At 40.5% G+C, this 144,179-nt stretch overlaps 9 protein-coding genes and 1 long non-coding RNA gene across 22 annotated transcripts; 5 read left to right on the plus strand and 5 right to left on the minus strand.

Moving 5' to 3' along the window:
* Nucleotides 1-327: 327 nt before the first annotated feature.
* LOC124293284 lies at nt 328-1,755 on the minus strand. The gene is made up of 3 exons (XR_006903193.1): nt 1,453-1,755; nt 1,015-1,190; nt 328-884 (listed from the first exon to the last, which is right to left on the minus strand). It is a non-coding gene; the product is annotated as an uncharacterized LOC124293284 (long non-coding RNA).
* Nucleotides 1,756-7,607: 5,852 nt separating this feature from the next.
* On the plus strand, nt 7,608-8,647 carry LOC107224583 (gram-negative bacteria-binding protein 3). Its single transcript, XM_015664688.2, has 2 exons — nt 7,608-7,966; nt 8,169-8,647. Exons 1-2 carry the CDS (start codon nt 7,780-7,782, stop codon nt 8,420-8,422), a joined length of 441 nt encoding a protein of 146 aa, XP_015520174.2. The 5' UTR covers nt 7,608-7,779; the 3' UTR covers nt 8,423-8,647.
* Nucleotides 8,648-20,543: 11,896 nt separating this feature from the next.
* LOC107224587 (UDP-glycosyltransferase UGT5) lies at nt 20,544-42,497 on the minus strand. Its single transcript, XM_015664693.2, has 3 exons — nt 40,985-42,497; nt 36,273-36,492; nt 20,544-22,043 (listed from the first exon to the last, which is right to left on the minus strand). The coding sequence occupies exons 1-3, from the start codon at nt 42,063-42,065 to the stop codon at nt 21,716-21,718; spliced, it is 1,629 nt and encodes a 542-aa protein (XP_015520179.1). The 5' UTR covers nt 42,066-42,497; the 3' UTR covers nt 20,544-21,715.
* Nucleotides 42,498-53,551: 11,054 nt separating this feature from the next.
* On the plus strand, nt 53,552-73,985 carry LOC107224582 (organic cation transporter protein-like). The gene is made up of 9 exons (XM_046734346.1): nt 53,552-53,590; nt 53,715-53,836; nt 54,534-54,800; nt 58,249-58,426; nt 58,647-58,905; nt 70,382-70,673; nt 70,913-71,133; nt 72,410-72,723; nt 73,770-73,985. The coding sequence occupies exons 1-9, from the start codon at nt 53,552-53,554 to the stop codon at nt 73,983-73,985; spliced, it is 1,908 nt and encodes a 635-aa protein (XP_046590302.1).
* On the plus strand, nt 62,091-69,646 carry LOC124293626. 5 transcript variants are annotated; one of them, XM_046735098.1, is made up of 6 exons: nt 62,091-62,709; nt 64,205-64,276; nt 66,967-67,183; nt 67,365-68,185; nt 68,860-69,029; nt 69,243-69,646. In XM_046735098.1, the coding sequence occupies exons 3-6, from the start codon at nt 66,982-66,984 to the stop codon at nt 69,283-69,285; spliced, it is 1,236 nt and encodes a 411-aa protein (XP_046591054.1). In that variant the 5' UTR covers nt 62,091-62,709; nt 64,205-64,276; nt 66,967-66,981; the 3' UTR covers nt 69,286-69,646. The 5 variants fall into 5 exon arrangements, 4 of the variants coding, with proteins under 4 accessions (XP_046591054.1, XP_046591052.1, XP_046591053.1 ...); XM_046735096.1 differs by having other exon boundaries at nt 62,103-62,709; nt 68,873-69,029; XM_046735097.1 differs by lacking the exon at nt 64,205-64,276 and having other exon boundaries at nt 62,103-62,709; nt 68,873-69,029.
* Nucleotides 73,986-75,301: 1,316 nt separating the features above from the next.
* On the minus strand, nt 75,302-79,365 carry LOC107224588 (phosphatidylinositol-3-phosphatase SAC1). Of its 2 annotated transcripts, none has more exons than XM_015664695.2 (8): nt 79,184-79,365; nt 78,826-78,917; nt 78,397-78,734; nt 78,189-78,300; nt 77,602-77,945; nt 77,159-77,536; nt 76,896-77,063; nt 75,302-76,795 (listed from the first exon to the last, which is right to left on the minus strand). In XM_015664695.2, exons 1-8 carry the CDS (start codon nt 79,219-79,221, stop codon nt 76,517-76,519), a joined length of 1,749 nt encoding a protein of 582 aa, XP_015520181.2. In that variant the 5' UTR covers nt 79,222-79,365; the 3' UTR covers nt 75,302-76,516. The 2 variants fall into 2 exon arrangements, with proteins under 2 accessions (XP_015520181.2, XP_015520180.2); XM_015664694.2 differs by having other exon boundaries at nt 78,397-78,737.
* Nucleotides 79,366-82,758: 3,393 nt separating this feature from the next.
* LOC107224586 (malate dehydrogenase, cytoplasmic) lies at nt 82,759-86,107 on the plus strand. Its single transcript, XM_015664692.2, has 5 exons — nt 82,759-83,015; nt 83,861-84,056; nt 84,836-85,158; nt 85,365-85,742; nt 85,823-86,107. The coding sequence occupies exons 1-5, from the start codon at nt 83,013-83,015 to the stop codon at nt 85,919-85,921; spliced, it is 999 nt and encodes a 332-aa protein (XP_015520178.1). The 5' UTR covers nt 82,759-83,012; the 3' UTR covers nt 85,922-86,107.
* A 180-nt stretch (nt 86,108-86,287) lies between these two features.
* LOC107224585 (E3 ubiquitin-protein ligase HECTD1) lies at nt 86,288-105,944 on the minus strand. Of its 8 annotated transcripts, none has more exons than XM_046735091.1 (24): nt 105,693-105,944; nt 103,935-103,982; nt 103,326-103,465; nt 102,953-103,187; nt 102,446-102,786; nt 101,303-102,356; nt 99,411-99,789; nt 99,172-99,207; nt 98,388-98,654; nt 97,719-98,272; nt 97,354-97,628; nt 96,978-97,230; nt 96,480-96,858; nt 95,989-96,275; nt 95,471-95,722; nt 95,064-95,271; nt 94,456-94,653; nt 93,393-93,640; nt 92,571-92,744; nt 92,252-92,470; nt 91,889-92,133; nt 91,186-91,756; nt 90,062-91,095; nt 86,288-89,969 (listed from the first exon to the last, which is right to left on the minus strand). In XM_046735091.1, exons 3-24 carry the CDS (start codon nt 103,463-103,465, stop codon nt 89,687-89,689), a joined length of 7,632 nt encoding a protein of 2,543 aa, XP_046591047.1. In that variant the 5' UTR covers nt 103,935-103,982; nt 105,693-105,944; the 3' UTR covers nt 86,288-89,686. The 8 variants fall into 8 exon arrangements, with proteins under 8 accessions (XP_046591047.1, XP_046591048.1, XP_046591044.1 ...); XM_046735092.1 differs by having other exon boundaries at nt 92,571-92,732; nt 93,393-93,649; XM_046735088.1 differs by having other exon boundaries at nt 93,393-93,649.
* A 263-nt stretch (nt 105,945-106,207) lies between these two features.
* LOC107224584 (radial spoke head protein 9 homolog) lies at nt 106,208-107,466 on the plus strand. Its single transcript, XM_015664689.2, has 4 exons — nt 106,208-106,434; nt 106,533-106,698; nt 106,766-107,054; nt 107,125-107,466. Exons 1-4 carry the CDS (start codon nt 106,208-106,210, stop codon nt 107,283-107,285), a joined length of 843 nt encoding a protein of 280 aa, XP_015520175.1. The 3' UTR covers nt 107,286-107,466.
* LOC107224589 (ubiquitin thioesterase otubain-like) lies at nt 107,454-110,269 on the minus strand. The gene is made up of 5 exons (XM_015664696.2): nt 110,105-110,269; nt 109,981-110,033; nt 109,600-109,899; nt 109,305-109,505; nt 107,454-109,051 (listed from the first exon to the last, which is right to left on the minus strand). Exons 1-5 carry the CDS (start codon nt 110,145-110,147, stop codon nt 108,854-108,856), a joined length of 795 nt encoding a protein of 264 aa, XP_015520182.1. The 5' UTR covers nt 110,148-110,269; the 3' UTR covers nt 107,454-108,853.
* Between the last annotated feature and the right edge of the window lie 33,910 nt (nt 110,270-144,179).

Here is a 144,179-nt window from a genome sequence, read left to right on the forward strand (position 1 = left end):
GTGAGATATTCCAACGGTAGAGTTGAGAACTTATTGCAGAACATCAGAGAGTTAGAGATTTCGTCATGATGCTGGCTGCATTCAGCTTTCGAGTAACACAGTCATCGCAATGGTAAGCCCAAGCTAGTACTTAGCCTGAGTGTTGTAATTACTAATATTTTTTGAGAAAATAAAAGGAAAAAAAAAAGACGTGAAGTCGATGGACAGGCTTACAAGACAATATTAAGAGAACGATAATAAATACCAGTTCGACTCTCTGTTGAATAAATTAAATATAAATAACATGTAAATGAAATATAAATAAAATATATGTAAAATAGTCGACAAAATTGTAAAGATACAATAGTATAGATAAAATAGTTCGAATAAACAGATTGATAAATGGTAAAAACAGAAGTGTACACATAAAAAAAAAGATCAAAAGTTGTTCATTCACGCATCCAAATATTCACACAATTTAAAAATACGCCTTCAATACACAAGACGTTAAAATTAACTGGTCCCTTGTCTTTGTCGTCAAATACCGTTGCACTAGATGAATCACTTGCCAATCCAGGTATTATACTCTTCTCCACTCTCGTTTGATGGATGCTTAGAAATCTTGTGTTCACCTTCAGGTTGCGTCGTTTATTCACGTTGAGATGGGAGATGAGAACAGCAGGGATCGTAACGACATCGAAAATTCAGTGAACTGGTACTGTGTATTTGGAACTTCGGAAAATCTCAAAATTGACTTGGTTTTCGACTTCTGCGGAGTATTATGATTGTCGGGCCGTACGGGTTGGTGTCTTTCCGCAGAGTCTTCAAAACGTTCAACCGTTTCTCCCGCCTGACGCCTGGATCGGGATGGCTGTGTCCAGCAAAACTTCGCGGGCATTCCGAATCTAGAATATCGTTACAGTGTACTTACCTACTTTTTGGCGATACAAGAAATTAATAATAAAAATAAATATCTTTCAAATTTCGTAGCAAAACAGTGATTTAATTAAAGTATAGGTACCTACTCCTACTTACACTACTTCCGACCACCTCTGTTCTCCTCGTCCACCTCGTCCTACTCCTCCATCTTCTCATCCCAGTACTCCTCTTCGTCTTAGTCCTCTTCGTCTTCTTCGTCATCCAATTCGCCTTCTCCTTCTCCTCCGACCACCTTCTATCGCCGCCTACCCCCTCGGGCTTTACCTCGAATACTAAAAAAATAGTTTTAGTAAAAATTAGAACACATGAAGAATATTGTGTAAGGATTAATGTCATTATTTCATTCACAGATTTGACCAAAATTATGACAAAATTATAAAAAATTATTGAAAATTGATTAGCGCATTGATAGCTACTGAATTTGGGCTTTTGCAAAATATGAATTGAAATAATTTATTGTAAGCACAAGTTGAAAAATTTAAGGTAAAATATAATTACGATTGCTATTAAACATTATAAAAACGTTATATTCACCGTGCACAAATCCTCGTTCTCCTCGTCCACCTTGTTCTCCTCATCATCCTCGTCCTCCTCCTCGTCCACTTCGATCACCCGCAACCGCCCCTAACCACCTCCAACCACCGCCAACCACCTCCCACGACAACCGCTAACCACCTCGGGTTATACCTCGAATACTAATGAATATTTTTAGTATTAGAACACATCAAAAATATTGTGTACGGTTTAATATAACTTTTATTTTGACACATTTCACCAAGAAGATTGTGAGCAAATTATAAGAAATTATAGAAATTTTATTAGCGCATTGGTACCTACTCAATTTGGGCTTGCGCGGTAAATGAATTGAAATAATATATTGTAAGCATGACAAGTTTAATAAATTTCAGATAAAATATAATTACAATTGCTATCAAATGCACTGGTCCTGAAAGTCGAGTTTCATCAGGTAGCGGACATGGAGCGCAGGAACCACGGAGCGCTTGTCGCTGAAGGTAGAGAACCCGGTATTCCAAATCTACGGAGCGCGATTCTCATCCGTCCGCTCTACTGCGCGGTTGTTTCCAGACTGAGGAATTTGGCTAGCCGATTACTATAGATTGATGACGTCAAGAGAAAAAAAAAAATTGGGGTGACGTCACTTTCTGAACATACGAACATCCGAACATCCAAACTCTAGTTTCGAACTTTAATACTATGTACGATGTGTGATGTATGAGGTATGATATGACAAAATTTATAATGATTCTAGTTTTCACATGACAGACAAGAAATAAGCACGTTATCTGCCGATTCAAGCGGCTAGGCCCTTCGATGGTCAGCCTATGACTAAAGACATATTCTTCAGTGAATGGGTCAGCTAATAACGTTGCCGTTGTGCGACAGTTATATGAAAACAATTTTTTATCGTACCTTTCAAATGTGTGTTAAAATATACTAGAAGATTTAAGAAGCTTCGTTCTATCTTTTCCCTATCAAGAAAAAAAATCGCCGACAATCACCGTTTTAGATCTTTAAATCAGGACACTGCGTTAAATACTGACTTATATACGGATCATCCATTTCATCTGGATCAAAATTAGCGCATCCGTGATGTATTACAGTTACTTTGAGTTTTTTTCCATACGAACACTTTTCGAAAAACAATTCTACTTCTCTACTCAACGTAGATTCTTCACTTGCGACTAGCTAAAACAGCGTTTCGATTCCATGCCTACGAAAATTCAAGATCGAGAGAGCAAATGAAACGTTATTGGAATAATTATGAATACTAATGTTATGGAATACATCGAACGCGTGTCGAATAGAATCCCTTTTCGAAATGCATAATTCTTCTATTTTCATATTGTAGCCGTATTATTGTAGATAATCTAGTTTGTCTCCTAGAAAATTATAAAATTTATAGTATGCATCACGTATTAATCCTAAATGGATCATATATAATAATATCGTACTAGGACTACATAAACATATATACTTTTTGATCTCTGCATCATTATGACATCCGATCTATTATTATTTATGATCTATGTATGAATTCTTTTCTCGGGTACCTATACTTTAGTTAAATCACTGTTTTGCTACGAATTTTGGAAGGAATTTGTTCTCATTATTAATTTCTTGCATCGCCGACAAGTCGGTAAGTACACACAGGCTAAGTACTAGCTTGGACTTACCATTGCGAAGACTGTGTTACTCGGAAGGTGAATGCAGCCAGCATCATGTCGAAATCGGCAACTCTCTGATGTTCTGCAATGATTTCTGAACTTTACCGTTGGAACATCTCAGGGAGCGGAAGCACACGACGATATTTGGTTGTCACACCAAAGACCATCAAGGCAACTGTCTTTATATTCTTCAGTCAACGAGCTACGTTAATAGCGGAACAGCACGGTACCCAACTTTTAGAAAGTTTTCATGACTGCAGTTTGTACCGGGAGGAAACGGTGAAAATTAGCAGTGCCTAACCGTGCAAGCGGAAAATAATTGAACCCTATTGATCAGTAGGATCCTAACGCAGTAATATTTTCGACTGCAAGACAGGGGTGCCAATTTACTGGAAACGGGTCATGATATTTCAAAATCTCCCGTGTCGCTTGGAGAGTTGAAATTACGTTGTCAAGATGAGTCGTATCAGTCGTCAGTCATTTAAAAATTAAGCAAGTTTGCCAAGCCTTTCTGAGTCTCTAAAAAAACTATTTGAGACCTGCTTAGCCCAAACAAGATTGATATCGGCTAAATGACCTCAGTGAGACGCGTTTGACAGCTAAAGCTTGAGGTGGCAGCCTGCGTAAAAGAAACGAAAAAGCTCATTTGCCGAGTTTCACCGATTCCTCTTACATTTTTTCGTAATTTCTCATTAAGTCTCATGCGGAGATTTTTTGTTCATGCAGCTAATTTATTCTATACGTGTAGATACATTCCTGAACAGCAGTTCGTGCATGACTTGATCCGGGGCTAGTTATCTACGCGTTAGTTGTAAATTAGGCTCAGCGTAGCCACTTTACGATGCAAACGTCAGCTGTTGGCGATTTGTATCAGGTCCCTGCAGTGACATTAAGGAGTCATAAGAACCGGGCAGGGGCAGCGGTAGCTAGAGAAGAAGCGAATGGAAAGCGTGGGAGAAAACGAGTTGCGCATCGGAATTGACAGCTATTATCGTTACACCCTATTCTATTACCCCTTTTCGCGCGATCTTAATAACAGGGACGTAATAATACCGCGGCGTCTGTCCCGGCAATTATTATTTCTCGACTTAGCTCGATTTTGTTTTTGCAGAAACACGCGCCGTTTGTACCGTCCATCAACTCCCCGAGACTGGATCTGCCCGGGGAGCTGAGAAAGTGGCAAAAAAGTGCATTCGCAGGTTTAAGAAAACGGAGGTGTAAAGCCCCTGAGAATCTCTTTCTCGTTTCCAATATCTTCGACCATTCGTTACTTTTCTCCGATTGTTATTTATCACAGTTTCGCCCCCGCCCTGTTTTTGTTTGCCGCCTTTTTAATCCTCTCGCTTCTTTCTCGCGTCTCCAACCCTCCACGGCTCTCGCACGACCCGGCGAGATATCGTTCTACGTATCGCCGGAGTGGGAATCAGCCCAGAGGGCAAATCAATCAAGCGGTGATCAATCGCCGCGGGACTGAATTATTTGAGCCTTGTCGAGTCTCAGTCGGAAGTTCCTCGCTCGTCATTCACCCGGATTCCCCCGTTCGCATCCCTCGAGGATTGATAAACAGGCTCGCAGATTTAGCGCCAGTGTCACGCGCCGCCCCCGACTTAGCTAGGATAAAAGTAAAATTCGTGTATTCGAAAAGCCGTCTCCGGATCACCTGGATCCCCTCGCGCAAGGGGTGAACGGGAACCTCGCGAGATACAAACTAGGGGGGAGGGCAAGCTCTGCGAAGCTTCGTTGTACTCACTTGAAAGTTTATCTCAGAGTGATCTACATCCCGTCGGGGATTCCGTCGTTCGCTCTCCCGCTCAACCCCTCCGTTGGCTTCCTTAAAACGGGACGTCGCTTTTCTCGCCCTGGAACTTGAAACCGTTCGAAATAGGCGCGCACGGGAAATTCAAATCCGGGTCAATGTTCCCGGCCCTCTGAGCTCGGTGGACCGACGGTTTCGCGTTAAATATACATGAATTGTAAACATTTTATTACGGAACGAGGAAAAAGGTAGAAAAGCAGTTCGGAGGTATAGTTCCAGTGTTTGCAGCCGCGGAGACCGGAGATTGTACATCCAAGTCCGTTCTCGTCTGCGGCCGAGGAACGAGCTGTTCATTTTATAATGAAAATCAACATTGCATGGGGTCCAACGGGTTCCCTTCGCGCTGGTACAGAACAGAGCAAATACCCAGAGCACGGTGCACGGTGCTTTATTCTCATATTAAAACAACCCAGTCTGGTGATCGCTGAACAAACACGCGGCGCAACCTTGGTTTATTTTTATAAACGACGTGGAGAAGAAAATACGTGACTGGAAACCGGACGGAAACGTAACCGAGAAAACGATCCTCACCTGGAGCCGGAGGAATAATAATTAGTGAAAAGAAAATTTGCCAACGTACGGAGACTTGAGTTCTTTTCATAAGGCTACAATATCACGTAGTACCGCCTCAGAGGGCTCTTTTGCATTTCAAATTGCGGTGGGTACGACGATCTGTGGTTACATCGTAAAAATTCTGATCACATGCTTATCCATTCTGTATTTTTTTCCCTCGTCTCTGCGGCGTGAATCGGAACCCTCGTTCTCACGTGTGATTTCAGAGGCGGCCACCCCTCGTTCACCGGAAGTAATTACTCTCATTCCAACGAGTTGCAACGAACCACGTCACGTATGCAAATATCCCGAAGCTACCGCGAATATCGCAATGGCCCTGCAGGCCGGATTCGGCTCGAGGATCTGCACTCTTCGTCGTTGCAGGGGAAGCGACGAGAGGGGCGACGGTTGTCACAGTGGAAGTAACGGCCTTGCTCGAAGGAATTTTATTCTAAATACCTCGCTATAAATTCCTCCAAGTAATATCGGTTTCGTGGTCCTACTCTTCCCGCTGTCCTCGTCTCGACGACGCCAGACTCGCCATCATTCTGAGTTTTCTCCAACCAGATTCGCCGACTGCCTTTACTCCTGGACTCTAAAACAGATTGCATTCTCTTCTCGCTACAGCCTCTCCTCTTTGTATTCAATTTATCAAGATATATGGCTCTCTCTCTCTCTCTCTTTTTCTCCCTCGATTGCCCTTTCTTCCTCCGTAATCCTCCACGCCCGACGTTCCGACCTTACAACGTCTGCGGATGGCACCGCGCGTCAGTTTACTTCGTTCCTGCATCTGTAATTGTGTACGATTCGTTCTTACTTTTACTACTTAACATGTTACGAAACGTGAGGCAGATATCGATGTGGCAGAATTCATCATCCCCGGATTTAATTCTGTCCCCTCATAGTTCTACTCTTTCGACAACAGTATTTGGATTCGTGGTATTTGGGTTTGAAAATTCCAAGTTTCGTCCAGGCTTATCTCACCGCAAACCCTTGCCCTATTTCTTTGTAAATTTACTGTATAATTGACTGGAGAAATAGCGGTTAAGAAATTAAATTTCAAGCTAGTTTGTTGTTGGCATAAATTCATAAATATTCTTGCATAATAAAAGTTATAGCTCGTCACAAGATACTCATATAATTCCAGCGGACAACGTAATCGATACATGTCATGTTACATCCCCCCGAATCTTTCAGGAATATCCGTTACTCAAGACGCCCAAAATCCTCCGCTGGCATCAGTATAAACTATCTGATTGTGAGCTGTGGTAAACGATGGTCACGAAATTAGCTAAATGATCCGCGACGGGACCAAACTCCCGGTACTTATTCGACGAGACTGGATTATATAGCTGTTGCAGAATAGCGAAGCCAGCTGTGCAACCCTTGGCCTAACCGTATTTCCGGAAGAGTGCCAAGTAAGGATTACATCAGATAGTGCCTGCTTTTTACCGGCCGGAAAAGACAGCCATTTAATCCGACGCTCAGCTATTAACCTGCTTATAATAAATATGAAATAAATGCTGTTTCTTCATAGTCTGTTGTTCATCTGACCTGTTGAACTCGATGAATTCGCTTGATTTCTGCTTACCGTTTTCACTGCATTTCCACGAATCGCGATATCGTTCCTTACAGCCGAGTTATCAAAACGCGACGAAGATATTACATCAAGTCTTCCACGTCGACTGCGCCATTTCAATGCCTCATTGTTATCCAGCATTTTAAGTGCATTGTACCAATGTGTCTCTTGGTATGATCTCATTCAAAAGTCACAAACATTTCCAACTCTTATGCTAGTTTATAACCTTGACCACTTTCGAGGCAGTGCGAGCTGAAAAATAAAATTAATTCATATTCATAGACAATTTGCATTCCTAATGAACTTGATTGGACCTCTATTGAAAAATCGCCACAAAACCTGATTGCTGAGTAGAGATTGATTCCCGCGTCGAGATATATTTAATCGCGAGTATAGAAGCAGCGTATTTTCTGCTAGCTCGCTTAACGACTTAACGAGCCTCGTCACAAATTCATATCGGGCGACTTGACCTTTGATTTTAAAAGTAACGTCGATAAACAGTTGGTTAGTAAACAGAGAAGATTAGTAATCCGGTTTTACGAATTGATTGCGTCTCTGTGGCGTGATAGATGCCAGAAGTGATCATTACCAGAGACCAACCAAGTCGCAGTGATCTGTGTACCAGGGATAAGTTATCCACGCTCTGTTCGACGAACTAAGAATCAGCCAGAGCTCGGCTTTCGATTCCTGCTGCTTATCATCTCAGTTCGACGATCCAGCCGATCACCATGGGGACCAAAGGGTTTGCCCTGATGGTGGTATTGGTTACGGGCATTATCGTAAACGTTGACAGTTACGATACGCCCACGCCTCTTGTTGAAGTATTGAACCCTTACGGATTTCGCGTATCAATTCCGGACTCGCCTGGCGTTCAGCTGTTTGCTTTCCATGGTAACATCAACCAGGAAATGGAGGGTAAGTACGCACGGCGTCTAGTCTAGAACAGTTACGTATAATTCAGAATTATAAAAGCTGAGTCAGTGTGTTCGACTGTTCCGCAGAACATCTTGCCACTCACTGTCTGATTGAGGGTGGTTTTTAACGAACGTGCATTGAAGCGTGGACATTATTCACCGTCGAATAGTTTTTGTTAATGAAATGTGTACATTTTTCTTAGGCAACGAAGCCGGAACGTTTTCCGTCGACATCGTTTCAAAGAAAAACGGACGATGGAGCTACACTAATCCAACGGCCTCGTTGAATCCAGGAGATACTCTATACTTCTGGACCCACGTACGTGTCAATGGAATTGGATACGAGAAATTTCATCAAGAATTTCACGTACCCGCGAAACCTTCTCAGAATACCGGTGACTCAAACAATGGACAACCTCAATCGGGAGATGAAGACGTGTACATCTTTTCTATGTAAGAATCACCGATTGTGATCTGAAGTCACGAAAAACTGAAACATCGCGATACTGATGCCAAAAGGACGTATAAAAGTGTAAGCCCTTTTGGAACGAGCACCGTGATATGTTTTATAGGGCTCACCAACATATTGTTGCATATTATTCATTTCCTTAATTACTCCTCGAATGTGTAATTTTTTCCAACTATTTTACTGCCCAAAAGAATAAAATGAATTGAACATTTATAAATGTCATTTTTAATACCGAATGATGTGAAATTTCGTACATCTTGACTTCCGCCGTAAGTGCGTTTTCTTTTTTAACTATTTACGTCGATTTGAGAACCAGAGAACACGTACGTGAATATATCGTAATACTACAGGTCGTCATGGGGATGAAAAGCCCGTAACTCAATTAGGCATATTGGTAGGAAATACTTGACTGTGTATTCGGAGTTGCGATACGCCAACTCCTCTCTCGTTGAGCTGATGAGGGGTTTCGAGTGACGACTGGGTACTAACTCTGTCTTGGCTTTGAGCTTTTTGAGTTCGGCTGAGAAATATTGAAGCGGAGATGAAAGGTAAGAACTTTGACGTACGCGCTCCAAGGAACCCTCTCACGCTCTCTCTCATTTCTCTTTCTCTGGGAGTCAGCATGAAACAGAATACCGTATCGAATTAATACTGTCTCAAGACTTTCTCATAACATTAAATGGAATTAAACTGCAAGTCGCATGCGGCTCGCTTCCTCCGAACGTTCAGCCAGCAGGCAACAACGGGGCCTGAGGGCCAATCAACGTCGGCCGAGTGATGGACCGTCCAATTTCCCGATTCACAGGTAAGCTATGTATCATCCGGTATTCGGTACAACAGAGCAGCTCGTTCTGAGAGAATTTTAATCAATGATTGACGAGGTGCGACAACAAGAAGGAGACTGAAGCGGAATTCAATTTGCGCACCACCATAAACAGCCCCTCTCCCACCCCGCCGTCCGATCCGTGCGGACTTCGACTCCGTCTCTGCATTGCGCAGCAATTTCGCACAAACAAGGATCGTGCCGAAGAGTGCGCGGTCCCGATGCAACAGCGACAGCGGCGGCAGCAGCTCGTTTCGTTAAATTCGACAAGGCGAGACGCCGTGAACGACAAATGCATGGAGGAGCGCGAGGAACAGAAGGAGCAAAAAACCGACGTCACTGATCGACATCCGCCATCCGTTTCCGCTTCAATTTGTCCACGTCTACCTGCACGGCGGAAGAGGCTCGCGTTCTGTCGGAAAATAACTCAGCTCTCCCGGTACCATGCACATAATATTTTCGCTCCCGTCATCTTCCGCTCCGTGCTAGTCGACCATCTCACTCACGTAGCTCGGGGGCGGCACGAATACCTTTCGATTACATGTAACCGCAGTGCGGCGCTGCCGCCCCCGGAAACCCGCACGTATTTAACCGTTGTATAACTGACTCGAATAAGAGCCAATATTTGCCCACGTCACCGGGTAATCTTCCTTGCTCACCGCATACCGAAAGAGATCCGTGTACAGGCTTCTTCTCGCGTATACCATCCCTTCTATCCCGATTCCACCCTCGCCGAGCTCTCGCCTTCCGGCGAAGATTCCCCCCGAGGTAAGCGCGCCTCTCTCTTCAAGAATGCGGACCACGAAGATTCGTCATCTTCTACACTCTGGGGATTCCGGGTTTTGGAACACCTTGACGTAAGTGTACAGGTTTAATCCGTGCATAGCGGGTTATGTTCGATTTTCGGAATTCCGTGGCAGGAAACTGCCGTTTTCATCGCTATCTCAATTGCAGCAAAAGCTCGCCGAGTAACCGAGCTAGCTTTTTACGTCCCGGCTTCCACTAGGGTACAAGACTGATCGTTTCTACTGTTTTTTCAAATGCAATATTAAGAAATTGGTGGAGGGGGACAATGAGGTGTCAGGGAGAATCCCCGCCGGATGAAACCGCGAGACAACGACGGTCATTTATTTAGCTTTCGTGGCTTAGGGCGAAGACGATATTGCAAAGCTTCGCGGGACGCGTGCACGACACGGACCGGAGTGCACTGGCCCTGTCCTCGTCGTCGTTGGGTGACAGAAGCGTCTTGCGTGGCTCGGTTGAACGACTCAGCCCCATTTCTCATCGGGACAAATGACCCCCGTTCCGCTTGTTAACCCCGTCCGGCATGCCGCTTGTGCGTTTCAGGTACACGCGTAACTTGCCTTCGTAGCGCAGTTTGTCATCGAAGGATTTGCGCAGCCCCGTGCGAACAAGGGCGAATTCGTTGAAACTCTTCGAGCTTGCACGCACCGTGAAATCAAAAATAACGCCGCGTCGTACGACCCAGTGCAGCCTTTTTGTTATATCGGCAATTCATTAGCCCGACATTGTGCTCTCGTCCTTGTCATTCGACCGACTCGCGGACTGGCTAAAGCGCCGCGTCAAAGCGCCACTAACGAGCTAATTATCCCTGAGCAACCCTTCGTCCCGCCGTCCTTCCGACACCCTTCCGCTGCCACGCGTCGAGAACCCCTTGAATTCCAACCTAGCTCAGCCCACGCGAGCCACAAGCCAAACTCAAGCCCAAAGCATTCATCCCCACCCCGTTGGGCCTCTCTCTTTGACCCTCTGTACTACCCATCTCTGCAACAACACGTCACTCGTCCGACGTTGGTGTAATGTGCAGCTGCGGGAGGAGTGCCGTACCCACTGACATTCACAGATCTTTGAAAGTTCGCGTTGTAGTCCAGAGTATAAGAACAATTACTCGCGGAGGGTGGAAAAGAGGAAATCGAAAGTTGACGAGGTATTTTTCCTGGCTGATTCGTGCCCGGAGTGCTGTTTCGTCCTCTGATCTTGATAGCGTGAGTCCTAAGAGTTCAGGGATTGGATTCCAAGGTCGCCCTCCTTTCGGAGAGGCAGCATGGAAAGTGAGTTAAAAAGGATGAAGAGGTGGAGAAAAGTGCAAGGACTGCGGGGTGAACCGGAGAGTGTAGAAACGCAACGAAGGCCGGGGAACAAGGCGCGGAAAGTGGGTGGCGGGTACATGTGATATTACATCGAGCAAGTGTAGAGAAGAAGTAGCGAGTGAACAATATGTTCCGAAATTGTTTTACTCCGGCAAAGAGAAGATAAAAATGTTCAACTTGCCTCCCGGCAAGGAGGAGTAACTTTTGCGGGATGTGATGTGGAAAATTGGATTCAAGTTTGGGGCGGAGCCACGCGCGGGTGTATACCTATAGTATGGAGAGACACGGGGAATAAGGCGGAAGAGGACAGACCTAGCGGAAGACGATATGTAGTCATGGTTCGTGCGACGGTTTACCGGTTCGTCTCTCGTTCCACTTTTGCGGTTCGGCTCTTGCACCGATGATAGGCTGCTCCGTGAGGAGACGTATTTCACGGCCCACGACTCAACCCGCGCGCATCATTCGCCACCAAAGCTGAAAAGATTTCATCTCGAATCTCAGCCATCAACTTTCGTATCAAAAAAATGATAATAAAAAAACCTCATTTTCTCAGGTTAACATTTACCCTTGCGTTGCGTTGGCTTCGGATATCAGGTGAACTCTGTGCAATACCGATTAAAAATCTGCAGGTGTTTGGGATTGATTGAAATTTCATCATGATTAAAAGAACAATAAATATATTCAACGAGTTCATGTGGAAGCAAATCGATGTGATCGATTGTCAACTAGAAGTTCTCGTTAATAAAATGTTAGACGAATGTAGATTAAAATTATATGTAGGATGCGGATGTGGCGGGAAAAAATGCAGCCAAGTACTGACAAGGTTAGCCGTAGAAAATACGGATAGAAAACTGAGTGAAACCCAGTGAAAGTTGGCAGAAGATATTTGGGAGCCAGATGTGTGGTTGTAAATTACCTCTTAAAGCCTAGCGAGGGTTTTGCGACGCAACATCTCATCTCATAAGTTCGGGACCAGGCTGAGTTAGTAGTACATCATTCGGGGATATGAGAAGAACCCCACCCATCCGCTTTCGTCCTTTCCCTGTCATATTAAGCTCTTGACTCATCCCGGTGTGTCTATATACACAAGGGAATTGGTCCTCCTTCGTCCAGGTCTCCTTTTCAGATGGACCACTTCCGCTTTCATGTCCCCATAAAATGAGCCTTCGATGATTCAGGAAACCCCTTCGCCTAGGGTGAAGGTCATTCACGAGACGTCCATTGATCACTCTCCCTCATCTCCAGACGAAGGTGTGCATAATCTCATGCATTACGAATGCAGGTGAACGGTATCTGGAAACTTTGAAAAAGAAGCAACTCCTCTGAAATTATCTCGGGGATACTCATAGTTCGATACTTGAATGCTTGGATGAGGACTTGGCGAACCGAAGTTACGAAGAAAATCGCGCACCCAGTCAAAGGAAGTAGAAAACATAGTCATGGAAACTCTTTCTTGACAATCTGTAACTTTGACATTCGACGTAACAGCTCTCGCCGGCATCAAGTGTATTTCTCGCCCTCCGTTACGGTTGTCGTTGGTCCATCCCAGCATTCCTATTTCCAACTTGGACCCAACGCACGTTACCGTTTACTTCTACGAAGCCTGCGGAAGAGCAACTTTCAAATAAACGATCACTTTCAGGAAGTTAATCTCGACTCGCGACCTTTAACGACCTCCAAGTCGTCAGTTCAGGAAGCCAATCGTTAATTCCGTACTTCGTTCAGGTGAGCTGGAAATTTGGACGCCATGACTTGACGTTCCGTCCAGTTTAGAATCACTGGATGAATAGACTTCGACGAACAGGGATAACACCGACAACTCTGATGCGGATAGCCGAATGTGTACCGAAATTCAGAACGAACCTCGTTCGCGATGCAGTTCCACTGCGGCAAAGTTTGATTACAACAATTTCCCTCTTTCGAGAATAGTGGACTATTCGCTGGCTGACCCAATTGTGCATTCTCCACGTGCGTTCTGCCAACAAATGCCGTTAGTGTCAGCGGTGAGTCGTGATTTAATCCAATCAATCGAACATGACAGGCTCTCTCCGCCTCCTGAACTTGGAACCCTCGATAACGAACGTCGTGGAAGCTAACCGAATTAACTGGAATTGCGGGTGAATTATCAACCTCTGCAGCTGCAAATTTCTTACCTGACTATTTGAAACATCATTATACACGCCCCATGAAAGCAAGTCGCACATCTTGCAAAGCGAGATTGTGTGCGCCTCCACGAGTCGGAAAATAATATGAATGACATCTTCACACGAAATTGATTCGCCTGTTCTCTGCCGTTGTAGCTGACACCTTATTCTGACGTCAAGTTCGTATTTCCCGGTAAGAGATCGAGCCCTTTCTTCCTCGCGCCACCCCCTTGTTCTCCGCATCTGTTTTTGTTTTCTACTGACAAGACGCCGGTGCCTGTCAGGAGCAGAAAACGTCGATCGTCGTAGTCGAGCATTGGAGCACAAACTGGTACATCGTTATTTATTCAGTATATTCACCAACTTGGAAGTCTTCGAGTTGACGAGTTCCAACTGCACGTGACGGAATTTAGGAACGTTACACGTCAGCGACGCAACTCTTCCACTGACGGCAAACGTACCCGAAAACTTTTCGGCACAACTCACCGTCAATTATTCACCACGCTTAAGTCATTATACACAAGGTTCGAGACGGGGCTCGGATATCCAAAACTTTGCGCTGTTTATCAGCATCGCGAATCACCCGAAGCAATTCATCTCCAACATCGAGCCAAGTCTATCCAATCCAAATTCGTTGATCAATTTCACTTCTATGGGAGAAGAATACCTTTGAAATAAAACTTGCTAATCACGTGATTGCTCAGTGACAGAAGTCACCGTTTCAATGATATCGGTGATTTGTAACAGCTGATTGAGGTCAATGTTTTACCCGGCTCTCAATTTATACACAGTAAACTGAAAATTTCCGGTTGGTCGATAATAATTATGAACGTCAGCTCGTCACTCAGCCAACACTGGGCACCTGTTGCCACCGGATTTACATTTTAATTGAGACTCAAGCTTGCCCCAAGTTTAATCGTTACACGCTTTCATCTTGAAATAATTATGTTGACGTCTTTGCAACTTTACGCGGAGTGACGCAGATAAGAAAAAGCACCACCTTGAAGCTCGGATATCACTCACTCTTTCATTCGGTGAATATAATGCCCATAAATGTGCTTTCTCATAACGTACCAAGGATTACACGAAGCCGATCAATCGGCTTAACGAGATACGAATGGAAATTGAAATCGAGACGAAGACGCTCAGTTTCGTGTTCTAAGAAGTAAATGACGACGCGCAAGTACAGCCGCAGGCGGAGTGAGGGGTGGTAGACAATCGATTGGTAACTGAAAAGCCAACAAATAGGTACCGAGTACTTACCCACGAGTTGGCTCGATATGCAGCCCGGCATACTAATGGCGAATATTTTCCCCGAGTTTCCTTTCATGGAGTATTTGAAAAGAGCCCGAGAAATATACGTTTACTGTACCATACCATACCATACATCTCTCCGCTAAGATATTTCTCGAGGAATTGAAAAATATGAAGGAGCCACCAAAGCGGCGTACCTACCTGATGCTAAGAAAATCGGGCCTGGAATATAAATCAAGTCTGCGAATATGAAGCATGAAACAAAGAGGAGATACCTACTCCCGAGGATAATTACGATGTCGCAGAATTCCACCGATTTCCGGCATAATTAACGGCGTCGAAAGCGCGCGACCGCAAGCCGGTGCCCCTTTTCTATACCACGCGGTGATGGCCACCATGGAAAATTAGTATTGAAAAGCAAGTGAGTCGGGTGAACAGGATGCGTGGTTCCCTCTCGGACTCGCGGTACATGCCGGTTGCATGGCACGTAGTGAATAGCGCGCGGCGAGCACTCGATGGTAGTTATATAACGAATGGTTTTCCTGCGGGTAACCATAGCCGAGGTTCACGCTGAGAGGGCAAACCACATTCATGATTCAATCAGCGAAGTTAAAGCGAGCGCGAAATGATGCGGCTCCCCGACGCGCGATCGAACCTCCAGGGGTGCGAGGATATCTGCGAACCCCGGAACGGAAATTTCCTGGGGGCAGAAGACCGGGGGTGGAAAAAGTCAGCGATTTGCCGAACGACAGAGGAAACGTATTAATCCACGCCAGAAATTATCGGTGACAGTAATCCTTTTACGATTTAAACGAATCTCCTCGGGGGACGTTTTTGTATAGATCTACACGACGAACAATATCGTTCATTGTGCGCGCGGTTTTACCATTTTTGTTTTATACATTTTTTCCTCTTATTTTCCAATATCGCTGACGCGACGCTGACGGCCGAGTTCCTGATCAAATATCGAGGTAATCAAAGTTGATCGTTTCTGTTTGAATTCAAAGGGAAAATAATACATACCGAGATGCATGTCGATGACGGGCGTGTTTTGTTTGTTGTATTCGTATTCCTCTCTTTCTTTCGAAAAAATTGAAACAGGGACGAAAGGAATGCGGTAAAGAAGCGAGGGAATTTTACCCCTGTGTAAAATTCTCATGAACGATAAGATTCCCGGGATGGTTCATCGGCCAATTAGAACGCCAATTACTCCTCAAGTATCTTCCGGTGGGTCGGGCGAACTTTTCACCCTTGCGGCGCGTGTCATTAAAGAGTGTTTGATTAAAGTCGAAGAGCGCGATTCAGCCTGAGTACCAAACTGGGGCTTGATACCCGACGGCATTGTCCAGGCTCGAATCGAAAAACGAGGAGGGCCTCCTTTGACTTATTTAACTTTGTCATTTTCCCTTTTGTCCTCCAATTATCGAACGACGATCACTTTCTAGCCGTATAATTTTTCCCCTTCTAATTTTGCAGCTAGATCGAGGGCGCGAATTCCGCACCGTTTGCACCACCCCGGCTCGTCTCGAATATTCCAGACAAACTGGAAAGTGTGCTTCGCCTGTGTATGGTGAATACGACAAAGAGGTAAGAGAACGGAGGCGGGCACGTGACTGCGTTTAATCTCGCCATGCCTGACGCGATCCGTCTCTGTCGTCGGAGAGACGGCCGCCGTCGGCGTCACCGTCGACTCGACGGGGTTCGGGCCACCTGGGAAATACGTCTAATGCTCGCAAAGCTAGCTTTCTTTCCTTCTCTCTCCACCTTCGAAAGTCACTAAACCGAGGAATAATACGGGGAGCGCGAAGGATTTTCACGTTATTTTCATTCCCTCGGCGACGCTTTGCTCCTGTTTTGCCCCTTCGACTATTCATTCGACGATGGCTATATTTTTGCCGAAATATTACGAGTGGTATGTGCACGGAGAAAATAAAGGAACAGATTCTGCTCGAAATTGCAGAAAGAGAGACACGGCAGGTTTTTTAGTAAAGTGTACTTCGCGAAATGAAGAACTTACTCTACAAAAGTAGTGAAAATTATTGTGTGCTGACTAAATTTGCTGTATTTTATAGCAAAAAATACAGCCGACAAAAGCATTTTTCAAAAAAAGTTTTAATGCGTCCCTCTTTTCCTGCAATTTTTTGTAAAATCTGCACTTCTTCTTCTTCTTCTTCTTCTTCTTCGTGTGCATGTTGCAGCACTGCAGTAAGCTCGATTTATATAATATTGTAAACTTCAAATCTGTTTCAATGGATTCTGGATCGAGTATGCCGCGTAATTTTCTGTAGTACAGTATTCATCCGCTCAACCCGGAGTTACACTTTCGCTTTGGATGTTGCTCGCGGTAATATTATTAGCAGAGTTTACAGGCGAATTTACCGTTAACAATGTTATAAAGCCTGAATACACGCAACAACTTTTCCTCTGCTTGATGGTATAACTCTGCGATGAATAGTCTGGTTGAACGTTAATTAGTATATTTTCAGTAATATTCAGTATATTTGAGTAACTCACTCCGACTGCTCAATGTCTTTCGTGTTCTCTTGTTATTTTAAAAAGTCATATATAGGGCTGAAAACGACCAAATTATCGATAATCTCAATCTGAAGAATATTCCATCTTAATCTCTAAAACTAAGAGTTGAACGAAAATTGTTGATCCGGAAACTTACTCAACTTTCCGAACGTCGCCACCTGCAGAGGCGAGCTGCAGCTGATATAACTAGCAGAATCTGCAATCCATCACGATCGTAGATCAGTTTAATAACTCGTAGTTTGAACTTTGCAACGAGGAACTCTATATTAGTCCGTGAGTAAGATTGATGCGTAAATAACGCAATGAAAATTGCACTATGGCTGGGAACAAGGAACCGAAACTATGTTTAAAAATCACCTTTTTTACCACTGCACATCACAGATCCCAGCCTTCGAATTATTCACGTCCATCGGCACGGGTCGATCGCATCGAAACGGCAAATGCACAGATACGAGTAATGAATTCGAATGTGCTAAAGATCTGCAGGCACAAGTTGGAGATTCCCTATAGATGCACATTGTTGGATATTCATTTGGCTGAGTGCGCTTCTCGATTCTACACAGCGGCGCTATATACCCGCTCGAATGAGGCTATGTTTGCACGAACTTGAGGGTTGTAAATTGACGTTCAGTAGGTAGTTTAAAGTTCGAATCGATGCTTGGCTTTGCTACAATAGAACCGATGGGTAAAAAAACGAACACGGAAACTCGGAACGTGCTGAGAGGTCCGGATTTTACGAAGAAACGTTGCTGTTCCGCGGTTTCGCGATGTTCAGTTCTAAAATCGCGCTTCGTTGTTTAAGTACGTAAACAATCACCCCGTTGGTTATTTACACTTCGAAGATTACTTCTATTCCTCGATCGTAATAAATTAAAGTTGTCTCTGCGGCAGGTCGTGGGACTTTTATTTATTTGCCTCGGTATTGCGAAAGGACGTATAAAATTAATATCGCAAGTTGTTTCGGAATCTAGAAAGTCGGAGGCACCACCCTGAAGACGATATAATTAGTAAACATAGATTTATGATAGCGAGCACATGTGTTCGCGTTATCCCCCTTTATTGATTGGGGAGGATGTTCGACCCTGGAAGACATTGCGAACCCAAGTTTATTGCTAAATATATTTTACGAGAGGGCATTAAAGCACGTAGGTTCCTATACCTGTTAAAGCTCTATACCCGTGTCGCTGCGGCGATGCGCGGAGCTCCGAAACGGCCCAACACACAGGCGGTCCCCTCTTATTCTTTCCGAAGTCGTTTCGCGAGACGTTTTAATCGCAGTCTAAGAAAACAACTTGTACACCTCCTAGACCCGAAGAAGTTGGTAGGTATAAGCCGAGCGCCTCGTATTCGACTTTCGATAAGATAACGCGCCGCGGCCCAATTCTACGGGATTTTATCTCCGCGCGGCATCGTGCAAACAATGATCGCAAAACTTTGCCGCTCGATTATTCCCGCAGTCGTAAAAAGGCTCATGATGTACAGTAGGAATTAATTATACAATCGAACGTTGAGCCGAGACAGAGCTGAATTATACTTCGCGAAGTAGAATCCCTCACCGCAACTACCAATCGAACGTTATATCCAATCGCTTGATCCAAATTGTCTGGCATTTGCGGTAACGGTTACAAATCTAATTTTCGACTCGGGACAGCCGCGCGGTAGAGAAAAATGAGAAATAGAGAAATTCCACCGCTATTTTTTGCGCTGATATAAACCGAGCGGAATTCACCATTTACCACCGACTCCGTCGGATGTCCACGAAATTGCGCCTCGATGACAGCCGCTCTTTTTTATTGGATAGAGTTCTAACGTTGTAAGTACCGAGTGTTCGAAGATAAGAGACCGATTCAAGTCCGATACGTAATTTATTCAACGCTCTCACGGGACCCTTGCGAAGGCATAAAAATACCCCTGGTAGCATCCAACGTGCAATCGGCGGATTGAAATTACATTTAAACAGGACGCTGCTGACTGACAGCTGCATTTGAGAGAATTTATTACTGAGCTGGTTTTTTCCTAGGGTTCGTAACGCCCGAGCATTGTCTTGACGAAGTAAGAAGATATACGGAAATCAAACGTACCGTCTGAATTGCGTCGAGGTAATCAGGTTTCGGGCCTTCGATCGTCCGTCCAAATTTGCCGATTGTCGCGAGAATCGGGGGTGAAAACTGAATCGAATTTCGTCGCTCGTCGTCAGTGTAGATAAATTTCTTTCACCCCAGTCGCATATCGCGTGCGGTTAGAAGAGAACTATAATCCGCATCGGGCATTCTCGCTATTGAATTTCAATCCGTTCCTTATCCACTCACGATCCTAGGTCACGAAACTCTCCTGAAAGTCAATCGCGAAGTACGTGTTGCGCAAAAAGCACCGAGAGCATAACCAACACCTCTCTCGACTTATTCCTGCGGAGTATGCAGCGAACGACTTCGTGTCACGAGACGTGAGCCATTTGGATATTAAAAAATTCACACTGCAACGTTGCGCAGTTCGGAATAGATGAATGAAGCTGTCCTGTTCGCTGTGCAATCTTCACTTTAATCCCAGCTGTGCGTACAACACTGTCGTCCAACACCCAGTTACATTTACGTACAGCTCCTTAAAGTTTCCAGATGAATATCGGTGACCCGCTATTTCCAGATTATTTGTCGTCATCTTAACTCGACTGTAACAGCAGCCATGCTGGGAAAAGTTACCTGCAAGGTTCATGAGCGCTATTACTTTTCGTCAAAAGGTATTCACTATATTTTTCCGAGAGTCGGCTATGATAGACGTCGAGTTGTTCGCGTCGTTGGTGATTTTTCACATTCGGCAGCTAAATGCATGATATACTTCATCGCTAATAATTTGAGGTTACTTTACACTTCAGTCTTGAAAGGTTTTCGAAAAAATCAGTTGGCGATATTTCGATAGATAGCGCAAAAATTGATTCAAAGTTAATTAGAAGAGGAAAAAAATAAATTTGCGGCAAGGACCAGTAAAATGATACCTCAACAAATTTAGCATTTCATCGACAAAAAATATGTTGAGTTTGTTCAATGGTATAACGTTAGTTGGTATTAAATATGATTTCTTGGACGCAAGTTTAAAAATGTGATAGAAATCGCTTGCGTAAATAAACTTGTCAGCCAAACATACAATTTTGTACACATACTAATATAAATGTATAATAATTTAAGTTCATTTTACGCCTTCATCCAGTATCGAATAAAGATAACTATCGTATGAAATATGTAACCGTGTGCAAATAAATAATCACTATTTATTATATCCATATCTTTGCTTACATGCACATGTAGATAATAATTAACACAGTACCACCTCTACAGCATATCTATATCACGTGTTTCTGAGCAGATGTAGATGTGATTCATATCCAGATTCTGCGTATTGGTGACCGACATTAGTATTTCGTCTAAAAATAACCCAAACAAGAATAACTCAAGATAAAAATAACCCATGAGAAAAAATTAACGAAACATGTAATTACAATAAATTAAATTAAATTTCAAGTTTGATATTTTTGTTATGAGTTCTTTTTGTTTGAATTGTTATTTCTGAGCCGTCTGGTCCTGTAGCGTCGATATCTTTTCTTCACCATACATCGGAGTTAGCATACGCTAAGTTGAATTGTTTCCAGGACTGAAAAAGTACGGTTCTAGAATTTGAAACTTGCTATTCAAGTGATTTGTACAGTTTTTCTTATCCAATTTATAACTTTCAGTAATATGTACATAGATATATTTTTACCCAGACCTTGTACATATATACGTATGTACACAAACAAAAACAAATTTTATTTGGGTTCGTATTGTTTTTAAAAGATGGGCGATAATTGAATGCTATCTCGAATACACATTTAATCAGTTTTTTTTTTTTTTTTGTACAATTTGAATTTCATAAATTCATAGTTTTACGAATTTATGAACAGTAACATGAAAACCGCTATTTTATATATATATATTACTGAAAGTGAAAAATGGGCTAAGGAAAACTGTACAAATCACTTGAATAGCAAGTTTGAAACTCCAGAACCGTACTCTTTCAATCCTGGGTGAAATTCAACGTGGCATATCGGAACTCCGACGTAGGAGGAAGAAAAAAATGAGGGTCGACAGTCAAGCAACACATTTTAATACCTCACCCTGACACTTGCGCGGAATATATTTCCTTATACGCGCAGGATATATACATACATCATACACACGCTTATAACTATAAAAGGCGTTATCGAAACTTCGATGACAAATGTACTCTCCGATTGTTCCCTTTTTTTGTTTTTTTTTCATTTTTTCATAAACAGCGGGAAGTTTAATTTATTTAAAGAATCCACCGCGTGGACAATTGTTTTCCCGATTTTAACAAACATTTTTAACGAGCTGTTCAAACTCCGTTGACAATGGATCGTCGATTCTCAATTCCTTTTCTTGTTGGTTTCATTTTTAGTCAAGTCGTTCGCCTCGGACGTTATTCCGACTTTCTTCACGGGCAAATTGAGCGCTTTCAAGAGGCGTTTAACGGCAAAAACTGCAACGAATAGAACGGCCAGCCCGGCCAGAGAAAGGAAACCGATTACATCCAGGAGATGGTACTGGTACCAGGACAAATTGGCGGACGCGCTTCGCAGGAAAGGCCGACCTTTGCCCCTCGCCACGTACTCGGCCCACCAAACGGCCGTTTCCAAAGCGGAAGCTGGCCGGTCTCTGTAGGCCTCGGAAACTGCCCGAGCGTTCCTGCGGTAGCTGGAAATGAAATAAAACAAAAATTTTACCATACTGCAGGCTGAAGAGGGCGGGATTTCAGAGGTGAGAGTTCGAAACGGAAAGAGGGCAATTCAACATTTTCAACTAATTAAAAATTCTCCCAATCTTCTCGTTCCTCGGAGCGCAATTAGTGGGAGTACATAACGTGTTATGTACACCATGCATATAATATATACCTGTATATTAATGTGTATATATATATATAATGCAGCGAGTGTCGAGTTCGGAAGTATACACAGTCACAGCAATATCTCTCAACTTGCAAATTGCTTCCCAATTTCCAAGCTCCGTCCCCTCAAGTAATTCAAAAATACTTTCTTTATTTACAATTCCGCGAGTTGAGGTAAAAATCCAGGAAAGAAAAAGAAGTACAGAAAGTAAGGAATCATGCTTTCTTTTCTAATAAATATTAAATTTCTTCCAACTCTTTTTGCGATGTAATTTACCCAACGAAAACACCAGAGGTCAAATATTGCGATTGCTTACGGATCGTGGCAGCTGCGTATAATTGCGCTAATACGTCGCATGTAATATTTTCGCGAACATCGTTCAGCGACTGTTACACAGTTGGCCACTTGTTTAAGCGACGTTGAATCGAAATTCGCATGCATTGCTGGATTTTGGCAGTATAATATATACGGTACATTTAATTTCGTTTGTTACATACGCTTCACGCATTCGCGTCACCGAGCCATTGTACTATAAGTAGGACATTCGGCATCGGGGTATTATTCCGAAAGCACGGCAGTCGAGTCGCACAATTTGGAGAGCTTTATGGATGAGGGAGGTAGAGAGAGAGAGCGCTAACTTATCGAGAGAAAATACACGGTGTATGATCGATATTTATTTTCCCACCTTACGCTACAAAACACCGTATTTCCGCTTCTCCTTCTTACTCTGTTATTCATCGATTCCTTATGTATTAAGTATACGTCATACGAATCGATTTTCAACAGGTTATGATTTATACAAGAGACAATTTATAGGCGGGACATTTTTCGAAGCTTAAGAAAAAAAAAAAACGGACAACCTTTACGGCCCTGCATAATAAAATCATATAAGTTATCGGAATTGGTGAAACAGCCAACGCCTTCCTTGGTAAGTTGTCGTTCCTTTTGCGTCAGACGGTCGTATGATCAAATTTTTCAAATATTTTATTTCAGAGTAGCTGGACGGTCGACGCGCGCTTTTTGGTTCGTTGAAAAGAGGGCAACACGTGGCGGTAAAAGTGTATCGCGTTTCAGGAGCCTCGGGATATGTAACCGACACCGTTACGAAGAGCCCAGCATCGATATTCCATTATATCCATTACGGCATGTGACACTAAATATTTCTTTACAATTGCGCAGGCAGAAGAAGTTCGCGAGTCTGGCTTTCAGCTTGAGATCTTAGAGATGGGAGATTATCCCAAATGAAACATACGGGATGAAATATTCAAATTTTTTATACCTCGAGTCGTGGCGCGAAGAAAGTTAAGAAAACCGTCAACTTTAGACTCGAAGACGAAGGACTGCGAAATGCGGAACGGCGCATACAACGCAACGGAAAATACCTTCTTGCCACACTTTGAGTATTGTATGGTTTGAAATCAGCATAAGGCACAATGCATAAAACATTCCGTTTCACGGAACGTACAAAGGCAAAGTAGCAAGGTGTGTACAAAACCGCGGATAAGCTTAGCATCCCACTTTTTCGTTCACGGGCCTAAAACCGCTCCGATGAAAGAAAAAATGCTGAAGGCTGAAGCGCTGATCCTCTCGCTCTGAAAACACAGTGCAAAAATGATAACTCGAGAGCCGAATGAACGTCGAGTTTGCGTATATATATTTTGCGGGTACTTTTTACTCACGGGATTTATTCGATACACTCTCTCTCTCTCTCTCTCTCTCTTTTTCTCTTTCTCTGTCTTCTGTTTTTCCAGCTTCACGTAATCATTTCCATAAGGAAACACGCATCGTCACGGGAAAACGAGGCTATTGGATAAGGAAGAAAAAGAAGACTCGAGCATTTCTGATATTTATCCAGACATATATTAGGGGATAAAATGTCGAACGCTGGGGGCGAGTCGAATACGCTGTAACGGAGACACGAAACTGAAACGTATTTCCTCATCTTGACGTACTTAATTTATTTGCTCCAAATCACTGAAGCGGCAGACGAACGATACAGTATATTTTTCAGATTTACGCTTTATCAAACCAGCTGTACTTGAATCGAAATCTGCGAACGGGAATGAAAGAGAAATTTTTTGCGAAAAACGCTTTTTCACCGTCTTGGATTTTCGTCGTTTCAACGCAGAGTTTGCAAAAGCTCGACTAGAGAACGCGATCAAAAAAATTTTCGAAGTACTGCCCTAGCTTTCCGGAATTTCTTAATAACGTAGTTTTATTACGGCTGTTCGTCACAATCTCTTCAAACGTAATCAGGTAAAGGCCAGACGAAATATAATCTCAGAGACCCTGCTTCTCATTGTTGTTGAATGCAGTCGAAGTGAAGTCGCTTGTTGTCGCAAGATGCAGTCCGCAGTCCTTTCAAATCTTCTCGAGCATTTTGCAATCGCGTTATTCCCGGTGAAATTCTTCGTTTGCGATATTACGCCGCGGCTATCCTGGACGTTTTTTTCTTGAGCTTGATTTTTTGGACGAAAATTGTGTAAGTACGACAAAAATAGGGATACGTCAGAGATATGTTTAAATCGTAGTCTAAAAAATCACACTTTTTTGCAAAACACGACTCTTATTCTACTCAAACAGTGAAATCAGACCAAGTTCAAAACCTGAAAGCTAAGGAAAACCTAATCAAAGTTTTTCTGAAAAACTGTCCACTTCACTTGCTCACTTTCTAATTATGACATTGTTGTTTCCGATCTCAGAAATTTCGTAACACATCCCATAGAAAATAACTGTCACATAACTAAGCCTGTACTTTCCCCATTTGTCAAACGTAACTGGGACTGGAATAATAGCTTCAACACGAAATAGGATTGAGCTAACCGTATGATATTAGCGATCCTCTGAAAGCGGTTGTTCATAACAAAGATTTGCTCGGTGGAAGGCCTAACAATACGAGCTAAGGAATGCCAGGCATTCCTATTGTTTAATAAGAACGCGGAATCCGAGGGAGATTCAGCTGCATCCAAAAGAGAAAGAGAGTGACTGACAAAGAAAATTTATTAAGCCAAAGCTGAATGAACCAAACGTCTAGAACCATGTACAGCAAAACCGACAGATGAAACACAAGAAATGCAAAGTAAACGTACAGTAAAATAAAATGAGAATGCTGTAAACCAACACAATAAGACACTGACTTAAACATAATATTGAGAGTGCGTAAAAAACAGTTCAAAATAATTATGAAAATAATGATATCAAACAAACATAACCGGCTCACTCTCATTTCCACGCACACATATCGAGAAGCATACCAAATATAAAATAATACTGCAAACATAAATGTCTCACATGCAATCTCCAAACAATGCGATGGACGAGTGTCCTAAAAATAAAAATAAGCATAGGATAAGATAAATACGTGAAGAACAAAACCAAGCGGCTCACTGTCATTTCACAATGATGTATACAGAGAAGCGTACCAAAAGAAAAAGAGAGAGAGAGAGAGTTTCACCGTAAGTCTTTAGTTCCGTCGAAAATTAGGGGTACCGAAAGTTTTGAGCTTTCTACGATTAACCGCGACCCTCGTTTCGCACGCGGGTTTCGGGCCCCGATTCGCCTCGACCACCAGACCTATATCGGTCCAGAGCACACAATTTACCAATCACTAGCCTCGATTATCCGTGTTTACCTCTGCACGTCGCGAATCAACTGAATCCAGGTGTTTGCGCCCGGGTTCAATTCGGCGGTCGGCAGAGCCTACATAATTATTTCGAATTAACCCCTGCAGGCACTCGTCTCTCTGAAAGAGTTTCCGCGCACACTCAATTTCCGCTGACTTTTAACAAGTTTTTTATCGTACACCTTGTTTCGAAATCTCTGAGCACTGCGCGGTGCAAAAGCTAAGACTCGTTCAGCAGGAAAACTTCTTTTAATCAAATGTTTAACAAACATTAGTCATTCACTTGTACTATCGACAGTTTTCTCCGCGAACGAACGAGTTTTCCTCATCGTCTCATTTTTGCTTTCTGCTAGTTATTACCGATATTTTCTCTCTCTCTCTCTCTTTGTTACACTTTTTCCTGCAGGATGCAATTTTCATTTCTTTAATTTGACCTCAACCTACCGACAACCACAGCGATACAAGCTCTTCTGGAACTGGTCCAAATCCGTCGGTGGTAATCATGCTAGATCTGACATATCCCGCGAAGGATGTGAGAGTAATCGATACCCTCAGAGATCTCAAATCCGTGGAGAAATATCGCGTTTCGTATACATTTGGGGTGCTTCTCGCCCAGTCACAGACGTTTGCAGAATTTGATGGAGCAATGGCGAGATCGGAGATCAGTGAAGCCGGAGGAAGGAATGATGTTCTTGTATTTCCATTAATCAACGACAGGGGAGGAGAGATTCGATCGAGCGAAACAATGTAACGATATAGAATGTTGTCTTCTCGGTAAAAGTTTCGCGATATTTTCCCTCGAATCGCTCACGCCCCGCGGCATAGGCGGTCAGAGCATGATGAAATTTATGTGTTTTGATAATGCGGATCGAGGGATGGGCCAAGGTACAATATAATGCGTAATCTATTGATTATATTGTATTATCATCGACGCTCTTCGACCGGACGTACCATAAATTTTTATTTTCCCTTTTTGTCCTTTTTCAACAGTATTTCTTTCTTTCTTTCTTTCTCTTTTTCTTCTTTCCTTTCTTTCTTTATTCGTCGATTAATCCAAGGAACTGGAACCTTACACCTAAAACTCTAACTCACTGTGTCATCGACAGACTGCAAGCTGCTGCTTTTTCTTTCTCTCCCCTGAGAAAGCCCGCCATTGTTTCCGCGTATTATAACGCAGAGCTGCGAGGGTCCCGAAAAACTGTTGAAAGCCGCCGAAAGCGTGTGTAGTTCGGTATTGAAACGGAGAATTTTGCAAATTTGAAACACTGCTTGTAACAAAAAAGCTCGTACGTTGCGATTTACCTGAGAATTTAATACGAGTAACAATTATAGATGGCATATTTGTGATTTACATTATTATGATTCATAACTCGCTTGATTCAACTTGAAAGTGAGTTATAAGTCTTTAGATCGTAGAACACACCTACAGGAAAAATTTATGACCCATAAAGTGTGCAGGAATCTAGACGAGGTTCAAGATAAGCCGTGAATTTGAATAAGAAAATTAGCTCAAATTGAATTAGAGTGAATTAATATTTACATTATTTTTACATGTGTCCAGTAAATAACACGGCTGAATTTCACATCGAGCAAAGAATGAAAGTAAACAGGAAAATATCGCGTGCAGGATTATAACCGCGACGGAGTTAGAAAATCGCGAGTCATTTCTCGCTCTCGTTTCGCCGGCGCAAATTATGGACGAATAAAATCGTTCAAGGATCAACTAGCCGCTGCTGACTCCGAGGTTCTTATTCCTGGCTTCCTACTCGACTCTCTTGGCTCTCGGTTCGAGTATTCCTCTAACGACGGCCATGACTAGTGGCTTTTTCCCATTGTACCAGCTCGATACAACAAAGCCGTACGTTACAGGAGGCAACTAGACATTCGTTTTGCGATACAGCGAATATAGAAGAATAAACAACAATAGCCAGGGTTGCGGTTGTATATTGTTCGAAAATGCACCGCGCTTTCCTCTCTGGAGAATATTCTGGAAGACTTTCCTAGGATTAGAATAATTTATTCTACGATTTCTGACTCGCCAGTTTATCCCGTGTCCGCGAACCGACGATGAAAATTTTTGCGAACGTAAGCCGTGCTCTTTGGATTACACGCATCGACCGTCACGTGCGCGGCTGGTGAGGAAAATTGGCACGTGAAATGGGAATAAAAAAAAAGTTGCCTCATCGAACGTTTCAATTTTTAATGACGGATAACGGATTGTGATCAACGCTAACCGCGCAAATCACTGTATGCGAAATGGTAAAAAAATAAGCCTTGGAAAAGATATTTCGCTCGTCCTCGCTGCCTCCTGTGCAAAAATTGTGCCAAATTTAATACGTGATTTGAAAACGGTCTATACGCGTAATCAATGTTTGGTATTCAAAAATATCTGGATGTTAATCATAACGAAAGGGTTTAATGAGGATTTCCAACGAGACTATTTTCTGCTCGCTGCGGAACTATCGACGCGTTTCATTCGACTGCGCATTTAAATCTACTTCTTTATTCGGGAATAAAAAATTGCAAGAGTTTCCATGCTTATCATAGCGGTTAATATGAACATAATACTTGTTTATTGTGAATAGAAGACCTACAGACCTACAAACAGGTGTGTTGCAGCAAGAAAATTGTAGGCAATCTTACAAATTGATTCATCGAAGCGACACGCTGGCCCGGAAGTACATTTCGGGCGGAATGGCAGGCGAAATATTGAAATTTGTCATGATTACACATGTTCGATAAATATTAGAGCTGAATACTCGCATTGATTGATAGACTCTTGTTACTCCTATTATTATTGTAATTTTCACATACAGAAATGGAACTTGGATTCGATACAACGCTTTCGTATAATATTGATGATATTTTGGTAGGCTTTCGATTTACGAAATTCGGGTCAAACACAATATTGCAACCCTTGTACAGGCTCGAGGCTCCAATCCAATTAGATTTTTAATAAAAGTTTACCCATCATGCTTCGCGAGTCACGTTTCAGTTGTGTCCCAACGGGTTAAGAAAAACTCAACTTCCGAACGTGAGGTGAACTCCTTCTCTTTTCGGTTTTTCTCCGCTTCCAATACTTGACGTCTATTTGATCTCTACCTTTCATTCGTAAGGTATAAAAGTATATAACAGGTATGTACGAAAGGTCACATATCACATTCTTGATATGATATCAAAAACGCAATATTAAAAATCTTGGTACGGCAAAATGAAAACGTGCGTAAATTATATGCGTGATTGATGATCGGTGAGTTTTTCGATTCCATCTGCCAGGCTGCAATATTGTGATTCATGCAATTTTTTCATATTCGTATCGCGAATTTGCTAACGAAAATAAATCGCCGTTTTAATTTGATATACGTTTCTCCATATACACCTGCACAAACTTTTTATCTGCCGAAAAATATCTCCAGCCTGTGCCATTTGAATATCTGATAAATTCATTCATCACGACTGATATCATCCGAGCGATATATGCGTGATTTTAATTTCCGACGTTTTGGGGTTGTAAACAATGAAGTAACATTCTATAGTTCTCAGGCTACAAAATAAAAAATATCCATATAAAACATATACATCCACCGGGGTAGGTAACAAAGTTTTATTTCATGTATTTAAACGTGATATTACGTCGTTGGAGGCAAACAATAATAACAATAATAACAATAATGCTAATAACCCCTGTGACGGATGCAGAAAACTCAGTCAACAAGAGAGCGGATGAAGAAAATTAATACAAAGTGTGGAACTTTGTCCATCAGACGATTTTTTGCGTATAATATACATACCTATGTATGTGTAATATGTATATACATTTTATCGGCTGCTGGAGTTCTTTCGTCCTTATCGTTAGTATTCTTTTTGTTCGTTGGGTAATCGAGAAGTTATTTCAATGACAAACAAGTCAATCTATACGAACGACTCTTTTCCAATTTCCGAAGACTTTTCTGCCTCCCCTAATATTTTATTTTTATACATATGTGTGTGTGTGTCATGGGAAGAGTAAGACACAAGCCGCTAAAACCCACGGCAAGAGTGTACTTTGTTACACTCAATAACGTTGCAGTCACGACAGCCGATGGAAAAATACCCGCGTTTATTAAAAGTTTATTACGAATGATTCAATCGCTCCCTGATTTTATTGTTAAATTCCTGCGGTGTATATTTCGTTACGGACATTTCGCTCGTTAATACACTGCGCACTGCGTCAAATTGACGAGGCGGAATATAATGAGGATAAATTGGTTACAGGCTCAAGACGAAAGGAGCTTGTAGCCGTGGGATGAACAAGTGGCAGAATGAAAGACGAAGCTGTTGTATAAGTCGAATTAGTTAGGTATAATTGAATGAAAAATCGTTGAAGTTAACCTGTTTTACATCACGTTCAATTTCTTACTTTGATCTTATTTTTAATTTCCATTCCGCAATTTATATACGAATCAGAAATATTTTTCGCACAAAAACATTTCTCCCGGAGACAGGTGTAATATAACATACTGGCACAGTGATAAAAGTTTGATCGATTTTTCAAGCATATCGCATAATTATTTCGAACAAATTTCTACAGTTTATTTTTGTCAATTTCCATCGAATATAATAATTGAACCGCAACATATTGGCTTGACGAATTTGGATACCTGAGACGAATGGAAAATTATTTCGTATAAATTGTGTGTTAAAGTTATTGTAATGATTAGTTTAGTTGCGAGTAATAATACTTCGGTCCGTTTGATAATTGTAGGACAACATGCGGTAAATATAGAAAAACAAACACAAGTAATTCGCGAATTAAATCGCGCGGACAAGTTTCCGCAGACTTTTATACACCGTTTGCTATAAAGCAAAGGGATGATTTCTGCCCGGCGTGGAATCGCTCAGTTCTTCGGCCGTTTTCAGTGGAATTGAACGGCTTTCCGTTGCCAAGCCGCGGAGAGCAAAAGTCAAGCCCGGGAAAATATTATTATTGAGAAATTTTCTTTTTCCATCTGACAACCGGGATAAAGGGCCGGCAAACTAAATTCTGCAAAGCGTATTGTGTCCGCCCGCACGAGAAGATCAATGATCGCGTAGTGTTTTCGCTCTAGCACCAATCTAACCAGAGGCCACAAATATCCAGACCGAATAAGTATTCCGGTTCCAAGGGGGCGGAAATCTTGGCGACGCAACACGATACATAAAAATGTCCCTTCCATCGATTCTAAATTATCGCTTGCCGTGACGTAACCCATTCCTGATCCTCTCTTTTTCGGAATTTTTCGAGCTTTTGCCTCTGCGTCGTGGACATCGACCGTCGAGGGAAATTTCTTTATACGTATAAAGAAAACATTGCGTGATGATTTTCCTCATGCTTGGTCATTTCTGCATAAACGGTCGGGTGAATTACCTCAGCTGTAGATTCGGAACTGAGGCAGAACACTCTGGGAATTGCTAGGCTTACTTATTGTTAGTACTTCGGTTATTATTAGTCCTGGTCTCACTCAGAAGTCTGTATATAGCCTCACTCCGTTAGCGGGAAACGAGGTCCTCAGCGTAAATATCCGTATACACCTTGAGTCCAGCCTGTCATCGTAAGAAGGAGAGTGAGAGAGAAACGGCGAGGGAGGTAGAAGATGGCGTAGGAGAGAAAGAGAGAGGGAGAGAGAGACGGGCAGGGAAGCAAGGCACGTGTAACAACCGTCTGGAGTCGATACAACGGAGGTTCGTGCCACGGCATTTCTGGTAACTCGCGGAGAGTGGTATACCCCCGGCCCGAAGGAGTGGAAGAAAGGGGATGAAAGTAACGATAATGGCGGGAGAAAACGCAGTAAGAATTACTCTGTGCGGTCGGGACGAGGATGGGGGATAAATGGAATGCGATGGGATGGAGATGGCTCGGATGGAAGAATAAATAAATATAGGGTGTGAAGAAGATGAATTCTTCAAAAGCGGCACGGCCTTCTCCTCATCTTCCTCCTTCAGTTTTACGTGTTACGAGCTCGCCGCAAAGCCAGCCGATTCAAACTACTTCGGTCCCGCAACTGGGTCTGCCAAGATTTTTACCCCCGGCGTATTTCCGGTGCCAAAGTCATTGCGGGGGCGGAAATATTTATCGTTGCACAAATTGCTGCCCGATCAAACTGTCTTGAGGTCATGCATTGCCGTTGTATCGTTAAATTTTATCGAGGAATGATCGATTCGATGAATCGATGAATCGTTACCGTATTATTGAGGAGGATGAAACGCAACTGCGGTGTTGAAGAGGTGATTTGGCTACTCTTACCAGTATCCTTCAATTCTGATAATGGCTCATAATAGTCGGTTTTATCAGTGAAACGAAACTCGTTGTATTGACGTACACGCTTCGTCATCTCCTCCGTATCAATAATACCGACAACGTATACAATATACGTGCAGTATTTCAAGAGATTCGTACAACGACTCCAGTACGCTGATAGGGCTTGGTTTAATTCCTCGGCAGCGGATTTTACCAGCTTAATAACGATTACTCATTAGCTAATTAGGAACATTAGCCGATGTGATTAAATTCAAGTTTTTTCCTAACCCGACTAAATGACAAGAAATTTTTCTTCCAGTTTTCAGCGTCGTAGAAGTTCTGTCATTTGGGTACCTGAAGTCTAAGATCCGACAAGTAGTTACGACATCGGTGTAACCGGCGTGCCTCGGAGTCGCCTGCAGAGGGAATCTGCGCACCGAAAACAACTGTCAAAGAGTAAATCGGGACGATAGTAGTAGTGGCAGATTTACAACCGAGGATGGGAATTGAAGCTAATTTACTCGAAGGTTGTAGGAGAGGGGATCGCCCGTCTCTATGCCGAGCTGGTATACATACTTGGGCCAAACTCCGGTGGCTGTTACTCCTGGCAGACAGTGCGCAGAAATGTCGAGTCCGCGTTATATACCTATATACATAGATCCGCACGTCTTCTCCCGCAAATAAATTTCCAAAGACGTCACGGTGCGAGAGGCGGAGAGAAGAAGAGAAGAGAAGGTGTGCGGCGGTGGCCAGGCGCGTAGTTACGTATAATACAGGCGTTTATACCGGCGGGTAACGAAACGGGACGAAGGAGACTCGTGACGGAGAGAGGGTGAGGAGGGAGGAGAGACGATAAAGGAGAGAGGAGAGGGGCGGAAGCGAACAACAGGGCAATAAAGAAGGGTGTCAGGTAGCGCAGCTGGGGGCTGAGGAGGAAAGTAGGGAAGGAACGAAGGTTGAAAGTCCCCCGAAACCTCCGTGCGCAGTACGTTATCCTTCACCCGTAACCGAAGGAGAGCGAACGGGGCCCCTCTTTACAAACTACCCAAACTTTGACTATCAATAGCAGTCTTACGGAGAAGCGTACTCTTGTAATGTAATGTAGCCGGAGTTGGCCAACGTCCCTGGCATATTTAGGACCGTCAATGGATCGGAAGCTGCATAGCTGCATCAAACCGAATCATCTAATTCCGTTTCCGCTAACGAATACCATCCGTTCGCCGCATATTTTATACAGCAATTTTAGCCAGAGTCCAGAAAATCGATATTATTCAGCGACGACGCCGATCAAAGAATATATTTTTTTTCTAATTACCATCACCGCAAAGATTCGCCGAAACAATTATCCTAATGAAATTGAGTGATCCTTAAAAAGCTTCACAAAATTTCTACAACCATCTACAATCATGAAGAACGTTTTTCCTCTCCCCCCCCCCCCCCCCCCCCCCCCACGATTCTACTTCCCTTATTATTAGCGTTACATTGCGTGGTCGCAATACATGCATAGCCATTTTCCGAAGGTTCTTAATTTGTTTACCACCGCGGTTCAGCCGTTGTATTATATCTGATCGTCGGCGATACCGGTACGAATATCCCAAGAGAGATGAAAACCGTGACTGAAAGTAACGCCGTGAGCTAAACGGAAATTTATTTTCCCGCGAGGGAATTCCGCCAGCCACCGATCGCGTGCTGAACTATTTTCAATAACCTGCAAGTCTGCGGTTTTTGCATCACGTTCGGTCCCCCTGGGAGACCTGGTGGTTGCGCTGCGAACGAAACGAATTATCGTGATTCTTGTTTCAAACCCGATAAACCGTTCGTCGGATGCCAGTAATTAACTATTGAATAGCACTCAAATGGCCGACCCACTCGACGTTTTTTACACTCGCGAATAAAACCCCCGTGAATTGTCTGCCTTTTTCCCGATGAGAACTGGAATAATTTTCAGCAGCGTAAATTCGCATGACCCCAAAACTTGATGAAAGATAAATTCGAATTTTTAACTTCATCTTCGCATTGTGCAAGGAAATGATGGGAGGATATGAAAACGGCACCCGAGTCATAAAATATTGACGCATCGCCCGAATTCACGTGAAACTATACGGTTGACCCTAAGTAAATAAATTTCCTGTCTGAACAAGTTGCCCATTGTCCCGTTCGTTGAACAACGCGGTCATATTAAAATGGTTCAGGGAAACGTAAACATTTGAAGTACGAAATTAGTCGCCATTCCTTGCAGAGGAGTAGCCGGTCAAGTTTCAACGAGGATCAAAATCGCGCTAGTCGGTCCCCGTCTTTTTCCACGACGCTTTTCAAATCAGCCCGCGAGCTGCTCGATGCTTACGAAACTTGGAGTTAAGGATGAGGCAATTCCGTCCTAAACGTAACTCGTAGACATCGGAAACCCTCATCGAGATCCCGTCGGAGCGAGAAACTGTTAAATTCAATCTGGCAGCGGTGCAGCACTTCGACATTGACTTTTGCTCGCAATTTCCGACGTTCCGCTGCGGGACTGCAGCGTCCGTGAAATATGTCAGCAAATTGAACCTGCAAGTGTCAGGATCGTCACAGATAACCGTGTGATATAAAATCGTCTTTAAAGTTACGTCTCCATCCGTTGTCTTCATCTTTTAATCATAATTTCTTTCTCTGACGAGCACGGAAACAGAGTGGCAGAAATATGTTTTATTTTTCTGTTGTTTTATTTCATCCCCGCTGGATTATATGTATCATTGCATCGGGAGTTTGTGAATAATGCAGCTTTTAATTCAACCTAGCGGTAGCACGACTTTACGATGTATGTATGGGTAGAGCTGCGTGGGCGATCGTTTCTTGCGCGATTAAATTTTTACATGGGTTGGCGAAATTTCCCATGTGGGCGTACACCCTGGACCAGAGCCAGAACTCCGAAATAACCCTGGAACTGTCCCGAAACTTATACTCGAACCACGAAACCTTCGCCCTCGACGAACCAACTCGACCGAGTTCTGCCGTACGGGGAATTTTATCCCCATATGCCGTGCGTTTCACTCTTTTTGGGGCGGAAAAAAAAATGTCTGCGGAATCTGCGGTAAATATTACCCTTCACACTACCACGTACTTACCTGCCACATTGAAAATAGAAAATATTCACCCCGATACCGAGTGAGATTTCATCGCGAGCGAACAAAAGAAATCAAGCACCCAGTTTTTTACCGTCCAAGTAATGAAAAACTAGCCCTACTCGAGGCAATTCAGCGTCCTTTCTCACGGCAATGATCCTTCCGTCTCCGTATGTGTGAGCTCGATACGAAAGCATGGCTGACTCGCGCCTCTCTGCCGACGCTGATTTTCGACGATCTCTTTTCCACGCACGTGCTTCCACGTAAATCCTCCAAGCATTTCGTCTCTCTCATTTTTTAACCCCCGTCGGTTTGTACCGTCAGTACGGTGCTCAACTCTCGACAAAAACATCGGCAAAGACTCTCGAGCTTGCGAGCATTCGTTTCTAGAATTGCAATTTCGCCGCAAACGTTGCATTCAACGTCGTTCGATGTTAATTGATCGACAGCACAGGATCAGGGATTCGTCCTAACGAAGAGTGCTTGTCTCAGTCAATTGCCATCAAACATAAACAGTGGCCAAATTCATCTCCCCAAAAAAAGTGTAACCTCGTTTCAACCTTAAGAATATTCAATGTTATACCTATTCCATCATCTGCGGTAATACGATGTGAATTTGTTCACCCACGCACTGAGACAGCGAGAAAAAACAGCCAAGTTAAACCCAAGGATCACGTGACTGCGTACTGTAGTATACATATAATATATACCTTCAACCTTTAATATAATATAATACCTTCGTTCCGAAGTTAGCACAATTTCTTCCCAAATTCCCTTCGCAGCACAGCTTGCGCGCAAATTACGGTTGTACTCTCATGTAATATCGAACGTTACAATATCACGTGTATGGTGAAATGATTCGACGACACGTGTCAGATTATAAAGTCCTGCGTCCAGAGTCCGGACAAGTATAAATCATCGCTGTTTATTCACGATGTGCGAAATAGTTCATTAGCCTGTGATAGTGTGAATTTGATAGGCGAATTTTCTGTCATTCCGAAAATACGAGATTCGTTTAATTTCAGAACGGACCGTAGATGTGTAACAATCGGAACTCACCTCGGATTGTTCAGTATCTCGTTAAGGGCGCCGGTGAGGGTGTCCACCGTGATATCTTCGTACTGGAGTATTATCGCAGCGCCTCTCGCTTCGGCTGCTTTAGCGTTCCCGTGCTGGTCGCCGAACATCGGAACCGCGACTATCGGAACCCCGACGTAAATCGCTTCCGAAAGCCCCAAGAGTCCCGCGTGAGCCAGGAAACCTTTGACGTTTGGATGAGCTGCAGTGAGAAGAGAAAAAAAGAAAATAGACTTTCGAGTCGTTTCGCATTCGGTAATATAATCAGCCGTTATTCTCTTCATCGAGAATGAAGCGAAGTCATGCATAGGACACGGATTCGTCTTGGTTATAACGGCAATTGATCAGGAGTCTGCGGAGGTGGAGTAAACATTAGAGATGCTGACATAATTCCTTTGATGTCTCGAGGGCCTGATCAACGCCCCATCGACGTGTCGCGGATGCCGAGTAGACAAGAGAGACATGCATAAGTTGATCAAAGCTCGATCATCTCGTTCCCTACATTTTTATTACACTCTATTACTTATGCATTCGCGTCGTCGTGAGGAAGTAGTAATACAAGTCTGCAGTAGAGCTGATCAATGAAATTGAAGACAATTTAATACACCGAGATCTGGACGTTTGAATAAAGCACCCTCACTATCAATTTCGAGAGGAATGTAGAACGGGATATGAAATATATCGTTATCCTGTCGCTGACTTACTGGAAAAAGCTCATTTTACAATCGTGTAAGCCGTGCTCTGCGCCGTTATTCCATGTTTCGTATTCGATGTAAACGGAGACGGATTCTTTTCACAAGATGTAATCGGTTCGGTATTATTAACGGCGTTCCGTGTCGGTTGAGTGCTTGTGCCGCAGTTGTTTTCAATAGTCTGGGAATAACTTTGTCGTTATTAATTGGAGGGTATGATATGAAATTTCTGCATCGTGGTATAAGGCCACCGTTAGGGTTTAAGCTGGTCGTTTGTTCGACATTAATAGGGGCACGAAGTGTGCTTTAAAAGAGGTTAAACACCGAGACGCGAGGAAATGTCTGCAGGTGGATGAAAACAGGTGATTTCAAGAAACACGAGGAACCAGGAGCGAAGGGGATCGCGAAATGAGATAATAAAATGAGAGAGACGCGATTCGACTCGCGCGGTGAACACCGTACATTTTCTACCCTGCAGCTGCCTTTAGTCGTATAACTTTGGCGGGATTACCTGCCTGCCCTGAATGTAAAACTACAATATCGATTAAACCTGAACGAGCTGTAGTGTTACTCCAGCCAAGTTCGGCGGAGGTGTGGACACACACCGGCTGTTTGCTCGTTTCGGTTTATGGTATAATACTCCGGATATGGCTCCGGGGCCAGAGAAGAAACCCGACGCGGGTCAGCCGCCAGCTATGTCACCGAGTCACGAGCTGCAATATTGATTTTTGCACAACCGGTCGCCCATAAATATATATTAACTTTACCGGAATATTATCCCGTCATCGTACGTCTCGTGTAAATTTGTAATAAATATCAATTTCCTCCTCATTTCTGTCGTCCAAAAGTTCATTGAAAAACCTAAGCCTCCGATTGTTTAGTTTTCTTTGTTTTTTTTTTTTTCCCCCAACATTTGTTTTCCAATCATCGAACAAATTACAGTTAGGATATCGAAACACTTGACTTGATGTAAATATCCCACCCGAATTACATATGGATTATCTGTTATTATACTGTATACTTTACATCCAGGATACTTGTAGTAACGATAGAAGTTGTCTCTTATCGGTATGGAGTTGTGATGTGTAGGTATGTACAAGATAACTGTATAGCGTTATCTCGTGGCATTTGCAAAAACAAGCGCAACCTATCGTCAGTAGACAACTTAGTATCGAGCCAATAACGTAGCTTACGATTAATCGCGTACACACGTTGAGAAAGAAATTTTCTGGTTGTTAAAATGAATGCAATTAGTGCAACTTATGTGTCAAAATGAATGATAAATTCTAAATCTTCTCGCAACTTGGATTAGAATAACCGATTGTTTGGAAAAAAAATAAATCTTTGGCCTGTCACAATTTAGATACAATTACTGGAGATCAGGTGAAACATGATTAGGTATATGTATACGGCTTTAATCCGAAATACAAATTTCTCGTAATCGATGACAAATTCGTCATTAAGTCTACTCGATTGGCAAAATTTTATTAATCTTCTGTTTGCAGATCGTCGAATAATGGTTATACGCGGATAAGCCGTGAAGAAATAATCGTTTGCTGGTGACTATTTATTCAACCTGTATAAAGTAAATAAAATTCTATGTTCGCACCGAAATGGAACATTGACAGAAGCTGAGCATGAAATTTAACGCCATACCGAAGGTAAAACGTAATTTTCTCGAAGGACATAAATCTCGCTAGGATACCGTTCCATGTATGCGAGGTAAAGTTGTTAATAGGATTGAAAATTTGCGTAGGTATAGAAATGTCGATTCGCAGAGTGAAAATTAATAATTTTCATCCCTGAGGTATATACGGCGTCGAGTTTGACGTTAGATAAATGATTTATGATTTCATTAGGCCGTCGGTTGTAAGTCGCGGGCGCAATTAAAGTTACTTTTCAGCTGAACCGCAAAACTGGTTGCCCAGCCGAGCTTACACAAACTCACAAAGTATCGTCAAGCGCGATTTTCACTCAAACAGTCTACCAAGTATATTATGTATGTAACATTTTGGCAAGCGGGCTTAAACCGCTCAAACGAATTCCAATTTCTAGTCTCACAACTCTACAACTTCTGACGCACGAAATTTAATGAACAGAGCTTCGTCTTTCCGCCGCACACTTATTATATTACCGTTTGTCTTTAACGGTCGGTTAAATCGACAGCTGAATATTAATTGCCGAGCCTTTCACCGCCCGCGATGCTTTCAATTGGTGGTGACAACCCTTTTATTCGAACTTACAAACGAAGCTCGTCAATCATCCGATCAACCACCGACCGTTACAAAGTTATCAAATCATCGCTTCTGTATCGTTACGCCGGAAATCCGTAACTTCGCGTCAGCCGATCTCATGCTCTCCGCACTAATTGATTTTCACGCTGCTCGATCACGTGCGGGGAACGGGAAGATGGAAAATCTGATCCAAATGCCGAAGATTACAATGACGAAACGGAAGAAACGATGATCGAAAGTTAATTAAAATCACTGCCGTTATCGCTGTATTCATTGTCAGTGATTGCTGAAATTCCCGTTGCAATTAACTGGAACCTGGTTGAAACAATCGCCTCGGTTTTCACCATGGTAAAAAGGCGGCAGACCACATACAATAAATACGTCTCGAGTCCATCTGATCTGAAAGTATCTCACGTAAAAAGTTGGGTCACAAGGGGTCATCCACCTGACATATCGAAGCTCCGGTTTAGCAGACGTCGCGACCTTTGTCGATCGGAATCGAACACATCAAAGCCGGAAAGTCGTCTCCGCAGCAGTGGTAAGCCTCGAACACGTGATAATTTGCTCGAATCAATATCGACTTGGAAGACCTTCGGTTTCAAAGCCTCGCGCTAATATCGTGAGTTAGGCATGTTTGGTTAGGGTAGCTTAGCTCGAGGTCGGCGCGAACGCGCGACGGTTTCTGGCGTCGGGATTGCAACTAAACTAACACAGTTTGCAACACGGTTTAAGGGTAAAGTTTGACGCCACGTCACGTCCGGGCGCTAGGAAAGCGTCAAGCGGTAAACCGCGGTGTCATCCCGTAGTGTCATTACTGTAATTACCGCCCGGCCACCCCCTTCCCCTCACCGCTTTCCACCTAGACGACATTTTCCACCACGTTGGAATTTCAATCGCAATGCAAGGGGGCACAATCGATACCCTGCGCGTGTGTGCCACACACACGCAAACACACATACACACGTCACTATGGGTGCATCAAGTGCGTCTCTTTCTCCACGTTTGCGGTTCGTTCAGTTTAATTTCATGTTCACTAAACACCATTACTCGAAGCCAATGGATTACAATCGGTGCACTCATCGTAAAGTAATTGCTTCTGAATGATTTACAACTCTCTTCCAACAACTGTATCGTTCGTTGAATTCTCGAGAAAAAAAAAATATCGTTTAAAATCTGATTAATCCATAATCTGTTATGACTGATTGGAAGAATTCCTAAAAAGATGTATAGTACTTTTATCGCTGCAATTTCCATTGCGATGTAGATTCTGACTAATTGCGAACTCCGGCTGCCGGAATGCGAAGCCAACACATAGGTATGGATCTACAGATTCTGTTGATTTGAATAACCGCAGTTTTAGATTGTTTTTCATACCAAAAACTGTTGTGATGACAGTATGATAACTGTACATTTGTTCACGCGACCCAGTGAAGTTAAGTATCAAAAAGTCTATCCAAATATTCACTTGCTAGTAAATGTTCTACCGCCGAATTTCACAAAAAAAAAAAAAACACCACGTGCAAAGATGAATTGCGTTGACAAATGTGCTGACCACGCAGTGTAGAGTTCAATGCCATTACGACCCGGTGACAAGCGCTAGTCCTGCCACATAGATATATTATCCTATTTATATAACGGTACGCATTTAGAATTGGCCCAGTTGACCCGAGTGAATGTAACATTTTAAAGGTCATTGTGTCTTTGAACCGAGTGTCAAGCAACTTCATGCAAGAAGCGTTATAAATAAAAAACATGTCTGATAACTTACACAAAACGTCGAACTGCGGTAACCATTGCCGGGTCATCAGGTTTTTCGGCTTGTTGGGCAGGTCGTCGTTCTCCCATTTCCAAAGAACCTTCTGTTTCAGCCTCCCAAGCGCCTCGACGATTGTCGCCAGTGTTTCATTTGGCATCGACGACGCTCTCACCATCGAACCCCAGCTGAAGTATAGCACGCCATGCTCCGCGGAGTCCAGAAAATCTTGTAAATCTTTGGGCAATGGCTTGGCGCCGCGAATATGCACTCCACCGATCTCGACCACACTTGGACTGAGCGGCCTTGCACCGTGGAGGCTAAAGTGCGTGTTCACCATCAGGGCTGTCATGTTGTTCGCAATATCTTGAAGCGGAGGAACTCCGGGGCCAAAAGTCTCCTCCACCAGCGATTGCATTGGTCTTGTGAACATCAGATCGTAGGCGATCTGTTCAGCCACGATCCAAAAAGTGTTCATGACTCGTTCGAAGAAGGTCATACTCGGCGAAACAGAGTGAAACAGACCAGGAATGTAGCTTGGATTATCGGGGTTGTTCAAACGATTGTTTACCCAGGGTATGATCGCGTGGGACGAGAGTCCTATGAACGGAGCTTTGAACTTGTGCACGAAACCGAGGAAGCAGTCGGTGTTGAACGACTCCGTCAAAATGAGATCGAATTTTTCATCCGACTTGAGAAACTCCTTGACAGCGGTGGTTCTTAGCGCACTATAGCAGGCTATCTCAGCCATATTGTGGAGCATTTTCAGCTCGGAGACAATGTAAAATATCGAATGATCGAGTTTCGTCAGGTCAATGACGTTCAGGAATATCGCCGTCGAGTCACCCAAGCTTATGTCCCTGTAGTTCGGGATCCTGTCCTTCCGCGGAAAGAAAGAAAGGACCGTAACGTTGTGCCCTCGGTGGGCCAGCTCCTCGAGGATCGGTAAAAATACGTCGAAGTGACTCTTTCCCAGGTGCCCGAACACCCCGAGGATGTTGAACCTTTCCCTTATTTCATCACATTCGCACGAACTCACCACGCACCCGGTGACTATCACGAATAGGCACAACAGTTTAGCGCTGCAGCTCTTCATCTTAACATGCACTTTGAGACGCGTCGTTGGCTGAGCATCGGTGCGGCAGAACCGCTCTGGTCCAGTACAAGCTCAATGCTCGACTGAGGTCAATTATCGTCTGGCAAACCGTCGCAGACTCTGCTGTCGAGTACTTTTCAGGAGGGCGTGTAGCCTCCCCCCCACCCGCACTATTCGGTAATCGGTTGTTATTCGTTATCCGACGACGACTTCTATCGGCGAAACTTCGTCATAACGTGTAAATAACTTCGATCTTCATTATCAGCCGCGTCGCGCTCAGTAACGATAATAATTACACACCTACAACCATACCGAGCAGATTTTGAATTGTAAATTTTTGCCCCACTTGTCGCTTCTTGTACGGAACACAATCGACGACCGTTATTATTTCTTTTTTATCGCGAAACAACGAGTTCCGTGGAATATTTAACCTATCAGAAATCCTCGTATCTAGTCGATGAACGTGTATAATTACTTGTAACCGGAGTTGTGCTGTATCATCTTTCTTCCCCTCGTCAGATTCGCGTTACGTGCTACTCGGCCATAGGTATATCTTATTGCGAACTGAATAGTTTCGGTCTCTCTCTTCAAGCTACGGCACTGGCATTGTTCAGCTGTTACGCAACTGACCCCGCACATGGAGGTTCTTATATTAGCATCAGTGAAGTCAGTGTAGAGTGTCGATTGCCAAGTCTTAGGAAGTCGTCGAACCGAAAGTACTCCGAAGTTTCAATCGCGAAAAAAAATTTTCTGACATAGTAGGTTTTAAGTACACTCAACTAAGGGACGCCATGAATTTTGCAAACCAAATTATGACCACGCCCAAGTTTCGACAATCAAATCGCCTTTTTCAGGTGAAACTTGGACTCAATTATGACGTTTTTTCTTCACAGCAGCATCAAATTCAAGGATGAGTCGACGCTGCGAGTAACACGTGACACGAAAAATGATACAATTTATATCGAAGAACGCGGTTCACGTACTGGAAACCGGATCGTGCCATGTACAGCTAAATTGATTCTTTGATGATCTCGACTTTGAAGATTGAGATTGAGGGTGCGTGACGCGACATGTCAGGGGATGTAGAGGGATGAAGTGGTTATCGGAAAAGTTCACTGTCTTTAGCTCATTGAACCAATAAGTCTTAAAAAGGACCAGCATTGTTAGGCCCGGAACCTTCCAGCGCGATAGGTGCTGCATGGTTAGTGAGATTATTGAGGCTAGACGATCGAATTGTGATGCACCTCTTAAAACACATTTCTGAAACAAGGTTGTCGCTCGTGATGATCATCCGCTTCAACCGAGTATACAAAGTTTAATTGCAATTACAGGTGCAGGGGGAGGGACGGCGAAGGGTGAGAACGAGAGGCAGTAAAGGGGGCTGTAATTAGTAATTATCAGAAGCACCGTATCGTTGAGGAGTTTCTTCCTGCCTCCAGCTGTGTAGATTATACACGGTGTAGTCTGGAAAATTTACTTCCAAATTGAAACTCGCTTGTACGCCCGTATGTTCGGTACGAATACAATTATCGGGTTCCTCGGCATACGCCAAAAGTTGATTGTGTAAAGTGTTCCTTTTTTTACACTGGAAACAATTACACGATATCACCTCTGTATGAGGCAAAAGTTTTCACTGTAACCTAGTTTATAGTCTTTTATCGACTAAAGCAGTGTTTTCCATCTTTTTCAATTCTATCTTAGCTCGAGAATGCGAGATGTTGTTTTTCTCGTTCTGCACACTTGACAATCATATGAATATACAGTTTTTAGCTTATACATTCTTTGTGATCCACTCGCCGTCGTCTTTTCTTCCCTGTTTTTAAGCAGTTTATGCCGCCGAATCCTTCTTCTTTTTTTTTTAATGTTATGTTTCGCACTTGGAGTTGTCACAAGTTTGCACGCAGAGTGTGTGACGATTAGAATCTAAGTTCACGGCCTTCGGGTTATCAACTGTGCAGATTTAAACATTGAATAGCTCGGTACGTATCTATAAAAGTGAAATCAAGCACAGTCATTGCCGCTTTGATATAAAACGTTATCTCGTTTCCAAAGCATACGATAAACTACTGATAGTGATTCCTATCTAGAGTCATGTGATCTTTGTCGAGCTGATCATAAATTGAGTTTTTCGCGAAATCAATCGCAATACGCGCTATATTAGCACGGTTTATCAATTTCAAGTGGATTAGCGCGTTTTTCTAAGTTACCGCAGTTGATAAGTATGCGACAACACAACGTAAAAAATATGAAAGCGTGTTTCCTTCTCGATGTACGATATTTGCTCTTTTTCGCTGCACAGTAAAAACCCAGCTATACCGCTTTACGATTATACCTAGTGACTTTCATTCAACCTGCCAGTTTTTGCTCGTGCCATGTAGTACGGTAACTAATCCAAGCCAACTGCCGCGAGTGATTGTGTCTTAAAGAAAAACACACTTACCCACGTATGTATAACGATATTCAGAGCGACGGTCAACAACGGTAACAAGATTCTTTGTATCGAATTCCCTGAGAGAGCACTGACCTTATCGATCGGACGATAGAATCTAAACCAACGATAAATTGACATAGGATCGCTGGCTGAAAGTGATTAGAGCAGTTTATATACCCACCAACGTAAACCTGCAGTCTCGTATTAGTTGCGTCTGTCAGTTGGATCATTCTCGATCGTTAGATCTTTCGATTCACCTGCAACGTTGATACAGCTATCTTCGACTTTGCTTTATCACGATTTTAACAATTATCGTCGTATAAGAAAACAGCAAAGTCAGGTTGGTGCAGTGGCAGCTAACGTGGCTCCAATTATCGACCGCTTAACAGAGACTGCCAGTGAAACGTGTACACTGCTCACTAATGTATTCTCATAACAACACAGGCACAGAGATTTAAGTTGCGTCATTACTGTATTCTCACTTTTCAAACACATTTCACATATTTATATCGGACAGTAAACAGACCGCAAGCCTGCACGACTCGTTCTCTTGACAATATCTACAAAATTAGAGAGTGGGTACCTAAAACTTAACAATTGTACCATTGAGTCAACATCCGTTGGAGGCATAAGCTGTGACTCTATTAAATGATGTTGCAAAGTCTTTAGTTGAATTATATATGTTTGCAAACCTCGCATATTGACACGTACCTACACTAATAAACAAATTTTTCTCTCCACAATAGTTATTATCGTCTCGGATGTGTCTTCCCGAAAATATTTATCACCAGCTTAGGTATTTTAAAAATATATCATACTTAATCGTAAGTGAAGGTACTTAAAACATATACATGTATGTCCCTACTTTACAGTCACTAACTTACCTATTTTAAATTCAGCATTTGTGAAAATAAGATCATAAAAATAAAATCCTACGAGGAACTATTCATGAAGACATTTTTCGTCGCTGACGAATCATTTATGAAGTCTTATTAGACTTGGAACGTTTTCCTCATTTTCATCAATGCTGAGTTTAAAATAGATAAATCAGTGACTGTACTTTGATTCCTTGAAGTTTTGGGATGTTCAAAATCTGATATGACGACTCTTCGCAATCCAATGTGAATCCGATCTGTCAGTATAGATCATGCTTCGACAGAGTAGCGAAGTCGTGACAGACGGTTCAACTTGAAGTATTGTCTCGTACTCGTACCATTCTCATTTTACTCGCTAATGCGAAACGTGCTCACATATGTACGTACATTCGCGTGCATTGTTTACCAGCTCGTCTCTACGGCGAATCTAACCGCTTGCACGTATCACAATTTCTACTCTCGCAAAATCATATCTGAAATGCGAATAATCCACGTATTCTCTCAGTTTTGTCAGGCCTAGATTGTCAATCGTTGTGTCAATAATCATCAGCTACCAATTTGATTGCCGTTCCGCTCACTCACTTTACAATATACCAATTATATATATAATACCAATTTGACAGGACGAAGTGATTAACAACAATCGGGCTTCATTGGTTATTCGAACGATTTCATCAGAATTTAGAAATCAGTTGATCCGATTATATACCGCTTTGACGTTTCTTCCCTCCGATCTATTTCTTCGACCGAAAATCACGGTATTTCCGTCAATATTCATACGCACGTAACGATCAGCCATTTTCTCGCATCGCATGACATATGCTTGATCACACATCCCTTACAAACACGAATTTCGGATATATCTGTGAGCTCGCGAGGTCCACGGCCCGCGGGTATCGGTGTACATTAGACGGAGGGAAACCCCGGTGAAGGAGACTTCCGGATAACTTGGGGGAAAGGACAGCGGGAAGACAGGAATACGGGGGGCGGATAGAGGGATAGAAATGGGACGTAAAACGTCTCAAGGCAGGCGCCCGCAATTTCGCGAGGATCAACAAACCCCGGCTTATTAACTTTTATGACTGAACTGTCGAGTAAAAAAGTTGCGGAATGGAGGCGAAGCGGTTCGAGATGGGAGCCTTAGAATCTCGCGCAAAAATATACCAATAAACCCGGTTCTGCCGCACGATCTAATCTGTCAAGCAACCCGACGGTAAACGTGGTCAGCTTCTCTCTTTTTTTTTTCCTCGATCAATTCGTCATCATTTCTAGGCCTCCGAGTTATGCTCCAGATTATCACATCGCTTGGTCACCACAGACAGACGGACTCGAGAGATTGCTGCCGGTACGCAAAGTGTAACTTACGTCAGGTTTATCCACCTGCAGGTGAAATAATTGTTCCTCGAAATATCTCTGCTTGTGAATTGAAACTCAGCGCAACAGAAAAAGGAAAGGAAAGGAAAAGGAAGAGGCGAATCGCAGAATATTGACGCAAGGAAATTTTTGCTGAAATTTTCTTTGATGCTCTGCGTTGTGTATTTGGGAAAAAATTTTGCGACTTTCCCTGCTCCGCGATTCTCAACAACGCGGACGTTTTTCAATTCCGGAAAAAAGAACGAAGCGATGAAATATGAAGAAAACAGTTTTGTTGGACAGATTTTTCGAATGACCGGCGTTGTCTGATCATACTGTAATTATATGGATAGAAAAACACAACCTCGAATCCACAATTAGCTGCTTTGAATTCAATTTGTCGTTCAATTCGCACTGCGTAGTACAGAAAGCTTGAAATGAAAGCAATTTATATGCAAAATGTCCGTAACGATATTAGATCATTAAAATGGTACGAATAAACCACAATAATTATTTTCCACCGCGCTGATAGCTACTGCGAATATTTTAACAATGGATTTATTTAATTCGCACCAGTTCAGATATACGCAAACGAATGGATTAGCATTTTGTAAGTTTCAGCCGTAAAGGGATTGAAGAGAGAACGGAACCCCTCGTAACGACTCTTCGCGTTAACAAGTATGAGGGAGAATTCATGTCGTGCAATTTCTACAGTGTGCAGAAATCTGCCCATTAAGATGGGATAATAAGAGCATTGCCGGTACGCTAGCCGGGCTGTTGAAAGTCAAGCTAAGAGGAGCGAAGTTTTTTGTCTTTGTAGAAGTGCGGTGATATCTCGCCATTATATAAGGGATCGGGTGGCCGGAGGAGAATAATGTAATTAGCGAGAATACGGCACGGAACTCTGGTGCCCGCAAAATAGAGAAAATTGCAGACCTTGGAACGTCAGGAAGACCACCGTCCGTGGAAAAGGAACCGAGGGGTGGTAATTGGCCAGACTCTTTCCTCCCGCAGTGCCTCGCCTTTCGTCTGCATGCCTCCCTTCGAACCTTCCTTCCTTCCTTCCTTCCTTCCTTCCTTTCTTCCTTCCTTCCTTCCTTCCTTCCTTCCTTCCTTCCTTTCCGAGCCACATTGGTAGCCTACAGTCAGCAAAGCAGCCGTCTTCCGTCGACGTCCCCCATAGCCGACGAAACCCTCGGCGTCCCTCCGCCTGCACGTCCCTCACACAAACAAGCAGAGAGCTGCCGGCCAGATCTCCATTGTTCTTTAATTCATGAACGCAGGAGCAGATCGTCTACAAATGGCCGGGAAGAAATGTGGAGGAACCGTGAAAAGCACGCGTGGATAAAGTCGAAGTCTGCTCTCTGTTACCCCAAGAGGATTCCACTGTCTTTTACTTCTTATTTTCCCGAGTCCCAGATGTACCTTCGCTTCTGCTCTGTTCTTAATTAATTGGAAATCCGGATGTGTATCCATCGACTCTCGAGTCTTGATTGCCTCTTTTCGCTAACGACGAGGGCAGAATATCGTTCCGTTGCTAAGTACGAAGCCAGACCGATCCAAGTCACCTCGGTACCTCTGAAATGATGTCTCGATCCCAACTGGTTTACCCGGTCGTTGCGTACCGTGGAATTGAAAATTATTTCACGTGGTCCGATATCTTCCCCCGAACATCCAACACGCGCGTCATATCCATCTGCTTTTCTGCGAAAGTATCTGTGCCCAGAGGTATAAGGATAGAGGCAAGGCCTGTCATGTCGTCGTCTGCAATAGACTCCTCCGACTGAGGGAGGAGCCGGCGACAAGCCGATTTACGTAACGGTGGTAGGAAAATTTCCCTCGCCTACAAGTCGTCGAGGGGTGAAGTCCTCGCGCGTCTACGTAAAGCTGTAGGTACTATCACTGAGATTTTATAGGTGTGCGGCTGACGGGTGTCCCCCGTTTCTTAAAGCTTCTCGCACGGTTAACGACACAAACTCGCCGGGACATCGCCTCGCACAGATATCGCGTGTCGCGGGCTGCGAGACGCGGTGCGGGGTGAATTGAGAAAACGAGGAAAAAGCATCCCTGTATTTCAATCGACGAATATACGCTGTGCGAGCTGTTCTCCGCCTCTCTCTCCCTCTTTGCCTCAAATATCTGGCTCGTGAAACGTCGCGTCGATCTCCGGCTCCTCAATTATATTTACATAATCCTCGATTTTTCCAACGTAAAGTATACCGGCATCCTAGAAAATATAATTTACGTTCAGCTACTAATGGAGTCTGAAATGTAAAAAGATGCCATCCAGTGACAGAAAATTGACGTACTGATTTGACTGGGTCGTATTTAATCATAAAAGTGGTTTCTCGTCAGATATTTTACTCCATGTTGATCAAGTTCACAGGTTGAAAGCTCGACGACTTGTAACAGGCTTATTGCGCTTCAGCGTTCGGGTTATTCATCCTAAACGATCGGCTGATAACCCATTCACGACGTCGCGTTGCGCTAGTCGCATCCATATATTATCTACTCCGGAATAGATTGTAATAAATCTTTGAGACATCGCGAGATAACGTAAGGTACAAATAGTTGCTTATCGGTAACGGTAAAGAATTCAAGTACGTATCATGACAATGAAACTTAGAGCTGATATTCTTTTGCAATACGGCGAAGACTGGTTCAGGTACAATTTTTCGTTCCATTTAATTAAGATGAATGAGACGTTCGGGTAGAATTTATCAACCCCGTGCAGTCATTTTTACGTAGATACATGGATACTACCATTGTCTCTTGGGGCCAAACTTTTACTGCAGAATTTTGACGCAGCGAGATGAATTCAATTTTAATTGGACGAAAGCGAGCTTTTCCGAAAGCTTTGCAACGGATGTATTAATTTCGGACAGTAGACACTGTACACGATTCATTTACCGAATTGCACGAACGTATGAAAATACTCGGTTCTTGTTCGTCGGAAGTTATTAGGAATATTGAACACTGCAGCGGTACGTTCGATTGTTAGTTGTTTTACTTCTCGTTGGCCTATTTATTCGTTCGCTTGTATCATAACTACGACCATTGTTACTCGCTCCGTTGCATTGATTCGCGGAAAATCTCGTCCCTCGGCACTGCTGGATAACAGATATCTCGGGTATACTATGGCTGGTGGATCGCTGCAGTTGGATAATTAATATTATTAAAAAATTGATAGTAATTACCGAGTATCGAAGAACCGTAATATTTTATCCGATATACTGGCTGAAACTGATCGGTTAATCTGTTTATCTTCTGTGTCTGTTTGCATGATTCGTTTCGGGAGCTCTTTCGAAAACGTTTTTAGCACAATTTTCCACGAGCTTATTACAGTTGACCAAATTAATTGAGGATTAATTTATAATATCAATCGATATTTTCCAGAATGATTGCAATTATGTAATGCGAAAACAAGTTTTTATGTTAGCTGTCGTCGAATAAATTATTCAGCCAGACTGCACCCCAACGGCAATTTATATAAAACGTTCGGGTAATTTCCCGCATGGAAAGATACATATGCGAAAAATATACGAGCACATGTATTTTTTTGTTCTTTATATATGTGATGTATACAACATAAATTCTTTCATAAATGTGACAGTCAAATGTATTAATAACAATGTTTTGCATATAAATTAGATATATGTATATGTGAATATATGCCACATTTATGAAATCATATATGCGGCATATAATTTGAGAATCATACACGGGACATTTCCACACGGGATTCCGCGTCTTGTTGTTCACGATAATTTTCTAGATCGCATTCAAGTACTGGATTCGTATCGACAAACATACTTTTCAATCCCAGTTAAACCTGACTTTCTCGATTTTCGCTAGTCATTTTTGATCAGCGTTTTCCATCGCCCAGAAATCACTTTGGTTATTCGATCTGACTGCGAGCGACATTGCGGGGATGATAAATAATTCGCGGTCACGTGAAGAAAGAAGAAAATAAACGACAGGGAATGTAAAAGTTGCGGTAGGTACGAAGAAGGCCGATTGCCCGCGGCTGGAAAAAGGTTGAATATAACCGGAGGGGATGAGTTGATACGGGTGTGAATACTCGAAACGGCTAGGCGAAATTGAGGTATAAGGATTTAAAAAATCTAGCATCCTGTAGAACACGTACCAGGTTGCCCTTAGAAAAATGAGGGTACTCGAGGTGTTACTTTTTAAATGGTGTGCGGAAAGGTTACGCGATGAAGCCGAGCAGCGGTAAAGAGGGAAGGGAAGAGACGGAGCGAAGGAAATAGGAGAAGGGCGAGGGTGGAGCGAGAAAGACGAGGAGGACGGGAAAACCGTGAACGGAGGGGAGCGGAGGAGAGAACCAGCAGAGATGTACGAGCCCCGAGGGAAATTCAGGTGCGATCTCCATGTATCACCACGCCCATGTATGAGCGAGAAGACCAGCTGGTGGTTCATGGGAACCTCGCGAGACTTCACCCGGAGTCTGCCTCGGCTTCCAGTCTAAAGGATTTCAGTTTAATTGTAGTTCCGAAGCTTCCCCGCTCCTCAAACAACTACATCGTCATAGCTACTGGCCTGCGCCAGTTCATTTTCCATTCCCTCTGAGTCGACGCTATGCTGCTCTGCAGCATATTTTTCAACGCGTTAACAGGTTACTTTTTGAAGTAAAAGTTCATGTAATGTTTGTGGAAATAACGGCGCGTCCGAAAATGGTGCCGCACACATCGCGTTTGAATAATCGGATCTCTGAAGTGTAGAAAGAGAAAATTCAGTTTTTGTATTTGCGTGTCAGGCAGAGAAAGCCGAAATATCCAATCACAAGATTATAGAAGCTGTTGAATCTCACTGCATATTTGTGACGTCACGTACATCGTTAAAGTTTTCAATCTGCCGTGCTTGCGTCAATTTTCTTTCGGTCGAACGAAAAAAATTTTTTTACTCAAATTCAGACGAGCCTCCACTTATAAACGCTTGTCAAATAATGCGGGAGAGTAGGTTTCATATTGTGAAATGTATAATCCTGATCAAAGTCATGGGACGGTATAGAAGGTTCAGTTGCACGGTGGTATGTTACTGTAACGTGAGAAGATTCAAGGCGATATTTGTTTCGTATGTGAAACTTTGCGCTACGGCGACGCGATCTCCGATATCGCAAAACCGTGAGACTCGACGATGATATAGTATAAGGCGTATGAATACCCGTAATTAAAAATTGATTTTGGGTAGAATTTTGATTACGGACGGTTAGAATTAATCTTCGTCTTCCATCCGATACAGGAAAGTATCAATTCCTGTTCAACGCTCTAACAAACGATGCATCAGAAGATTTTCGATTTGTTTTTCATCTCCTTCCCCTACATTTTCTTTTTTTTATCGTTGTTTTCGTTATATATCAAGGATCAATGACTAGCCAGAATCAGAAGTAGAGCATCATTAGTTCGTATTTCGTTGTGGGTTCAGCCTGGAAACGGGAATATACATCGTCTTTGATATTTCGCGTCAAGGTGCTGGACCAGATGATTTATTGATAAAAAAAGCGCGGAAGTGTAACTTTTTTTTTTTTTTGCCTGAAATTCGACGCCCGCACATTCGCGCTCCTGATAAAATCGATGACCCAGATCTTCAGTTTGTAATTGAATCAAATTAATCACCCTGCTGCATCTCGCCCTTCCCTTTACCCCCTGTGCTGATACCCTCCGTCGTCTGTCTCTAATTAATAGCTAGAGCTCGACCATACATTTCATCGGAACTTTATGTGAAACGAATCCAATTAGACACTGCACTTCGTCAAAGGCTCGAAAGCTGCAGAAGATTTCCAGCGATCCTTCATTCGTATGTAACGTATGTATTATGTTATACTCGCCTTCGATATCATCATTTATTATCTGATTTGATGACTTGGACGGGATATTCGTGCAACTCGTGATCAATTTTCAATGTTACAGATGAAATATCTGAGGACGGATGTAGCGTTTTTTGACCTGCGTGTAGAATATTTCTTTAGATAGAATTGCCCCTGAAAGATATATACCTAGGTTACATTTTCTCCAAGCTGTTAATGCTGGTATATAAAAATCTTTGCGATCTGAAACCCGGTGGCAGGAACTAAATCCACGCATAAAACGTCTACTACTCCTCGGTAATATAAAAGTATTTAATTAATTATACGTTTTTTTTTTCTATTCCACGGAGTTTCATTAAGACCGTGAACTGAAAGGTGCGGGATTAAACGACTAATGGTTTTTTAATTATGCGAGCCATCACCTCGGATTTTCTGAAATTGCGTTTTTAAGTGCCCATCCACCGACCAAATTCACGACCAACGGGGTCTTCTAATTGTATCGTGAAATTGCATCGGAGTTCTTGCTGAAGAAAGCTGTTAGTGCAGCGAATCGCTGGTCGATCTAATCGATTGATCCGATTTTGAGATATAACGAGAAAGGAATCGAAGATCGACGAACGATCGGAATGGCGGTCTCTAACAGGAATTTCTTCAACGCTTTGATTCCCCCTGCAAAGTAACGTTCTACACCGAAAAAGTTGTAAAAAAAAAGGACAACATACTCCACGGTTCTACCTGCGATCGATCAATCATACGGATCGAGGAATAAATCCGGCGGTGCGATATCTCGGTGACGTTTGAAATGGTAGAAACAGAACCTAACCATTCCACTCATAAAAAAGACATCCTTTATTTCACCTCGATCACCCGACAGACGTGAAACAACCTGGCTCTGCCTCTTGGAACAGATTTCACCTGATTTTCCTCAGCTTACTCCGAGCCGAGGTATCGCTTTAGCTCAATAAACACACCGAGTCTCGCCCAGACGTTCCAGCCAAGTATGTCCATCAATCGACTCTCACAGGGAAAGGCAGAACGAGTAACACGCATCCAAATGTGACGCAGGGCGATGCAGCCAAGCCAAAAACCGATTCGCAATATATTTTTCATGGGAAAAATGGGACGAAGATGAAAGTTTGTTATAACATGATTAATTTTTACAGAAAGATCCGGCTGAGGAATCCGAGCAAAAATCACAGATCACGAATTTCGAGCAACCGACTACAAGCGGCTCCACTTCCGGTATTTCGGAAAAATCCGTTACAGCCAAATTGAAGAACACAACGTGCGTGGTATTCGTTTCTTCATTACCTGTTTGCAAATACTGAGCTTTAGTATAGCAATTGTCAATCACTAAATGAAAAAAAGCTCTCTTATTATCTGCTTTCTCTGCCACCGCAAGAGAGATGGTTTTCAATTAAACATGAATCGCAACCTTCAGCCAATTCTACCGAAGTTTCACCGCTCTGAACGGTCAAACGCGAGCAAAACTACTTCGATATGAAGCGTTTAGTTTGTCACTGTTTGTCCGTACCGGCAAATATTAATTGGAACACGCATTTCAATTCGCATGTTCACGACAAACTTTGCCATTCCATGTGTAGTGCTGAATTGACTCTGTGCCGCAGCATGTTACAAATATTCCTATGTTCCCGTTTTATGCTTCACGAGAGATATTTTCCGTAGTCTGCGGCAATTCGAAAGCTCATGTAAGGTTACGATACCGAATGAACAAACTTTAAAAATATTTAGCCGATATGAAATGGAAAAATTTCGAAGAAAAATACAGCCCGGAGTCAAGAGTCGAAAGTACAAAGCAACGATAAAACAAACACGCCTAAAAGATTCTAACTTGAAATGAAAGAAAACAGCTCGAGGACTTGGAAAAATGAAAATTCCTTAATTACATACCGTTGAATATTTTTCTTCGCTTTCGGTCTTATACGCCCGAATTTCTTTAACTCCGTAATTACATCCTTCAGGGAACCAAATTCCTCGTCGAACGGCGATTCAGCGAACGACGAAGTGAATGCTGACTTGGTCTTTGAAGCTGCTCTGCTGAATTACGGCAGTCGGAAGTGTTTCATGCTGGGCTTATTTCTGCTCTGCACATCCCCCGGAATTCTGAATGGGTTCCACGTGATGGTGTACGTATTTTACGGGTACACACCGCAGCATTGGTGCGCCATTCCCGTTCTGGAAAAAGCTGGATGGACACCGGAACAAATTCGTAATATCTCTAGTCCAAAGTAAGCACCCTTACTTCCGCTCAAGTCCTACAAGTAGCGGGTAATCGAGCAACGCGATTTCCTCCGAGTAAAGAACTCTTGACCCTCTGTATTAGGCGTCTGCTGGTCGAAAGATTTATGACGGAATTCGCCACGAGTAAGCGTTTCTGCACCGTGATTTCAATTCAACTTGCAAAAACCGTCAAAAAAAAAGTACAGACTCGCCACAAAATTCTGCTTTAAAAAATTCTCAACAATACTTTTATCTGTTTGATTTTTTTATCTATCGACCAGCTTTATTCGACTAAATGAGATTAACACTAATTGCTCTTCGCGATGAAAGAAAGTTTTAAACTACATAATATTTTCGGGCAATCACTAATTGTTACGACAGTTCACTGTATGGTTATTAGCGAAAAAGCTCACAGCTAGTATCCGACGCGTGATAAGATTGCAATTAGCAAATATTGCTGTAATTGTTATTACACCATTTCCGCGAGGTATGTTCTTAAGTTTGCAAATTGTTGGGTACGAGGCGCCAACGCAGCTGTTACGAATTTAATCGTACCTATGTACATAGCAGGGCAGCGGAAAATTCTTTGATTTACTGACAAAGCTATGTGTGTACTCACAGCTGCCGTGGAACACTAGAACTAATGGAACAACCGTGTCACGTATTTCGCTAGCATGCCGTGCCGTGTTCGACTATCGAAATCAATTAGCACCTTCTCGGGCTGCAGACCCATACTTCGACAATACTCAAACCCACATGCGTTACATAGTGACACCCGAATTAGTTTTACCAATTCTTTTAAAGTGGGATTCATAATTGGACCCAATTTCTTGAAGGTTCCTGAAATAATTTATCACATTTTTTCTCAGGCTAAATTTTCACCCTCTCACCTCATCTTCCATTCCAAGCAAGTATTAATGAATTTTTGCATTACTACGGTAGAATAAATGGAATGTAAGAATAAACCACTACCGAACTCGAGCAAACTTCATCTTCGTCTGTGCAGGGAAGTGTGCGAGGTATTTTTATTCGTTTATTTTTTTTCTTTTTTTCTCTTTTTCTTCATTTTATCCGATGTAAACTCGCGGCACCGTGAAACTTGGGCCATTTCTCGAGCTAATTCTTTACTCGGGATTCATCCCCTTCGCCCCAGCCAAACAAGATCGACAAACTTCCGTCTGGTACCCACGATTCAATGTTGCCCTAAAAAAATAGTATGAGAAACGTACAAGCTTGTTCGATATATATACTACAGCGAACGAAGAATTCTAATACTCTTCGTAAGCGTCCGTCATCCCAATTGAAAGTGAAAATATCGCGTGAAAATTATTTTTCACCAGTATACAAACCACCAATCGCTTCATGTTTAACGTACTGAACGCCCGTAGTTAGATCATTTTGTTAAAAAAAAAAAAAAAAAAGAAAAAGAAACAAGACTAAATACACAGGAGCTTAAAATGTAAATGCCCTTCTTTCAAACAGCGATTAGGAAATTACACTATCGGATAATTTATGGTACAATTTAACCATGTCCGGATGAATCGACGAACACTTTGAGTAATTATGAGTATTAGGTATACGAGATAGAGCTAATTATAAAATTCGTTAATTAAGAGAATAAAAAACGCCGTCTCCGCATATTGAAATGAATTCTGTACACGATACTATAACATCCGCACACGCGCGAAGAAGGTTGAAAACGTATAATATGACGTGAGTCAGCGTATTTTTATTTTTCTATTATTTTCCTTTTTCGTTGTCCCGTTTTTCCAGTCCGAAGTACTGAGAGGTTGGTTAATTCGCCTTGCTATAAAAATCCGGTGGTATTAAAACGGGTCCAACCATGCAGGCAGCTAAACGAGACCTACCCGCCGCACGTATGTCTACAACAACGCCGAATCGTGAAAGAACTTAAAAATCCCGCAGCGGTTACCAACGTTATTTACAATTAAACGTAAAAAGTTTTACGGTGGATATAAAAATGGCAACGCAACATTAAACACACACAGATATATTCATACATGTCCGCGTCGACGACAACGACGACTTGCCATCCGAAATATATATTATGCGAGCAATTTCTGGGACAGCAAAGGGGTGGCTGGGTGTAATTAATGCATGGTCATCGCACCATACTGTGACCAATCCTCACACAACACTGTCCGTGAGACCTGCCAGACAATTCCCGGGACGGACATTCGGCTGCGGTCACATCATTCCGGATTTCTAAACCTCCGGCAATGCAGCCCGCAAGCCGCAAAGGATTTAGAACTGAGTTGCGTCCTCGCGTTCACGTTGTCTTTAATGCACGTAGATTTCTTTGCCCAATTTACTGCAGCGGGAATTTCAATCGTGCTACGGAAAATCCTCTGTCCTTTTACTACACATTTTTTAAACCCGTATCGATTTCTGTAACGCACGTTTTTCCATAAATCGTTACCTGCAGCGACACGATTTTGGACTCAATTTTATCGATGCCATGTTTTTTGCTCGGTTAATGCAAAAATTTTTTTTTTCTTACCTCCGATTTCGATATTTTAACAATCTTTAACTATCGACTTTAACTCCGTTATTATAATACCGTCGAAGACATGCAGCAAAATTTACAGAGTTGCAGTTTACTTGTAGTCTTAAAGTTATGAAAGCCTAGAAAATCCAAAGAAGCAAAAAAAAAAAAAGTCAAATTGAAGTTTAAATTTTTCTATGAACCCTGATCACTATACCGTAGACCGGGTAAAACGTAATGCGGAATAATCGAAGAAGTTCAATTTCAGAACAATGAGGTCATTGAGCTTGAATGAATGAATAAATAATGTTGAGAAGTAAAAAGAACTGAAATGTTTTCAAAACCTGAAAGCAGAGTGTATACCATGCGCGATTACATCGCAAGTCGAGGTTCGAAGTCTCTGAGTTTTGTACGTAGTCGGATAACGTTATCGCATAATGTTATTTTATTGTTTTTGCGAGATATTTCGTATAGTAATCTAAATGCAAATCGTCGTGTAAGGACGTACCGCAGTTATTGCTCATCAGTAGCGGGGTGTACAGGGAGCAATACGAGATGAAATTATACGAGTTCTTTGCGCTGGTTGTGTTGACAATTTAATCAAAGCTCGAAGAGAACTTTGGAACAGGGCACAAAATAAGTCCTACAGAACAATCCAGAGGACTTGCATAATACCCCCCCCCCCCCCCCCCCCAGGCTGTATTAAAAGGTTTTTCATTAGTTTCAAAGCAGGTATAGATTATTTCTCTGGAAAAGATTACGTGTACCCTTTGTGTTTGAAATTAACAAACCTCGCTTGTGTCTTGTTGACCGATTTACCGTTTGTCTGGACTCGAGTATTAAATGAAAGGGACAAAGTTCGGCGAGGGTTAGTTTTTTGATTGTGTTATATAAGGAAGTATCGAGGTTTATTCGTGTCGAAATTTCAAAGCGACCGAATATTGTTTCAGACCCGGTGATTGGTCGAATTGCGAATACTACAAACGAAACTACGCCGCGTTGGAGAAAATGAGCTACCAACAAGCGATGAGAAACGTGGAATCGCAGACAAAACGTCACATTTTAACAGACTGTACCGAATTCAGCTACGATCTCAAGGATGCGCAGGGTACCTCGGTGGTCACAGAGGTGAGATAACAGCAAGCGGACCGAGTTCGCAGGGGAAACAAGATGAAACGGGAGTAGAAAACCCATGAATTCGAGGTTGACCGTGGAAGACTTTGATAATAAAAATGGTCTAAGGAGGAGGAGGAGGAGAGGAGGAGAAGGAGGAGGAGGAGGAGAAGGAGGAAAAGAAGAAGAAACCGTTGTTTAAAGCCACCCTTTCCACGGGTGGTTTCACTTTCAGTGGGATCTAGTGTGTCAACGTCTCGCTCTGAAAGCCACCGTCCAAACTGCGGTCTCTGCTGGAAAGTTCGTGGGAGCTTTTACCTTCGGAATGATCGCCGACAGGTTTGGACGAAAAGTTGCCTTCACGACGGCTTGCTGCATCTACATTTTGGCCGGGCCAATAGTCGCCTTCACCAGTCTTTACCAACTACTCATAGCCGCGAGGGTTTTCATCGGAATCGCCGGTCTCGGTGCTTTCGAAAGTGCCTATTCTATCGGTAAGCCCGAAATGTCTAATAGTAGGTGCGTGGCAATGAAATTCCACCAAAAACGTCCTTCGTATACATTTTTCATCGCTGCCACGACGTGTGGAATTCATAACGCCGATGGCGGAACGAGGAGGATGATTTTGAGGGTGAAAGCTAACCGATAAACAAAAAAATCGGCACAACGGGACTCGCGGTTACTTTCGGGTAGTTTAACCTCGTGCACACTCACACCCCAATTCTCTCTCTCTCTCTCTCTCTCTCTCATACACTCTCTTCTTGGCTGTGTGCCTACTGGGCTCGCGTAATTTTGAAACGATGAAACGAACAGCTCTCGATTGGTCGACGAGCGGTTGAGCCGACGGATATCGATGAGCGATAGCGTGTTTGGTTGTTAACTTTGATAGCCCGCAGATCAAATTTACCGACTCATTGATTGCCGCTTTGAAGACATAACGGTCGCATGGCTGCACGCGATTCGTTGACGCGCTGCTCGAGTGATAACGAACGAAATTTGTCTTATCGTCCGTAAAGGGATTTTGTATACTTGGCTGCAACATGCTTGCCGAGCATTTGAAGGGAACACTGATTTATTACTGCGTCGGTTACCGCAATCAGCGCTCTCATTTTCACCACCCCCGAATTAAATGAAATCATTCATTTTCTTTACTTCCTCAACTTCTCATCTCATCGGCTACAAATCTGCGGAATTAAAAGTGTTGTAGATCGAAACCGTGCCAAAAAATCGATACCTTCATCACTGCGGCTATCCGCAAAATTCTTCGACTTAGCCTCATTCCCAAATTTCATCTTCTTCGTTATCAAACCATCCAATTATACATCCTGTGCTAATGTACTTGGGAATATACGCAGGCCTGTAACTCCTGTTACCTGCAACGAAGAGAAATTCACTCTCAATTATTGCATTCGTCTCTTTTTATAAGACCACTTGTACGGCTGCAGAAAAGTGAATACAACCAATCGAATATCATCGCTGCCAATCAAACCTCCATCCAGTCTTTCAGCGACTTTTTACGTTACTCGATCCGATGGTAAAAGCGGTCTTATACCCAATAAACACACACCAGTATAAATTTCGTATATGAAACGTCGAAGTCGTTTAATAATGGTATAAGTATAAAATTCAACCGTATCACATATACTGTAATATTTCGGATGGATATTATTCGTATGATTACTCTGTTTATTATGCGTATTTCATTATACAGAAGTTTAAAATACGTATTATTATAGCAAAAGCAACGTATAGTATATTTGTTCATTATTCGTACGAAAATCGTTTAAAACTTATATGTTTAACGATGTTGGTACTCCATCTTTCAACGTTTTATCAGAATCGTTTCATTTGAATTTACAAATTACGAGCTATTAACGTTCACGAAATTCGTTTATGATTTTGGTAATCACAACATATAATATTCATTCATGACACAACTGCCAGCAACTTTAATTAGACGTTTATCATACTTCCTATTCACCATTGCACAGCAGTATATTGATTGTTTTATGAACGTATATCTTCGACTATTATAATGTACGTTTTATTGGTATTTCTGATCTACGCGTGATAGACGTTTATGAAATTCATTTTCAATCTTGGTGTCTACAACATCTATATATATATATATTAGGGTGTGTCGAAAATGAACTTTTTTTTTTTCTTCGCTCCTACCACTCAAAACTTTAGGTTTTGACATTAAAGAGGTCCTCGTTCAAGGAGGGCGCTGTAGCTTGAAGTTTAGAAGTCGCTCAACGAGGATTTAGGTTTCCCATCTAATTAACACGTAAAAAATATTGTTTTTCGTTCAAAATGATGTCAGGCAACCATAAAATTGGCGATGTCTGTATTTCTTGGCTTATTTGAAAGCATGACTCATCCCCTAAACGATGATAGGTCGTTTTTCGACTTACCTTGTTCCAATTTTTTTTTACGCCACTTTTCGACCACAATAGTCACTTTTTCAAGTTTACAAAGTCTCCAAGGTATCAATGAGTCCAAAATGAATTGCTACAAGTATTGATTCTTGATTCGAATATAAATAACCAATTCTAAAAATTGGTAAATTCCGTATCTTCAATTTTATTCAAAAAACCATGTTTATTTTGAGAAATTTTGTATGTTTCACTAATTTTTGGAATTGGTTATTTATATTCGAATCAAGAATCAATACTTGTAGCAATTCATTTTGAACTCATTGATACATTGGAGACTTTGTAAACTTGAAAAAGTGACTATTGTGGTCGAAAAGTGGCGTAAAAAAAATTGGTACAAGGTAAGTCGAAAAACGACCTATCATCGTTTAGGGGATGAGTCATGCTTTCAAATAAGCCAAGAAGCACAGAAATCGCCAATTTTTTGGATGCCTGACATCATTTTGAACGAAAAACAATATTTTTTACGTGTTAATTAGATGGGAAACCTAAATCCTCGTTGAGCGACTTCTAAACTTCAAGCTACAGCGCCCTCCTTGAACGAGGACCTCTTTAATGTCAAAACCTAAAGTTTTGAGTGGTAGGAGCGAAGAAAAAAAAAAGTTCATTTTCGACACACCCTAATATATATATATATATATATATATATATATATATATATTGTACATTCATCATACAACTACCAGCAACCCCAATTAAGCGCTTAATTATTGCGGTTTTCCACTATTGCACAGAAATATATTCATCGTTTGATGAACGTATTTTTTCAACGATTATTGTTCACGTTTTACTGCTACTTGTGATCTACGTTCAATAACCGTTTATGAAATTTATTCAATATCGGACTATTTTCAAGATACATTGAATTGTATAATATGTATATTTGATCAAATGGGTTCATACTTGTTTTACTTCAACACGATTGAGGAAAATTCAACGTTGAGTACAATATTCAGATTATGAACGCACTTTTAGTATTCATGTATGCGGAACCGCCTGATGCCAAGCGGTGGCCAAATCAGTTGATTATCTTATAATTAGTTTCCGAAAAATGGACTTTAATTACCCGTTATTTTGATGCCAATATTATGTGGTAACTAAAGCTGAACACTGATCTTGTATTCATTTACCGGTGCATGGAACATAGATATAACCAATAAAAGGAAGAGAATAAAGAAGTGTCCGAAACGTGAATAATTTCGTACCAAGAATAATAATTTATTGTACATTTTTATAATTATTTCACAATATTGGTTATCATATTATAATATATTAAATCTCATTATTTGGCACGAATTACGTCAAGACTTCAATATCTTGTATGAGTACTTGCTAAAACAAGCGTTCATCATATCCTGTCGCATTTTTAACGTCGTTTGTACGTTTATTTTTCGCGCTATTTTATCGGAGTTCTGTGCGTTATACATTGTGTCACTACTGATATATTATTCTCCTGCTCTGGTGCGTCAGCGTCGGTAACGCTGCAAGCTAGAGTAAGAGCGCAATAATTATATGTAGAGACAGAACTTATCCCATGGACCGCGCATTCATACAGTAAGTGTAAGTATAGCGAGTGGTAAGACAAGGACAGCTCGGAATAACACGGGCATATATGGCAAAGTTGATTCCCTTTTGGGCACGATCTCTCTGTCGCTCTTGCGTCTCCTCTATCTTTGTCTTTGTCTGGGAGCCTATATTCATCCCCACCCTTGCAACTGGCCTCAGGCGCTGGTTATGGCGTTATTCGTCAACCGAATGCGGAGGTGCTCGGATCGATCGGTGATCGTGTAGCAAAAAAGGTGAGAAGCTATTGTTAATCTGCGGCCTAGACGGAAGAAGCAAATTCGTCATTAAATAACGCTGGTAAGTACAACTACATATTTTTCCAAATATGGTGGTATTTTGTCTTAATACATCGAGCATTCTTGGTTGAAAAAATAATGTGTTTTGCAACTCAAATTCTGTCTCTTCTGTATTTTTTTCTTTCCTTTCTTTTCTTTCTTCAAAAGAAACTATGTGTAATGTTCTGCGTCTTTTTCTCTAAACCAAACGATGTACCATAAAAATATGGAATAGTTTATTGTTTATTATATAACGTTCATGAATATTTTTGAACTGTTTTTAAACGTTATTTATATGTGTTAAGTTTACTATGATACGTATATTATAGGTTAATTATATTAGTTCTTGTCGAATTTGAGGAAAACTTCATGTTAATAATCATCCCATGTGATCATGCGGTTATTAGTAACTTTTGCTCTGTATTGTTTGAAATCGGTTTCGTGTTTATTATTTTTTTAGATACCGTTTCAACATATCTATAACATACATATGAACTCGTAGCATCTTCCAAAGTAACAAAGTATAGTAATACAGCCACGTAAATATTTCTGTGCCATCGAAATCACAGAAATATTATTTTGACAATATTTTTTATTTTCTTTTCCCTTCAATTGAAAATAACAATTATTATCCATCAGAAGAAGACGGTCATGTTAGACAATAGAGACAATAGAGAAGATCCGTAGCAATAAAGCTTTTTCACCAGTTAGTGCAACAACTTATATAGAGGTTTATTAAAAATTATGTATTTTGATCCAAAATTCTGTTTTGTGTATATTTTCTTGGATTTGGGCTGAATAAATATTAAAAAGGGATTTGCACCTGAATAATTTTGTAAACACTGGTAAAAATAGTGGTCATCTACCCATCAAACGTATATAATACGCAGGAAATTCGTAACAAGTAATTTTATTCCATTGGATTTGACTTTGATCTTTACCGATAAACGTATAGTATACTCATGATTTACGTTCAGTAGTAGGCGTCATGATATACTATTCGAAAAGTATTAGAATATAAGCAGGACATCGGCCCAGAATTGGTTCAACGTTAAACTACGATCTTGTTTAATTTGTAGTAACAATAAATAGCGATACATAGAACTATAAGTACTATAGAATAATAATATTAGTAACAGTACTATCTAGTCCTGAAATATATCACGATTCCTACTACTGAACGTAAATCATGAGTATACTATGCGTTTATCGGTAAATGTCAGAGTCAAATCCAATAGAATGAAACTACTCATTACCTGCGTATTATATACGTTCGATGGGTAGCTGACCACGTTTTTTATTCGTGTTTACAAAATTGTTCGGCTACAAATGCCTTTTTAATATTTATTTAGCCCAAATCCAAGAAAATATACACGAAACAGCATTTTTGATCAAATTACTTAATTTTCAATAAAATTTTATATAAATTGTTGCGCTAACTCGTGTAAAAGCTTTATTGCTATGAATCTTCTGTATTGACTCACGTACTACGTTCATTAGGTTCATTTAACTTTTAGTTTTCAGAGTGGTGTGCGGATATTTACGACAAATAAGGCAAGCACGTTAAAGCGTACATCATTTCTTGTCTGGTGTGTATTATTATTTAGTTTTATAACATGCCTCATGATTTAAAAGTTCTGAGTAAACGACATTTGCGTCGCAAAACAGCTATAAATACTCGTAAAGTATTACTGAGTATTGCAGGCAATAATTGTGCACTCGAGCACCTTACGAAATCACAATTAAAAGATGCTAGTCATGAACATGTGTCTTGTATCGGAGAATATGTGCACTCTATAGATAGCGATTATGATGTTGATCATATCCATCAAAGTAATGAACAGAATGAAGAAAACTCTAATTCGAACCGCGATAATAAAGATTTCAAAGACATCGAAAGTGACATAGATAGCATCAAAGCTACGTTGTACAGTTCTGAAGATAATTCAAGTTCCGTCAGCGATGAAGTGCATTTAGATGATGAAACGAACTTTGTTGAAAATTTGCGCGACTGGGCATCTTCAAATAACATCACACATAACGCGATCGATCAATTGCTAGCATTATTGAAACCAGCACATCCTATCTTACCCTTAAGTGCTAGGACTCTACTTCACACGTCACGACGTATTGAAACGTTAAATTTAGACAACGGAGAAATGTGTTATTTCGGTTTGGAGAAATGCTTGAGACAAAAACTCGAGTCAGGTCTCAAAAAAGGACTGTCACCTGAACATACGTTGCGAGTTGATTTTAATATTGATGGGATTCCCGTTTATAAAAGTAGCGGAACATCATTTTGGCCAATTTTGGGACGCAGTATTTCAATGATCGATGATAGCCCATTTGTAATTGGTGTTTATTATGGTACGGGTAAACCGATGCCACTATCTTCATATTTACGAGATTTAATTAAAGAAACGTCACGTTTAAGCACCAATGGTTTTGAGTTTAATGGCACCAAATACTTTGTCAGAGTTGGTTTATTCGCGTGTGACGCGCCCGCGAGATCTATGTTGAAAATGTGTTTAGGACATTCGGGTAAGGATGCTTGCGAGAGGTGTAAGATTCGCGCAGTTCATCTCAACCGTAAACTGTGTTATCCATGTGACACCGAATTCCAGAAGCGAAAAGATAGTGATTTTGTTGCACCTAGTGAAAACGATCGTCACGTTAAAGGACGTTCGCCTCTTTTAGATCTTTACGTGGGACTAGTCTCCCAATTTCCTTTAGATCCCATGCATTTAATCTACCTGGGAATTTTGAAGAGGTTGCTCCTTAAATACTGGGTCGAGGGTTCACGTGATTGCAAATTGTCTAAGGATATTTTGTTAGAAATTGAACGTATAATGAAACTATTGGCGCGATATGTTCCGGCAGAGTTTCCTCGAAAGCCCCGTGGATTTTTGGATTTGCATCGATGGAAAGCGACAGAATTTAGATTTTTCTTGTTATATTCCGGCCCTGTTGTAATGCGGGATGTGCTAGATCGAAAAAAGTACAAACATTTTTTATTATTGTCTGCCGCCGTGTATATTCTATCGAATACAGCCTTGTTCTCGCGTTTTCGAAACATCGCGCAAGATATGATCGAAAAATTCGTTACTCAAGGTGCTAAGATATACGGACAAAACTTTGTCGTATATAATGTACATTCGCTGCTGCATGTCATAGACGACGTAGAACGATTTGGCCCATTAGAAGAATACAGTTGCTTTGTGTATGAAAATCATTTGGGCCATTTGAAACGACTTATTCGATCGAAACGCTTGCCGCTGCAGCAGCTGAGTAATCGACTTGAAGAACTAAGTTCTATTCGTAAAACTAATTGTCAGGAAAAATTTATTCCTAAACCCAAATTTATTGGAAATTCTCGTGAATGTCAGGCTCTGGAAACGAAAAAATTCAAAATATCAATAAAAAGGCCGGATAATGTAGTAGCTTGTGGGACAGAAATATTAGTGATCAAATCAATCCTTTTCATTGCCGGAGAATATAGAATTATAGGTACTCCGTTCAAGTACAAGCGAGACCTTTATCAGAAACCTATTAAATCTTCCAAACTAGGGATTTTTTTCGTAAGAAGTTTCAACGTAGCGAAATCTTATCGCGTCGATGATATATTACATAAATTCGTCTGTCTTCCATTTAAAGATGGTTTCGCAGTAACTCCGATACTACACGAAATGAAATAAAATTTTTATTTTTTGTTAAACATCTCAACGAAACGAGCTCTCGACAAAAAACAGATGATGAACCTACGATTCTCGGCAATGTGTACGAGGAAGAGGGATTCGTTCAAGACATGTATAGTATGTCTATGTCTACCTCGCACACATTCCCGAGAATCGTAGGTTCATTATCTCTTTTATATTAAAAGTTTGCTTCAATTGAGATGTTTAGCAAAAAATAACATTATCGTATACCTATTACCATATACCGTATATGCCGAGTCTAATTTACCTAGTAGTCCAATATACCCAACTCTACCATATGTTCATAACATCACTTTTGAGCTGATTTATTATAGTTTTGTACGTCACATTGACGTTCAAGTATTGGTTAGACATGCGTTCCCAAAATCTTCATAATGTTTCATGATCGATTCATCTTTTAACTTATATACTACCTTGCATATTCCTATGTTGATGTCCTAATTAAAAACTTTTAAACTGGCACTTTTTGCTCAGAGTGGAATAAAAGTGCTTGAATTTTGATCAAATATAAATTTATACACCAGACTAGAGAATATGATACATTTAACGATGTTTTTACTCAGTCGTGCTGCAGAACTATGTATGCGGTGATTGAATTCTTGGTTGGCGAAGATAGAGAATGCGCATTGGTACCAGTTCTTTGGCTGGTCGAAAACAACACCCAATGTTACTGGCCACGGACAAAAACTGAAGATCATTTTACAAAACTTGTAAAATCAAAGGCTGCCTATGAAAAAACATGGCCAAAGTTTGCCATTCACAAAGTACTGCATACCGGAGGTGATTATTGGAACGTAGAACTTTTTTTTACAATTGTATACGGATTGAATGTTTCAATCATATTAATTTTCACTTGGATAAGAGTTACGACGATATATTTTGATCATATTGTACATTTGTGATTAATTTTGCTAATCAATGAGCATTCGGTATTGATTGATATTCCTTGATTAACTAACAGATGACTACCACGACACCGAAGCAACGATGGCGCGCCTACTGGAGCTGGGCACGTCCGATGAATCCGGAATAATTCGCAACATCGCTAAAAAATCCACTGTAATACCTCAGCAAGATATTACCAATGACGTGGACGAGAATGAAGCTACGAACAGTGATGATGTCGAACCTGAGCCGCAAAAGAAAAAACGTAAACACAAAACCGACAAGAAGAAGGCTAAAAATCGACACGTTAGTAACAAAAAAAAAAAAACGAAGCGTTCTCGTGAAAGTTCAAGTAGTTTAGGTTACACCTCTTCAGCTGACGAGAATTTGCCACCGTCCGAAGTCGATGAATCGACTTCTAACCGTAATAAGAATACTCGCTACATTAACTCAGCCAAAGGATCTACCAAAAATCAGACACCAAAGAAAAACTTGGCCCACAAGATCGTACAGCACCAGTATAATGATAATTCCCATGAGTCACCGAATCAGTTGTCTGGATATGAAACATCAAATAGAAACATTTCTAGTAGGATCATCAGGTCTACCACGCAATATGACTTATCAAGATCCTTTTCACAACTTGAACCTTCAACCCCGACCACATCACGCGAACAGAATACCTTTGAAGAAAAAACTCTGCAGTATTTAGAACACATTAAATCCTACACTGAACAAAACCATCTGCTACTACGTAAAATCTTCTCAAAACAGAAGGAAGTCAGCATCGACGTAACAAAGAAACCAGCCGAATTCCCAAAACTTCCTCTTAACTCCATGGAAGACTTCTCCAACCTCGAAAATATCCTGAAATCCGAAGAGCATCGAACTTATTTAGTGAGTAGACCTTGCAATCATATTCAAAATATGTATGTCATGACATACGGATAGGTACTAATACCGAGCGTATTCTTCAATGAGGGCCAACCCCCTCCCTAGCGCAAACCAACACAGGCACATGAGGCTCGGCCGGGAGGGGATAGAATGCCAGTGGCCATGTTAGTCTCCACTCGACCGAACTTCACGTACGCGTCATGTGCCTGAGTTGGCTTAGCACTAGGGAGGGGGTTGTCTCTCATTGAAGAATACGCTCGGTATGTGTTGACTGCAAAGGAATAATGAAAATTACTACAGGCATACAGAATTGCGGTTCGTAACGTTTTAACCCTCTCGGACCGTATGTTGCTTCTACGCAACACGCACTTTGAGGCTTCATAAAACTGTATCGGTCGCAAGGTCAGGGTTCTAACTGCATAGTTCCATTAAGCAAGGTCAGATGGCCTTATAGATACTCCTAAACCCTGAGGTAAACTGCTTTCACCCATCGAAATATCAATATGGTGAGAGATTTTCATTCAACATGAAATCGGTCTCGGTCTGATCGAGAGGGTTAACGTTAAAAAATGCTGAAAAAATATTAGGAATCGACAATCTCCAACTAGTCAAAATTGTTATCGATGTTGATAACAGTAAGAATATTTTGAATTCAATTCGACATTCATTCATTTTAGTATTTTGTTGCAGACCGGGAAACTGGCTTCTATTGGAGGGACAAGCGGTCGCCAATGTGTGTTGGCTATAATGAGGTCACTACTCACAAACGAATTAGCGATGCAATTCAATTGGGCAGGGAGGGACAAAGTCTCATTTCAAAAGACATTGACAATGGAAACTGTTTACGGTAATGAATAATTCATGAAATTTTCGAGAAACAGTTATTACTTGGATTTATCGTGTGAAAACAATATTATTCACACATTATTATTCAAATTATGCAAACTGTTAACTTTTTTCCCAATATATTCGAGATTCATCACAATTTACATTGAAATTATTCCTTATCAGTTATCAATATCGTGATATTGTACCTTCCTTTTGATGTATTTTTTCTCAGAGGCTGTGAAACAAACCTTTCTTGGCAAGAAGGAAATTGGTGATGCAACCGAAACCAGTGTTTCGTGTGCCGTGAAAGACTGGTTAAAACTAGCTCGATCACGGCATACCTATGTACGAAAGAAGGGCTAAGAAACTGTGGTAAACGTCAACTAATTTTAAAAACAGTCATATAAAAGTACAAATCATACAGGCATATAAATATTTCTGATATAAGTGTAATATTCTTAGCGTTTTCTGTTAGTTGTAACTACCGTGAAGACGAAAGTATAGTGTAGGTTGAGCTGTGTCTATGAGCTACAAGATGTACCTTTTTTTTTGATAAATGAGTATTTATAGATATAAGATATTTGTGTAACGTTCTAACAAAGATATAATAAAATCGATTCACATATATAAACTAAATTCGTACGCTTTCTAACTCAACCCAGACTTGTTTCTAGCTAACGTGAAATGATCTTCCTCTATAGCAGTGTACTATATACGCTTTCAATTACACATCCAAGATACGTTATGTATTCAAGTCTAGAGGTCCAATTAAAAACGTTTTTTAACACTGTATAATATTCGTTTAGACATAAATAATGAAAGATTAAAGCGTCATTAACAGAAAACATTTTGTCACGTTAGTTAAACGGACATTGTCAACACATTTTAATAGAAAAAATTTCCTTCATAATTTGAGTTTTAAAACGTACTTGCGAAACGTCTCTTAGTAGTCATCAATATCCAAATATTAGACGATTACCATAAATATTAAAATAACGGATTTTCGATACGTTTTATCAACAAATTGAGATACGATTTATAAATGTTTGGTTTCAAACGTATAAAATTTGCATATGAACAACTATCGTAAGACGTCCACCAAAAACGTTTAATAAACCGAAATCACGGCGGACATTCTTCGCAATAAAATACGTAGGTGCTGCACGTTTATTCTACAGAATAAAACGTTCTTTTTTGACGAATTTCATACGCTTTATATACTGGCATTGTTTATTGGGTAACGAGAGACCACTGTGTTTAATGAAAAGAAAAGAAAAAAAAAGAAAGAAGAAATAAGAGAAAATAAGACAAACTGTTAAAAGTTGACAAATATCATCTCCTATGCGTAGAGAAAACACAAATTGATTCCAGTGTCAGAGATATCACCGCCGAAGCTGAGATCTACCTTCGGAGTTCTATACAACCAAAGTTATCCGGCAGGAATCTTGGGGGTTTCTTTGATCGCCTACTACGTCAGGGATTGGCGAAATCTTCAACTCTGTGTTTCATTGCCCGCTCTATTCCTTGTTTTTCACGTATGGCTGATCCCCGAAAGTCCCAGGTGGCTCTACTACTCGGGACGTACGAGCAGAGCCTGGGCCATTGTTGGGAAATATAGCGACGAAGACCCGACAGCAAGGCATAAGTTTCAGCGTATTGAATCGCCAGTTTCAACCCTTAGATCTTACAAACAATCTAACTTTTTTTTTTCTTATTTTTTGCAAGAACTCTCAAAACTCTAATCATATAAAATGTGTAACGAATCTTTTGCTGGAAATTACACTGAATGATTTTCATATAGCTGAAGGGTTGAAATCATGTGTGTAACAATATAAGAATTACATCATAACTTTAGCAGATTTTTACAAGCTTTTCATGTAACTTGTAACCTTGATATTTCAGACGCACGAGCGGATCCAACAGAACAGCTTCGCAGAAATCGTTATCGGCGCGAATTCGTGCTGCGATTGTTAATTGCTCGAGCTATCTGCATCACAAGGAGTTCAGGATACGATTGATAGTTTGCTGGGTTGTTTGGTTCTTTACGGCAATGTCTTACTACGCTCTAACGATCAACTCCGCGAGTCTGAAAACCGATCCCTACGTCTACGTGGCTTTGTCAGGTACCAAGTTTATCCTGTAGATCAATTAATTATCTCGAATAAATTAGTCATCCTTTCCAACGTCTTAATCTAAAAACTGTATGATGCGGAATTCGCGGGTCGGTTACTGAGCCGAAACGAATACAATTAGTCACCCCCTGTATTAAAGTATCATCGTGAAAATAGTAAAAACGAAAGTATGAAGAAAAAAACTTGCTATTAGCTACATTGATGAGAGCGCGGTTATAATTTCCACGACAAAATGGATATTTGGCCAAAGCTTCACTGACACTCCATAAATTACGGAAGTTCAGGTTTATAGACGCTCATTCATCCTGCCGTGGAAAATTTGTCACTAAAAAGCGTTGCCCACGGAAACTGAAAAGCCTGGTCTAACGAAATACGCGGTATATGATAGGTGTCTAATGACTGAATTATCCCTTGACGCGGACAAAGGTCTGGTGGACCAAAATTTCGGGGTGAAATTGAGGTGAGGGCACGGAAGCCAACCTTGAATGCCGGGCTGTCAGCCACAAATCTCACGGGAGATCTTCAGTCCCATTGTCCTATCGAAAACGTTACACTCATATAACACATATAGAATGCCTGACAGGCATTTCACATTTCACTTTCCTTATTTCCTTTCGGTTGAACGCGTCTCGCCGTTCCCTTGGCCCTCTGTCATCTCCCCCAACTCACCTCGGGCCCTCTTTGTGTCAACGTGCGAATAATATAGGGTGGAAATTACGTCACCCTGCGCCCTCATATCACTCCGATATATCCCGCACGGGTGTAACTCCTACGAGGTTAGCAGGCGTTCATTTACTTTTTCTTTTGCACAAGCGTATGTTTTTTGCGATTAGATAATAAATTTCGCGTGCAGAATTTTTTCCCCCAACGTTGAATTAAATCTTCACTTTTCAACCCCTGTACGATGACACAAGAAAATTATCAGTTTCCTGTCGGAAATACGGCTCTTTCTAACGAAAAATGTCTTTACGAAAAATGACTCGACGAACAACTCTGAAATTCATATGACTTTACGTTCAAATACGATACGGGCGTGTAAAATATTCATATCCCGTTTTCGTTTTTCGCTTCGATCGTGGGATCGGGGAAACGGTTGAATAATATGCACATGATGCAGAGTTTGATATCAAGATGACGAATAAAAGAGAGTACAATATTGTTCTCACAACTCGTTTTCCTGCATCTCGGGTGATGTTCAGTAGTATCGTTCACCGATTAAGCTAAGGGCCTGTCAACCAATCCCTTACCACCGATTTCGTCCTTCCAGGAGTCGTCGAGGCAACCAGCTACGTGTTTCCGGTACCGTTGTTGCGCGTCGTTGGGAGGCGAACGGTGGCAACGGGTCTTCTCTTGACAGCGAGCTTTGCTCTCCTGCTCCTCTTGATCATCCCAACCAACATGACGGGGTGGAAAGTGGCAGCCTCTCTTCTAGGTCGGCTTTGCGTGAGCGCCGTCTTCTCGGTCATCATTATTCACGCGTTTGAATTGTTTCCAACTGTGACCAGGAACACCGCGATTGGAACCAGCTCCACCATGGCGCATGCAGGGAGCGTTTTCGCGCCTTACCTCGTCGACTTCTTTGTGAGTGCCGTCTTGAAGTACATACAGCGTCTATTAAAATAGAATTAGAGAAAGGAATTATGCGTTTCGGCATCGCTTTGCGCTGTCTTGAGATCCTGAATTGTCTGAATGAAAAAAATTTTAAATAACAAAAGACTATGGGTCCAGTTACAAGTTTGCAGATTTCCTGCAGATCTTTTCTGCCGATTTCCGGAGTCAATAATATGCGCCCTGTTCTCTACTTTTTTTTATAGTCTGCGTTTTGAGACTTGTTCTGTGTACCTCAGGGGGTAAAATGCTGGCACCGACTCCTTGCTTTTCATTCAATTGTAATTCCAAAACTAATCAATGCAACAACGATTAATTACACCATAATGGAAAACTTAATTAAACGGAGCTACGTGTCGCGCGAATCCTGCGAGGCCTCGTCAAAGTCGACTCTGAGTAATTAGTATTGTGTACGCGTGAGTTTGTGTTTGTTTCAAGTACACAACACACCTACAGTCAGTATATACCCGATATGGAACTTAATTGTTACAAAATCAACCTTCCGTAAAAGTTCAATTACGGAATAACGCGACGAGTGTCTAGTCCGCCGCTTCGTTTGCGATAAAATTAATCATTCACTTACCGGGGACTTTGTCAGGTTAATGAAGAAACAACAAACAGGATATCCACGAATAACTTTCCTTCACACGTTTCGTTTTGGTGGAAAAAATTCTAATCTCAGGTCACAGTTTCTGAGAAGAAAAGAAAAATGTTGTGTGTTTACAGAGTAATTTCAACTTAAATCACAGACGCTTAGCGCAAAAGTCATATTTCAATGTAAGTCATTCTCACTTCATTAAAATCCTCTAAAAAAAAACATTCTTCCAGAAAAAGACAAACTCGCACATCTTTTATAGGTGAATAACGATCTCCGCTGAATTTTTTTTCACCCGACCATATATAAAGTCTAAAGTGTACGACCCCGTTTCGAACGTTGTTTTCGCATATTTCTTGCAACTTTTTCGTACAGCATATACTCAAAGCCGGAGCACACAGCCAAGAATTATTGCTCTTTTCAGGCAATATACGGATGGTTTATTCCCTCCACAATATGCGGTCTGGGACTGCTTCTGGCCGGGTTTCTGACGCAAACTTTACCGGAGACGAAAGATCTCGCCCTCTACGACACCCTGGATGATCTCTCGAGCAGGTGTCGAGATCATCCCGAAGAAAAGGTGTCCATAAAAAATTGTACGCTCTGCAGATACCTCGGTAAAACTCGTACCAACGTGTAAGATTTGTAGAATTTCGACTGACAACATAATTTATGCTAATATGCTTAATGTGTATATTGTGATCAGCGTGTAATTGAAATACATCAGATTATGAATGATATTCTTTTCACTACGAGTATATTTTTTTGCAAGTTTCTTAGTTTGAATCGTGACATTTTTTTAAATTTTTCTTTTTCAGCCGCTCGCTCAATCCTTAGAGTTTTAATTAATCCTGTTTTTTTAAGTGTAGTATTAAGTTACCCCGAGGTATTACTATTCTTGTTTAGTGGAGAATTTGATATCCGCAAAATATAAAGAGGAAATAAAAAAGTATTTCCACTTGGAACGCAGGAGCTTTTTCGCGGGGAATTTCACGCCTTTGCTCTCTCGAGACTGAAATTTATTTTTTTTTCGGATTCGGACAGAAACATATTTTAATTAGGCTTGTGATCAGCTATTTGAACTTTCGCGTATCCATATGACTGTTGACTTATAATCAGCGGAAATTCAACATTCATAATGCCGATGCTGTATTGTCTATTATTAACTCACCAAAATCCGATCAAGTTCGCGAATCCCGTTTATCCTCTATAAATACGTTATACCTAGTACGTTGAACAGTTAATACAACATTAATTGTGCATGAAACATGGAAAAGCTAGCGCGGGGAAAACATCGGAAAATTCGACGCTAAAGGGAATCTTTGATGTTGAAATAACTTCATTCAGCAGAATTTCCTATATTACGTTACACGCGTATGTGATTCTAACGCTGATTCTATGGTTGTGTAAGATTTAAGATATATATTGGTGATATTATCGACGATGACGATGATAAAAATACTAATAATAAATTTACAAGGTACTCGTGGTAAACTTTGTTAATACGTACAGCTACAGCCGGTTGGACGGTTGGATAAATAACCGATGTTCTATCTCATGCTGAAACGCGTTAATGAAACTATTACACGGCCGCCAATGAGTACAAAATCCGACAGCAAATACTCAACTTTGATTAAGCTGTCGTTACGCGCCCATATTGACACCGTATTGTTCTACCTAAATCTAAATTCTACCCGATAGATGAGTTAGCAAATTGTTGCGGTCGCGTACGTCAGTCTCATATATCGCCTGACATTATTTGAAGAAGAAATAGAAGTGCGATAATTGAATACCATGTTTTAATTTTATGTCATCTGAAGGATAATTCAGTCATCGTTAATGTTAACGGATTAAATCAGGGCAATGATAGATTCTGTTATGTTGTTCTATCAGTTTTATAGTCGGAAGTAATTAACGTCCGCTTAATTCATCAGCGAAATGAATGGATAGATAAAATTATCCGTTATTAACTTGAATGTATTTTTACATATTTCATATATATATAGTTACATTACTTACAAGACACGATCCGTCGAAAATCAATATAATTACTGTCGAATAAAAATTTGCCGATAGTGTAAGTTTAAAATTTGCTGTTGTTCCTACTTTCTCATTTACGCTTGCCTAATTCCGATCTCATAATTCCTTTTTCCTACGTGTCGTAAGTCGACATTATCCCGCCTACTTATCGATAATTAGCAAACAATAGCTACAATAGCAGTAGTTCCAAGGAAAATACGATTGCTCCATGCAGCATCGCTCTCTACTGATATTTGGGCAATCAATCATGATACCCAGACGTTTGTACTTACGACGCGAATACCCTGCAAGATCATAGGTATTTTACTGCTTTGGTAGCCAGTGATAGTCGATAATTTCATATTTCCTTGTCCACCATTACATAAGAATTTTTCTTTTAAATCTTGAGCACGCCGAGAAAATTCTGAGACGCCAATACGAAATTAGATTACATGGTTAGATAATATAGCATAATTTTTTACCGGAAGAAAATATTTTCATAAATTTAAATATCCAGTGATATACATATACATTATATATACGTAATTTTTTTTTTTTTTCATAATTGACTAAAATTACATCAACTCTACAGCGGTCTAGCTGGATTAAAATTTTAAGTATGTTCTACTTAAAATGTTGTATAAACTTCGTAGAATTGTAAATTAACAACGAGATTTAAAGCTAATAGGTGAATTTTCTGCTAAGCTGATCATAGACACGTTATTTTTCGACGAGAAATGCAGTAGTGGTCAATTATTCGACCCTGTTAGATTTAAGAATAGAAACATGGAAGGAGTGATGAAACTGAGAAAATTTTGAGAGGAAATATAACTTTCAACTGACATTGAGGTAAAGTCAGTACTCTCAGAATTTCTTGAAGTCGAAATGCACGTCTCACCATCGAATTGAAATACCTATATTTATGGCTATCGGTGGATTTTCATTAGATTTGCATTACAATGGCTAATAGCTATATCTTTGTGAGATAAATTGTCTATTTTTAGTAACGGTTGTATAATTTTGTAAAAACCCTGTAGGCGTAAATAAATGTTACATGTAGTTATCTGACACCAGCGCCAGAACTGATAGAAAAAAAAAATACGCTTATCACAATTCTATGGTTTCCCGTCACCTTTCGGTATATCGTGTTGACTATAAAAGTTTCGGCTTGTCAACATACTGCTTTCCATGGTGTATAACTGTCGCAAACGTTCCACCAACCATGGCACCCCAGAACAGCATGTAAAGTAATACTTCTGTAGTGTATCTGGACGGGAGAATCGCGTGAGCGACGAGCATCGACGACGCGACCAATAAAACTAAGGGGAACGTAGCGTATCGCCAATTACGTTCGGCGTCCAACGGACATTTCACCGTAAGGCATTCACCGTCTTGCACAATATAACGTCCCAGGAAAAGCTCTATGGAATCCTGTGAACGAAGAACGCAAGATGCAATAAATTCCACGACAGTTTAATCAAGTACTACGTATTCTTGGTCATTTCTAATGTCTGATCGATAAAAAGTTTACTTGTCTGTATCCATCGGTGAAATTGTTTTTGTAATATCTGGTCAAGGAATTAACACCGTCTCGTATGGCTCCAAGTTTAGTCCGTTTTCCAGTACGTGTAAAATCAGTTTTCAAAGCACCAGTACCTGAATATTCTATGCTTATTACGTCCGCGTTATCTGCCCAAACCTAAAAATATGTAAAAAAGATAAATTCTAATCTCAGTTATGAGGCTGGTTATGGGAAGAGCGAATTGTTTATCTCCAAATGAATAACAATATTACCTGTTTAAACAAGTATTCTAGCGACGGATGGTCTTCAACTCGCTGCAGTATTCCCAATCTTCTCAATGCGTCACTAAGCGCTCTTCTAGCCAGCATACTTTGTACAACATTTGTTCTATCCAAACAATCGATGCAGTTTGTTCTGAATATTCCATCCTGTGCAGAGAGTAACGCTCCATCTCTGGAAAGTGTAAAGGAGCCCATTTGCTCTTGATCGTGGGCCAATCTGTCCATTAGAATGTTCAATCTGTCCCATCGCATTTTTCGGCATTCCGCGTGAAAGTCGAACGATTCGTAACGGACATTTTGATTGCCAATTCTATTGACAATATCACAGTAGGCTTTTTCAAGTACATCTTCCGCTCCTCTGTGATCAATCTAAAACTCATGTAAGAGAAGTTGGTATAAATTCAACAATTGGAGATTTTTTTTGTTTGACTCACCAAATTTACTAGTATCTGTTTCCCATAATGAAATATTTGTGTTTCGAAATGGCGTGCGCAAGCAGTGTGGTGATCTTCCTGATTATTTAACACCGGCTTGGGCTTATATTTTAGGTTTGGAGCCTGTTGCCAAAAGAGCGGAATTGATCCTCTGGTCTGAACAAACGAACTACGGTCTCCGTTCACTTCTACCAACTGTTCCGTCTCTACGTAATTAGATACGTTTCCATTGGCGTCTATCCCACGAGAAAACAATCTTGTTCCTGCGCGATGTACTCCTCGACGGGATATTATTCCCCAGTTAAATGCAATACCATTTACAATTACTGTACTTAGTGACAAAACTATAAACACACTGCTAAGGAAAATAATTATTGAGAGTAATATACTGCTAAGAATAATTGCCACACTATTTTATACCGATGTTGCATGAACAATGAATAGTTCAAGTTGGCACGAACCAATTAAATACGATTGACGTGATAGCATTCGGTATTGTTAGAAAAAAAATTATACTGAATTGAACATTTCACGGTAATGATGCTTTCCTGAAAAAAAAAAAAAGGAATACTTGTCAAAAAGGATACAGCCATGTATAATGGGCAGACAGAATCTGTGCTGCTCAGGCCTAGAAGTTAGTTCTTGTAGTAGATACGCATTCCAAACAAATCTTAGATCTGCTCGCTCGTGTATCGGCATCTAGAATTAAGCAGCCAAACAATTCTCAATTCTTTGCTCATAAGCATTTTGAAAGTTTTTTGTCAGTATATTGAGATTTTGTACAATAGGACAAACCTGTAAAAATTCAGGCGTAGTATTATGCAGCCTTTGCATAGTGTGACTCAAGTCGTAGGTATAGCTGAAGTAAAAATGTGGTGTGTTCAATACAGACTTGATCATTTCCAGATAAGTGGTATTGTTGCTTATTTGCTTTTCGTTCAAATGAAGCAATGATCGCATGTATGGTATAATTTCCGTAGACCCAAGTTTGTAAACCTGGTGTCCCGCTATAGTACCCACACGTTCCGCATCTGTGATAACTATCAGGTAGCGACAGGCCAATAGGCGTATTGTGCCCACAATTCCCCATATTCTACGACGACTGGCAGTAGGAGGAATCTGACTTGCTGTACCTGCTTAGAATTTGAATCAAAAAATAACAAAATACATTAATTTGATTTTTTATTCAACGTGATCTAGGATGCAATATCACCATTGCCTTACCTTGGGTATAAATTTGCTGGGTAACTCGATCGACTACCAATAGTTCCTTGGTTCCAACTGGTTCGACATAAAATTTTTCTGGCGTTGCGTATCTGGAAGAAAAATAAAACGAAAACCACATATGAATTAAAAATCAAATGAATGATGTATGGTATCGGCTAATACAAGTAAGTAATTATAAATTAAACAGAATGATATGGCATAACCTAGTGCCGCTAATGAGAGTCGCGTTAGGCAAAAGGAGAGGTAAATTATTGATCCCATACGTTGTAGACTCAGGACTTATCGATTTTGTACTTTCACTTTACTATAATTTACTTCGTAATTTTAAAACGCTGAAAGACAGATTTAAACTCACAGGTAAAGATCATCGTAAATATCGGTGTTCAACGCCATGTTGGTTTACTAATGTCCGTTTCAGCAGTGAGCAGAGGGCAGAGGCTACGCAACTACGAGACCCGACTGCGGGAGGGAGAGATATGGTATCACGAAACCGGTAAAAGTGGTGAAAAGCATGAAGATGACAGCAGAACCTCTAACTCTACATAAACGCTACGCTCATCCGTGATCGCCATAACGTAAGAAGATGAGACGTGTTCCTGCGTTCCTACGGAGCCATCTCTAAGAACCAATCGCGTGTCACGATCATATGAAGGCCCTCGTGGATTTCCAACCAATTGTTTTCGAGGTCATCTGGCGCACAATTTAAAAAGCAAAAATCTCCACATAGTCACAGCCTTATTTACCTCCGACGTTAACTGAAGACCATAAAGACAAGTTACCCCTGGGTACATTTTCGTGTATCAGTTTTCGGCAGGCAAGCGGGCCCAGGTGGGCCTGGGAGCGTAGGAGGTTTCTGCTCTATCGCCTCTACCTAACGAGCTTGCACTGACATTCGTAGCAGCCAAAGTAGTGTCGGTATGAAAGCTTGAGATTGAGTCGGTACAGAGTACGTAAGACTACTTTTTTTTGAATTAATCAAATACGATAATTTTTAAGCGAAACGGTGATTGTTGGTTATTTTTTTTTTTTTTGCTAGAGAGATAACTAAAGAAGCTTTTTAAAATTTTGAGCGTATTTTAACTCACATTTGGACGATACAAAAAAAATTTACTTACTATCAATTGTCGCAAAATGGCATATTGGCTGGCCATTGAAGCGCCTCGCCGCTGGAATCTCGAATTGGCAGGAAAGATGAACTGTGTAATTTTTGTCTGAAATGTAAAAACTAAAATTACTTTGAACTGAAATATATTTTTATCATCGATGAACTAAAAAACTCATAAGAAAACGTTAAATCACATTCAGTTTCGTTCAGTTTTTTTTCCGTTTCCAAATGTTATCTGAAGCATGCATATTGGTTTGATAGTACAAAACATGACGTTTTCAATAATCAAACTTGTAAACTTGAAAATTTGTCCGGAAGGTCAAAAGTCATCAGGTCAAGGACCTGGACAGCCAGAACTACGGAGCGCTTGTCCTGGAAGTCGAGTTTCACCAGGTAGCGGACCTGGTGCGCAGAAACTACGCGGCGCTTGGTCAAAACTTACCAGGTCAAGAACCTGGATAGCCAGAACTAAGGAGCGCTTGTCCCTGAAGTCGAGTTTCACCAGGTAGCCGACCTGGAGCATAGAAACTACGGAGCGGTTGTCCTGGAACTCGAATTGCACCAGAAAGCGGACCCGGAGCGCAGGATCCAGGAGATAAGAGAACTCGGTACTCGAAATCTGCGGAGCGCGATTGTGATCCGTCCGCTCTACTGCGCGATTGTTTCCAGACTGAGGAATTCGGCTAGCTGATTACTATAGATCAATGACGTCAAGGGAAAAAAAATTTTGGGTGACGTCACTTTCTGAACATCCGAACTTTGGTTTCGAACTTTATTACTATGTATGATGTATGAAGTATGATGTATGAAGTATGATGTATGATGTATGATGATATGATATGATGTATAATGATATTGTTACAAAGGGTGAAATCACCCGTTTTGCCCCCTCTTTAATGATCTAGTAGTCAGCATAGATAAAAGACGTTTATAAACCTCTTATGTCTTTCAAAAGAATAAGGTTGCTACGTCAACCAACATTATTGTATAAACAGTCTTGTTTCAGACTTTAAACGAGAAACACATATCTTGCATTAAAGCATTTTCACAACATTTTATTCACGCTCTTGATTTCTTTTGACTTGATAATTAAACTCGCGGATCCATATTTATTTTCCGTAACGTCAAAGTACGTTACAATATGATATGATGTATAATGATTTCAGTTTTTACATTTCAGACAAGAAATACGTACTTTATCTTTCCTGCCGTTTCGAGACTCAAGCGGCTAGGCCCTTCGTGGTCAGCCGTTGACTAAAGATATATTCTTCAGTCTACGGGTCAGCTAATAACGCTGTCGTTCTGCGACAGTTGGATGAAAACAATTTTTGCTCGTACCTTTCGAATGTGTGTCAAAATATACTCGAAGATTTAAGAAGCTTCGTTCTATCTTTTCCCTATCAAGAAACAAAATTGCCAACAATCACCTTTTTAGGTCTTTCAATCAGGACACTGCGTTAAATACTGTCTCTTGTACGGAGCATATATTTCATCTCGATCAAAATTAGCGCATCCGTGATGTTTACAGTTACTCTGAATTTTTTTCCATACGAACACTTTTCGAAAAACAATTCTGCTTTTCTACCCAACGCAGATACTTCACTTGCGACTACCTAAAACAGAGTTTCGATTCTATGCCTACGAAAATTAAAGATCGAGAGAGCAATTGAACAGTTGTTGGAATAATTAGGAATATTAATGTTATGGAATACATCGAGCGCGTGTCGAATCGAATCCCATTTCGAAATGAATAATTCTTGTATTTTCATATTATAGCCGTATTATTGTAGATAATCTAGTTTGTCACCTGGAAAATTATAAAATTTATAGTATGCATCACGTATTAATCGTAAATGGATCATATATATTGATATCTTAGCTAGATAAAAGTACAATTTCGAAATTTTCAGGTGAGTTGAAAAATTAACGACAGAGCCAGCAATCGAATTTGGTATCTAGAGATGCTTTACCGGAGACTTACTCCACTAGACCACCTAGCCGCCCTGACTACATGTCATTAATTTCTCTCATCACCTGTATTTCGAAGATTGTTGTTTTCGTGTGCCATTGAATATGTTTACATTTGAGAATTCGTCGCGAAGAGACACAATTTTGCACATGTGTACACATACCAACAAGCTTTACACACATGTCAAAATTGTGTCTCTTCGTGACGAATTCTCAAATGTAAATATATTAATATCGTACATGGATCGCATATACATATATACTTTTTGGTCTATGCATCATTATTACATCTGATCTATTATTATTTATGATCTATGTATACATTCTTATCTCGGGTACCTATACTTTAATCAAATCACTGTTTTGCTACGAATTTAGGAAGACATTTATTCTCATTATTAATTTCTTGTATCGATGATTTTCGGTTGTCACACCAAAGCTGATTAGGGCAACTGTCTTTATATTCTTCAGTCAACGGATCGGTACATATGAAACGGGATGAAAATGCCAGCGAAGAAACACACCCTAACTTTGTACAAATCCTGCGCCCAGTCGTACCGCTACCACTTAGTACGGTAGGTAGCTGGTAAATATCGATGTATACTAAGCCTGGGTGAATTTTTCCAATCTTCAATTGACAAGGATTGATATTTGACATTTTGATCTTTCACGTAGCACATGAGCAGTAAAGTCATCAAGACACAGAATCTCGAACCATTTGGGATATCAGATGAGAATTCTACTGAGAAACGACGATACTAGCGTCATCTAGTTGTAGTTTCACTAAATACAACGTCCACGTTTTGAGTATCGAGTTAATCGCCTACTGCTGGTGGGTGGAAAGATACTTGGTAGCTGGCTTTGACGTGGATTGAGCTTAACATATTCAACGCTATCTCGTCATTGGTTACGTGGGTTACGTGTTAAGCTAATAAAGATCGAACAGTGGACTTCAGCCTCTCAGTTTATCAGTAGTTGAAGCGAAGCTTGTTCGTTCTCATTCGTTCTGTGATCTACTCCTTGCATTTACTTGAAAGTTGAGAAAAATTCATATCTACTCTTGATACATTTTTTTACTCGCAAGTGTTTCCATTCGCGTCCTGCATTTAAAATGGTAAGACTAATTGCTATTTTTCAATCGATTTTTTTTTTTTTTTTTTTTCAAATCAAGTAGCCTGGGTTATTGAATTTTAGTATTACATTACGATATAGCGGTCTATTAACCTACATATGACCTTCGTGTATCAACTATGTAAAACTATGTTGTGACGTGAGTCATTGTTATTGATTGCACTGTCAATGAGTATTATGGTCAATTTCAGGAATATGTTAATTAATTTCCATCAATTTTGATGAATTTGCTACGATGCAACCTATTTCCTACAGGTAAAACTCCCTCTCAAAAGTGGTCTTTGTTAGATTAATCAAAATATACTGTGCTTCGTTTGCTCCCTCTAGTATTATCAAATTTCATTGCTCTAAAAAACACTTTTATTTCCCATGAACTTTTGGCCCCAACTGTGTCTGAATATTTACGCATATACTAATTAAGTAACAACAGCTTATCATTCCAGCAGGAGATTAAACCTGTTATATAATTGATAAGACAATCTGGAGTTTAATCTTTTTAAAAAAGTGCTCTACCAACAGATATTGCACAATATTGTAAACACTTGACAAACTTAGTCGATAATTTTTTACATAGTTAATCCCGATGTAAGCTAATAAATTTTATATTCGTCAAGTATATTTGCAATGTTTCAGTAATTTACAATGTACCAAAGGATGACACTTTTGTGCCCAAATTGCATGCCACATGACTGATATGATTTGTACATAAACATATGAATGAACATTTATAAATAAAACTATGAAAATTATCCCACATCCATTCTAGTTGTTGTAGTCAGGCTTTTTCTCATCCTTTACAATTTTTACGATTATTGTCCACAATTTCAGGCTGAACCAATAAATGTTGTCGTCACCGGGGCTGCAGGTCAAATTGCGTATTCCTTGCTGTACCAATTGGCAGCTGGTTCAGTTTTTGGACCCGAGCAGCCCATTAACTTGAGACTCCTGGATATTCCACCAATGATGGAGGTACTTCAAGGCGTCGTTATGGAGCTGGATGATCTGGCACTCAACCTTCTCAGGGGTAAAAATTATGCATTATGAATCTTCAATTCCTTTTTGTATTTTTGGTACATAGTATGCCATATTAATTGTCTAGTACTGAAAAACAGATATGTGCAAGTTGTCTTCAGTTAGTCATTTGTTACTCAACAACTATGTACCATTACATGACCGACCTGAAAAATCAAAGATGACCTCTTCTTAGAAGCAGGGAATTGAACTTGAATTCCTGTTTCAATACTAAATACATATCTACTCAAAGCTTAAAATATATTGTCAAGTTATATAACTAGAAAGATATTTCCAGCCGAGTAAAATTAGGTTGTTTATAAATACAGCAATTTTGTGTCTCATGCTTGCCAATGAGCTTGTGCATATACCTACTTAGTTGAACCTCTACAAAATCTGTAGGTATTGTTCTCATTTTAAAATTATTATTGTCCATCAGTTGAAAGACTAAAATAGTCCTTTACAATGTACGGTTGTCATCAAATGTCTGAACATAACTTTATTATGAAATTTCCATTTTCTGTAGTGTAAAATTTACATTCAAGCATCTAAAAATACATCGATTCTCATCAATAAAATTCATCTGAATACTACCGTCTCTATTTTTCATCCTCAAGTTCTTCAAGTTCAGGTGAGCATGGCAAGCAGCCAAAATATCTAGGTGGCCTCTAAATATTGGCTGTTGCATAATATATCCAATAATCGGACAATATTTAGTTACCAACTCTTGAGTTGCCGTAAACAGTGACAAACTGATTATTTACTTATTTTTGAATATCATTCACTTTGCAGAAGTAACGCCCACGGCTGACCCAGCAGTAGCATTTAAGGATGCAGCAGCAGCTTTCCTTGTTGGCGCAATGCCAAGGAAACAGGGCATGGAGCGCAAGGATCTGTTATCAGCTAATGTGAAAATCTTCAAAGTACAAGGAGAGGCACTGGATAAATTTGCACGAAAAGACGTCAAAGTATTGGTTGTTGGCAATCCGGCAAATACCAATGCTTTAATTTGCTCGCACTATGCGCCTTCAATTCCAAAGGAAAACTTCACAGCTATGACCCGGTTGGACCAAAACAGGGCCCAGGCTGCCCTAGCTGCTCGCTTGTCTGTACAGGTGAATAAATCATAGTTGATTTATTTATCAATGATTTCCTTGTGCTTCTGAGATGTAGTTGGCACTGTATTTTGTCACTAATTCCTAATTCAAACGATATTAGTAGAAAATATAAATGTAGATCCAACAGTTTCCTCATTTTTTCGCTATTAAGCTGTCTCTTGGTCTTTTCTAATATCTTCTACCCTTCTATTCATTTCAAATAGGTTGATCGCGTCCAGAACGTAATTATCTGGGGAAATCACAGCTCCACCCAATATCCTGATGCGCATCATGCTTTGGTTCACCTTCCAACTGGAGCAAAACCAGTTCCCGAAGCAGTTAATGACGATGCCTGGTTAAACGGAGAGTTTGTGGAGAAAATCCAAAAACGCGGAGCAGCCGTTATAGCTGCCCGGAAAATGTCTTCAGCTATGTCAGCAGCCAAGGCTGCCGGAGACCACATGAGAGATTGGTGGATTGGTACACGGCCTGGAAAATGGGTCAGCATGGGTGTCGTATCCGATGGAAGCTACGGTATTCCTAAGGACATAGTGTTTTCATTCCCAGTCACGATTAAGGATCATCAGTTCAAGATTGTTCAGGTAAGTGGGATGGAAAATATTTGTAGTAGCTTTATCATCAAATCCCTGTATTTAATATCGTATTTAATACCAAATACCAGGGTCTGCCAATCAACGAATTTGCAAGGGCCAAGTTGAATGCAACGGCCAAGGAGCTGGAAGAAGAACGCGCTGAGGCCAACTCCGTTCTGGAGCAGTGACTAGACAGAGGGTCTACAATTGCAACGAGAAGGAGAGAACAAACACCGGCAAAGCTGTAAGCTAACTGTAGCAGGTTGCACTGAAATTGTATAAAGCAAATCCGAAAAAAAAAAAGAATAATTATTCACCGTTGAACCATGTTATTTTGTATCGAAATTCTAATAACTCTGTTTTATATGAAGTTGGATATGTGTAATATGCATAGCATCTTATATATATATATGCACTGTAATTGAATTGCTAATCGCAATTATTATTCATTAGAGGTATGTAAATGCTCAAAGAACAGGTGAAGATAAAGGGCAGCATTTTGCACTATCGAGTATACTAGTGTCTATTTAAAAGCCAATTTTTTTTACGCCTAGCATAACTTTAGTTGTCTGTTCTTAAAAAATATCGAAATTCCGTATTCTGTATTTTCAGCTCGGCATAAGTTTCTTAACTTGCATTTACTTAATACCTATACAAAACAAATATTACTAACATGATCAAACCCGCGTAAATATGCAGTCTACGCCTAATATTAGTATTAATGTATTCCAATACTAAAATAAAAAACTGTAGTAGACAGTTTGTGTACTCGTGTAAAGTGTTGGTAGATGGCAAATAAACTCTTATCAGCAATGGGATAGGAATAAAAAATGTTTCTTTTATCTCTGTATATTTACCTAAATTTCCTTCTGACCTACCTCCGCCTAGCATGCGAGTTAGTTGATTTCGGATATTGAAAACAACTTCTTCATTACTGAATTATTATCAGAGTCATGATCCCTTTGAGTTTCATCACGTACGTACCACAAACTAATTTGTTCTTACAGTTTACTGTGTCAACTGTACGAATTACTTGGATTCTTTTTTAGTTTCGAAGAATTTATTCTCCCGCAAAGCTTTATTCACATGTATTTATTCATTAAACTTATACAAATAATCATTTTCCTTACAAGCTTTTATAGTTTGTCATCACAGTTATATCGCGGGTGAAAATAAATATTTCATATCAACTTTTTATTCGACATATTCACTTTTGATGCACGTAACATTAGGCAACTCAAGTTACACCTAAAAGTGTGAAAGAAAAATTTTAGCCGTTTATCATCTCGCATTATTAACTGTGGATGGGTTTCATTTACCATATGCGTAACTCATTTTTTGTTTTACTCACTGACTCTCCATTAATATTTTCAAAAACGTAGAATTTTCTCAACAATTATCGATAAATTTAATGTAGGTTCTGTTATTTAATTTAGCTTTTCGAATAGCATCATAGTTTCAATTGATCAAATTCAGTAGCTAGAGGAATTCGAATTTCTTGAAAGTTGAATGGTGATTAGTTTGCATTTTTGCTATATGCTGTGTCGTATTGTCACCGACTATTACCGCATTTTCGATTCATCCGCGATCATAATATTAATAATTTGTTGAAATTTTTTAAATATATTTAACTCTAACGCGACTCTACTAATTATTACATACCTTACGTATTACTTATAAATGTATATTTTTCTTTATACTTGTGTATACTATCTTGTTAGTACTTCTGGCTAAATTTTTACACCACAGATAATGTAACATATTTTTTTTATTTTTTTTCCCCAAGATTCAATGTTAATAATAATAATTTATAATACAATAATAGTTACTATTCTGCACTTAATATTGTTAATTATTCTTTTCTTGACATTTATATTAACTTTATATTTTTCTTTCTCTAATCACTATCATTATATACTGATTTACGTTTATTTTATGTTAATAAATATTCAATTAGATGAGCATTAATACCATATTGTATGAATATGTAAAGTATGCTCCACTTGCCAAGTCTCTATTGTCTGGATAAAATCGTAAACTCCTATTTGTCTAATTTAAAGATAATTTTGTTTTATAATAAGTAATTCGAGAATATCACAATAAAAGCGAAAAACAAATAACAATCAATTCCCAAAAATGCGATAATAGCGAATCAAAACATGGCGTCTGTTCTGTAATGTCAGTAATAGGCGCAATTATAAAACAAAAAAAAAAAATGAATAAATCTTTGCGGAACAGTAAATTTCAATTGTTTCATTGTTTTATCCGAAACAACTAGGGACTTAACAACTGTCTAGGATGAAGACGCATCCATGTATTGAAAATATAATTATTCACCAAGTGCGGCTGTTTTATTACATAAACTATTTTCTATGTAGGTAATATTTATCACGAAAAAAATCGGGTAAATATTTTTATTGGACGACAATTTTTGAGTTTACTTTTCACATTTTTGTATGTTTTTCTGTTTTGCTTTAATTGTATTACATTCAATTTGGGATTTCGTTCAGTTTACGCAGAATTTTCTAAGTTATTGCAGCACAAAAAAGCGGTGTCATACTAGATATTTACTCCCAAGGCTCACAAAATTTTTCCTTCTCCCCGAAAAATAATTTTCTGTATCCTATACGCCGAAATAAAACAAAAAAAATAAAAATTATTTTTTACTACTAAGAAATGGTTGCAGTATTTTTTTATTTGGTTTCTACAAATTGACTGTCGCTAGTGATGCACAAGTCATTTATCAGAGCTTGTGTATTATACTTATTTAGGCATGTGTTGGTACACGTTCAAGCTACTTTTCGTCAACGTACTGTTTAGATCGTAGCGCTTTTAATTTAAATTGTGATTTTGTTTTCAGCACAACTGACTAATAATGCATTATATAAGCATACAGACGTACATACATATACGAGTATATAGAAACATAAATATATGTATATGTACGTGGGTATGTAAACATAAGTATATATGTATAATATGTATACTTTACAGATATGTATGCCAATAACTACTAGCATATGGTCTAATTATCAACTGAAACGAAAAAGGCTTGTTTTTTATTTATCAACTTATTATAATCATTGTTAATGCAATGTTATCGAGTTTATCACTGATTGAAGAAACTTATCAAAGTTAATAGTTTTGATGCATCATCTCTTCAAATTAAAGAATAATTTCAACCTGTTTATATATTCGTAATAATGAGAGATGTACAGGTGAAAAGTTCTTAGGTAAACTAACATCTAGAAGTCATTCCGAATATATTATTCATTATCAATTGCATATAATTATCACAAATATGCCGAATGCGTGTAGATGAAAACAATTCTTCTCAAATGAAATTATACATACAATATATGTATATATACGTTTCATTATATATTTCATATATAATATATAGGGGCATTCCACGTCAATTCGCCGGGCCATTGGTGTGACCCCTTCCGATCTTGATGTTCAATTTATTTCGGATTCTGTTTGGCCCAAAATATGACCTCAAATTTTTGGAAATTTTCATCTCATTTTTAAGGGGTTGCACGAGCTCAAAAATCATAAAATTGTGATAAAACATGAAGAGGGATTGTTTTTAAATTGATGATTTTTTTTCACAGAAACTAGGACCCAAAACATAATTTTTCGTCCTAGTCCGAAAGTGGGCCGAGAACTAGCATTGTTGATTTTTTTGAATTGACATGGCGAATTGACATGGAATGCCCCATATATATTCCACGTATAATATATATATTTCATATGTATACTTCATTGCGAATTTGTGATAGATGTTCACCTATCCCCATTCCCTACATAGTATAACTACCTGTGGTTGTTATCAAACTTAATTCAATCCATAAAACATAGACAGTTCATTTTTTCGATGACTCAATTTTGTTTTCTCTTCTTTTTACTTACCCACAAATACAAACATTTATTTTCATTAAGTTACAGAGTGCCTAGTTCAAGTGGAATCCTCTTTCTCGAGTTGCAGCCAAAAGCCTCACCTTTAGAAGCTCTTCAGTTGGGTATTCTGGTAACTTTAGATAATGCACACATGTGTTTACTGAAGGAAAACCTCCGGACCCAGCGTCAACCTTACGAACCACAGTTAATCTAGGATGCAGGTTGCATAGGCCACCTGGTGGCAATGCTGAACAACCTGTCGCAAACTGAAGAAAAGCTTTCCGCTCCGGTCCCGTAAGTGATAGCAGCACATTCACAAATCGTTGGAATCCAGGACTGTAAGAAAAAAAGGAAATAAAATGAAATTTGACGAAACTTAATCAAGCTGCCAACATCATTTCCCATAAGTTGATGAGATATTTGCTAACCTTTCTCTAGTATATCCCAGTTTGGGCTCCGTGTAATTCAGTAAGTCCTCCCTGGTCCAGTGAGGGTCCTGTTCTCCACATAGCATGGCTCTAATTTCTTCCGGGCTGAAGGCGTGTAATTTTTCCATTAAAAATACCTTGGAGAAGCCAGCTTTGAACGCATCCAGCTGCCTGGCGATACCTCGTTGCAAGCAGTATTTTACTGTCAGATCTACATATTCATGGACATTATCTAGCGTCACAGGAATATTTACACTTCCCTCTTTCAGTTCAACTTGTTCGTGTTCAAAGATTCGCGAACTGGGGGCATAGCTCATTGTCAAAGCCAGATCTTCAATGGAAATTGATGTACCAGATGGATGAGTGATGTGTAATGAATCTCTTACTTCCTCTGTTAATGGACCGTCAGAGAGAGTTCTATCGCGTCTTGACACTAGGCTTTGGGTTTGTTTAAGAAACTCGCCTCTGACCGGATCTACAATGGCTAAATCGTCGATGTTAAGTATACCATCATACCAAGGAGTTTGCTCAAGAGAATATTGTGCATCAAGTTCGCCTTCTTCGGAGATGAAACTACTCGCCATGCTGGATGGCATACTCTCTTGTGGAACTGTATTTAACCCTATTCTTTCGTTGACATTGTTGGTGATATCTCCGCGACACATAAGTTTCAAGAAAGGTTGGGATAGCGGTATATCCACAAGTCTATTATCTTGTAAAACTTTGGCTAAGAATACACCTAGGAACCAGAAATACCGGACAGCCTTGTCGCAAACTGGCGAATCTTGAGGTAATGGAGCTGGGAAAAGTCCACTTGGTCTAACGACATAGTATCCTGGCGGACGAATTTGTTCCCCAGGTGGGCAGGATTTCTCTTCCTTGCAAGTTTGCTCGTCATCGCACAACCACAGGCCTAAATCTTTGCGTTGTAATTCAGCGGCAACTAACGCAAAGAATTCCAAAGTAGGTCCAAGGCCGGTGCCTTCTTCACCAACAAACTGCACCTCTAGTATGCTCTTACGGCTTGCATGTACCTGTAAACGGGAAATAGTAATTCGTTCCAATTATAAATTAGCTATTTTGAACACAGTTCTTTAAGTATGTGAAAAGTGAAAGTTCCTTACTTTGAGCACCTGCTCAGCCCAGTCAAGTAATTTCTCTCCCCTGGGCACACTGACCCTCTCGTGTTTTAGTCTTCCTACTCTAAATTCATGGCTATCGTCTCTTCGGGGACTGAGCCCTGGCGCTCTTTGCCTTTCTAATACAGCATCTCTTTGAGTTTGTAGCCAAACTATTGACCTCGATGCTCCGAAAGCTGTGCAACTGAAGTACAATCTTCTTGTCTCGAACGGTAGCAAAAACGGGCAACTTCTTGCTAGCTCCTCGCACCAACTGGGTAAGGCTCCAGCTGCGAGGGCCAATGGATCTTGAATCTGCTGTACAACTTTGTTTGTAATTTTTTTCGACGTGAAATCGTCTGGATTGACCCAGTAGCTTTCTGGACTACTCTCGTCCATAATAGTATCTTTATTCTCCTCACGCATCGCGCTCAGTACAAACACATGTCGCAAAAGTTGTAAGACGTCTTCTACTGTACAGGCACTTGTGTTCTGTATTTGATTCCGTGAGTATAATGTTATTATGGGCGTAGCACGGCCGGATGATTCCTCGTCTTTAGTTTCTTTGTAAACTATTCTGTTGGATAAAAAAAATAGAGAATTAACAAATGGTCGAAGATTATACATATAAAATTCAAGTGTTTTTGTTCGAGATTTTTTTTTCACATTCCCGATTGTTTTATACGTAAATGCGGAAACTATGTATTACGTGTAAGTCGGTTCCCATATCCTTCTCAATTTCTCCTGTCTGCTACCCAATTCTGTAAGCTGCATTAGCTCTTGAACCACCTGGAATATTGTAGACTGAGGTTCAGTGAGAGGCACTTCAACATCAGGAATACCAGGGAGTCCTGGACCTTTCAGGGTCAAAGATAGTTTAGGACTTGTCGGTAAACCTGAGCGTGTACTCATTTGTAGTTCACTGCCTGGTGGCGGAACTTCGAGATCTGTCGTCTGCAAAATCACATAAAAAAAATAATTCGATTAAATGAACGGTAGAATCTACGATACCACACACGTAAAAAATCCAATTTGTTAGCAAAAATTTTTCATGAAAAGTACCAATTCTTACCTGATTAATATTTGTCCTGCCCGGCCTTGGGTCGAAAGCAGGTATTAGAGCGGAAAACTGACGTTTCAGCACAAATTCATCATCCCAAGCTCGTCTTTTAGTAGGCTGAGGCTGTGCTTCCTCTTCCATGAACGCTGCCAATAGGTTGCGACTCACCATCACCTCTTCATATTCACCTTCACCTCCGTCACCTTCTTCTTCATTTTCTTCATCGTCTTCCTATAGTTACGCGGAACCAGTATATGTTGGATTAGAAACATAGTTACGGAAGACGAATTTTTGCGAGCTTTACTTTACATGATTAATGCTGGCTAAATACCTCTTGTTCATTTTCTTCATTATCATCATCTTCTTCGGCAAGAGCGCCATCTTCGTCATCTTCTAATTCACCTAACAGAGTTGGGCCACCTATACCACGGCCACCAACAACACCAGTTCCTGCGACTCCGCTGCATGATTCGACAAAATCTTCGACACTAACCTGGAGCCACAACTTCTCATTACATTAAAGGAAAGCCCCGATCAGGGGTCTTTCTCTGTCTTCCATTTATCACGTGAACAATAGCGGCCAATAATCTAATAGCGATATTTTGAAAATTAAACAATACAGTTTTTTTTTCAACATTAATACGAAACTTCACTTTGTCTACAAAATCATAATTTTATTAATTTTTTGACGTAAGTGAAAATGAGTAAATCGATTTCACTTGTCACTCACGCAATCATTTGTTTCATCGTTAGCATGGCACGTAATTAATGAAGGCAGATAAGAACCAAGCTGCCCTGGAGGAAGGAATGCTAAGAATAATATTGATGTATGTAAATTGTAAACATTACAATTTACTGAACACGATAAGTACTGTAACAATAGTTTGTTGGAAGACAAAAAAATTCATGTAGAAAAACTTGTGCCTTCAATATTAATTAGAGTGGTATAAGGCAAAATTTGACGTGGTGTTTCTGTTCATGTCATTAAGAAGGATATGCCAGGAATGGAAAATATTTCTTAAATCAATAAAGAAAGTGAAGCGAGTGAGTGTGTAACTTAAGATAAAAAGCAGTAGCACTACCTACTAGTCCACCTCCTATTCTAATTGCATTGAATTCAAATCAAAGTACAAACTTCATCATATCATCTTACCTGTTCGCTGTCACTACTTGTACTAGTCAGAGACATAGTAAGAGCTTGACCAAGGCTAGGTCCTGTAGTTGTTGTAACTCCACTGCCTGCAACTTGGCCACTGCTAGTAAGACTTGGATAGCTTTGAGCGGTGCTCAGCAAGCCTCCAGGGAAGTTGGAGCTCAATGCTAACCTCACCAAACTAGACACAGAGTTTGGCCCGCGAGGATTTGAACCGGAGTTTGAGTTTGGAGCTATGTGTTGGCCACCTGCGGGACCTAAAAATTATTAAAATACCCAACTAATACATCATCAGGATGAAACAAGTTCTCACACCCTATTTAAAAAGGTATTCCAAGTGTAAAAAGAAAGAAACACCTACTTGTAACATAAAAGTAACTGAAACAGATGTTAAACTAAAATTGGATATAGGGCAGTTACACAAATTCAACTGGGTTCTGAAGCAGTGTTCGAAGTTTCAGTGTATCTTTTTACAACTATGCGAAATTACTAAGGAAATAATTTTAATGGATCGTTGTCCAACTGCAAATGTTTCATACCTCTGAATATTGTAGTTTGCAAAGATTTTTAAAAAAACACAAATTACATAGCATAGCGTAGACATTTAGAATTCACGATGCATAAGACACAGAAATATATTGCAGAAACGAACATGTTTGATACATCTAGCAGTATGAATGTGTATAAAATTTTGATTTTGATATTCTATTGATCTCAAGATTTAGAACTTCAAATATTTGAGGCAACCAACCTGACAAATTATCTTGTTAACTCTTTGAGTTACACATTTCTAACGAGACTTTGAAAATCTCAAATGATATTCCACTATCCGATTGTTTTGGCACAAGTTTGGGTTAAGTTTTATTATTTATTACAAAACTTAGAACCAATTTTGAATTAGGAAAAATAGATCTATGAGGGGTTAAATATACTTTATAAATACCAAACTATTTCTGCTCCAAAAGCCATTACATGGTAATAAACTATTCTAAACGGAAGAAAAAAAGACTTTGATCTGGGGAGAGCATGAGAGTAAACCAAGCAAAGCAATTCGAAAACAGACCCAAAGTTCGTCTGCGAGCCATTGCAGCAAAAGTCTCTAGGAATCCGGTAGCTGCTGCTGGTTCCAAGGTATTGTTAGCTTCTGTACAGGTAAGATTTGGTACAGATACAGACATGGGATTTGTTACTACGATGGGACATCCAGGAGCATTCTGAGATGACGAACTAGCTTCTTTGTCACGCCCGCACTCTTTCATGTCTATTGTAACAAATATTCCATGCGTGATTTTTTGATGAATTTCAAGTGGAAATATTACATAATTTACAAATCAGCATTCAACATTTGCAGCTTCACGAATAAGTACTCAAGCATCAAGTATTTCTGAACCATTCTCGGGTTCCTAAAATATCGTAACTACATATTTGGCAATTAGTAAGAATTTACCTATACATATATATATATATGCATATATTTGAAACGATTCAAAATGCTCAGCTTCACTGGATAATCGTAAATTATTATTAGACTGCAATGTGACGTAAACGTGAAAAGAATAGATGAGAAGTGAAAATCAAATTTTATTAATTCTAAGATCCAAAACTTTTGCTTCAAAGTCAACCAACTATGATAATTGGTAGAGCAGATAAATTTCACATTCAATTACTCACTGTCAGTGATTCCTGGATGATGTCTAGTCACGGGTCGAATCCTCATTGAACTTTCATCAGTCTCACCAGACACGCTAATCCTAACAGGAACCAAACCGAGTAATTCCCCACTCAAGAAACTGTTAGTATTGTTACGCAACCTGTCTGCACCTTCGCGCATACGATCCAACACTTCTGCTGCTTCCAAACTCAACAGACCACTCGCAGGCTAAAAAAATTGTTCATTTTTCCAATTAACCAGGTGAAGTTTGTAAATAATTTATACGATCCAACCAGAGTTGAAGTAACTCAAATGAAAGTGGAGAAGAAAAAAGTATACGTAGCGGCGCATTTGTCGATACTACGGACATTATTAAATTAATTTGTGTGGATTAAATCAGTGCACGTGAAAACAGCTTGTGTGTTACCTTGTTCCCTCGAACTGTAGGAAAGTGAGGTTTAGAACTGTTTGTAGCACGATTACTGTTGCTGTTAATTGAGTATTCGGTATTCAGCGCAAGACTTTCAACAATAGTTGCCAAGTCACTGGTTGCATCGGGTCTTGGATGTAAAACAACAGACAGTTCACCCGCTGCACTGGCAGCGCCTTCTCCAGTTACCGCTACAACTGCTTCTGCACGGGCCACTGACAGGACGCTCTCTGCTATGGACTCTGCTTGCTATTTTCACAAACACAATTGGTACACAATTCTCTTGTTAGGCACAAGATTAATTTATGAAAAAATAACCATGCGTTGTATTTGAATTCTTAGTTCCCCTGTCAAATTGTACTTTAAATTTTTATCTTTGAGGTAGTCACAGCAATAAATATTTTTTGTAATAAGAGGGTGATAATTGTTACATTATTTCAAATCAGAACTTTGATATTTATTTGAGTCAGATTAAATTCTTTATTCCTGACAGTCAATAAATTTATCGACCTTACCTTTGCAGCCAAATTGTCAGCACTAGCGGCTTGATCTGTCGATGCGACAGATCCTCGCATCACAGCATCTGTACAGTCTGGTAAACTGGGCGTACTGCTAGACTTCCTGCTGGTTAGTACACTTGCACCATTTTTAGTTTTCATGCCATTTTCACTTTCCACACCTGTGCTCACTAGCCTTAAGTCGTATTTTCCTTCTGCACCCATGCGATATGAGTTAGAGCCACCGTGGTCCCAAGTTACATCTATCCAACCATTGTGCAATTCTCCCGTTACTGTGCCTTCTCCTGAAGTAATAAATTGGGTAAAATTTCTTTATTCCTGACCAGATAATACAATCAGATATCCGATAGTCTTTTGAACTCAATATTTTAGAATATCAGGTTCACCTTAATCGGATTTTTCCACAATATAATCATATTACAGTTACAAGGTAATGTAATTTGAAGTGTGACCAGACATCTAAATATCTACGAAAAAAGATAACTAACCTGGTGGAACACCATCCTGTTCTCTCCATTTCCAGTCAAGTCCTCTGGCGACACGTGCACCCGCAACCAAATGCCTAAGAACTTGAGTTCTGACTAATCTCCTTTGTCTGCGAACGCTCGCTTCAGCTTCCCTAGCAGCTCGACCTAAATCTTCGCATACTCCTGTGACTTCACCATAAATTTCCAAGCCAGACATGGACAGATAATGCGTTTGACCAGACGAGTTTTTGCCAGTTTGCTGTAAGCGAAGATGACGCCAACCCTGAACCTCTTCAGCTGGAGGTTCAAGAGTCCAAGTTGCTGTACTTCCGGGTTCATTGAGAGAACAGTCATCAACATGCGTGTACAAGGTAGTCCAGTTTATCCCATCCTTCGATACCTGAAACATTGTTACATTTATTGGTTACTGACTTTATTCTAATGACTTTAATCGGCATTCTTTCTAGTAAATTGACCAGAAACAAAAGCATTCGTTGATTTATATCATAATCGGCTTACTTGCAACATCCAGTTTCTCAAGGCACTTCTGCCATATCCTCTGGCATGCCTCAAACTGTACGCACTTGGTATAAGCCATACACCTAAGTCTACTGAGAACCAGGCCCGCTTGTCGTCATTTGTGTGACAATTTAAAGCCGATGTATCGCGACTCAAGATGTCTTCAAGTCGGCCGTAAGGCAAAATACGACCATCACTGGAAGTCACCACAACAAGTCCATACTGGCCCGGATTAACCCACTCCGAACTGGTTCTGAAATAAAAATTAAATTTTTTGGTTTTCAGACTTGGACAGTTAAGAATTCTGAGATTGTTTCTGTTAATTTAGTTTTCTTTTGTATTATACTGCCAAAAAAATGCTTGCGTTATAACTCACTTGGCATTAGTTCCAATCCAGTATATCAGTCCGTTCTCGTCGAAATCATACTGATATTTGAATGACATTTTGTTACCCTCTTTTAGTTTTTTGACAAAGGTAAATGTGGATCTATCATGGTCATGCCATTGCTTTGCAACCATTTTCAACAAGTGATGTTCCAACTGTTGTACAGTGCTCAACGGTTCCATTTTCAAACCTCTGCCAGACCGGTCAATCAATGCACTTTCACCGGCTGCTTTTTCCAAACGGAAACGTAGCCTCCTTGTCAAAATCTACGGGTGTAATTTCAAGTTGACTGATTGCAAATTGAAACTGAATATTTTGTTACCTGACGCAATCATTGAAATATAAATTTTCATTACCTGAAGTCCGTATCCAGAACCTGGTGTATCGTACAAATATACAGGAAGTTTTTCGATTGATTCTAGCACAGAAACGAGCTTGTGGACTAAAACTTTGGCAGAACTCTGTTCATGATTGATATCATTAGCTTGGAAACAATTTTTGAACAATGCTATCCTCTGAAGCCTCAATTTAGTAGCTCTCAACGATGGTGGTTGTGGTCCCGGTGGCGCAGCTAAAAGTGCGAGTAAAGTCTGCACAAGTCCACTAGAGTGCAACTCATAAGCTGAAACTTTTCCTTCTTCATTCAACAAGATCTTTAGTTCTTCCAACGTATTTTGCAACACGTTACGCCATTCACGATTTCCAGACTGCTGTTTCTGACAGGCCTTTTCTATCTGACTAACAATGGTCCCAAGTTTTGCCACCACTCCACGAGGTTGAGCCTGAGCCACTTTGAAATAACGCTCATATATTTCTTGCGCTTGACTCTTAACTTTTTGCTTAATCGCTTCAAGCTTAGATCGTAAACGTTTTCCACGCTTGCCTGCCCAGCCAGCTGCAAACTCAGGGCCTGTAAAACAATTTTTTAGTTAGAAATATGGTGACCTCCCAAGTTTTATTCTCACATTCCTCACGATATCAAGAAGAATTACGAATCGTGGTTCAAAGTTTTACCGTTAACTTACCCAAGCTTGTTTCAGCAGTAAAGGAATGTTTGGTGCCTCGATTAGATTCGAAAATAAATCCAGGCAAATCTTCTCTCAGAATAGTTGCTTGCTGCTGTCCGTCGCTGTTATGGATGTACAATTCACCTTCTCTTCGACTAGAGAGAGACCAATTTCCAACTACCAATCGTGCCGTACCAGGACGAGAAAGAAGAGGCTGGCTTATAGAATTTGGTTTAACTTGAGTGCGAGCTCTTTGTAATTTCTCAAGAAACTCTCCACGATTTTCTGAAAAGTTCAGTTCGGTATAAGCTAACGTCGTTGTGGCAATTATTAATTTTTATTGTATTGGTATCAACACTATGGAAGTATAATGAAGTACGATACATCTCTTAAACATGTTATACATCCAGGATTATTTAGACCACGTTTACGGTTATTGTGGATTTGCAATTTTTATAGATGTTTCACCATATATTTTATAGACTAGATGATAAGTCAGACTACATGCATTAACTGAGTTAGATGGAATATTAAACCATTAATATCGTGTTTCACACATTATTGTTACTTTTTTCTTTCTATTGTTATTGTTCACAGTAATTATACTAAGAATTCAGTGGTTCCTTTTTTTTAGAAAATGATGGTTGAAAATTTTCACATAAACCTACCGATACCTGGAAATACTAGATATTGCATATACGATATCAGATTGCTTGATGTGGATCTAGGTTTTCCAAAAATTTCATACATGTGATAATATTATACAGTTATTGATCAAGGATTCATTTAAAAGACCACATACCTTCAGTAGTGAGCGACTCTGTATTCCGTCCCTTCCCTGTAGGCAGTTAGTAAAACGAGTTAACACTTAATCTATATGCTAATTTCTAAAATTATTTACAAATGATATATAATTAAGTAGTAGATGAGTTTAATATGAACAATAAATTTGAAAAGAAAATAATGCAAATGCAATTGATACAGATTAAAAGGCATGTTAGACCTTACAGGAGAATTGTATTTTGTTGACGAATAACTCACCCGTTGTATCCGTACCACCTTCTGGGCTACCACTCGAGTACATTGTGGCCAGTTTACCATCGAGAATAAACCTGAACCAGCCATTACTTCCGTTTGACAATTCTAAAGCAGCTGCGTCTGACCAAACATACAGACAATCACGTCCTCTGCAAATACACCAATCCCTCCAATGATAAGCTCTGCCAACTAGAAGTTCCCTAGCATCTTCGATGGTTTGTTCTTCCCCGGACTGACTAGTCTCTGATTCTGGCTCCGTCGCCAATGTAGCAACTTTGGAGAATACACCTAGTCTTGCGAAATGTTCCAAAAATTCATCTTTTCCTTTCACCATTAGATCTTGAATCATTTGAAGGACGATCAAATGCCCATCTTCATCTTCCTGTCAACATTAAATTCCAAATAGCTTTCTTGAGACGTTTTTTTCTATATTATTATATATATTCAAATATCGTAATTATCCAAGTGATCGAGATGTAAATATTTGTAGCAAACTTTCACGAGAAATGATAGGTTCAACATTCTTTCCAAGCCCAAGAAAAGACTGATATTAATAAGCTATCTGCTGCTATCAGACAGTTCTAAGTTATATTTTGGCGTAGAAAAAATTATCAAATTAATAGCAGAATATAAAATCATTAGAATGACATTATATTTATTACTCGTATTATACAACAGAATAAAAAAAAATCACTCGATGATGAATCACATTATGGTGATATTGGGACATAGTATGCGTTGTTACTTTCAAGAAATAGTTTAATATTACTCAAAAATAACAAATCTCACAGCAGTATGTATTAGTTTGGATTTGTTAACACTTTCATGAAAAAAAAAGTTCATATGCATCTACAGTATTCAATACAAAAACTTATAGAATTCCATCTCGCAACACTACACAGTTAAAAAAAAAAAAAGAAGAAAAATCAAAAGAATAGAAGGATGACACAATTGAGTGCCTTTACTCAGCTGCTTTCACATCTTGTCACTATAATGCACATTCTGCACCTGTGAACTGATTCTATAAAACTTCAATGAGTTTCATTGCTTCTCCAAAGCGTAGCTTGTTACAACACATAAAGGATTTGAAGTACGAACTCTGTATTCTTCTCTCACGGAATATGTCCTGTTAGTGACCACACCAGCAGCAGGCAGATGGTAAGTACGATTTAAAAAAATTATGAATACACATATGTTTGTTCTATAAAATTGTCATGAATTTTTCAATATTTCCAGTTATTGTGTCTGATGCTATAAGAAGAAATATAGCTTAGTAATAAATTTTGTTCAATCTTTGTGTACCTGTTTTTTTCGGACAGTGGGTTTGATTGCTGCCGCAATAATGAGGGAAATTAGAATCTTGCAAGATGTCCCGCAAAAGTACTGTTAAGATTTTAGGTCGTCTTGTGCGATCTAATTGGAATCGTGATTTACTTTGATAATTTTTTTCAAAAACGGTCTGTTCAGCTATTTAACGTTTGAATTGGAATAACCAATTATTCATGTCGATTATTATTTTCATCTCTCTATGTTATATGAAGAGAAAATGAATAGGAAAGGGAACGTTCAAGCAGAGTGCAAGAGAATGGAACAGCAGACGTTACCGTCTTCTCGATAATGTACTTCTGGGTACTAGAAGACTTGCGCGGAAGAAGGCAGGGCAATTTTGGGCCGACGAATGACTTGGGAGGCGATGGCGATATGTAGATCTCTGCCTCCTGCGAACAGTCTTACCTAAGTAAACGTACCTGCCTGCTGCCTTTTGTGATACACTCTTCACATTTATCCATAATTACCGTCACAAAATTTACAAAAGATTTGCTTTGGAAATAAAAAAAGGGATAAGCCGCTGAAAATATTTTATATCAATAATTTATTTTCATAACTGAACTCACCTCGTTATCCAACACAGTAGCGATGACCTCTACCAGCGTTGCGCCGCAATCCGTTCCTTCAGATCCGCATGCTTCGACAAGCAGCTCTGGTTGAATGTAGTGTACCATTTTTCTGATTAAACTTAGACTAGCTTTCCTCACACTGGACAGCATGGTGGACTGAAACGTGGCACAGAAAACTGGCAACAATCTCTTGAGGTAAACAGGAGCCATCTCTGGATCACCTTTAGGCTCGGTAAAGTTCTCAACTTCAGTTTCTGGTTTTCGATTCTCTTGATTAGGTGGCAGCATCCACTCCCCAGGAGACTGCAGTATTGCTGCAACTTCCCTGTGACCTTCGTCGACACGTTCTCTAGCCTTGTCTAGTGGTGTTTTACCGTCTTCATCCCTCAAATCCGGATTAGCACCGTGTCTGAGTAACACTTTTGCGATAGCTGGCCTTCCAAAGCAAGCTGCATAGTGTAAACTGGACGATCGTTGGCCCTTGTTAACGTCCGCTCCTCTGTCGCATAAAAATTCTACCATTTCTTGCGTACCAAAAGCTGACGCCCAGTTCAGAAGAGTTTGTCCAACGTCATCCATGAAATTAACTTCTATACCACCAGAGTCTATGGCTTCTATTAATGCGTCAGTATCTTTTGATCTAATACAGTCGATTAACTGTCTATGAGATTTTTCCCCGGCACTGTCGAGCCTCCTAAGTCGAGGCAATAAAGGACCAGACGGACCCCCCGCTGCACCTCTGCCTAGAGCCGATCTTCCTTCAAATAATAGAACTAAAAGCAAGTCTACTAATCTCATTGAATCTAGGGCACATCTTTCATCGCCCTTTAAAGCTTTCTCTATTGCGTCAGGCAACTCCGAACGAAGCAAGTCGTGCGTTATCGATGGAGACCCTCTGCACAATGTTGATAAAAGGCTAATTATCGTTGAAACTGAAGCGCAAGACTTTGGTTCTGGGGCTGGAGCTGTCGATGTTGTAGACGGGGGTGGAGTTTTTGTGTTACTTGATGTAGTAGCTGCAGATGCACCAGGTCCAGCTGCGTTTGATAATCTGTGAATGTGGGGATGTATATTTTCAGTGAAACATGCAACCTGACAATTTAGTTCAGCTCGACAATACATATGGTTTTCCAAAATTACCTATACAGTAATTCAGAAACTAAGCCATGGGAAGCTAAAGGGGCAGGGTCAACACCTCTTCGCGAGAATCTATCAGCTAACGAGGCGAAACACCTCAATGCACCGTCAGCAACATGGGCATCTTCATGCCGCAGTAGAGTGGATAAAGCTTCAACGCAATCCGGCAATGCCTTATCCTGTGGCTCAACTTTTCCACACAATCGAGAAACAACTGCCATTGCAGAATGCAATGTGTCACGGTGTACTCGCGCTCCATGTTCACGTATGAATGACAAGGCACATGGTAGACCGCCGGCTTCAAAAACTGCTCCTGCTTCTCTAGCGCAAACAAGCTCCAAGACCTACGACAGAATGCAACGATACTTTAATATTATAGTTGCAAGTTAAATTACGAACTGTAAATCTGAATTTCTGAATTGTAGAATATAATTGGATCCTTTATTTCACAAATACAGCTGTAGTCTATGATTTATATGCACACAGTTATAAACAATGTAACTTTTCTACCTTGATACACTGTTCAGCTAAATCTCGACTGGCTCGAGATCCAAGTCCTGCTCCAGAAAGACGACCGCAAATCGCTTTGACAGCACCTTCCATAGAGATTACTCTTCGCGTACATTCTGCCGATACATCAAGATAATATGTGATCGCACGAGCTGTGACCTCCAGCACACTGTCAGGGGCAAGTTCATCCAAAAAGATGCGACAAAGGGCCGGGAGAAACGTACGTGGAGGGCAACTGGAAGAAATTTAAAGTTGTTATTCGTTTTATGAATTTGATTTATTTCAGTGCTAATTCAAAATTCTGGCTCAAAATTTCGTCCGTTTTTCAACATTATTCACTGAAATATTAGATGTCGATCTCGAAGGAACTCACCTTTCAAAACATCTGTCAACATTATCAGACATAAGTAACAACATGCACAGCTGTTCTAGGGCTATGAGTTGCATATCCCTTTCGTCCCCTTGACCCATGCTGAGCCATTCTAGTAATGTTTCTGGGTCTACTTCTGCCATCTGAAATAACAATTACATGATACTGAGTAATAATATACAAATAGGAGGTCCATTGTTATTTTTATTATTAATTGTGCATTTATTGTGTATTTGAGACACGGAATAAATTCAGCAGGGTCTGCAGAAGATGTTGCAGTATGAATCTATTTACGTTACAAAATATGTGATATCGTTGCGATGAGAACAAAAAGTATAATTTTGTTACAAAATTCTGTAGCGATAGTGAATAAATAATCTCTCATATACTCTTATGCAAACTGCCGACGCATTTGCCAAAGTGTCTGTGATACATGGCGTAGTTTTTAAATAAATAAGTTATCAAGCTTGTATCGTGTATTTTGGATTAACCTGAGTTACTATAACATATTGATGTTCTATAATCATAATTTATTGACTATTAACAGGAATATCTTAGAACAATGGGGTCTTACTTCAACATACATACACAATTGTAGAATAATATACATACCTTTTCAGTGCTGCTCCAGGGCTGTTCCAAATGTTTGAATTATTAAGTCTGAAACATAAAACAAAAACTATTATCATAGCAATCAAAGCTGTCAACTTTCAGCGATTCAGTGATAATGTTTACAGTTGATAGCAAAAATCAGGTAAATTTAGGCTCAAGAGAACACAGTTTGGCCTCGATAGAATAAATCGTTAATGCATGATATATGATGTCAATTTCAATATAGTTTTAGAGCCACAAGCTTTTTTGGCTTATTTTTGAACTCAATATTATTATGGTTGGTTTTTTGAAGTCGTATCAAAGCAGTGAAATAATTTTGCTAAAATATGATCTGAAGTAAAGACTAGTAACGAATCATATTTAAAATTAAATGTTTGATAACTGTAACAATTTTGCAGGTGACTAACGACCAGTTTTAAAACGTATGTACATGAGGGATTATGATCTTCGAATCTTTAAATTTTCTAAAATTTCCTCAAGAATTTGGAAGTTTGTTTCTGGTATTAGTTTAACATAGAAATACGAAATAGTTTTTAATAAAGAAAATGTTTCGATTTAATTTGCAATAAAAATTTACATAATCACTATAATCAAAGTTCGTAAATTAGACTACCGTGATTTAGAAACGCATGTTAATCGTGAAAACACGTGGATGTACAACCTCAAAAAATATTTATCACGTAAAAAAAAAATTATCAGCTTGATGATGAAAATGATGAACTTATGACATAATCTTTCTACTTTTGTGCTATAAGGAAATAAACATGTTGATTTGCAGTTTGAACGAGATATTATGATTGAATCATGATTCGTTGACGATAAAACCTGTTACCAAGCAAGGTTTGTAACCAAACTCTAAATCGGTAACCTTTTTATAACATCATGTGCCTAGATCGTTGAAAAATTATTCATGAAAATTAATTTAGCAAACTCGCATTCAAGTTTCGAGATACTAAATGCAAGCGAAGACAAGAACAGAAGTTCTAGATTTTGAGTAGAATTATTGATAATGGAAAAATGCAACATTTAAATTTGTTGCACAATTTTCTGCAATCGATAGCAGCATCAACCAACGATGCTAATTATTTTCTCTGAATCAAATTTCAACCAAGCTGAGCGAGTCGTTCCTATAGACAAGGATTGTGACATGGTCTTCCTTTGTGATGTTAAATAAAACGCAAGAATACTTGACTGGGCAATCTATTGAGTCATACAAGGGGCCGAATAGAGAAATTAGGTAAATTTATTCTGCTTTCGGTTTAGTGGATGATAATGATGGTACTGATAGTGGGTAGAAATGCGACGTGATTGTCTTAGAAGTGTAACAGAAAGATGTTTTATTTTTCAAACGAATTCTGCGACAAGGTATAAACATACCCGCGCACACATGCGAATATACTTTGAGTTCACGCACGCTGTTTAATTCGGTGGATAAAAGTTCGTATTCAGTAATGCAAATAGAATCAAGGCCATTGAACAATATAACGAATAACAACAAAGGTGCATCGTGGCCCGAGAGGAGAAAATTTCACGGGTATGAAAGGCATCGGGTAGAATTTCGGAGCTTATGATTAACAGCAAAAATATTTGTCGCAAATACCGGGCGCTCGGAACGTATAACTAGAATAACAACGTTACCGATTTGCATGCGGATTGCTCGATGGACGGGACACACGCTGCTAAATGACCGATTAAGCGAAAAATATATCGTAACCCATTTTAGCAAGAACGATGTTGCCGCAATACATACGTACGTACCGTTCCTTAGTTTTCCATCCTCCGTAGGTCGTCAGGTCGTCATACTTCCTCGGAAACAAACATTCTTTCCTAACGAATTATCGTCACTCTTGTTTCGTGCAAACTACCATTCACGACGCCTATCGAGATACCTACTTTCTTCACGACGAGACACTATTTTCAATCGTGTTTTCGTATTCTGCCATTTACTTGTGACGTGCATCCAACGTCCCAAGGGTCTCGAATGTATTGAAAGCTCGCATAATGGGAGCGACGGAACGACAGCCAGCGATGCGTGGTCATGTGACCTTCTGCGCTGACGAAATTTCCCGCAGCCATCCGCTGTGACCGTAGCGCTTCGCAGCTATCACGGCGGCGCTTCAATTCAAGCTTTACTTTATCGCTTACCGAGCGTTTGCTTTTTTTTGACGTTTATTAGCCTTGTATTATCCTGCTGCTCGCCAAATCTTGCCGCAGGCTTTATCTGAAATCCAACTTTTCCACAATTGATAAAATTTCATCATTCGTGAAACACTATGGAGTGTATCAGGCTGATAGATACACTGGATCTTTTAGGGCACGCCGGCGTTTGCGTGGGTACCGAAAATTCTCAGCTCCTTCAAAACTCTCTGATAATTCTACAGAACGAAAATCATTTCCGCAAATGCTATTACTGGGGACGAATTAACGGGATACAGAACGACTACCACGTTGCTTATGGTTATGAAAAGGAATGTCTTAGTGGTCGGATATATTTTTATAGGTGAGCAATTTTGCAAAATTCGTGTCACTATCCCCGTGTACCATACTTTGATAACATTTTGTAGTGAACTATGATTATATTTCAATCTTTACAATTAGTACAAACTGCCTGGACTGGCTGTTGATGCCGAAAGTCACAAAATGTGGAAGGTTTCTAACACCGTTAGCAGTGACAAGATTCGAAGGTGATCCATCGATAATCACCAACGTTTATAAGGCGAATCCACCTTTTCCACCAAACGAAGATTCCAAACGGCATTATGACGTACTTTTTATCGTGAAATTTACTTGACCACAACATTCGATCTTCTAATCAATTTACAATAATCTAGGGACCTATTCCAAAAGAATTGAAGGAAGAGGATCGCCTGGCTTCGCTTGTAGATCTAATAAACGAAGATGCGTTCGTCGTTCCCAGGGGTGCTTGGTTCAAGGCTCCCAATGGAGAAGTAATAGAAAATCCAGGTTTCGAAGGGATAACCCTTACCGAAGCTCAACATCTAAAGTCATTTTTGCATGGTCGACTTCCGCAGCAAAAGTGGAATACGAATCTGCTGACTAGATCAGATTACAATTACGCTGTTGATTTTCTAGACACTATCGACACGGATGTTCCAGAAGGTTCGAACCATAGCTGGGAGTTTATTTCTCTAGAAAAACTTGAAAAAGAACGTTTAATTTATACTCCTAGGATGCTGGGATTTACAATTCCTGCTCGGATGTCGTATGGTTACTTTACACAGCCTGTACTGGCCGGGAATGACCTTTTATCATAAATTAAACTCACCTCATTACGGATCAATGTACATCGGATATGGAAAGAAGAATTTAGATGTACCGTTCATGGTTTGATATATTTCGAAAACATCTGCCCGAAGAATAAAAAATTTGTTCGCCCTTCAACGATATTTGAATCGTGATAACAGTGATTGGATTAATTTCCTGTAAATGAGATTGTTAATTGATTCAATTACAGGCGTACAGTTACCTCAATGTAAGGAAACCATTTTACATGATAAATATATTTCATAAATTTAATGACAAAATCACATTCAATTACATTTATTTATTATCTTGAATTTCGAATCAAGGTATAATAGCTTAACAAATTATGCTAATTTAATTGAAAGAAATTTAGGACAAACAATGGGTGTCATCATTCGGCAAGTTGAAATTTAAATGTCGCAGAGAAGATGTCAATAAAAAGAATGCAAGGTAAAACATTTAGAAAATCGTAACTTACAATTAAATTCGGATAATAATCGCTCTTATGAATTCTAAGAATTTCTCTATTGATTAACACGTTACCCTCCCCCAAACAATGCCTGCAATAATTATGATTAATCTTTGTGATGTCTAAGGCCAAATTATTTGATTTATTACGAAATGTTAATTACGTTGAGATTTGGATACATTTATCAAATTAACATTTTTTAATTACACATATTCCAGTTCTAAAAGTTTTTATAAAATGGTAACTGATGTGATAACAGAGTATGAAATTAATAACAATGACGGACAGATCAGACAACCCAAAAAACGGAATCTCATGATCTATTACCTATAATAAAAATGAGTCGTCGATCTTTTTCAATTTCTAATACTCTCAGATTCTCGCGTACACTGAATCAATATATCTGCGTTCAAATATTTTATATGCCATGAAAAAAGTATTTAACATTAGCTACCTACTATATAAAGTAATTTTTGCATTACCTCAGTATGTCGAGGTTTACTAATATTGACCAGTTTGGGTCTCACAATCGTAGAACTTTGTGTATAAAATGGTGAAGAAAAAGCTCATGAAATTATTATAACGGTAATATTGGATGACAATATACTAGCCCTAGGGCGAATTGTAGTAAGACCGTATTGCAACAAGTAAAGAGAACAATGTAATACACAAATTTATATTCTATTTTTTGTGGACAGATTCACATTAATTGTTCGATTGCACAGGACGCGATATCATCATCTAAGAGCTAATACAGTTCTGTGAGTAATCGTTTTTAATAATTTGTATATTTTGATTTTGATACATACCGCATACAGAGTTTTTAGCTCCTTTCTGGACACAGAAGTATGTGATCTGTTAGACAGAATACTCAACTTGAAATTTATACTATATAATTTGTTGTCGTCTACAGCGAACCACTTTTTTGGATTTGATAGATAGTCGCTCAGCTAGGTTTCCAGGTGGAATCGAGTATCCTGCGTTGTACAGATGAACCTACATGTCTAGAATGGAGCATAGCACTCTGTATAACGTTAAAAAATCAGAAACGATATGACATGCAAGATTTATCGATTTAGTTTGTTCAATGCTTCAAGATTAATTCATGTTGTGGATCTGGGAATGGACTGTATTCAATTTTGTAAGACATGGGAGGAAGAAGGAGAGCAAGCAAGGAACAAATTCATCAAGGATAGAGGATGTCATAGTGGCCAGGTCGGTAGAGAAGGTGAACAGCAGGCGGTACTCCCTCTGGGAAGTCATGTGCTGTTGCTTCTGTTCCAGCACCTCGATCCATGTAACGCACTTGGACTCCTGTTCCCAAAGCTGCACTCATCGCTATAATATGGATGTGGTCTGATTCTTTGTACATTGGCTCCACTTCCTGTATTAAAAGAAAAATGATATCATAGTGAAATGCATTAATTGAAACATAATTACTCTAAGTGTCACTTTATAAAACTTTGTTCGAATTGATGCGATTTGGTAAAGTCTGACATCCACGATTTTGACAGGATTTAAAAGCAACAATCACAAAGCCAGTGATAGTTTCAAGTGTTTCAGTTTTGCAGCTTCTATGGAAATGATGTTAAAGTATCAGCTGTAGTTTTTTTATACATTGAGCATTAACAACAGACCTGATGGCAGAACTCAGTAACCGTGCGATCTCCCTCGATAAAATGCTGATAGAAGTCAGCCTCGCGTTGCAACTGGCCAGATGCGATTAGCCTGAGATAAACGACAACATAATCGGAATATCCTTGTTCATTAAAAAGCTTATGGAGCTCTAAGCGACTAGCTTCGGTACCAGCACCCACTTTGTCGATGACCTCCATGAACTGAAAGCACAAGTTTAATTGAAGAATTTATCTGAAACTTTTGGTGTAATAATTCTAAACAAAATTTAAAAGGATATGTAAGATGATTACTTACCGTGTCGTGAAAGTCTTCGACAGTAAATTCTGGGAATCCTAAAGAGACAAGATTATCTTTGCTCTTAAGCGCGAGCTCCCTGAATTTTTCAAATTCATCTTTAATGTCGATCAGTCTTTCTAGATAAGCGTAACTGAAAGCACGGAAGAAGCAATTGCCGTCGGGTCTGGTCCTCCGGATATAAGAGTATTTTTGTCCTAAGGTTTTAGCTTTGGAAAGATAAACCTCATCCTCCAGGTATTCACGCTCCAAACTTTGGAGCGGCTCCTTCTCCCCTACTAAAGCTATCGACTCGGAAATCTACAACGTGGAAGCAGAGCTGGATAAGTTGCTGGAGAAAAATTTCCCGATTGAGAAAAAATAAATAAATAAACTTTTAACCTCTTTTTCGATTCGCCGCTGTTGTTGCAGGATCAACTCATCTTGATTGACTTCTGCAACAAAAGTAACAAGGTCAGTTGGTACGGATGATTATTTATACAATTATTCTATTAGCGTTGACGACCTGTGTTTTCTGCCGGCTTCTGTTGCGATGGCTTGTTTTCCATATTTCGGGTAATTTTCAAAGCTAATTTCACAGCCACTGTTGGCCACTGTCAAATCAACCAGCCGAAAACAAAAGCCAAATCCCTGTTACGGCCATTCATTGGAAATCAGATGTTTTTCGTGCGGAATCCTAGCGAGGCTTGCCACTTATTTGAAATCTATCTTACCCACGGTTGATAATACAGAGAATTTTCGAAATCACTCGCTCCACCAATAAGCACTCCCCGTATGTACGTACTTACTGTCGGCAAGAAAAGAGAACCAAAGACACTTGGTCATGGCGCGAAACTTTGTTTATTTAGAAATAGGCACGCTGACTAACAAAGCTAGAACTCGCCTTTATAGTCTAGGTACTTCGATTAGGTTGATGGTATGAATGCGAGCCGAATCCAATTATCGAGATCCGATACTGTTCTCTATGGTCGCAAGTAGAATTATCTAGATATTTGATCAATTCAGGAGGTAAAAAAAAAAAAAGAGAATCTTTGGAATTAATTTTCACTGAACCCAGTTCGGCAAGCCATAGGATGATATCTAAAAAATTATAACCACATTTAAAGTTACGTCTGTAGGTATTAATCAGGTGGTCTTTTTCCTGGAACATATATGATTATTTCCCACAGGGCAGAAAGTGCATTGGAATATTCAAAGGAAAGGTGGAGTATTCATATCTACGCCTTGTTCGTGATATGTAGCGAACGGATTTGTTTCGAGACTGTGAGTGCCCCAGGGCGCGTACAAGGCAACACAAATTCTGATCCACACGCTGACAAAAGTTCATCAACCTGGTACACAACGCGCGGGGATGACGAAAAATGACAATAACCAGACGGTATGGTGATTAAGAATGTCTCTTGCTCGAATCCGTACTCCATTTACCAATTCCGTAGAGAATGTTCGATGTTGTCGAAATCTATGTGGATGAACTGTGGTTCTATTTTTAATAGTAATCTTCATAATTTATACGTACTATCGTGATTTCCTGCGAGATCCATCAACGTGATGTAACTCAACGTACCTATTTTAAGAGTAAGCCATTACCCACATTACATGAATTCTAAATTTCAGGAAGATTTTCATAACTTGGATGCAAAAATGGTTCTTTCGATCCAAGTATTCAGTCGCAGTTTATAAAATAATAAGAAAAATCTTACTCGTGTATTTCACATGTGAATGTTCTCATGAAATCAACATGGCCATCGCTCTCTCACTTGCGATTTTATTTCGGCTGTACGACACTTTCGCGAACTTATCAGTTTTTCAGCGGTATTTCACGCTGAACAAGGTGATGGCAGGAATAGCTTGATTATGATTTCACATTCAGTATACGTCTGAAAACTCATGTCAGAATTCATTCGAAATTCATTCGTACCTGCTGAATACCGATTAGCTCACATGATTTGTGATTGGATTTACTTGAAGAAAGTAAGCCGTCAGAGGCCTGGTATTTCTTATAAAATATGGCAAAAACCGCAGAAGCATATCTTGGATATCCTGATTTTTCAATTACGTTGGCTTTGGAGATAAGGTTATGTACGCTTTTGATATCAATTTACTGATGATCGTTGAGAATGTCACGCTGACTTGAATGCGAGCCAGTGAAACAATGCACCTGGCAGGTGGAAAGACAAACGGCTATTGAAAAACAATAGCTGGTAAAACAGACAATGGACCGAGGAGCGTGAGTTGTGGCGACTCCAGGGGGAGGAAGGTCGGTTGATTTATACGGGACAACGAAGTCTCCACAGTCGACAGACCTAAGTGAGTTCGTCTTTTCCCATGGTGTTGTAATATGCATGCTTACATCCCCCAGTACTTTCGACGCAGCATTTTTCTCCTACACGTATCTTCCCAACAGATCACAGCCCCTTCCCCCGTTTCGAAATATACAGGTTATCTGCTCTCCTGAGTTTTCCCGGGTTCCAGCTCGACGTAGTTTGTATTATACGCGAACGAGTACCACATTATGAAACGTAAAACGTAGAGTAATTCGGTGGCTTGTTTGCACTGGTCCACTGGCTTTCATGCGGTTCGCTACTTTGGTCCGCATTATACATCGCCTGCAGCTCCTGAGCAATTTCTATTCAAACTAGTAGAAACTCAACCGCGATGGACCATGTGCCGTAAATAGGGTGCACCGTAGTGCCGGTGTTCATCTCCGTGCATTCACAAATTGGCTACGAAATTTTTTCAAACTAGTAGCTAGCAAACTATCGCCAACCATGTGGTGTTTTATTCTTGAGGCGATTGATAGTATCGAATGAAGTAATCATGTGGAGCAATTGTTGGCCTATGTACAAATTCATGCTATCGCTTCCTCGTTATGGTCCATCCTGGATATCCGTGTCAAATGTGTTAATCAAGCGATTCGAAGCTACAGACGTCAGCAAAACGTAAATTGAGGATCAGGTCAGCTGCAAGCTCTGGTCGCGTCTGTTCAGCAAAAGTGGAGACGAACTTTGAGGGGCTTCGGGGAGTAAAAGCCGAAAACTGGCTGCGAACCTGTGGTTAAGTATGGCAGCCGACTACGTGAAACAGAAGGTAGCGTCAAAAGGAGAGTGGATATATGCGAAGCAGAGCTAACGGGTAATTAGTGATCCCTGTATTCATGGGATCATTATGATGCTAATACCAACCTAATGCTCAACAGCCCCGTGCAGAGGAGAGTTGCCTTTTCGGGAAATACTCGGCGACGATGACTCGACCCAAGTCGACGTAGTTGATCCTTGTTGAACCCATTTGAAGCAGGTCTCGTAGCTTCGTACATGGTGCAGGTGCTCGGCTGAAATAGTGCCAAATTCCGAGGCTAACGACTAGGAGTTTTAGACGCAATATGGTTTCTCGGTATCGGACACTGTCCGCGTGAATGGTCCGTTCAAATATCGTTCGAAAATTCAAATATCTGGGGTCAAGAGGCTGCGCGGCATTAATAATCAGCCCGTTCTGCCTGCCTGCTCCATTTGCGTCCCCACTGCTATATTTATACGCCATGTATGTACATAGCTCGGTTAAGTACATGAGCGCATTATATAAAACAGCACCAAGTAGGGTGAAGGATTATTATCGCGTCTCTGGCTCGGTCTCTTTCTACTTTGCTCCCTTCTGCGACGGAGGTATAAGGTAATTCCCGGAGGGTTCTGCGGGCTTTGCCCTTGGCCCAACTTTACCCGCCTTGACGTATCAACGTATCTATACACTGCAGCGCCTGCTTCTCTTTGACGATGGAGCGACAGGACGCATGTATTAATCTTGGTCTTGCAGACTAAGTTTCTCTATCAGTGTCTGCGAGAGCGGATAAGTCGTCGACTTACATTATAGATTAGGTGGCAGTAGTCAGCAGGAACAAACTTATCTCGATCGTGTTCTACGTGTATACGCGAACGAATGAATTGATAAATTGTTTCTCAAACTTTTTATTACTCTTCAAATTTTTGAGAGGAGCGCCACTTCGGAACAATTCGAACGATTCAAACTCTGTCTTTAATTAATTAACTCAATAAAGTCCGTTAAGCGTCTTACGTATTTATCTTTACATAATACGTTATGCTGGTCGTAACGTCAAGCCTGAAAAAAGTTAATATAAATCTGCAAGTGATTTACCACAGGGAAAAAAAATCATATTACGCGCAGTGTACGGTAGTATAGAAAAAGTAATCGATCCTCCTGTTTCAAAGACTTTGGTGGTAATTTTGTGGGCCAAATTTTCGACCGGTTTTATATTGCATCTTATCTCGTTTGAGAGGGAAGTCGAAAACCAAAGGCTTGAATTTCGAGGCGTCATTACGGACGAAGTGAAGGTACAAGAGGGATCTTTTATGGGATATAGAATCGCGGGAAGATTGCGCATTGAAACTTTGGGTTTGACGCGACGGCCTAATGCCTGAGGGTTTTTGGGCCGAGGTTGATACGGTCAAACCGCACCATGGCCGCCAAAGCAGAGCGAAGTGTTCCTCATTATGATCTCGTTAAACGTCGATGGAATCCCTTACCCCATCGATTCGACCGGCTTCACGATGTCGCCCATTTTACGAGCCATACCCCGAGCAAAGAGAATGTAATGATTTACGAACAAGCTTTGCTACTCCTCCCCTACCGTGTATTCTGCAAAAGCTTCCATGAATTTATCTAGATGGACGCCTCAAGCCGCAACCAATCAAGCTGCGTTTTATCCAGCTACCACCGCGAAAATCGGTCGCAGATTTTCTTCTTAGTTTTGCAACTGCCATTTGCCGCTGATCGAGTTATTCAGAAATTACCTGCATGTATAGGAAAATGTATATGAGCATTTCTCATAAAATTCCGAAATTTCAGATAAGGCTTGAACGCAATTTTTTGTACTGAGAAGAACATTTTTTATCGCAGAAATCCGAAGTTTCACTGAATAAGGTTTGTTTAAAAGTAATGGTTTTCCATATTTTTGTTTATAGGATACAGAAAAATGAGTTTAAAATAATTATAAAATAGGGGAAACTTCTTTTGTCTTGCCATTTTTTCGCTATACATCTGTTCAAAATTAAAAAACATGCTATATAACCTGATGAAAAACAATGAAGAAGTCCAAACGACAATTTTATATAAAGTTAATAAGATATGTATAGTATTGCATAAATCATTCCCTCGTACAATCGTCATCCCCCTTACTTTTGAATATAATGAAGAATGGCCGTGAGGGAATGACGAATTCGAACAAAAGCCACAGAAAACACCGGCACATTGTCTCAAATTGCTTTAGCATTTTGTGTATAAATTTTATTCCCCAAACCGCGATAAAAAATTAAAACATATGCATATATGATGATTTACCTTTATATACGTACAGTGAGATAATAACGAAGAAAAATGTAACTGTTAAATAATTTCAACCAAATGCTTTTCTGCAAAAACTCATTTCAGTATTTTAAAAAACCACACATACATATCAAGGATGTTACCAGGTTTTAAAAACTTAAAGCTGCGATCATAAATCGAATCTTCGTAACACGGTGAGGGAATGATTTTATTTAACGGGATATATATTTAAAATTGGTTATCTGTTTTATGTATTTGTAAAGATTTGACGTACAATTAACACTCGTTTTCAAATATTTTAGCAATATTTAATGATTAAAAATATTGTTACATTTGAGACGAACAACCAAGGGACAATAATTTTTAGAGCAATAAATTGACCAAATTTTTTTCTTTCTCGGTTTTTGTCTCTCACAATCATAGTGTCAATAAGTTGCTTGTAAATAAGAATGTTACATCGATAATAAATCCTTGTGGCTCAGCACTAATGACTCGAGACTTAAATTCCGGAATTTAATGAGAAATACCCATGTAAGCTTGCGAATAACCGTTCATCGTACAAGTTTGAAGGGAAACCGGCTAGCGCTATACGGCGTGAAGTGCAGCGTATCTGATTACTTGCTCTTCAGTGGTTGATATACGAGTATATTGTGGGAAACAGTGGTAAGACTTCGATCGCTCGGTTCACCGCAGTCAGTTTCCTGCATCAGCATAAATTTCATCCACACCCACCTTACGCTGTTCGTTGGTTTAGAAACTTTGACGAAAGTTGGGTATCGACCTTCAGTAAACTCTCCATGTCCCTCTCTCGCAGCAAATCAGTTATATTGTCCGTACATCGCAATATAAATTTTGGTATCATGGAAGAAAATTTTCTCATCGTCCCTCCCGTTTTAACTTTAAATCACGTTTTGCAACAGCAGCTAATGGAAAACAGACCAAAGAACCCTCGATGGGTTTCGATTGTGCTGCAGAAGTTTCAATTGACAAGGAATTTAAGATGCGAAATCTCCCTGCAGCCAGAAGCGATGGGTATAAACAGCAAGATTTATCATAGATATTTTCACGTTGTCGCAGTTATTCCCTGTACCAGCCGATTTCAACCACCCTCAAAACGACTTTAAGAGTATATTTTACAGCTAACTGTCTGGACGAATTTAACAAGCCCAGCGTGAAACCTTTCTCGCCAACTGTCTGCGGCAAAGCGGATTTCCCACCCTTCGTAAAAAGTTTTTTCAGCATGAGAAAAATACGCGTCTTTCCATTACATATAATTTGTTTTCTATTTCCACAGTCTTCACGTTTTCGTTTCTTTTTTGCGATAAGAAACGTCAGCCGTAACGCGCCGCTGCGATGTATTACATTTATTTATTCACTCGTGGAAATATTGGTGTTGATTATTGGTATCTGTACAAAGGCTTCGTTGAGAACTGCTAGCAATATTTTCTAAAGCCCGTGTACTTGTAAAATTCTAACGCCAATAAATACATCGGCGAAAGATAGACTCTGTGAATTTTAAATCGTCGCGGGGAAATACGAATCTTCTGGTCTAAATTCAAATTCCACCCGAATACATCGATATACATATATGTATGTATGTTCATGATCTGCATGTGAAATTTGTGTATAAACCCATTGCGTAAGTATTTCCTTCGCGATATCTCAGCCCATTGATCGTTAAACCCTCTTGGTATCGAGTTGCGAGGATGTTGCGTAATACGGATAAGCCATTCGTTATACAGGCAGTATTATAACCCGGAATATATTATCGATCTTGAAGCGCTGTGAATATTCTTGACAAATTCCACTCTAAAAAAATACTCCAGGGTCTCGATTCAGTTCCCATTTAGAAGATGTATGCAGAGTGTTTTCGGGTCTGCCATCCAACCTGCCGTGTTTTAGATCGTCCTGTTTTATCAACGACCGTGTTATTTACGGATCAGTAATACAAACTGCGAGATTATCGGTATATCGATCCTTCGCTACAAATCGCTCCGGCCTGCCAAGATTATTCAAATTTCAAGCCGTGGAGCAGGATCGCTGCCTGTGATTTATACGTTAATAGAAATAATTTTTATGAGACGAGTTTCAATATTCTTAACTAAAAGTCAATTTTATACATAATCTCCGATCCGATTTGTCGTGCAGCGCCGAAACAAGAATAAGATTTTTCGCAAAATGAGCATGAAAAATGCGCGAACCGAGGAACTGGAGGGCGTCGCGTTTCTCGATCTGCATCAAAATCGCATACTTTTCTCTACCGCATCAGCGGCTCGCTTCAGATGCACCAAAAACTAGGATTTCGAACCTGCAAGTTCATTCGGTAGACAACCAAAGGTTCGTGGTGAACGACTCGGCTAGCAAGAAGTGTAATTTACGAGTTTTCGCTACAGCTGGATCCTCGCGCTTTTTCACGAAGAACGATCCATAGGTATAATATGATTTGCACCTTCAACTCGTGCAATTTTCCTACGACGGACAAAGTCGTTGAAAACTTTTCCCATGGTTTTCGAATTAGAAAACTCCCCAGCGAAGTCCGAGTATCACGCATTGTATTTACGATCATGCGAACCACGGGAGAAAAATCCTACCGTGTAGTGTAAATTACAAGAATCTGCGATACGTGCGATGTGCAATAACTCAAGACTCCTGTCGGCCTCCATGTACACACGTACATTCGGCGAGCATTAGTGCGAGCTTTGCAGTGCATCGCAGCACACGGTCACATGCAGGCGTATAACACATAAGTAGCGCGAAGCTTTTGACGGCTGAAGCTCGGGTAGTTTTGGCCAAGAGCCAAGAGAGATCGCAGATTTTCCGCCTCGGCTGTAATTTCAACTTTACTTGGCGAAATGCTCGAATGCAGTTACTTTCAAAGAGCGAGCCTTCGAGCAATTATTTCAGAGACGGAGCCGTTAATAGGAAGTCGGCATGTGCCGGTATCGTTTCAAAGAGTTCCGCGCAGCTATCGGCCGTTTCCAATTTAACGATTTTTACTCGGACTACCGGAACAAAAATAAAGTGCGAAATGTCACAAGGAGGAAGCCGTTCACCCGTCACGTTCAAATTGCAACCAGGTATTCAATTCTTGTCACTCTGCATCGAGCTTGTCGATAGTCTATCTATGTAACGCTGTATCAGACGTCGTTCAAGAATGGATATCCTCTTAAAAGCGATTGGCCATTTCAGGATTTATCTCGTGTACTCACGTAGAGAGCCTTCGTGACGAACGTCGACTCTCCTCCTTCCTCCAAGTCTCAGAGTTTCCTCAAGATAATAACACAATCTTCGGTATTCGCAATTCGGGAAAAATTTCAACATATTTCTTTCAAAGGTTTATATATGCCTATCCACTTAATTTCTTATTGAAAAAAAGTTTTCCATAATTCAACGTGATATTCTTCAAGCGAAAATACCTTGGACTCAGCAGCCCATACAAAGTAACGACTTCTTCTTGCGAAATTTCCTCGCAAACATCACATTATACCTATATACGTCTCGTCTTCCTAGTGTGTCTGTAATCTGCTACTCCAAAGTAACGGCTCCGAGATTTGAATGAAAATAAGAATCCGATTGAGCGAACCTCTTTCTTCGTTATTTTTCGCACGGGTTTGCAGATTTTTCGGGGTTAGATCAGATTGGAGAGTCGCGTTCCAAGCACTTCATCGAACGCTCATCAAGTGATTCTCCGATCTGGCTTTATCCGGTGATTTTCCAATCTTCGGCAAATTTCCCCATACAAATGATCGAGTGTATGGAATAATCGAATCATCCGAAAAGATTGATCTTATGCTTCGATCCGTCATAATTGTAACATGTAATCGTAAATTCCGAGCCAAGTTCTTTGAGACAGCTAATTTGTCGCATTATATATACCAAGGGTTGTATTTTCGGGGGTGGTTTATACCGCCCTTATGTTTTCACGTTATTATTCGGGCTAACAGAGTGTGTGTGTGTAATACGAACATGCAGCGTGAGCTTTACGCAAGGTTCGGCATACATACCGAGCGTGGAGTGGGTCATTTTGACGGTGGGGAAAATCGGGGTTGAATTCCAAGCCTCGTATGGCATCCATCGAGTAAGTACCATCTCGATTGTCTGAATTGGTCGGACCAATGCGCGTTCCGGGCTTGAGGAACGGAAGGTCCTTTGCCACATGGCCGTGTATACGTACCGTGTTCCGTTTGTACGCAACTTGACCGCATACATCGAGGGTCACAAAGGCAGCCGCTGCGTCGCAAAGAGGCCTACAAAGTTGGAGAGAGAGAGAGAGAGAGAGAGAGAGAGAGAGGGAGAGAGAGAGAGAGAGAGAGAGAGAGATACATAGAAAGGGCCGAGTCGTAGGTCACGCGATGAAGCGTAATGCGGGGTGCGATCCTTCAGCCTTTTATTTCCCGAGCCTCACGGTCCCCCTTGAAAAAAATGAGGGACAAAACGAGAAATAAATTTACAAAAAAAAAAACACAAACAAAAAATAAAAAATAAACATACGGATGCGACAAATGCAGGGAGCTCTTCATCTCTCCGTTCGCCCCAACGTATGTGACGTAAAAAAAAGCATGTAAATTTAAACGTTGCTTTTTTTTTACTCTACAGTTTCCTCTGTCACTTCTTTGTACGGGAGCTGGACTACTCATGAGATTTATGGCAATTGCGAAAGGATATTCTCTTGACGAGCACTAAGGATGAGTGTGTTTGAAAAATTCAAGCAGTCTATTTTCTGAATTTCCAACGTTTACGCCCGCTGAATTATTTCCGACTGTTTGGGCAGCCGCGTCTATACCTGCTGCAATATTCTACCCACTTGCGTAAACACCGTGCATATCACGTAGGGCATGGTGTACCATGCGTGGTGCATAATAGATATATAATACGAACCCCTGCAGCCCGCATGTAGGACGATAATTTATGCGTCAGGCAGTCCGCGGTGGTGGTCTGTGTCGAGGCCCCGAAGCTCGTTACGCCGAACAGAATCTTGGTGTTACAGTACATTATACCTGACACACATCGCTACAGAATCACGTGCGGGATTGATATCTCAATGGGGTGAAGTCACTAGTCACCGTGAATGTTTAAGAGGTCGTAACACCTTGTGTACACGAAATTAAGGATCATTTTCTCCAATTTATCTGACAAAAACTAATCGATAATTTTTGATTTTGATTTTCATACATGTTAAAATGTAATGTAATACAAGGCTCGAAGTACGGGAAATTTTTGTTTTTTTTTCGTTATTCTAATACGAAATGGCGGTGGAGTGGCTGATGAAAGGAAGTTTCTTTTTTTCCACAAGCAACCACCAAGAGAATAGCTGTTATTGCGTTTTTTGAATTTTTTCCTCAGAATTGACGCCATTTTTCGAAAAATTTATATTCCTGAAAACTTCTGATTTTGGCACCTTTTTATAATATCCTTTTCGTTTTTTACTCTAGATTGAAAATTTTCCTTTTCGTCAACCTCTCCACCGGCATTTTGTTTTAAAACGATTAAAAAAGATTTTTTTCTTATACTTCAAGACTTATATTAACACGTGTGAAACTCAAAATTGAAAAATATTCATTCATTTTTCTTAGAGAAATTGGAGAAAACGATCCTTGATTTCGTGCACATGAAGTGTTATATTACCCCTTAATACGACACAGCGACGCAGATATAGTGTAACGTGTATAAAAATCTTCGTTGATTGGACTGCACTGAAAATAGAGCCGCTAGCAGTACAGTGAAAGAAAATGGATGGTCTGCTCTTACGTGTCGTGAGGAAATTTCTATCGATTTATCGAAAAAGTAAAAAAAATTTACTGGCAGTTTTTTGATAATAATAAAAAAATGTCTGGCGTGCGTTTGGTGGAAATTCGGTGAATACTTGATTCGCGAACAAGTATCAACGACTGACACGGTGTACGTCGAGTAAATGTATCTACTGACGAAATGACACGGATCCAAGGAATTCGACAAATACTCTGGTAATTGGGTTGACTTCAAATACCGCCGACGATGGTCTAATGCCGAGATCAGGAAAACGGTTCGGAGAATCGTTAGTGAAATATATATAAAGGAGCGTGTAAATATTGGAGTTTCATTTTGAGATTGAGGTTGAACTCGTTTGCCAAGGAGAGATGGGTTTCAACTAACTCGTTAACTTCGGCCGTTAAAGATTCCGTCAAATTTTCATTGATATTTCATACGCGATCGCTCGTGCTTGCAGTTCTTGAACGGTACAAGCGCCACCTCGATCGTTGACAAAGACGACATGAAAAAGTATAAGTAAATAAATAAAAATAACGTGAGCCTTGTACGATTTTTGGGTAAAAAATGTAAACGTTTCAATCCGGCACCCCTTATAACCTGACCCTGCATCAAATCGCAATCCGGAAATCCCGTCACGCCGAGTAGATAGAAATATGGAATCCAAACGTAATTTGCAATGTAATTCCGCAGCCCAGATACGTTTAAATGAATTACACGTCCCCGAGCACGCGACATATTCTGAAATGTAAAAAAATCTGGGGAAGATCGGTGCCACGCCGCATATATTTATACCCGACGTCGAATCCTCGGTCGCGTCCGTTTTACTCGTTTTTCACGCAAGCTTCGCCTGGCCAATTTTTCACCCTCATTTGAATGTTCGTTTTGCCATGAGCGCAGATAAGGGAAGAGCGTGACCGCTTCGTTCCGCCGCGACTCCGAATGGTTTTATTCCAGGTGCTCGAGTGTCGGGTGAAAAAGCTTTTCACCAAGACGCCCGGTAGGACTTTGCACAACTCTATCGTGGATCTAATCAACACTGTCGAGATCTAATAACGGTAACATCGCCGAGAATACGCAGGTCAGATCGAGGCAGACGGGTAAGGGTAAACAGCCGAAGCTCCCTAACTCGACCAGCAGGGTTTTCCATTATCCGGCCAGGCTCCTGAGCGACCGGCAGTTCGACCCTATGCCGCTATTGTGGTTCTAATTAAAACGGTCAACATCTAATCATTGTACTTCTGAGGGGAATGAGTATGAAGGGCCATTCGTGGCTGCCCTGGGTCAGACATGGTCGGTAACTAGGAAAGGAAGGCCCGGCAGCCAAATCACAAAAGCTCCGGATGTGCATTCGAGAGTTATTTTCCCGCCTTGGACGATAGGCGAAGAACATTTGACGCGAGGGGGGAAATGAAGTTGGGTGGACAACTGACTTCGTTAACACTTCAAGTGGGACTCCGTGATTTCATGAATTCAGGTGACTGCACGTGACTTCGCAAGACTCGACGAGGCATTTTGACACCGTGACCTTACGACTTCAAAAAACTTCACGCGACATCTTAACTCCATAATTTTATGACTTCAAGTGCCTTCAACTTACTTCGCAAGACTTTTTTACGGTGCGCACCTGCGTCTAGATTCCATACGTTCGATGTACAAAATTCCTGTACCGTGTCAATTATCGGCGAATACGCAGCAGCCGCCGGAAATTACATGTGCATATAAAACGTTGTTCGAAAGGTGTTAAAAAGTCCAATTCCAGAAGGCGTAGTGTCGAATTTCCGGAACCATTCGCGCCGCCGGGTCTTGACCCAATCAGGGTACTCGTCGATTAAAATCGCGGGGGTTTCGGGAATGGGAAACAATCGGCAATAGTGCCGAAAGCAGGCTTCGTGGAGGGACGGACAAAGGCCGACGCGATGGGTCGAACGGGTATGTGCGGTACATACATTGTACATGTATATAGGGTTTAGCCGCGAGCTTAACCGATTTAAGCGAGGTTCCTATGTAAATTGTGCGAAAACACGCCCGGCCGAGGAAATGTTGCCTTTGTAATGACATCGGGTATTTAATGCTGCGAGTCACGAGCGCGTTTCACGTTGGAATACTCCTGATCGCTAAAATCTACCCAGCTGCACGACCTACATCGAAGCTACATGGTAGATACGCTCAAGCGTCATTTCGAGACTTCGGTGAAATTCCCGCATAGCTCTAATCGCCTCTTACGTCAGACAAACTGCGCCAGGGGAGGATTCGATCACTCCATGTTCAACGTGAACACCCGATTCGAATTTATCACCCCCGTGACTTGTCGTTCGGAATTAATGTTTTGCTTTTGACGCGTGTCCATTCGGATACTTTGTTTGGCAGCAAAAGGTTTTCTCACCTCCGTTTGAAGAAATTTTTGTAAACGCGTCGCGAAAAGAGAATCTTTGTATTATACACCAAAGTGTCCATTGTGCGATATCCATAGCTCAAATGGTTCAAAGTTCTAAGCCTCGGCATTGAAGTTAATTTCGTGTAAAAATTAAATTTCAAATGTTTTTAGTGGCTGAACTCGTGACTTCGCAACAAAAGTTCGAACTACAATATTGGAGAGAATCTTACTGGCTGAATTTTGAATTTCGAATGGCAGTTCTCAACTCTGAATGATTTCAGGATCAAGTCAGAATCATTAAATGTAGCTGAGCGGTGATACTTTGAAACGAGCACGGAACATTCGGATCAGATGAAAATCTCCTCGAAAATCAACAGGTGAGATAGTAAAATATCGAATGACACGGACCGAGCTTTGAACCCTAAATACACAGAGAAATAGAAACTTATTTCTATATCTTCCCTGATACACGTTTCGCAGAAAATCAGTTACTGCAACTATTTACTTTGGCAGGGAACGTATAGCGTCGTCCGTGATGGAAGGTTTCAGAGTCGATTTGGTGCGTTGTATCAAATCTGTTCACTTCGACTTGCGTTCACACATCGAGGTAAACGATTCACACAGCATTGAAACAGAATTTCTAATTGTAAGCTCGCGTGAATGCCTTGTATTAATTCCAGTCTAATTTGGCTGGTATGACAGACATGTTTCACCGAGACATTATTCAGCCTAATAAAATTGACACGGTTTTTCATTAAAACCCGAATTAATTTTATTCACATCTAATTTCAGTACAGAGTCGGCGAGCCAATGTTCAAACTATACCTAAGTTACAAGAATTTAATGTAAGGCGAAACGTGGAGGTAAGAAGCGAAGAAAGCGTGGAACCGTCATTTAAACTCAACGAAATAAGTTATTCGGACTACCATTTCAAGGGAGTATTTATTCACGGCAAATAAAACTTTGCCTCTCCTCTCGGTCTCGTTTAAATTAAACACATTTCGAGTCGAGTTTATATATTTCGTCGTAATGAATCTAAATTCGCTTGGCCCGAATTAGTAATAATGAATATAATTATTGTTTCAAGTACAATGAAGCAAAAATGATACCGTTCAAATAAGTTCGCAGCGCACAATCGAGTATTCGCGTATTATTTACCGTGGATTCGCAATATCCGTCGACAAAAGAACGCTAATCCATTCAATATTCACGAATGTCGGTGTAACGAATGGAACGAAGTAGAAAAAAAAAGACGAATTCACGATCGAGCGAAACGGGGTAACTTTTGCTTTTGCAAAGTATGCGATGGGAACAAAATCCAAAGGTAAAAAAATCAAATTCCCAAGGGTGTAACGAAATGTTCGGCCGAATTTACATTCAACAAGTTCTTTCGCTTAACTTGAGTCGTAGGCCTCTTTCCCTTCTTTCACCATAAAGTTAAGCCGGCCATTCGATCAGCCTAGTTTGTTCATGGGTATTCCCTCGGTGGCCGTTCCGTTAGCATACCCGGTGGATACTTCAAACAAACTGAAAATTATGCAGATTACTTGTCGAACGCGAATGGCCGGAGTGCATTAGAGAAATATCGTTTAACGTCCCGTATATCACAGTTTGCTTTGGCCAAACCAGAAATTTGGTTGGCTCGGTTCGATTTTGGGCCAGCTTTTCCGGTTCTGGTCGAAAATCGAGCACGTGAAAAGCTCGATGAATTGAACAAAGAGAATGATTGATTTATTCGCGGGATGACACCGAAGTGAAATAAAAAGTTGTCCGAGCCCGTTTTATAACCATCGTGATATTTTCTTGACGTTACGAGCTTTCCGCACTTTCTTTACACTTTTAATAGCTTCCACGAAAATTCTTGACGTTCGTCGCAACGGGTCGTTCAATTAATTACCGCAGCTAACGTCGCACGGGCCAAGCGACAGAGCATTTATCTAGATGAGATAGTAACGGGTGAGAGTCGTTATAATTTACAGCAGTGTTGACGATGTTTGCGCGATAATTGCCAACCCCCTGCAATGTCGAGGCATAAAACAGCCGTATAACTGATTGTCTTCGCTTAAATTAGCAGTTTGAACCAACATTCCACGGCCACGGATTTTATTGTTTTTTAAATTTCGTTTTGTGCAACGATTTCCTACAAAATTACCACTTAATTTTATAGACGAGTAGATCATACAGAGACGAATGAATCCACACACTAGACTACAAAACTCGTAATCAGCCGGATAGAAGACCGTGTCTGTTAGTTGTCCCCATTGTTGTTCGTCTCTTTGTATTTATTTTTTTTTCTCTTCTTCTCATTTTATCAATTCTTTTATTTTCTTTCCCTGGACGCGGAGTCACTGGAGTGCAATTCTCTGACAGGCATTTCACACCATCGCGAACACAGAACGTATTATTTCGCGTTGAAATACTTTGTGATGGCGTTCTCGAGCTTTTGCTGTTCAATCAACACTCTACGGTTGATTTGTCCAAAGCGTAAAGCAATTTTTTTGTCCCCGCACGTTTGAAGTATAATATTTATCAATCACGGCGTTTCATCCACTCCTGCGAGAGTGATTCTAAGTTGTCACGAAATTGAGAGAAGTTTCTACCGGATTTTTCTCTTTCATTAAAAATCAGGCCATTTTCTCCAGAGAACAGTTTTCATCGGTTGAATCAGCTGGTCAAATAAAACTGTGCCCGAAATCCCACCAGACGAAACGTCGAGGAAAGTTTGATACCTTATAGAACAGGACATGAATCATTCTGCAGGGTCTCGTTAATCTCACTTTGTTCAACTTGTTTTCAAAATTGGCCAGGTCAGGACACCGAATTCCCTCCCGACTCCGCATCGTAGGTACGTGAAGGTTATAAGCGGAAGTGTTGGGTCGGAGACTAGATCCGCAGGACGTCGATTGCGCCGGTTCTCCAGCCTCGAGCAGAAACTAACGGCGGACTTTCAAGGCCTGGGGATTTGCAGTGTCTGATATATAATACTCGTAGTCCGCCTAGTGTGGTCACCAAAATTTAACGTACCTACCCCGGCGGACTTCTGTATAAACTTTGTTTGACGGAGACCGCGCACGAAACTGGGGCTGGTTAAGTCTATTTGCCTGCTTGTTTTCATCAAACGTACGAACCCCGAGCACTTCTAACGTGGAATAACATGCGTGATGTTGATTTGCGGTGCCGAGATTCCCGCCTGCTTTGCCTGCACTTAACGCCGAGAGACGACTTCGATCTTCGACTCCTCCGCTGACTCGTGACTGCGGGAGGAAGAAGATGCAATCTAGATTTTACATTTCATGTGATAAATGTACGGACGGCACTTCTTTGGAGTCCAATTTACATAAATTGTGGTCGATCTACCTACAAGCATATCGTAACTATTGTTATCGGATTTGTAAAACTTGCCGCAATTATTGTAGATTTAACTCTATACCCTCACGGAAAAACAACCCAACTTGGGTGTATATTCGTAGCCCCGAGTTTTTTCTTATCGGAAATTATCGTTATCTATGAGTTGGTGGTACGAATTTACACTCAAGTTGGAGTTTTCTTTTTCCGTGAGGGTAAAAAAGTGCTGTCCGTGTATCAATCACGGAAGATATAAAGTCTGAAATATTTTTCTTGCGTGCAGCTCTGCCGATTGTTTCAATCCATATGATTTTCTATCTCCAGAACACTCTTCTCAGATTGTATAACGCGTATAAGGTGCTTGCATAAGTTACTACCTACAAGCAACATCGTTCAGCGGTAATTTTTAGTCATTTAAATCCCAAGGGTGTACAGCATTCCGTATCTTAGATCTGCGTGTTTATCGTGTCCTTACCATTTTTCAATCCAAACGAAACTAACCCTGCGCAATTTATACAGCCTATATTACACCGGCAGACATAAGGAAGACATTTGTGCAAGTTTCATGTGATTCGGTCCGTTGGTTCTTCAGTTTATCGGTAACAAACATACCAAACAAACAAAAGCTTTTATGTAATAGTGCAGATGGATACTTGGAACAAGAGTCTCCCCCCTCATCTCACCATCCCCGAACAGTTAGGGGATGAGACGACGGGAAAGATTGTCGAAAAGTTTGGCGAGGTTTTTGTACTTTATCAAAGAATTACCGTAACTCCGTGGAAATATTCATCGTCACTCTTCCGATGTCAATAACAATCTGAACATTGTGCTTTCCGTTATAATTTATATTTTAACTGAAAAAGCACAAGAAGAAATGAAAACAGAGAGGAAAGTTTTGCCACTTTCCGTGATGAAATGTCAACTAATCTCCCCGCAGGAAAGAGTGGAGCTTGCATTAAAACATTGCAGAAAGAGTTGTACAACGCTTTCAGCAATTAGCTAATTGATGCTTCATGGAGTGTACAAGGAACGGCTGCAGGAAAAGTTTCCACATTTATTTCCGAACGGATAAAATATCGCGAGGTAAGGGCTGCCCGAGCAGTATAATAATACTCGTGCTGTGTATGAGGCATTTCACCTGAAACCGACCTACCTGTGACCCTCACGATCCGCATTTTTTTTATTTTCACCTATGGTGTGGAGTTTATTTTGAAAAAACAACTTTCATCGAGTTGTAGATTCTTTGGACGACGGGTTTCGTTTTTACTGTTTCCGAAAATACGAAAACCTAATTTTCGAATAAATAGCTCCAATCGATTTCTCATGAATTTTTTGTTACAAGAAAAAATTATTAGACCAACATGGAAGTCGGCAAGCTTTTGGTTCAGAAGCTACAGGCGAAACAAGCAATTCCAATTCGAGAAAAATCGTATTAAATATAAATTGAAAACATTCGAATTCGTATTTCATTCAATTTTTTTCACTTGTGGTTTAGAAGCTGCAAGAGAAATCAGTAATCGAAAAATGAGGAATAACGAATAAAATATGGATTAGTATGTTTTAAATTTATATAAATGATTAATTCGACGTTTCTAAATTTTAAATTACTTGTACTCCTACAGCTTCTAATCAAAAAATCTTCCCGACTTCTATCTTGGTCTCAAAATTTTTATCATTCAACAAAGAATCTATTAGAAAAATTTGAAGCAAATCAATTGAGGCTATTCGTTAAAAAATTGGGTTTTAGTGTTTTTGTGAGCAGACAGTAAAACCCGTGGTCCAAAAAATCTAAACTTCGGTGAAAGATATTTTTTTTTTGTACACTACACCATACTAAAAAGAACGCCGACGACGAGGGACTTGGATAGATCGGTTTGGGGTAGAATGTCTCGATTGTATAGCTTCGGAGCTTTGCGACGAAAAATGGATTGCAGCCGAAGCTCGGCAAGACACGATAATTAGATATCAACCGTTTGTTAAAATCAGCGACGATGCCAAAGGTCGATTCAATCGCCCTGAATCCCGGAGCCCAATAGAAAATCCTGCCCCGCCCCAACATCGCAATGACAGCAACACTACAGGTAAATAAAAATTAACTGCGACAAGGGTCATAGAGTAATTGGATTCAGTGGTTTACGGGGGCGTCGAGGAGGTCGAGGAAGGTCGAGGGCCTCGAGGGCGATATGAGGGCGCTGCAGGACGTCAAGCGGAGCGGAAGCTCTTTGACGGATTTGCGGAACGGCTGGGTGGCTTTCGCAAAGGCGTCCGACACCGTCGACTTTCTCTTTTGTGCGACATGTAAGGCTGTTGCCAGCTGTTGACCCGCTAATTGCTGGTCCACGCCGGAACCTACCTCTCGAGGAGAACGCGATGCGTGGAGGCTCTTTCAAATTTCAAAGGGTTTAGCGCCGAATTTCCATTACCCTTTCGGAGTCTCTTTGACGGTAGATTCATCGCGGAGTAACTTATTTACCGAAAATTTTTCCGCGTTGCGGAAATGCAACGTACCTTCTACTTTCCTTCTCCCGATCTTACCGACAACGGATCGTAAGCTAATTCATTATTCACAAATGCAGATATTATTTATTCGAAAGTGTTGACGGAATTTCAACCCTGCGTAACGGAATAAGCGGAGGAATAAGACCAGGTCAGATTTACTCCGACGTTTATACATCCGTCCAGTCGTTAGATTCTGTTTCGCAAGCTGCGGTGGTTATACCTTGGCTTTAGATTCGCGAATCGCGAAAGACGTCGTGGGATTTTGATATATGTATTTTTTTTCTTTACTCATTCATTCTTAGCTACTTATTTAGGTATTCGAAAAGGAGAGGGACTGTATCTCTTCATCCGGTGATCACAGTCGCGGAACGGTTTCAAAGGGTGGAACAACGGAGTGAGCTTTTGCCGGAGGAAAGACCGTCGGCAGTCGGTTCTCGGGAGTGGATATACCGAGTCCATTATACCGGTACTTCCTGATCCTTCCGCACACGACATATTCTCTTCGTAACAACAAGACCAGATTGAATAATAGCTGCAGCGTGTAATCCGAGCAAGAGAATTGTTGAGTGGTTGTTTGAACGGAGAAGAAGAAGACTGACTGAGGAGCGAATGGCTTAATATTCGTGTCGAATAAACACAGCATCCTTCTGCGTATACATCGTAAGTTTACGTATAAGGATCAAGGGCAAAACGTGCATACAACCCACCCATTCTCTCGTGTGCTAAGTAAACATTTAATTCGGTTTCGCGCTGAGCCGCGGGTAGGGATTTGCTTTTTCGTTGTAAAGTCTTCGAAAGCTCGAGTGTGGGGTAATTTAATCCCCGAAGGACACCGCCGTCTGTTTCGAAATATTACTCAGACGGTGCGCGTCTCGACGATGCTGCAGCGGCTCGGAATCACGTCGTTAAAATTCAAGTAACAATAATTTTCCAACCGCAAGATATACCCGTGAGACTGTTTCAGGGGGCTCGGAACCTCGCAGGTCGAATAACTACCCTGAAAACGAGCCAACGCGTATACCGAATTTATCTCGACAACGAACGGAACTCGATCGATTATAACGCCTCGGTCACAACCAGAAATAAGGGGGGAACGATCGAAACGGGTACCCGCGCCAAGGCGTCCTTGGGTAAAAGCTCGTCGCAGACTTACTTCGAGAAGTTCCTCGAGGAGCGACGGGAAACTGCGCGATCAAGTATTTAGATCGTATCACAACCCGCTCAGCGCCGCTCGCGCATATAGGGGGTAATTTGACGTCGTGCAAACGGTGGGAACGTGATAATCTTGCTTACAATTAGTACGGTGTATAACATTAATCACACCGCGGGGGTGGAACTAACTGAATTCGGGTGTACGTAGAACCTTCGCCCGCTCACCGTGACTATATTTTTATTTCACCCACGCAGAGAAAGCGATGGACAGTCCGATTTCACCATTGGTAAGTTACTATTTTTATCGAAGCAAACCGCGGCGAAATTATTACACTTTCTCGTTCAACATTTTACCGAATTTTTATTTTTAATTCACTGCAGAAACTATTACACAAAAGTGGACGTCTCCTCGGGCAACTGTGTTCTTTTTTTTTTTTTTTTTTTTTCCAAGTGCATTTTAGCGATTGATTCAACAGAGAACAGGTTCGACTTCATGTTTCTCTACTCACGCATTATTTTCCGTCCTTGGAAAATGATGGTTTCATATTTTACAGTCGAGGGCGGGAGCATCGGGGATTGTGGGAAAGAATTGACAGGCTCGATACGTACGAGGGGTTCGAATTCTTGAAGGAAAAGGTAAGTTCTGGGTGTCGTTCAGCGTAGATGGGCGTGAACTGATATACGAACTCCGGTAAAAATGAATGACTTTGGGAGTAAGAATGTAGAATGATCGGAATATAGAGGGGTAACAATGCCAAATTTCCATGGACGAGAATTTGTTGTTTTTTTTTTTTTATTTGAAATTGCATAGAAAATTGAAATGCAGAAAAAATAGAATGACTAAGAATATAGCAAGTCTAAACACAGAAATTGTCAAAGTTCTAAGGGTTCTATGTATTTTGGTTTCTTTTATTTAAATTTTTTTATATTTTGCGTTTTTTATGTATCGGCTTTCTAAATTTTGAAATTCTATACACGCAACACGAGTTCTGGCGTCTTTGGAAATTCGACATCGTGATTCGTGACCTTTCTGTTACTTAAACTTTCAACATTTTTGCCCCACGCAGTGAAATTCTGAGTGACAATAAGAGACATCAAGAGGGTAAAAACACGGAACCGAGTGGCGTGAAAATAAGCAATTTTCCAGAGCTCAATAAATGTCTTCGTCTCTGGAAATGACAATTATCATTGTTTCCTTTTGTCTTTAATGCTTCTTAGTCATTTTCAAAGTAAAGTAGAGATTAAAAAACTTTATCCTCCCTCGAAAGTATCACGGAGGGCATAAAAGCTGCTATTTTAGACGCTAAATAAATTGCCTATCTCTTGGCCGGTTTTTCTCTTTACCCTTGTCTTTTTTTCCTACTTTTTCTGGAAAAGTACACAGCGTCGACGCGCAGCGCGGTTTCTTGTACAATAGCGCCTTAATTAATTCTCGTGGGGGGGGGGGGGGAGGAATCCCCGTCGCGTTATCCCCCCCCCCCTCCCCTCTCCCAGCGCCCTTCACTATATCCATAAATTGTGCTCTCCTCATCCGCAGACGCGGTCCTTTTGTTCCCATGCCCGTGCAAAAGTAGAAATCGCTCGCCAACAAATGTATACATGTATACATATGTATGTACCTGTATACGTATACATATATACGATATAACGTTGGGAAATCGTCGTAATCGCCCGGGTGTATTTATAGGTGTGTTCGAGGAGAGTAAGACGGCGGCTTATCATTGCGAATGAAGGTGAGAGGGCGGAGAAGACGACAGGCTTTCGGAGAAATTGTTGTTGAAAATGAGAAAAACAAAGGAGGAATTATATGCGAGGAAAGTGGGAATTATTAGAAACACTTTCGCGTCGACGTTTCAAACTATTAAACGATTCGTTTAAAGTTTTTTAAAGCCTTCGTTTGTCCCGTCGAATAATATAAAAATTGCTCGTTTCTCGAGTGCCTGGATAAGCGATCGGATTGTATGCTGACAATAGCTGCCAGTTATGCTAATTTTAATATTTCATATTAAAACGAGTCAGCCGGGAATTTCCGCGATTTTTTTAATGGCTCGTAAACTCTGCGCTGCTTTGAGCTTTTCGCGGCTTATTATTTATAAGCCGATTGTGAAAGACAGTCGAGGATTGAAGGGGTGAAATGCGTATGAAATGACTGTGGCGTGATTTGCGAATGAAAATTCGTGCCGTCCCTGTAATCTCTACATTTATCAATTTGTCGTACATCGATACTCGAAACTCGCCTGTGAGCTTTCCAATCCGGTGGTAACGAGGTCCTTTCACTTCGCAGGCACGTTGAGGGACCGCGGCGTTTATAGGTTGCTCTCTTACAAATGCCTACCTACATAATTTGCCTCGAGAAGAATGAATTGAAAAAAGAGATAATAGAGAACAAATTACTGCGGGCTTAACCTGCTGCGAGAATGGCGCCGGAGATAATTCTACCGTTTTAACGTATACAATATCCCGATTCTCCACCCCTCGCAATTTTTCTCCAACCCTCAGCTGCGTGTCCTTTCTTACCGATTCTTTACTTCGCGTGAACTTGGTTTTGTATCGTTTTGTTCTGTCCGCTGCGTTTGAACAGCTTTTTCTAAGCCCGTTGATTGAAGACCTGGAGAATTTGTTTCAACCATATTTTCTGAGATATTTCACTGCCGCGGTAAAACTGTCAACGATGGATCAAATTGTGACGAAGAAATACGAGCTTTTACGATGCGGGAAGGAAGACACGGGCTTTTCATCGCCTATCGCAGCGAATAAAAGTCCCGAGATATACCGAATAGGAAAAGCTCGCGAAAATGTAAAATGTCACTGAACTCCGGCGTCGAAAAAAATTCACTCCGCAAACTTTACCTTCAAAGGTTTTTCAAATTTCCCGGTTAAATTGTGAGACAGTCAATTTTGATAATTATTTCCGTGAAAGCCTGAAAATTTTTAATTGCACGAATCCATGATGTGGGGTCAGTTCAAATTATCAGCTCTTAGACTGGTGTTTCAAATTTTTTTTGGTGACATGTTTCGTGGACGCGAATACTTTTGGCGCCATATTTTGTTGGCCGAATCGCCCTCGTTGCAATTTTACAAAAAACACGATTGCAAATCTGTTTATATCGGTACGTCCGAGTGGAGAATTGGAACAGAATACGTGGACAAATTATTATTCCTGCGAGCTTCCGAAAGTGGTTTTCTCGCGAAAAGTCCCGCGCTACGCAAAGTAGAGGGAAAATTGAAACTTAATCTCAGTTGCGGTATTTTTATAATTCAATTTTCCCGTGTGTCTGCCTACCTGCAAAATTACTCAGTTTATAACGGTGAAGAAAATTTGCTGCCAGTTTTTATACCGGTCTTGCCCAAAAACGAGATTAATTAAAACCTTTCCTCGCGATTCTTTGTCCTACATAACCTTCGGTCCCCCCTTCCCGACGGTGGTATAAGCAGGCTTTGCGCGATGAAAAAGGGTCCAATCGTGAAAATTGATTACACGAACACATCTCGGATATTCGTTTTGCACGCGATGAAAACGCGTATAAACGGGAAAGAGGAAATCATTTCGTACTCGCAATTTCCTGTGTATAGCTGCAGATAGAAAGTGAGCAGGCATGAAGTACACGAAGAGATTTGAGAATTTTGTTACCTTTGAAAAAGTCTGCAAGCTTCAGGATTCATGTTTTCTTTAATTATTCGCAAAAAAAATTGCAATCAATTCTCGCCCTTGAACGTATATGGTACTCAATTTTTTCTGACGCCTTAGTGACGCTGCGTTTGGATTTCCATTGAAACGGCGTTTAAAGTAAAAGAGAAGAGAGAGAATACAAGGCAATCGTACGATTCCAGGAGAGGATTGAACAAATTTTAAGGGTGCAGAAACTGTCGGAAACAGTGAAATAACAGGCAAGCGTCATTCTCAAGGTCTGCTAATGTCACTCTAATAAATGTATAAATATAACCGTGCACGGTCTTCTATCCAAGTTGACAGAACTGGTGGAATCCAAGACGACCGCCTGCCGAGAGAGGAAATTAATGGATATCGATTAGAGGCTAATCAGCATTTCCATCTTGGTCCGAGCCTTCGAGCGAATTTCTGTTAGATACTCGGGAGACGGAGGCTGCGTAGCATTAATTAACAATGATTAGACGACGTTCTTGGCTTCCGTGAAACAAAATTGACAAATTTTTTCGCTGCACCGTTTCGCTTGTAAATTCATACATGTTGCAATAATTAACAAATGTAACACGTGTGGCTTACAGACTCTTCAAGGCGCGTCACGTGACACCATTTAACATCAGGTATGCATTGCCCGGGGCTCGGTTAATGCCTATGAATATTAGATCGCATAACCAAGTTCATTCTCGTTACGCGAGGTACGTCGTATACCTATAAGTGCAATCAGGGTGTGTCTCGAGCTTCCGTATAACGCCCAGGCATACAGACATTATCACTACGCTTCGCTGATAAAGACGTATCGTGCCCACCGTCTAGTTTTGATTCACTGTTAACTAAGAGTTCGTTCCACGCTAGGTAAGAATTGCAAAATTGTAAAAATTTCAGACGCCGAGTCTTTGTTCTTATTTATCATCAGCTGTTCGTATGTTCGTATCTGTACGAAGTGAAAGAGAATTAGGATTTTGGATACAACATAAATACAAATATTTGACGATTCGATCGAAACCGTGCAACTTGAAAATAACAACTTGCGGTCGATGCTCGCCTTTTTGTTCGGTTTTATATAAAATATTTTCTAATTGAGAAAGACTTGCTTTTGGATTACAATATCGATGAATTGGTCTTTGTTGAAATTTGACGTCCGAGGAACGGTTTTATAGCTGTAGGCGTGTTCAAAATGTAAAATCTGTTATCCCCATAAAAATGCGATCCTTTATCACACAGTATGCCTACAGCTACGAAAGGCCATAAAAAATTTCCCAAGGGCTGACAGCCCGCGGTTAGGCTCGTAAAATCATTCAAAAAATCATCAGCGCGTTGCTTTAACGACGTTGCGGAAGCTTTACGTCGTTAAATGGTGGTAAAATTTGACCAAGGTTGGACTGGAATTCAAATGAACCATGGTATGTGGAAATCCAGCCGAGATTCTTATATGAGAAACGAATCACTGTAATGTTATTACGGTTCGAGTGCTTTAGTCAGAGAATTTTAAGTTCGGTCTGAGGAGAAAAATTTTTGAAAATAAAAATAAAAAGAAAACGTGCTGCGGTGGTTATTGAATCGAGCTTTGCAAGCCACGGTAAATTCTCCTCCCCAATGCAATTCTATTTTTCACGCAATCCATTTACTCGCACCAACTGCCCAGTTCCCTAAATCCAAAAAGTATAAGCACCATTTTCTCTTCACTATACCCACTGTATTTAGTCTTACACGGGAACAACATTCGCGCAATCACCCTCGTCGGATGTTTCGTGCTGAAAACACGCGTTGTCACTCAAGCGTAACATTGAAAACAGAAAAGCACTGCGTCGCTAGTGACTCGTGACTAGCGTGAAATGTTTGAAAAATTTTACGTGAAAACACGATTTTGAAAGAGCGTCGAAGGCTAAAATTCCCGGAGGTACGAGTCATTTTTACTCGGTAAAAAATACACTTACGCACTCGTATTCTCCTTTGGATTCCAATTAAATTTTATAAGTGCTCATCTAGCTACACTGACAGGGACAAATTAAGCTTTCAGAAACTAAATGAAGAGAATTTGAAACGTTCCATAAGGTTTGGCGTATTTATACCGCGAGCGAAAAGGAAATGACTTTTTACGATGAGGAAATTTTTCGCCAACGGCGACGGCACTTGCCATCGATTAAATTACCGCGCGTGTATGTGCATTAAAGCCGGGACCCAAATCGGCTGGTGAAGACGTCGCGATAACTTTATCGGAGGAGTTTACGCCGATGAAGAGATGCGATTTAATTTCCGCGGCTATTCAATTTGTCGGCAACTGATGACACGCTCCACGTATCGCCGGGCTAACGACTTTCGGTTGTATATGGATGGCGTGTCTTAGACAATCTAGTACCACGGCTCGTGCTAATTGCAAGCTCCGGGAAGATCGAGGCACAGCCATCTTGGCGTCTGCACTGAAAACAAATTAATTCGCTACGCAGCCAACTCGGGCATCGGCTGGACTGACGGGGCAAAATTGGATACCCGGACCTGACCCAACAAACCACCGCAAATGATCCGATGGATCGGAGCGGCTTAATTACACTTTAATACATCGCCGCTGCTCGCGATCCCTGAATTTGAAGAGCGGAAAATGGCGGTGCACTTAATTGAGGGGTGTGAATGACGTGCGGAATATTCGTTTTTATCCTTGCATGATTCGGGAGCGAAGGTTTTTACGATTCTGAATGGATTCGATTTTTGCATACGTCTTTGCAAGCTTCAAGATATAATCTGGTTATCCGGAAAGACAATTGACACCTGTCGTAGGATTCAAACGCTGATTTTTTATTTCTTCATCACTATAAATTTTGATGACTCGGAAAAATTCATCGTTGATATTTGCGAGTCGGAAATGAAAAACCAAATTTGACGTAATATCAGGGTGTATATCAATTTTTCGATCGAACCACCTGGTTGTCGTACAAGGTTTGAGGACTTAGCTAATTGTCAATTTGGCGTCACGAGTTACTCTTCTCTTCAAAAAACATGCCGTTTTCGATCGAGTGTGGGAATCGCCGAAAGAAAATGTATTGTAGAAAATATAGTTGGTATATTTATACTAGACTGAGAAAAATCGTAGAAAATCAATTTGGTCGAAGTCAATTTGGTTCGAAGGTGTACAATAACCGCTGAAAAGTAAACCTGTGTACTGCATAAAATGCGGTTCCGATGTTAAAACGGCAAACATGAAACGTGAATTTTTGAAAAATCTCCGGTATTCGTACTACTCGAAGATAGAAATAAATATTTCCATCCCGTGGTAATCAGCTTTTGCCACATAATAGTTTCCTCAAGGGGCACCAGTATTTCACTTCAAATTTCCTCTCGCTCTCTTTGGCCGCGATAAAATAGAGCCGAACGATCCGACGGTTCAGCGAGTTCACGAGTGACCAGGCGAGTGGATTTGATCCATTTAATGCAGGTGAGTAGCGCTTGGTGGGTATTTGTTAGCTGGATTGGCCTCTCAGCGGGTTGCGATATCGCAAAGGCAAAGGGTCTATACCTAATACGATTCCCATAGAGCCGGAAATCTCGGTGGCGATGTGACTTGTACGTCTTCGAAGCGTCACTCCGTTCAAAGTCCCGCATTGTTGCTTTTCCATTGGCCATTATCGTTCACGTCTCAATTGCAAGCCCGCGATTCAACTTCGCGATTCGATGACGTAACGAGTTCAACTTAAAGCTCGACCACTCCTGAACGTAGACATACATTAGGGTGCTTCGGAACAAAATAATTTGCAATTTTCCACCGTCACACCACCCTAAAAAGTTTGTTTAGGGCGAAAGGAAGATTCCGTAAAACGATGAGCGTTCTGCGTTATGTGAAAGATCGCGCTCATTTGGTTTTTCACTTTTTTCGACACTTTTTTCAATTTGTGAAGAAACACGTTGGGGCACTTGAATTATTATTTCTTTCCTAACATTTATATTTAACCCAAAAATCACGGTTTGTAACACAACGATACACGAACCGGGAATCTTATTCTCCTAAATTAAAAGCTCATATTAAATTGTACCTGTTTCATGAGATTCAATTAATAATGAACCAAACGTCAGAGACACTTCTCAAACATCAAATGGATACTTAATATTAAAGTGCGGGTCTTCTTAGTGACGTAAATTTATATTAGGTATTAGCAGTAAAAACAAAATCTTATTCACGATTCTTGATGAATTTATAAAAATGTATAAAAATGAAAAATCAACGATCTTCCGCCTAACGTAGAACGCTCGTCAGTTCGCAGAACCTTTTTTTTAATCCAAACAACTTTTTAGGGGGTGTCATGATGGAAAATCACAAATTGTTTTATACACGTATGCACCATTCGTAGAGTCTTGACCGACGCCCTTTGTGGTCGTGTGTACAAATAACATGCATTATATATAGTGAGCTAACAGTAAATGCAAATTGACGCTCATTTGCATAGTTCAAAGTTCAAATTAATTCCCCACCGAATCAAAGAGCGCTCCGAGCATGCACGTGCATTCGTATATATATATATATATATATATATATATATATATATATATATATATATTGTTATTTAGATTGCATATACGAGAAGTACGGTACGTGATGACATGTGTAGGTATACGTACACCTTATATATATACGAGTAAAGTTATACGCCTCGCCGTTCTCGAGCTATAATTAACTCGGCTTTGATACGCTTTGTTTTCAGGTTTGAAAAATACGTTCACTTCTCGGGAGACCCGATTTGTCAGTTAATTATCGGTTCTTTCTTCGCTACCGTATTTCACTGATCTCTGTGAATTTTATTCTCGTTTATTTACTCAAGTCACGAATAACCTGATCAATATCAAGCCAGACGCTAAGGTACGTGTCACAAATCATAAAAACAATTTCGCTTCACTTTTATCGACAACTTGACAATTATGCACTTGGTGACGTTTAATTTCGAAACAAGTATCAGTCGTGTAGGTATATACCTAATATGCAGTGATTTGATTTCTGTTATTACACATCAGCGTTGATTGTATGTCAATTTGGTATACGTGCCAATTATTTGATCGTCTGTTCCGCATCGGAATTTTTTTACTTCTTCTGTCAATTACACTTTGCGTGCAAATCGTTGATATTTCGAATTTGCTCAGATTCGTTTCCGTCACAAACAGTACGCCTGAATTACGTTACTAAAGATTTTATCCAAGAAACCTACTTATTAATTTTTTTAAACCGTCTTATTCCGGGTCTCATTAATCCTTGAGCTTTATAACCGTTGCGATTGTTTTGTGCAATTCAGCGGTTTTTATGAGATAGATTGTACATTAAACAAATTATTGAAACCTGAGGCGTTTCCGATGCAGTAAAAATTTGCGAGGAAGTAAAGTATTAAGTATTTTCCGCGTTGCGACGAAGTCGAGTGAAATAAAAGGCAGGTCGAAACCGTTGTCCGTAACCGCGTTTCGTCCTCTTCGAATAACAAACAGCCGAGAGGGAAGATTGATTGTACCAAAGGGTAGCTATCCAAACCCTGGGCAACTTCCGGAGGTTCGCAGTTAATATTTTCCCTCAAATAAACCAGCGAGGATCATGAGCGCACCGTTTAGCTCTGGCCTGGTTTGGAACTGCGCAGAGAGATCAGTTACGGTGAATGTATCGTTCCGACCCTCCAAATCTGTTTGTATCCACTCGAACCCAGCGCGGTGTTCCAAATATACTTTTAAACGACACCTATACGTTTTGTATGCCGGCCTACGCAACGGCTAGAAAGTTCCCACAGTATGAAATTTTGTCACGAGAATATACATCCGAAACACCATACACGGAATTTCAATTTTCCTCCATTCGAACGGCAGGGGGTTAATCAGAGTTTCCAGTTTCCGTATCGTCACAACCCGAAATTTGACGGATGATCGTCCGTACGAAGATGAATATTCCTTTTGGGGCGAGATTGTGAGGTTGAAAAAAAAATTCTATCCTCTTTGGCATCGTCCGCACTTTTCTTGGTTCTTCGACCCTTATTTTTCACTTGCCATTCTCTTCTCCACTCGTCATACGTCTCAACGTCAACGGCACTTCACTCGATCGTATGTTCCGACGTTTATTTCTTTTTTTTTTTTTTTATACTCCGCAGAAAAAGCGGGCTTCGAAATGGATAAGACTTGGATTTTTATTACAGCATGTATATACGTATACACGTATACACATGTGACTCGAGACGAGAATTTTTTAACGAATTACTCCATCCGTGTTATTTTTATTTTTATTTTTACGATCGCTAACCGCTTTCAACTGCACTTGTGCCGTGGATCGACGTACGTGGCAGCACGTGGATTTTTATTAGATTTTCCCAAAGCCTCGGAACATTTTTCTCGAGTTCTCGTACGCGGCGTGAGCGTAGCGATTTGGGGTGAAGGGCGAATTTGCCCCGTCTTTTGTTCTCCTCTTTTCGTTTACTTTTCCCCAGTCCAACTTGCTTTTTTCTTTCTCTTATTTATTTATTTCGCTTCGCTTCTTCATGTTTCGTTATTTCGTTCCTTTTACTTCTCTTTCTCTTTCCATTGTTTTTTTTTTTTTTTATTGTTTTTATTTTTTTTTTTGTTCCGTTCGTTCTTTTATTTTTTATTTTTATTCATTTTCATTTTGTCTTTTTTTCTCAAGACAAATGCTCCCTCTAAGTAGCACATCTGTTGAGTTTCCATTCCTCCTCGACGCCCCCGTTTCCCACCCATTCCCGTCTCTTCCCTTCCCTTCGACGAGTGCCTACAATGTTTTATTCAGAAGAAAACCCGGCCGCCCCGAATGGTCTCTCTCCATTTTGTATTGCTTTTTTCCGAACATTTATTTACACGCAATCTAACGTCGGGGATATTTTTTGCTCCTGTACCAGCTCGGCAGGCATTTTATATTTCTAGCCACTTCGGCTGGCACAGATAAACGAAACCATCTTGCCAAATGAAATCCGTGTCCTTTTGTTGATATTCTTGAAAGCCGGAGGATGAGGAGAGCGAGAGTCCTTCCAAATCGGGGAATTACAAATCTCAATGGATTTTAAAGCGAAGCGGAAACGGTTCGTTACTCAAATTGACGTTTTCGCTCGAGCCGAGGCGGAAGAATTAGGTGGATTTTGAGATGAATCCGAATCGGGGATATCAGAGGGCAAATGATACGTTAAGCCTGATATGCAGGAGGGTCAATTTACCTTACATTGGAAACCTTGCTGGAAATTCGCCGTGTTGAGCCGCTAACATCGCGTGAGATCGTCCGGCAAAAATTACTGTTAAGGGATGAAACGTTCCGAGGTAACGCCTGATGAGATCCTCGGGCAAGGGTCTGGCAATCGGTAGGTTTTTAAATATTAACGAATCTCCGAGTATTTACAGTGTTGAACGTCGGGAAAACGGAGAAAAACGCGGTTTCTAGAATTCTACACACCTCGGACGGGATTCTAGTGAGGCTGGTAAAATTCTTTCTCCCGAAATCGGAACTCACGAACACAACTCGGACGACAAACCAGAGGTACGAATGAAAAAATTGGCGGGTAATGTTTTTCCTCATTTTGCCCCCTACTTGTTCGTTCTGAAAAATCCATCATAAAGTTTGGAGCTTCGGTTATACAGAGTGGAACTTTGATAGTTTATAATAGTTTCCATCGAAGTGTTGTAGGGGAGCGAGTTTTAAGTAGCTCGATAACAAAGTTCTTCTGGTGAAAATAGGGTAATGTAGGTAACGGGCGTTGGGGGGGGGATGAAAAGAGACAGAAGTCTGAGAAAATAAGAACGCTTCGAGACGTCGTCGCTGAATAATCTGCGGGATGTGTTTCAGACTCAGACTATACTTCTTACAACTTTCGAGAAGTTATAACAAACGTTAAATATCTCGACAGTATAATATAGTGGCAAATTCGAAACTTTAACCAACGAACTCAGTGCCGTCTATTCTAAGCATAATGATCAATTACCTTTCTATGTACAGGTACCGATAGAAGAAGGTTGGAGCGAGGTAGAAATTCGGAATTTGAAAATTGACGAAAGCGCCAAATTACGAATTTTTTGATGGCGAAACTTGAAGTAAAGAAATCAAACTTTGACGAAACATCAAAATTTCTAATAGTCTGAAACCCGACGCTCAAAGTTCCGAAAGTGCAAAGTTTCGAAAACGCGAAATTCCGAATGGGCATAACTCTGATAAGTCAAAGTTCCGAAACTGCGAAAATGAGCAAAATTTCAAAATCCGAAACATCGAAATTCTGAATGATCATAGATTTTCAGTTCTGTGAATTTCTGGTTCGGTGAAATTTTACCACTTCGATTTTTCATTGTTTCGAATTTTTGATATTTTTAAGTTCGGTTTCTCTGATATTTCACACCTACTCGTTGAGCGAACTACGCTGCGTGAGTATATTTTATTTTTCGGAATTTCGTTCTATCGTAAATTGAATTTTCGAAATCTTTCATTTCGGAACTCTGAGTCGTCGGATTTCCGATCATTCCAAACTCTGTTGTTTAACAAAAGTTTGATTTCTTCACCTCAAGTTTCGCCACCAAATAATTCGTAATTAAGCATTTTCGGGACTTTTCAATTACAGAACTTCAACCCCGGCCCGGAAGGTCATTTTCTTCTTATTACGGGTGGTAATGAAGCCCAAAGAGAGGGACGATCATCGGTCTCAACTTCTCGAGCAGCGAGACTCTGCAGGGTGACAGATATTGCAGGGTGTTTATTTCGGGAACTTTCCATCGGAGCGTACTCAAAGTCACGTTCTTCTTGATTCACTACACCTTAAACTTAAGCTTGGCAATTTATAACCGGAACTGTTTTACACTCGTGATACACGCCGTCGGGAAATACGGTCGAGCAACAAGTGTTGAATGTAAGCCGAGCTTTAGGCGACACTTCCAGCATGAAATTTACCGTCTTCCACCAGGCTTATCTGCGACGGCACTTATTGCTCTCGTTAAGTACCCGATGCCGTATCCATAACGCGGCTACAACGAGCCGACTATCGGCGCTGCAGAAGTGCTCGCTGTTTCATGGGAGTTTCAACCTTGGAAATTTGTGGCTGATACGACAGACTTTTGTCCGTCGTTTCACCGAAGCACCGATTACTCTGCCGCGATTAAAACCAATCCGAACGCTCTTTTTTCATGAGCAAAGAATGCACGAGTAGTTTTAAAGAAACTCTTCAGTTACGCGCAGCTGTATAATCATGGTTAAGTAGGCGCACACGTGAAGCTGGATATCCGACGAATGAACCTGGGGCAGATTTTACTCTCGCGAACGGAAACAGAAATGGAAATGTTTGTTAAAAAAGAAAGCACCGTTGCTAATGGAGAGAGTTCTTTTAATGCCCTACAGCGACTTGTCAGCAAAATCTTGTTATCATTATTGCTGACTATAGTATACGTAGCTTTGCTGCGAAAAGCTCGTCCGGTCTTTTGTTTTACGCTGGCGAAAATCGGACCGCATCTTCTACTGCCGACTTCATTTGGCCAACTATCTCGAGGCGAATTACGATCGGTAATTCACGAGTTAACTCGTAGACCAAGGCGCCGACTAATTGCCAGAAAATTATCTGTCTGCGGTTTCACCGAATTGCCCCACTTTTACCACCACCTTAATTATTTACTCTCTTGCCCTCATGTCGCCTAATTTGATTATTTGCTTGTTTTATGTAATTGCAGTGCATTTGTACTCGTCTCGTTCACCGTTCGTTAAAATGAAATACGCAATAAACGTCTACTTTGTTGATCTAAATTATGACGACGGATCTATCCGCTCAATATATAACTAATACGGTGTTTTGGAAAACCAACTTAACCAGCTGAAAAGGATGTTAATTTATTCAAACTGAATTAGGCGTAATGTAATATCGGACCTGAAATGATCTTCTCAACTCGAGTCGAGAAAAGCTAAACTCCCTTATTTATAATACAGACAGAGAGTGAGAGAGAGAACTTGCGCAAGCCTAAATTGAATAAAGGAGTTTTTACTAAGAAAATATGTAGTAGTCAGCGTCTACGTATCCGGTCAGTTAAATTATACACGCCCAGTTGGGTTCACAAGTTCTTATACACGAGTGCCAATTAGAGACTACCCAACTTTTTATCGTTACGGCTTTGGGTTAGATTTCTCAAGAGCGAGAGGGCGTCCCTAGAGCTTTAGGCGTGAAAGAGGATTATAGCCAGTGGGAGAAGATATTTTTTCTTCCCTTGCACCTTTATAGGGTCCCGGAACTCGCAAATTTTTTGAAAAATTCAACACCATCGTCGTCTTCGATTCGGCGAATCGCGGCGTCGAGGAAACCGAAGATATACACGAGGAGAAATCTCTAGTTTTGGTTACTCGGCAGTCCTTAACTTATACGTATTTTCATTTTTTATCATAACTGAAAAATATAGTTCTGGATACGTAAATAAAATGAGATAGGGTATGTATATTACTATTCCATTCGATTATGGTCACTTGTAATGCGTGTTCATGCGACTATTGTA

Source organism: Neodiprion lecontei, chromosome 3 (assembly GCF_021901455.1).
Source record: "Neodiprion lecontei isolate iyNeoLeco1 chromosome 3, iyNeoLeco1.1, whole genome shotgun sequence".
In the NCBI taxonomy this organism is placed as follows: domain Eukaryota; kingdom Metazoa; phylum Arthropoda; class Insecta; order Hymenoptera; family Diprionidae; genus Neodiprion; species Neodiprion lecontei.

Excerpts from the sequence above, each read along its gene's own strand:
- LOC124293626 (XM_046735096.1), top strand. The coding sequence starts at position 66,982 with ATGTATGCGGTGATTGAATTCTTGGTTGGCGAAGATAGAGAATGCGCA. Across the intron at positions 67,184-67,364 it reads CAAAGTACTGCATACCGGAG|ATGACTACCACGACACCGAA; the intron begins GTGATTATTGGA and ends ATTAACTAACAG. Across the intron at positions 68,186-68,872 it reads AAGAGCATCGAACTTATTTA|ACCGGGAAACTGGCTTCTAT; the intron begins GTGAGTAGACCT and ends ATTTTGTTGCAG.
- LOC107224584 (XM_015664689.2), top strand. The coding sequence starts at position 106,208 with ATGGAGTGTATCAGGCTGATAGATACACTGGATCTTTTAGGGCACGCC. Across the intron at positions 106,435-106,532 it reads GGTCGGATATATTTTTATAG|TACAAACTGCCTGGACTGGC; the intron begins GTGAGCAATTTT and ends CTTTACAATTAG. Across the intron at positions 107,055-107,124 it reads CGACACGGATGTTCCAGAAG|GATGCTGGGATTTACAATTC; the intron begins GTTCGAACCATA and ends TTATACTCCTAG.
- LOC107224586 (XM_015664692.2), top strand. Across the intron at positions 84,057-84,835 it reads GGCACTCAACCTTCTCAGGG|AAGTAACGCCCACGGCTGAC; the intron begins GTAAAAATTATG and ends TTCACTTTGCAG. Across the intron at positions 85,159-85,364 it reads CTGCTCGCTTGTCTGTACAG|GTTGATCGCGTCCAGAACGT; the intron begins GTGAATAAATCA and ends CATTTCAAATAG.
- LOC107224588 (XM_015664694.2), bottom strand. The coding sequence starts at position 79,221 with ATGGCGTTGAACACCGATATTTACGATGATCTTTACCT. Across the intron at positions 78,738-78,825 it reads CCAGCAAATTTATACCCAAG|CAGGTACAGCAAGTCAGATT; the intron begins GTAAGGCAATGG and ends TCAAATTCTAAG. Across the intron at positions 77,946-78,188 it reads TCTGCCCATTATACATGGCT|TTTTGTCACTAAGTACAGTA; the intron begins GTATCCTTTTTG and ends GTGTGTTTATAG.
- LOC107224582 (XM_046734346.1), top strand. The coding sequence starts at position 53,552 with ATGTCCATCAATCGACTCTCACAGGGAAAGGCAGAACGA. Across the intron at positions 70,674-70,912 it reads AAGTTTCAGCGTATTGAATC|ACGCACGAGCGGATCCAACA; the intron begins GCCAGTTTCAAC and ends TTGATATTTCAG. Across the intron at positions 71,134-72,409 it reads CGTCTACGTGGCTTTGTCAG|GAGTCGTCGAGGCAACCAGC; the intron begins GTACCAAGTTTA and ends TCGTCCTTCCAG.
- LOC107224585 (XM_046735088.1), bottom strand. The coding sequence starts at position 103,465 with ATGGCAGAAGTAGACCCAGAAACATTACTAGAATGGCTCAGCATGGGT. Across the intron at positions 95,723-95,988 it reads CTGACAATTTGGCTGCAAAG|CAAGCAGAGTCCATAGCAGA; the intron begins GTAAGGTCGATA and ends TTGTGAAAATAG. Across the intron at positions 89,970-90,061 it reads CTGGGATATACTAGAGAAAG|TCCTGGATTCCAACGATTTG; the intron begins GTTAGCAAATAT and ends TTTTTCTTACAG.
- LOC107224589 (XM_015664696.2), bottom strand. The coding sequence starts at position 110,147 with ATGGAAAACAAGCCATCGCAACAGAAGCCGGCAGAAAACACAG. Across the intron at positions 110,034-110,104 it reads GAAGCCGGCAGAAAACACAG|AAGTCAATCAAGATGAGTTG; the intron begins GTCGTCAACGCT and ends CTTTTGTTGCAG. Across the intron at positions 109,506-109,599 it reads TCGAAGACTTTCACGACACG|TTCATGGAGGTCATCGACAA; the intron begins GTAAGTAATCAT and ends TTGTGCTTTCAG.
- LOC107224587 (XM_015664693.2), bottom strand. The coding sequence starts at position 42,065 with ATGAAGAGCTGCAGCGCTAAACTGTTGTGCCTATTCGTGATAGTCACC. Across the intron at positions 36,493-40,984 it reads ACCGCAGTTCGACGTTTTGT|CTCATCCAAACGTCAAAGGT; the intron begins GTAAGTTATCAG and ends TTCTCACTGCAG. Across the intron at positions 22,044-36,272 it reads GAGATACTGAACAATCCGAG|CTACCGCAGGAACGCTCGGG; the intron begins GTGAGTTCCGAT and ends TTTCATTTCCAG.
- LOC107224583 (XM_015664688.2), top strand. The coding sequence starts at position 7,780 with ATGGGGACCAAAGGGTTTGCCCTGATGGTGGTATTGGTTACGGGCATT. Across the intron at positions 7,967-8,168 it reads CATCAACCAGGAAATGGAGG|GCAACGAAGCCGGAACGTTT; the intron begins GTAAGTACGCAC and ends CATTTTTCTTAG.